Genomic DNA, 144,179 nt, shown 5'->3' on the forward strand with positions numbered 1-144,179 from the left:
TCCAATGTCCACAGACAAGCTGTGTTCTTGTTCAGTACAAAACGCTACACAATAAACAATGTAAAAGGAATGTCCACGCCTTGAAACTAGCCTTCAAACAAGCGAGAGAAAGCCAAACAGCCATCCAGTACATTTCAACAAATTTTCCAATGTATTGGCGCACCGTAACTAGGATAGGTAAATAATTCCACGGGCGTTTCCAATCCATGTTCGTATATTATCTATGATGACACCATAATAGCAAACCCGTTAAACCAGTTTGTCGATTACACAATACTTGACACCATTTCAACATTACTTCATGTGCTTAGATCATAGCACACCCTTAGGTCATAGCGTGCACTTAGGTCACAGCAATTATGTGCAAGTTCTTATAGTGCTACATCTGCAGCATGCATGTTAACTTCAATTTATTGTGATGCAATAAATTACATAATAAATAGAAATAAAAAAAGCGAGGGAGGTTAATTACCTACACTTGCAGCCATACTAGTGGACATTAAATCCCTACTTCAGTCATGGTTATGTATTGACAAGCTAAATGACTGAAGCAAGAATAAAATGTCCACTAGTATAGCTGCAGGTGTAGAAATACCGTATTCCCTTGTAATTGCTTTTCACTTCTGTGATCCTTACTCAAATTTCTAATTTCCTTATTTATAATTACTGTATATTACTTGAAGACTTAATGATAGGTTGATTATGAATTTGCATTACTAAAAATACCCAATGTCAGTGACAAATCTTTAGAAAAATATAGTCCTGTACTCTGGAAAATGTGTCAAAACAGGTCTGGATTACACCTTATACAAAGGTCATTACCTTAATCATCAGAAATGCACCACGACAATTTATGACTTAAATTTAGTGATATTATGTCAGTGGCCAGACAGTGACACTATCACATGAAACCAAAAGGTTATTCTACACTATAAAATAGTTTGACGTGTAATTGTCAGCAAAATTCTTTTTATCTCCAAGAATTTACATGGCTTTTCTGATGGCATCATCAACATGATCTCATAATTGAGTTACGGGCGGGATTCTTTCTCAGCATGTTGTGTTAAATGATGTTTCGCACCGCAATAACATGAAGTACCAGAAGCCTACTTAAATTTGGTGGGGAATTTTGACACCTGAATCGTTTCATGTATTGCTCCCAAATACATCAAAAACACATCAATGCTTGTAAGCCATCAATAAGGTGTTATTGAAACCAAATTGCTTCAATATAATGAACATTTCTACAAATCTGCAATAGTTTCATTTAGCCATATGTATACGATTCCTCACCAGTCAAGTTCAGGAGTTGGCAATTAACAAGTGGCTTCAACAGCCAAGGTTAGTTGTTAAATCAGATCATATTATACTTTTATAGAATTACACCATAAGACAAGTTGGTCTTCCATATTCTCAGCAATTTTCTCATTCTATAGGTTTCAGCTAAAGAACTGGTAAAGCACACAACGTTTGAAAATTTCTTTATATAAAAAGTTATTATTATTAAGAAGCCATTATTATCCCTGAAAAGTGACACAGTTAACATTTATTATTCATATAGTAGCTAAGTGACAGTGAGGATGATACTAAGGAATATATAAACAATTTGACTAACAAAACATTAAGCAATTACTACTAGTGAGTATATACCAAGAATTTTGGTTGAGATACAATAGAAGAGAACTACATTACATTAACAGAGGTACCGGGATCCAGGAGCTGGCAAGTGGAAGGGCACAAACAGGAGGGCAGATTCTCTCGTTGGTGTATTTTTTAAACAGCAATGATCACTCCTTAGTAGGTAGATTTATGGCATTTGTTGATGGTTGTGAAGTCTTAAAAAGCTGTTTGAAAGGTCTTACACATTAGCAACACGATGATTATTTTTAGAGGCGCTTAGTGCGCACGAATGTGCTGGGTGAGTTTGGGAGGGAGCCTCAGGGAGGTTAAATGTCTGGATGTTATAACTTTGGTTTTCAGGTGAGTTTACAATAAATGGTAGTAATATGTAGTTTTCATGAGTTATATAAATTGATTTTGATCTAACAAGTTGTATAGTATTTCTATCAAAAGAAGTACCAGTGGCTCTTCCACAGAGGGGGGGGGGGGGGGGGGGGGATTTGCCCCAAATGCCCTATCCTGGATCCGCCATTGTTGTATTGTGTATACATAAACTGTATTATACATAAGCAGTAAAGTCATTGAATTTGGGTGAGCCCTATATATCTGTTAGTTTTGAATTGTGGTGTGGAATTAACATTCCACTATTTCCAAGCGTAAACAGTCCAGTGATCACATTATGTGTGTTCAAACATGCAATTTCCCAAATATGTGTTCTACTGACATGTACGAAATGGTACACGTAGTGTAACATTATGCACATCTTTACCAGAAGATTCATGGTAACTAGAAATGCAATATAGTTTCATATTATTATGTCCTATGTCTTTATTGCAGTACATTTGCCTGTGTCTTGAAATCAATTCTCAATGTACACATGCATGTCTACTATATAATGTATTACCACATATTCATCTAAAACACATTGCTTGTCTACCTGACCACCATATATGGTATTAAGCTGTACATCTTATAAATTTCATTGTCAATGCGTCTACCAAGCCATCTGTGTGCAGCAAGACATGTCAGTTTAAGTGTATGTGTATACCATACAGTACCGGCATACCCCACATCTTTTGTGAACTAATGTATATGTACTTGTAGGAATTCACTGTGCACATGATTAGTAGTGCTGTATGGATCATCATGAAACAAACGTTAAAACAATCAACAATTCAACAAATTCATGGACTATTCCCAGAAATACGTAACTTTATATATATAACTTTAAGGTGTGATTTTGTAATGATTGTTAAATCAAGTTCTGCTGAATGAACTAAGTGTACGGTATACGTACCTTTGAAGGCATAACATTAATAGTTGCACTGAAGCCACTGGCCGGGTTCATTTGGTGTGAATAAGTGTATAATTATTCGTCTTTTGTAATCCTTTGGGTTTGACAGATGTGTTGATGGCATCTGCATGCCATAGCTATATATAAGGTACCATAATCAGTTGCTCACTCTACATATAACCAAGAGTACATAATGTACTCTTGATATAACACATCACGCTTAAAGCTATCAAGAGTATTACTTGGCTAGCACAGTACAACAAAATGTACCCAGTATTATGAATGCTTACCTGTTATTAATCATATGAAATGCTGCACCAACTGTCTTACAACATTGAAAAGTTGTATTAAGCATTTAATTAAAGTCACCAATAACATTTTCGGTTTCAAAGTATTTGTGAACATAACACCATTATTCTATATATCCACCCATTAGTAAGCACATCCAAACATGTATCTCTGGAATTAACTTGCACTAAGAATCTGTAAGGCACACTGCTCTTTTCATTGCTAACCCAGCTAGAGAAAGGAGATGGGGAGGGGGCTACACTCCTCTATTATACATTTATCTAATAATGAATATTTACAATGTACTGGCATTGGCAGTTTCAAGTAGTTACATGTAAACATTTTGAAAACTTGATGGGTGTACTTATATCTACTGCTATTTGACTACCATCTAAACACTATAGTGTACCACACACACTGTGCCATGTTGGAATGATAATTGAATAATTATAGTTTAACCAAACTGTTAGTGACATTTGGCAGTTTGTGGGGTTGAATTAACTGAGAGATGTTAATTTGTTTACTGTGTTAAGTTGTGATGAAATTGCAAACATTGCTTGGATGCTTATGCAAAGCGGCTTCACCATACTTTTACATTCAGTGCACCTATATACACATAGATATCAATGTAGTACCTACATAATTATGTACATATTCTACACAATTCTTACATACACACTTCAGAAACATGCAATTGTTGAACAAACACAGACATGTATACATGTTCACACAATATTATCACTGTTTAGTAATGTAACTGTTAATTAAATTAAATGCATGCTCTTAGTTCAATAATTTTACTGTCCATTAATTTTATTAACACATGCGTAAGAGCGTGTGTGAACAGTTTGTTGTTTTGTCAACAAGCACTTGAACCCTTTCAGATTGGGAATATCTTTTATTTATTGTAATGTCTCTTTTATGCTGTGGTCTTGGTATCATGGTCACATCATTCATTGTCGATTTACTTACACGCGAGACTGTCCATAAAATTCAAATACATGTTCATAATAATGTCAATGGAACTAATGGTGGTCTCTCACAAGCTCAGTTACACATGCAAAACTGGTATATAAACCAAAGATTAATATTTGGTGCTTTCTAAGCACACAGGTACAGTACAGTGCAGCTGTAAAATGCAAAATTGTATGCTGTAACAGTTTTGCACTGCTATCTGTTAAATTACCCCAAGTTATATTTATTAGATCCGAGTTGGGGCAGTTTATAGCTCTCCAGTTGCATTAGGTGCTGTGATATGACTGTAACCACAAACCATGTGCTGTATAGTCTACCTATGGCATGCTAGCCAGCTGTGGCAGCTAATGGGTTAATGAAGCTATTTATTTTCAAACGGTTAAGAAATGTGATGTGTTTGAGATAAATTCAGGTGCTGTGCTAAGAAATATATAAGCTTTCACTTCACCAATCAGAAGTTTGTCTGATTCTGTAACAGTGGATACAACATACTTGCCTCACATATTTGTAAAAGTCGGTCAGTTGAAATTTATTGTGAGATTTTAATTTGGAATTAAAAAAAAATATTTTTCAATTTTAATGCCATATGGTACATACATTACATAAACACTACTCTGTGTATTAATTATGTTTAATGAAGACAAGGTTAAAGTTGGGAGATAATCACATGTATATGGAATAATACCACTTACCAACAGCTAATAGTTGATGACCAGATGGATGCAATGGGTTCCACAATGCAAAGCAGGCGAAAGAAGGGTGAGCATTAATCAGGGTGACTCGCAAATGCATGCGTTAGAAAGAGCACTCAGATAGGGTATGTATCAAGGTCACATGGTGTAAAAAAGTTTGTCCCTGCCCAAAGCCCACACTAGATTTAGGAGACTACATTCAAATTTGTGTATGTACTGTATATATATGTATAAGCAGTGCAAATAAAAGAATAACAGAATCATAAACTAAATAATTATATATATTTTTAAATGATGCATGTAGTTATATTTTGGGGAGGATATGTACCACATGCCAAGTAGACTCATGCTCCAATATTACCCCATTCCATGAGTAGCCTCCAACTCAAGGTTATGTGATAGTGCAAGGTTTCCGTAGGATTGGTAGGATGGCCTTAGAAATTCCTATGGCTTCAAAGTCAGGAACCCCCGGGTATTTGTCCTCCAAGCCTCATGCAATCAGGGGAGCCACAATCTGTGGCTATACATATAAGCGGTCCTGTTTTAAATATATAGATGAATCATGGAACCCTGCACAAATTACCAAAACAACCACCATCATTAGACGGAGGTTGACAAGAGAACCAGTTGTGTCACATGGCAAACTGGTTGTGTTACAACTGTATTGACCAACATTAAATGAATAATATTATAGTAAACTATTAGTATATATAAGTAGCTATAAGGAAAAGAATAGGAATTCTAAGCTCGATTAGGGATCATAGAAAAAAAGTAGGGAAGCAAGGGTGGTCACCTACACGTGCCAATAAACTAGTGGACATCCTAATTCAGTCATGGGTACAATATAGCTAGACTGAATTAGGGAATAATGTCCACTAGTGTACCTGTAGGTGTAGGTAACCTCCCTTGTTTCCCTACTATGATCCCTAATCAAGCTTAAAATTACTAATTTTTCCTTATACTTGTTTGTTTTACTTTTTTGTAACATTATTATGACCACACATATCGCATCAAAAGAAATTAGAGCATCAGAGTTAATGTTTTCATTGAACATGTGCCCCAGTTATCAATTACTGACTCAAAAGTGAATGGTCATTACGCTTCACTTTCACCTATGTTCAGCCCATTACACAGTGCTACAAGCAAAGAACAATAGAAGCACCTTTGCAATCAACCCAGCCACCACGAAAAATACAGACAATTGTGCACCCCAACTACAGGTATCAATTACTGGCCCTGTTCAGCCACTATTACAAATGAGAACAGTAGGATAAGTGCCTCTGCAGTCACGATGGATGCTCCAGAGGATGAAGATAACTTAGGTAAGTCCATGATACATTCATTAAATGTACTGCAGTATGCCAACCTGGACGAAGTGGCATCGAACAGTAAAAGAATCAAGCCCAAAGTCTTAGCCATTATCAAGTTACACTTGTCTGAAGGAATTAGTCAGTCAGTCAATCAGTTAATTTTTTTTTAATTTCGTAGCAACATTTTGGGAAACTTGTCTTGATAACAATATTACTATCAACATTGCAGACTATCTAATTTTGATCATTAGCATTGCCTGTGAACATACCTGCATTGCCTTATAATTAAAACAATTCTATTAGTTTACCACAAATTGATTCGAACATTCCGATTAATTAATGACCATACCATTCTTTCCAAACTCATAATTACCTTAAGCAGCTATGATTCAAATATTGCTGGTATTGATTACATTACATATTAGTTAAGACGATCACCGTTATCATACTTGTGGCATAACATGATTAGAAATTGAAATGTGTATGCATTTCCATGTGTATAAGTGACCACTGATCAGGTTTACAAAAAGGGTTGTCCAATCTGAAGGTACAAAGTTGTGTGGAAGTCCCCCGTTTGAAAATCTGGCTGAATTCAAGCATTATTGATAGTAGTCAGTCAATGAGTGGCATGACTTCAAAATTGGATGGCTATACAGTGAACTAGTACTTATGTTTATATGGCAACATACTTAAAATGCCATGAGCTAGTATATGCAACTTGATGATGGGATATAATAGGCCCACACACAGTATTGGAACTAAGGAGGGAAACTGTACAAAACTGCACTACAAGAGTTTTTTTTTTTTTAATTTTGTAGCAACATTTTGGGAAACTTGTCTTGATAACAATATTACTATCAACATTGCAGACTATCTAATTTTGATCATTAGCATTGCCTGTGAACATACCTGCATTGCCTTATAATTAAAACAATTCTATTAGTTTACCACAAATTGATTCGAACATTCCGATTAATCAATGACCATACCATTCTTTCCAAACTCATAATTACCTTAAGCAGCTATGATTCAAATATTGCTGGTATTGATTACATTACATATTAGTTAAGACGATCACCGTTATCATACTTGTGGCATAACATGATTAGAAATTGAAATGTGTATGCATTTCCATGTGTATAAGTGACCACTGATCAGGTTTACAAAAAGGGTTGTCCAATCGTTGCTAAAAAAGAAGTCATTAATATGTACATACCTTAGAATTGCTTAGTATGTAAGTAATCATGTAACAGGACTATTCTATTGTAATTCCTCACCTCGATTATTATTAATTTTGATAAACAGCTAATTTCATTGGATATGATATGATGTAATACAAAAAGTGCTAGTGCTTGTAAATATCTACAGATGTAATTAGCCTGTATAAAATAGTTTCAAAAGTTCTTAATAATTTATTGATGTAATTAATGGTTCACCATTAAACTCTTCACAATATACGTATGGTAAAACTCCTATGAATAGTAAACGATTCAGTGTTGTACCAACAACATCATTGACAGCTGTCAGAGTAGTGTATTCACTCAGGAATTTGTATGCCTTACAGAATCGGACTCTGCCTCTGGAAAGATATGTTCTTAGCATGTTTCTAATTTCTGTATTGGTTATATGTGGGCATTTCTCCAGTAGTAGGGCAACAGCTCCAGCTACTATTGGCGAACTCTGAGACGTTCCTGTTCGAAACCTTTGACATGTGAATGAGCTACATTTATCTCCTGTAGAGTTGTAGCAGGTGCTGTTAGGGATACATATGTCACTGCTGAGGACACTATAGCCAGGAGAAAACACATCCACACATGGTCCCAAGTTAAACTTCAAACTTCTACCTTCAAATTCACCCATCAATGCATTATCATCCATGTCAGTAGCAGCTACATTGATAACACCATTGTAACCTGCTGGATAAACTTTACAGGAGTCATAATTTACTCTCCTAAAGTCATCACGATTCCCATTCCCGGCAGAAGCTGTGACAACTACACCATCAGTTATTAATTCATTCAAAATTTTGCTAACACTATACAATATTTTAGTTCCAGCAAGAGACATATTAATGATTGCTCGGGTTCCATTTCTGCCTTTACTATGTTCACGTACACACATTAGTCCATCAAGGAGTGATGCTTCAGAAGAGAGGCCGCTGCAGTTTGCTACTCTAACAGAAAACAAAGTCACACTAGTGGCTAGCCCAGTACCATTTCCACCAACAAGACCAGCTACATGAGTTCCATGGCCATTGCAGTCTTCTCCTTCACGTGTTGTGTTGCTTAACTTGTCAATTGGATCACAGCCGGGATAGTGAGCTCTACCATTGAATACACTGTGATTATAGTGAATACCAGTGTCCAGTACATATACATCAACTGACTTCCCAGTGTATTGGCTAGCAGTATATTTCTGATCCAGTGGCAATGCCTCTTGGTCTACTCTATCCAAGTGCCATCCAGGCTTGGCAGATGCCAGAGAATCAATTTTAGATACAAATATAACATATTCATTTTCCTTTACTTCCAAAACCAATTCATGATGTGTGACCTGCACATAATGTCATAATGGAACACAAACAAAGTAATGTCAGCTACAATATGTAAGCATTGTGAATTGATTTGCATGTGTGTGTTTGGGTGGCAGAATATACATATTTATTCTAACCCATTTTAAAGCTCTTTCTGACAGCCTCACTGTTAAGCATTTGATGCTAGGATATTCTGCAATTATCTCTGCTTCAAACTTTACCCTTCTTTTGGACCTCCTATTCAGCTGCTTAACAAAGTGCTGTAGTTGTGCATCAGTTGAACTGTCCTCAAAGTGGACAATATAAATTCCTGGATCACGTAAACTTTCATCAATAGATCTTTTAACTCTTGCAACTCCAGAAACATCTTGGAATATGACACAGCCAAAGATCAATGCAAGAATTAGGCACTGATAATATCTCATTGTTGAACTGTGCACAAAGAATATTCACTAGATGTCAACTGTACTACAAGGAATATGTACTAGATTCCAGCTACTTTTTAACTCTAACTAAAGTGCTTACTAGTTCATACCTTCAGATCAGCAAGACAAATATGACTGACTAGTTGTAGTAGAGGCAGAAATTAACAATGATGTTATCAGAAATCTCTCCTGTGTGTTTGAAGTATATTGCATTCCATCAAGCCTTTTTATAGTGTACAGCAAGTATCAAGTGTATGGCTTCCAGGAAGACATGGCTTCCTTATAGTCTAAGAACGTTTCTTAGTGCTAATACTTGAAAAGCTACATGGATAATTATTTGAATAAATATATAGGTGTGTCTGCAACCAATTACCAGCATAATGGTAGGCAAATTGTTCAAACAGATGTTTTAGAATCTTTCACATGTTAAACCTGTATAGAAACGTTTTTAAAACTAACAATGGAATTGATGAGAAGAATAAAATGCTTGACTCCAACAATGTTATATTACTAAGCACAGAAATACAAATGAACTTAGATGATGTGGGTATGCTACATACATTTAGTACCAGCAATAAAGCATTGTGTCCATACATAAGATAAACCCGATTAGGCACCAGCCTATTATGCTGGCACAATTTTGAGCATAACAGGTGCCCGAAAGCATCAAGCATAATGCTAGCATAATAGGCAGCATAATTATGTCATACTGTAAGCAAAAATGCATGCCACTGAAAAAGGTGGACAGAACAGTTGATGCCGCAGTGGAGCATAGTTATTTGACACGACTATTATTATAGTTTACAATGCAGCCAAATTCTTAATGCACAATAAACATTAACTTTTACATTTAACCAGTTGTTCATAAGCCAAAGTTTATCATTATCCATTAGAAAGTAACAAAACATGGGAACTGCAGAAAAAAATTGAGCATAATTATGAGCATAATAGATAAATTTTTGAGTATTGCAGCATAGCATAATAGGCAAAATTAAAAGCATAATAGGCTGGTGCCTAAACCCGATAAACTACTACAAATACTGCTTAGTATACACCATGCATTAGATAATGTACTGATGTATATAGATGTTGGAATTCTTAGTGGCTGCTTCAAGACCTACTGTATGACAAAGTGCTGGTAGATAAAATGTATCAAATGTTGTGCATTCCAGAAGTGCCTCATCGTACACAATTACTTGTGGACAAGATTTTAGATTAGGCCACTCCAAATAAATTCTCTGTATCCCATCCTCGGCTCAGACATATTTGCATGTGGGTGGGTGGTCCATTTCCATTATTTCAAATACAGCTTTTCTAACCAGCACAACCATAAAAAGCTGCATAAAACATGATAAAACTTGTACCGTCCTTTGTAAGTTGCAAAAATAACACAAACTAATGCTTTAGAACTAATGCTTTTTCCCCCTTTACAATTGCAGAATACTTTACTTCACCTTCCCAACCCAAGGATAAGCAGATAACTTGGTTGGAACAAAACTTCTACAATTAAGGATTCAAATAATAATAATAATAATAATAGCTGCAGTGTTAATTCAAGGACAGAGCGGCAGATAATTCCTTTTCTTTAAGACCACTATTCATTGACAAATGTGGTGGCCATTTGAGGTGTGACATTTAACCAAGTAAATATGGTAGTTACTACTATGGCTTTTGTGTACTTATTTACATACCAGTCTCTCTACTATGTCTCCTACCATAGCAACTATTGTGAAGAAGCTCTATAGCTGTGTCATAATGCCACAACTAGCAGTTGATAGAACTGCAGTTTCATTCACAGGAACATGTTGATCCCCACTGGTCTGATCCAGTTAAGCAGCACCTGTCAAACACCATTACACTTTTACCACACAAAATCATTGAACCATGTAAACTTCAACATAAAAGTACATAATACAATACTTTCAAATGACCACAACATTTCATGACAAATAATAATTTTGTAGAATTGTACATGCACCAATGTGTTTATACAGTAGGATTTGCTCTGTTTTTTTTATATGACGATTTATGTACTGTAGTTATGTTTTCCATCATTTAGTAATACCAGAACTTTAATGTTAAGTAAATACATTATTGTCTGTATAACTCCTAGAGATTCAATACCAAATAAGGATGAAACCAGCCTCAAAAGGGATGAGCCCTTGTATAAGGAAACCTGATAGTCATATTCACCTCTGCATAAAGACGTAAACTATAGCAAGGATTCATATACTTGACAACCACACGTACATATCTTTAATATCTTCTGATAAAAGGCCAATTGATTGAACTATTATTCAATAAGTAACTCACACCTATGCAGCTGTGCATGTACAGTAGTAGCCTACAATAAGTACGTAGTCAAAACAAAGCAGAGGAGAAGATTTAGTATGTATTATCTGCAAGTACTGTATGTGTATATTCCTTCCATATTATTTTATCTGCCAAAAAGAAACAATGCATACCTACATGTGGATTTTGATACTGCAAGCAGCTTTTAAGCTGATAAATGCATTGATATGCTTCTGTAAATGATGTCCTTAGCTGAGCAGTACTTATTATGTATACAAGCACAAGGGATTTTGAGTTTGATTAGAGATCATAGAAATAAAAGCTAGGGACACCTGCAGATATACAAGTGGACATTTAAAATAATCTCCCTATGTCAGTCTATACTTGAATTTAGCAACCAAGCACAACTCCCAGATTGTCATTCTAATATGAGCGTTTATCAGCATAAAGAAAAAATCATGAATGGATAAAGAGTAAGTGACTTGAGATTACTCAAAACAAAAGCCAAAAGATGTTGAAAACATTTGTGAATGGCTGAATGAAACCTGCTATGCTTACTACTTATACCATTTAAAAACATGGGGTAGCTAATATGAATGCTGCTTGAACAAATAGAGTTTAATATGTATCACATGCAGTGAAACAGCGCTTGGATCAATAAATTCTACTGCCATAAAAAGAGAAGAAATATATGCACTAAAGAACTACACATGCTATGTCTGTGTGTGTTTACAATGCACTAGGTGTACATTGTGCATATTAATATAGCAAATATGCACACTGAACTAAGTAATTCCTATCTTCATACATAGCATCCTCCCTCTCCCTCCAAGGTCCCTTGTAATACATATAGCTATGGTGATAATAAGAGTACAGCTGGCTAACATGTAAAATAGTTAACTCAACAGTGTGTGACATGGTGCATAAGTACTATCTTTTTAGTGTGTAGGTCACTAACCAGTGTTATTTGTTAATGTTACAGCAATTTCATGCATGAAGTGCTAGTACATACAGCTGTAAAACTGTTGCTATGAAACCATCAGGTGGGAAAATTTTCATGTTGTATTACACCTACAATCATTTGAAAGGGATCTAGACTTCCTGGTCTGCTTATAACCATTGAACTCAGTTAGCAACCAATTTCTTATGGTATGTGGGTGTATAAACTAATAGCAGTCTACACATGACTTCCATGTGCTTAACAATACACTTCACAAGTGAATTGCTCATGTCATTACTAAGCAAGCATGTGCTTATCATATGGAACACAACACCATTCTTATATCCACGGACTCCTTGCAATCGCATCCCCATGCACCCTTCCCCATTCTGACAATACTTACAATGCCTATAGCTTGGCAGTATAATATAATATAATAAGAAAACAAGTATACTAGCCAATTCAAGTGTGGTGCATAATCATATTACGTTGAACTTGTGAAATTATTTAATTCTGTATAAAGGCCAACAATTGATACAACGTGTGGTAACATTTATGGCTGAAAAAAAGTCCCTTGATGAAAATGATTATATGGTTACATCACTTTACCTTAAAGACTTAATAGTAACTTAATAATGATATAATTATAACCTGACTGTGTTACAAGTCATTTAGGGTATTTAAACCTGTATTTAGACCACAGCAAGGTGAAATACTTGAATTTCATTGGCTACTTACAAGTATCTAAATCCTGTAGATCTCTTGTTTATGGATCAATAGATCCTTGTCTCTGGGGTAATACAAAACACGGCAATTACGTGCCTGTAACATTGACAATGCATGGGCATTTAATTGGAAGCAAGTGCCATTACAAGTTACAGGGAGGTGCATTGGGCTTGCATTTCTGCAATGAATGCTACATTTCTTGTGTCACAAGCAGCTGTGATGGTACAACAAGCAGCAGTAAAGGTACGAAAATGAACTGTGGTCTAAAGCAGTTATAGACATTGAAATACAGGGTTCTATGGAATTTAGAAATGCTCAGGCCCTGTAGTAGCGCCCCTGCTTTGCTCATGCGCCACAATTAACACAGGGCCTATGGTTACTAAATTCTGTAGACCTCCCATGTGTTCAATGTCTAACTATTATGGTGAGGCTATACCATGTAGAAACTGGAACGAAAATACAAACTAAGGTAAAAATATTGAGAGTTTAAGCTGAATGTTAAAATGTATATGACACATTTGAAATCATAGCAAGGATCATAGCAACATCAAAGCACCAAAATGAAGAAAATATTTTAAATTGAACCCATACATCACTTGCAACACCTAGCTATAATTTAGCAATACAGCAGCTAACAATACGTACGTAGCTACGTCACGTAGTACAGCTCTTATGGAACCAGGCTCAGAAAAACACACAATTCTATTGATTTGCAAGCCCTACCATAAGAATGCAATGTCTTTCACTAGATGGATTGAATACATTTCACTGTTTCTATGTAGTGGTTACCATACGAGAATGACTCATGTCTATTCTGTCATAGTAATTGACTGCATCATCATAGAAACAATTCCACGACATTGCAATGATTCATTTTGGGGAAATCTTTCTCTGAAAAATTCTATGAATGAAAACTAACTATTAATGATATTTAAATCATATATATGAAAAAACTTTAAAACAATGCTTACTGCGTGTACTTATGTATAGCAATCATACCTTAGAGTCTCTTATAAAGAACTTGAACAAAGATATTATCTGGCAGCCTGGTGAAAGGATTGCAAGTCCTACTTTAAGAGCATGTCATACAGATGATATTAAAAATTTAATACTTTCAATATGGATATGACATAATGAAAACCTGCTCACCTTTTGGTGCGTACTTGTCATTTCTTTGGTATCTCTGCCATTTAATTCTCTTATGAACACTATCAGCATAAAACAGAAAGCATACATGTGAATTCCAAGAATAAAGGTAATGATGACATCCACACCCTTTAGTCCTCTTAAAGTACATAATTATGTGGTGTAAATGACGGATTAAAGTTTACTTGGTACTAACAGTATGTAGTTCAGAAACTGGCTGTGAATCTTTTTAATAATGGATCTGAAGCCTCTTTTGCATCCCACTTCTGCAGTGAAATTGTGTTGACAACAATAACACCATTAATATTTCAACCATTAAGTAAACAGACCACAAGAGTGTATATTTACAGCTCAAAAGGTACAAACTTTCAAAACACACTTACAAACAAAATATGTATAGTTTGTGGCACAAATAGATAGGAATGAGTACATACATATTTGCTAGTACTGAAGCAATGCAACATAAGCAGTTGTGATACAGTATGTGGAGTGTTATGTCTCCAATCAAACTAACAAGTTTCTCTCTTCAGTCTCTATACAACCATTAAGATTGTGATACTATTTTTATCACTAATATTATTTTCAGCAGTTTAAGTACTCTTTAATTAATGATCAAGAGACTCTTTTTTAGGCGGGATCACTGTGCAGATATATACCATAATAATTCTGTTCTCTTTTTATGCTTTAACAAGTTGATGTGCTACTTCTAAAAACCAGGCACCAAGCAGCTAGCTAACTCATCTGGAATAACTATAGACAGTATATACTACTATGAATTAACCAACTATGTATTACTACTTTACAATAGGGTAGTTTGATAATATAATTAGCTATTTCTCGTATTTCGTAATTCATGAAATATTCGTAATTCGTTCAATTACGTTGCTATGCACTGCTAAGGAAGCGTTTGTTAAATAAACCGCTTTAACCAACATATTACGCACAAAACTATCTTCTAAACTGTTTTATAGTGTGACTAACGTGTTTTTTCCCACAAATTCTCTCGACAAAGCCTCAAAGCTGCTCTTCATTTTCGTTCGCGTACGTAAGGGATACGCCCCCTTTCAACTCGAAGCGATAGGCTATTCCTGGCAGTGTACGAGGCCTGCACCGTTGTTTTTCATTTGCTAAATGCCTGAAAACCTCAAGGGGAAGGTAGTCTGAGGAAAGTCACCACACCCGTATTTCAGTCCGCCGAAAAGAAACCACCTCAGAGCAAAGTTCACCTGTGCAGAAGTTTAATACAGACTTCATTTCACTTTTACTTCTTACGTAAAAGCTGCTTTTACCGTTATTAAACGATTTTGCTCACGTGGGTGCGTACGGACAAACAGGTAGATAGGTACATAGGTAGATAGATAGGTACACACACACACTTTTGCGAAAACAATTACAGTAAACCAGGCGCACGCCCACAGCCGGCCTTCGGCCGGCTGTGGGCGTGCGCCTGGTTTAAAAAACAAAACCGTATGTTTGCATTTACCACTCAATACAGCAGATTTGCTATACTATTCCGTAAAATGTATTCTTATTTACACAGTTCCCAATTATTAACAAGTCGTGTATGTGTATACTACATATGACAAGCTGACTGTTTTCAGTGACACTAATACTATTTCTCATAATGCTCAAGTATATTACATTCTAATCCAAAACAGCCAAGCTGTAAAAAAACAGTGCGGCCCTGGCTATGGTGAAAAAAGATGTGAAATCCAAGGTGGCGGCCAAGAAATGGCTGTGATGGTAGGTTAATGGTAAAAATTTTAATAACGACAATTCAGGTGAATTTTTGTGCCACTTGGTCTTAGCAAAAAAATTCACCTAAATTGCCGTTATTAAAATTTTTACCATTAACCTACCATCACAGCCATTTCTTGGCCGCCACCTTGGATTTCACATCTTTTTTCACCATAGCCTTTTTGAGAGCCGCACTGTTTTTTTACAGCTTGGCTGTTTTGGATTAGATTTCATTTCTTTTTGTATTTGTATACCCCAAAACCGGCCTATGGCCAGCTTTGGGACTTTTTTAACCTGTCTTTTTTTCTTTACCACAGGAAGAAGAAAAGGTGAAGCAGATGTACTTTAAATATTTCTGATTTTATCAGTAAATATACAAATTATATATACAATACATTTATTTATCACAGAACTCTCCATGGTGGTTTCTTTGTAACTGAACACTCTACAAGGTGACTTCTTCTTGCTGCTCTATCTACAGGGTGATTTGTTTGTAGCTGAACTATCTACAAGGTAACTTCTTTTAGCTGATCTCTCTACAGGGTGATTTGTTTGCAGTTGAGCTCTTTACAGAATGGTTTCTTTGTATCTGAACTCTCTACAAGGTAACTTCTTCTAACTGATCTTTCTACAGGGCAATTTGTTTGTGGCTGAATATTCTACAGGGTGATTTCTTTGCAGCTGAACTCTCTACATGGTGTATTCTTTGTAACTGAACTCTCTACAGGGTAATTTCTTCTAGCTGATCTCTCTACAGGGAGATTTGTTTGTAGCTGAACTCTCTACAAGGAAACTTCTTCTAGCTGATCTCTCTACAGGGAGATTTGTTTGTAGCTGAACTCTCTGCAGGTGATTTCTTTGCAGCTGAACTCTCTACATGATGGTTCTTTGTAGCTGAACTTTCTACAAGGTGACTTCTTCTAGCTGATCTTTCTACAGGGTGATTTGTTTGTAGCTAAACTCTCTACAGGTGATTTGTTTGCAGCTGAACTCTCTACATGATGGTTTCTTTGTAGTTGAACTCTCTACAAGGTAACTGATGTCTCTACAAGGTCACTAATTTGTAGCTGAACTCTCTACGTGGTGGTTTCTTTGTAGTTGAACTCTCTACAAGGCAATTTCTTTTAGCTGATGTCTCTACAAGGTCACTAGTTTGTAGCTGAACTCTCTACATGATGGTTTCTTTGTAACTGAACTCTCTACAAGGTGACTCCTTCTAGCTGATCTTTCTACAGGGTGATTTGTTTGTAGCTGAACTCTCTACAAGATAATTTCTTTTAGCTGATCTCTCTACAGGGAGATTTGTTTGTAGCTGAACTCTCTACAAGGTGACTCCTTCTAGCTGATCTTTCTACAGGGTGATTTGTTTGTAGCTGAACTCTCTACAAGATAATTTCTTCTAGCTGATCTCTCTACAGGGAGATTTGTTTGTAGCTGAACTCTCTACAGGTGATTTATTTGCAGCTGAACTCTCTACATGATGGTTTCTTTGTAGCTGAACTCTCTACAAAGTAATTTCTTCTAGCTGGTCTTTCTACAGGGTGATTTGTTTGTAGCTGAACTCTCTACAGGTGATTTGTTTGCAGCTGAACTCTCTATACATGATGGTTTCTCTGTAGCTGAACTCTCTATAAGGTAACTTCTTTTAGCTGATGTCTCTACAAGTCACTAGTTTGTAGCTGAACTCTCTACAAGATGGTTTCTTTGTGACTGAACTCTCTACAAGGTGACTTCTTCTAGCTGATCTCTCTACAGGGTGATTTGTTTGTAGCTGAACTCTCTACAAGAAAACTTCTTCTAGCTGATCTCTCTACAGGGAGGGAGATTTGTTTGTAACTGAACTCTCTACAGGTGATTTGTTTGCAGCTAATTTCTCTACATGATGGTTTCTTTGTAGCTGAACTCTCTACAAGGAAACTTCTTCTATTGATCTCTCTACAGGGCGATTTGTTTGTAGTTGAACTCTCTACATGGTAGTTTCTTTGTAGCTGAACTCTACAAGGTGATTTCTTCTAGCTGAACTATCTCTTTCCATAGTTGCATGAACTCCCTACAAGGTAACTTCTTCTAGCTGATCTCTCTACAGGGTAACTTGTTTGTAGCTGATCTCTCTACAGGGTGAATTGTTTGTAGCAGATACATGTATACTTAGTGGAAAGTTCATGTATAACTGCATGCATGTACAAAGTGCAAAGCTCAACTAAAGTGTGTAGTGTTTACAGAATTAGTAGTCACTTATATATTGAAGCCTAAAATATATATCAATGGTCTCTGTATATATATATATGCAACAGCTAACTTATAACCATTCAGTAGGATTGTACGTAGTACTATATACCAGCTGGTCATCAGTCTGTTGCTAAAAGTGGTATCCAGGATAGGCTGTTACAACTAGCAACCAAATTGACCAATCACAAAATCTTCATACCGAAAGTACATGTTGTCATGGCAAATCTTGTCAAATTAATATAATCATGTACTCCGGGATATGTGTAAAGACAAGGCATGTACAACTGTAAGTAAAGACGATGAGGTTGTGTCTTGCACCCATTGCTATATGCACCACCAATAATTTATAGACACATGAAAAACCAGATGGTGTATGTCACACTGTACAGATATAACAACTAGTATAATACCATAAATGCAATGCCACTTTAGGTTGTTTCACAGCTTTAATTCTCAAGAATATAAGGCAGTCAGTACATACTGGATGACAGGAAATTTTGACGAAAGAAAAAATTTGATAAACTTACACTTTATCAAATAATTAAATATTGACGAAATTATCAGTATTAATTGTGATCAATTGAAGTTTTGTGAACTTAAATGCTTCATCAAATCACCAATAATATTTTTTTCATCAAAATGTCCTGTTACACAGTAAATACATTAAAAACAGCATACAAGATAAAAGTAATTACAAGTCTAGGAAAAGGATTCATATCATAAATGCATGTTTAAGGTTACGTATTAACAGCCCCCATAAACTTTAAAACAGGAAACTTGAAATATAGGTCACCTGTCTAAACTGGAATATCACATCATATACGTATATAGTTGGATGGCATACAGTAGCTGATAATGAAATGTGAATAACACACCATGTATTGTTGCTATGTTCTACAGAATTCTTCACAGAATGTCAGATACAGCAATAGTACTAAAACAGCACCGTATGTCACTAAGTTGGGGGTTGAGGACCACAACTATAGCAAGAACTATATATCCCAGATTGATGCAATGTTGAGCATTTCTATAATGCAAACATACAGTACACAGCAAACTATAGTCAATTCTCTCCACCCCCTAAATGAAAAATAATGAAAGCAAAAGTAAAAGATTTAAGAAGTATCCATGGAGAGGTTTCTCAACATAGATGTGAGTTAACTCGTGATAAAATACTTACTCATCACAGAAAAGGCACCATGATTGTTTATGACTTTCCCCTTTAATTAGGGAGTGACCATATTTAGCAGTATCATTTCAGCAGTCAAAATAATGACAATATCACATAAGATCTGATGTAACCAGGAGATTACACTGTACTTTGAAATAGTTTAATTTGGGTCACTGTCAGCAAAATATTTTTTTTTATCTGAGACTCTCTGATGGTATCATCAACATGACCTCGTAATTAATTTAATTTGGGATTCATTCTCAGAGTCTTGTGTTAAATGATGAATTGCACCGCAACAACATTAAGCAACAGAAGCCTAGTTAGATTTGTCGGAGAATTCCGACACTTGATTTGTTTCATGTACTGCTCCCAGATACATCAATAACAGATCAGTGCTTGCAAGCCATCCAATATTAAACTGTCATTGAAACCAAACAGCTTCAACATAATGAAACTAGGCTCAACTTGCTGTACATATGTTCGTACAACTCTGTGGCCACCACAATCCCCCCATCTGTTAATACACTCAAAGTGAAAATGATTTCTCTCTGCCCCAAAACGTCTGTAGTTAACTGTAATGCATTCAGTTCATACTTGTGAAAACAAATGCCAGTATTAAAATACTTTCTAAGCTTGTTGGTAACAAACTAGCCAGTTGATGTGGCCACAACTGAAATATATAGCTCCACATATGGCACATTACGTGGGTGTTTGATAAATGTTCAGTGACTTTGTAGTAGTAGAGCAGTACAGCACATAAAATAATGATGATTTTGTAAACTTTGTGAGAAAAGCATCAAACTTAGCACATATTATAGTTTGTGCTTTCAGTGGCATTCATTTTTGGATTTATCCTTTGGTGACCTTTATGGCCACTTTAACATTGAAAATTCATCATTTTGTCTTTATCTTCCTCAGGCATAATTGTTTTACACTATTAAAACATGGTTTCAAATTTAAAGGTTTTGTTGAAAGAAGTGACTTGATTTTATTTGAAGCCAATCAGTAATTTTAATTTAAAGATATGTTTATTAATTTTGTAATAGTCACAAAATTTTATAAAGTTACTTCCCATTGGTAATTTACACCCCTGGGGCAGTTAAATTCAAAGAATTTATGACTAATAAAAATGACCATACTTTAGAGTGGAATGAGCTGTTGACTTCAAATAAAAATCTGGTTATTTCTTAGGTTGACATATTAAATTTGGAACCATGTTTTAACATGTAAAATAATGCCTAAGGACAAATGTCAAATTTTCAATGCAAAAAATAGCTGCAAAGGTTGTCATAGGTCAAATCTACGATGGCACTATATCAAAAATGGATGTCATTAGGACTACAATTGATACGGAAAGTTATGTACTTTTTTCACAAATGATGCAACTTTTGCACTATGCCACTCTACTACAGCAGTCAGAAATCACCATCACTCAGACAGACAGTGAAATTGTTGTTTAAAAAGTTCACAGGGTGTTGCACATAGTAACACCTCATTCAACATCTCCTATATAGTGTAAATTAACAACTATTGCTAGGTGACCAAGCTAGCCTAGCAGGCTGACCAAACAACCTAGTCTACCTGTGACATCATGACTTCTGTGACATCATGACTTCACTATCACATGATTTATTACATACAACATGTGATTTGTGGCAGTATTTCTGACCTAACTTTGGAAATCATTGATGTACCACGTGAATATAGATTGTACATAAGGCATCCCATTTTAAACATCTTGGAACTTAAATCCAACATAGCTTGGGAAGGACAAAAGTTTTGAGTTTAAAATTATACTTGTGAATACAGTCAACCATGGTATTTAGCTCGTGTTAGTCTAGAGCAAACTAGATACTGATATAACCACAATTTTAAGATTTTTTCACAGCGTATCTGTAACACAAGCACAAGACCATATGGGTGGTGTGTGGGCAATTAATTATATATAAACAGAAAATGGCTAGCATGCAGGTCATATGGAGTCTCCAGCTTCATCAATATATGGTTCTCAAGACCATTCAAAGTGAAAGAGATATAATACGTATGTGTAGAAACATCTAGATGTCCATGTCTCTAGCCTCATTTTTCAGCTGGCCAGTGATATTCCAAGGTGCCAGAGTATTCCTAATGCCTGGAATATGTCTCTAGAAATTCACTTGTAAAAAGTAGCTTGAGTAAATCTGACATGGCTGTGATGTAAATTGCAAATGTGTGGTACATTGGATCAACAATTGTTTTTCAAAACTTCCAAACAACATTGGAAGGAGAATGCCTGACTATGAGCTAGATTTTGTATGACACTGCTATTTTTATTAGCAATAGCATCATTTTAACATGTGTATGCCCTTGACATTAACAAAATCAATCATTACCTTATCAAGTTTCCGATACCCTTCTGCACAAGCTTTTAGTGTTCAGCAGGACCATAGTAAGACAATTATTAATTTTAACTATTAGTAAGTATCTAGTCAGTATGCATTATTCAACAAAAGTTGCAACAGAATTGGCTTTTTCAAAATGCTGCACATGCATGACTTAGGGAGCTGACAAAATTATGAATGGTATAAAAGAATTGTAGTTTTAGGCCAGGCAAAGTTGATTGTTAGATTCCCGTTTCAAGGTTTTCAAAATATCACGCGGGGGGGGGTCATTATTCATTATGGCTAAAACCTTGAAGAAAACACTAAAAATAAACCCACTATTGCAATAATGAAATTATTGTGAATATTTGAAAATCCATGCAGTGGAAATAGCCATATAGCTAATGAAAATTTTGTGGCATTTCTATTAAACCATGCGGGCGGAAACGGGAATCTAACAATCAACTTTGCCTGGCCTTAGTGTTAAATGCAACATGATAGCATGTGGTATGTAGCTATTTAACCCTTTCACCGCCACAACCGCCATATGGTGGTTTCGATTATAAACGCCCATAGCATAATATTCTAAATGCTCAGTAACTTCAGTTGAGTGTTTTAGTAGCCCCTGTGCTTATCCTGTAGTGGGCAAGCCCTTAAGTGAACGGTAACAGGGATAACCGGTCTCTCACGCACTATTGCGCAGTTAGCTGATGCAATCACGTAGTTTCGGAACATCGATAATAAGCATTGTAGATGATTCTTCAACGTGATAATGGCACTACTAATAAAGAGAAACAATAAGGAGAGGGATTATATAGGTTGGAGTGGCGTATTGTTACTATTGTACGCCTCGAAACAGTGACCTTGTGCTTGTATGCGCATGCGCACTTGCTCAAATGCTGGAAAACCTGACTTAGAGATAATCGCTTCAACTGTAAACAGGTTAGTGGTGTTTATTATATTATTATAAACAGTGCTAGCCAGTAAAGTAGTGAAATTTCACATTTGGTTTCACTTAGATCGATTTTCGTACTTTAAAGTTATATAATGGATTTATGGTTGCTCTTGTGTAAACAACAACTTCATAATCGAATTCCTTGTTCTATAGCGAGTAATTTGATATATAATTTTATAGGATTATATGGTATGGCGTGTAAGTTATAGCAGTTTAGAAGCAGTAGATTGGAGCCTCTACAAATTTGGTGGTGAGGGGGTTAACCCTTTCACTGCCACAACCGCCATATGGTGGTTTCGATTATAAACGCCCATAGCATAATATGTGACCAGATTTCATATAACAAGGCTTCCACACACACAAAATCAAACTTAAGTTTTTACCAGAAATGGATTGCTGTCTAATACACTATCATATTCCACACTGTACTTCCTTCAGGACTGGCAAGTCTGGTTTCTGTAGCAGCTTTCTTCCGACCCTGTCAAAGCTACAAGTGTGAGATTGGCACCATTAAATGGCCTTGGCTTTGTGATAATGGTGTGTAGTGAGCTGGGACTTCACAGAGAGCTCGCCAATAGTGTTCTCAGTCAATTTGGAGTGATTTGAGGGCCATGGAGAGCCCTGGCCCTCCATGGCCCTCAAATCTAGGGACCAGTCTATTTTGCTTTTTTTTCTACCTATTTTTCTTTCCAGCAATTCTTTTATTTTTCACCTATTATGCTCCATATTTTGCTCAACAATTATAAATTTTGCTCAGCTGTGATCTTTGTTAATTAAATATTTCTAAGTGCAAAGCTACAGTTTCGCCTTAAAGTGATTGTTCTATTAGAGTATCTCGATCAGCAATTACTTCTAACATATAAAGCAAGAAGCTAGCTAATATTGCTTAACATGTGTGACTGTTTTATTAGGGTATCTCGATTGTCACTTGTTTTTCCTGTAACAATTAGCTATGCATTGTCGATATTTTAGCATGTCTGAGTGTTCTATTAGAGTATCTCGATCTTTTGTGCAATTTTTATGTCCACTGCACAAAAATTACTTCTATTATGCCAGCATTTTGCTCATTGCTTTTACCCACCCATTATGCCAAAACTTTTGCTGGCGAAATCGACGGGTCCCTACTCAAATCACTCCAAATTCTGTTACACCTTTTCAGCTATAAGTCACTAAGTCTAAGTCCTTGAAATTAGGTTAGGTAATCCTAAGGCTGCAGCACATGTTGCTGTCAGACCTTCAGTGCTGGTCACTGTAAAGCACTAATAACAATAACAATAACAAACTTGGCCTCTGGATTCCAATTGTCTTCTTACATCATTTTATATCCCTATATTAACCCCACCCACCACCCCCCACCCTCCCACCCTATTACTACCACCTGTGATATTATTACCCGCTCGAAAAAAGCTTCCCAAAACAGGGGAAATTTTGAGCGAAGTAATTGGGTCAAGTAATTTGTACAAGTAATTAGGGGAAGTATAATTTTTACAAGTAATTTAAATTTTGTACAAGTAATTTGTACAAGTATAGTAAATTACAGGTGCTTACATAAATGGCTGTAACTTATGAACACAATGAAGTACAGAGTTGTCATGTTCACCATGAATAAGGGAATCCACTGCTGAGTAAGTTTTTCCTTCTATTACAAGTATTAGTATTTTATTTATTTTGTACACTACCATCAACAATATGACCATAAACGTACACAAGACTCTTTGACTGTCACGTATAAAGGTTCTGAAAGTAGTGCAGTCATGTCTAGAATCCTGATGTCAGTTACTGAGTCCTGTTAATACTTTTGTTCAAGAAAGCAATGTCTGAAGTCAACAAATAGCAGATTGTTTCTAACACATCAGCGTGACTATGTCGTATAACATATGGTTGACTATACTTCTCTTATTAGTATTGTCTAAGTAAACAATATCTGCAGTCAACCAGGAGTGAATTATACTTCCCCTAATTTCATAATGTACTAGTCATAACCATAATTATGTCCTGATTGTGCATACTCATCATTTTAAAATAAAATAATTTTCACCATTATTTTTGCAATTATATCACATTGTCTTCTTGAGGTTAAAAAACACGTGTGTTAACTGTTTCAAGAATATCAGTATCACACACAAGTGTAGTACTATTCAGTACAGTAAAGTAAATAGGAAAAGTTAATCACCGGTGCTTACTTTTAAGAACATAATTACTTCGCTCAAGTTAGCAATTTTCAGCTCCACAGCAATTTTCTGATGGCTGTGTCATCAGCTCAAAAGTATAAACCACTTCAAGGTCAGCATAACAATGCCGTAATTGAAACCACAACTCCACCTTAGGTATTGGTGCATTATTGTGACACTTCCACTTTAGCTGTTTACCTTTATAAGTTGCTAACTTGATGTTTTTACTTACTTGAGATAGCCACTTCCCTATAGGTATGCACCATTGTATTGGAAGTTTCTGGTGAAACATATTTACCACAAAGCATATAAAGATCGCTGAGATCTGATAGGACCTGAGGTTGAAACAACTGCAATTTCAAGACAGTACAGATTGCTAGATGGATTGCTAATTCAATTGTGCCATTTTCCCCTTTAAAATGTATGGGAAGCCCAGGAGAAAAATGTACCTTTTTTTAGTTTTTAAGCACCGTGCATGCCAAAGTAGCTAATTCCAACCCAACAAACTATATATTTCTGAGATCAGCAATCAATACTCTATCTACTGAACACATAAAAATACATTTTTCCAAAATTTAAAAATCGGAACGGAATGCCTACTTTAACGTGAAAATGTAATATGCGGCCAAGAATTAAAGCGCGCCACACCATGAGCATTTTATAGAGATATTCCATCTCCATAACAGCCATTTTTGGTTGGCCATATTGTTGTGCAGATTTGCCAGTGTCGAATAAGCCTTATGCCTAATGATGTCACGAAATAAAATGGCTGTGGTTAGTTGGGGGGACTCTAATATATCTGGGCATTAGTTCTAATGGGGCTTAATAAGAATTGATCGACTATTCAATCCTGGAAGAAGACATCGACCTAATACTATCAGGTATGGTTGAATTTAGTCTCTAACACTGGGATAAAAAATTCAGCTGGTTTTCTGAGTTGCGTAGAAAAGTTATTGCTTCATTGTTTTAATAACCATGCCTGGTAGTTCACTGTGATATCCTGTTTGTTAGTCACGACATGAATCTTTGAAATCTCAACAGCCATTGGCTGCAACACTCGAAAATATAAAAGTCCCCCAAATAGACATTCATATGACGTCTTTTGGCATAAGGCTTATTTGTACACACGAAATTAGGTACTGCGCATGTTTCGAACACAAACAGAAAAACCATGGTGGATGGACATCATATAAGGTTCTAACATATAACAGACAGGCTAACCTGTAAAGCGCCGGCTTGAAAATTCCCCATACAATGCTCAATACAGTTGCACAACACTATAACCGACATACGGTATAACTGGACAGATGCTAAAAGCATGCTGGGGCAAGCCTGATTTGTCTAAAAACTGATGCGGCATCTTGATGGGATTGTGGTATAGCTGGAGTTCAACTGTATTTGTATGAATAGTGTTTAATACGCGTGTGTTTGTAGCTATACATACAGGAATGCTCTGGCTACTCCAGAGGCAGAGGAAGGTGGAAAAAGTTCAAGATGGAGGCTCAGTGGCTTGCCACCATATAGCTATATAACTATCTAGAGTATGCATCATTTAGCACCCATCAACAGCTCATTTACACAGCACCTTGCTTCCCTCTGTTCATCAAATTCTGTTTGACGTCTACGCCGATCTTGTGTCTGCTGGTACAACTTTCAGCAAGGACTTTCAGTGTTGCTGTTTAGCTATAGCGGACTGTTGTCTCTTCTCGATGTTGTTGTAGTGAAGCTTCTCGTTGTTGTTCATCCATGTTCTGACGTCTAATTCAACGCGCCACGTGCAATAAAAGTCACAACTTGCCATGTGCAATAAAAGTTTTCCGTGTTCGTTGCGTAAACGTTTGGGCGTGACGCTCGTACGTACGACGATCGAATCGGCACGTTATAATAACCGGAATGGAACGGAACGGTCACTCTGATAACTCCACTGCTATCAAGCACACTAGTTGTATGAAGGTAAATTTTTGGTGAGTTCGAGGCGAGCTAGGGTTGGCCGGGACACTCGCTCCAACCCTAGCTCTCACCAAAAACTTACCTTCATACAGACAGTGAAAGACATCATTATGCTTAACAGGCAAACCTCGGGTTAGCATTAGGGTTAGGGTCGGGTTCAGCTTTGGTTTCTTCTACACCTGGTTTAGTCATTCCATTCCGTTCTGTTCCATTCCTGATTCCGGTTCCGGTTATTATAACTTGCCGATCGAATCAACTACTAAGACTTTCCGTGTTCGTTTCGTAAACTCTCGGGAACGATACGCTCGTACGTACGACGGTCCACTGTGTACTGCCAGTGTGGGGCTCGCTCAGGCTCGCCCCAATAATCGAGGAATGGAAGATGCTATTCGTTTGCGGCTTCTTACTTCGTTCAGTGGACGTCCTGCAGGTTCCAATACTGAACGTACCTTGTTTTCTCTTCCCTAGCTGTCGTTTTGGCGGCTTGGGTGTAGTCAATCCCACTAGCATACAGTTTGATGCTTCTCAACAGATTACTGCTCCTTTGAAAGAACTAATCATTAAACAGTCTGTTTGTGCTCATCCCCCTGATACTCAATCCATCAAATCAGAGCAGGCGTATGGCAACTAAGGAACATGCCCTTGAGATTAGGAAGTCTCTCTACACAACTTCAAAGAACTGTTGATTTAAATAGCGAACCTGGAACCTCTTCGTGGTTGTTAGCCCTGCCACTACAAGTTCAAGGTTTCCATCTAACTAAACAGGAGTTCTGGGATGCACTCCACCTGTGTTATGATTGGAATTTACTGAATACTCATAGTCACTGTGTTTGTGGTGCCAATTTTTCTGCTGATCATGCCATGATATGTTGGCATGGTGGCTTAACATTCGTGCGTCATAATGATTTGCGTGACATCACAGCTGAGTTACTGTCTAAGGTTTGTAATGACGTTGCCATCGAACCACCTCTGCAATCTATCAGTGGAGAAGTAATTACTCCTCAGTCTGCCAACCGACAAGATGATTCCAGAGCCGATATTCACGCTCGTGGATTTTGGGGGCAGTGGCAAAGTGCCTTTTTTGACATAAGGGTGTTTCATCCAAATGCACAGAGCTACCGCAATACTTCTATTCCATCTGTATATAGACGTCATGAGCAACAGAAGAAGAGGGAGTATGGTGACCGTGTCTGTGAAGTGGAGTTGGCATCTTTCACTCAGTATATTCCAATAGAGAAGCATTAGAATATTCTATGCATGTTCTTTTAGAAGTCCTTAAAAATGTGCGCTCTATTACAGTAATATTGTAGTAAATTATGCAATACAATACATTTATAATTCAATAATCATCATTGTGTCTGTATAGCAAAGAAGAAATGTGAGTAAAAACAAACCTCGAAGTCAGCCATACTGTAGGCTGGTTTAGCATGGGGCCTCATAAAGTACAAAAAGAAGTGAAATCCACATAAAAACAGACAAGCTGTGAAAAAGTGGTAAAGTCTGGAAAAAAGCTGTGAAATCAAAGGCAGCAGCCATGAAATGGCTGCAATGATATTAATGCAATATTAATAATGGAGGATGTGTGCATTGTTAACATCATTGCAGCCATTTATTGACTACACCACCTTTGATTTCACAACATTTTTCTTGACTTCACCATTTTTTCACAGTTTTGTGCGGATACTCTACACATGTTGCCAGAGCAGGTTGGAAGTATAATATGATAAGTGCTGCAAAAAAAATTGCATCTTTGAGATTGTAAAGTGGGGTATAGGGTTGAAGGAGATATGGATGCAGACATATTGGCTCACTTAAACTAGTCTATATAAATTATCACATGAATCAGGCCTAAACAATATCAGCAAGTTGGTATAGAATTATAAAATTCCACAGAATTATGGAATTTTCTATATACTGACTCACTCACTCACTCACTCACTCACTCACTCACTCACTCACTCACTCACTCACTCACTCACTCACTCACTCACTCACTCACTCACTCACTCACTCACTCACTCACTCACCCACCCACCCACCCACCCACTCACTCACTCACTCACTCACTCACTCACTTTTGCATTCAGAGGATAGCTATGCAGCTATTTCTTTCACAGAGAATTGTCGCTTGCATTCAAGAAGTGCCTTTGGACATTGTGTGAAGGAGGAATACTGTATGCGGTATGGTGCTACCGACTTTTACATATCATTATGTTTCTTTCCTCTTCAATTGGTTTCCCTATGGCTTTAATTAATAACTAACTAGCCATGGCAGTATGTAGCAATGTAATTGATGGATTACAAAATAATTCATTAAATACAAAATGCATTAAATTACAAAATTTAATTGGCTAGCTACGTATATAAACATTTTATATCAGCTGTAAAGTTTATACATTGTTAATTATTAAATAATTGCTTCTTTACGTTAGTACTAACTACTGCACCTGGGGAGTGGGTGCCTGGATTTTAGAAGTAGCACAACATCAACTTGTGTGCATCAAAGTGAATGTTTTTATTATGATTATTATTATTATTAAAACACTTTACAGTGACCATTTTTTAAATGCTTTATGTCTTGTGGTCAGTGAAAAGTCTCACCTAAACCCAAGCAACTGTAACCCTGGCCTATCATATTTTGTTCACATCCTAAACATGTCTTATGAAAGGCAAATCTTAATTGCCCTAAAATGTTTGTGACATATACTCTTACATTTCAGGATCATACAAGTCTCCAAATTTTAGTGACCACTTGCACTTCATCCCTATCATAATAATATGTGACCGGATTTGCAAAAAGGTACCTTTTCCACACATTTGACATACCAGCAAACAAAATGATGTAACACTTGACTCCTTATACTGATTAACTTGCTCTTAGTATCAAAATGTAGCCAGATGCTGTAGCTACATTCATTGAAAAGTTCAAGCAATTATATGCCATGATCAAAAAGTTATGAAGCTTTAAATTTCAAAAAATGGGTCAAATTTTGTGTTTGAAAAGGGTACCTTTTCGCAAATCCGGTCACATATTATGTTCTTTACTTACCAAATGTGTCAGGTCTTTAATGTGTACAATATGGTGCTAGGCCAATAGCAAGTCTAGCACATTATAACAAGTAGTTTTATGATTTATATGTATACTCAAACATGCAATAATTTTGAATTTCATTTTATGTATGGGTGTATTGAATGGTGCTTTTGACATTTCTACTGCAGCAAATCACATTTTAAGTGGAAAAATGTATCAAATATATAGCCTTTTAGTTGTGTATGTAAAACCTTAAAGAAATATAAGGACTGTGCAGTTGTTAATTGCTACCATAAAGTCCTTGATATTGTTTGCTCACAACTCATCCTTGCTGAAGACCATGGATGATGATTACCCCCAATTTTAGATGTTGGTGATATTGTTGAGTGCACAGTGTCCCGCCTACTCACTTACGACACAAGATTTGGGTCTATATGTATGAATTTGGAAAGTCACAACATGAAATCAAATTTTGTGAATAGTGTAGTCATTGTAACTCAAATGTTTTACAGTTGTAGCATGTCGTAGTAGTTTATAGCTACAGATTTATATATATAACACAATGCTCTAAAAGTGTGATAAGTGGTTGACCTAATAGAACAGTCACATTGTATTATAAGCTAGTCATGTAAAAGTGTGAAAGTAACAAATAACTATTGTTATACGTAGAAAAACATTAAAGAATTACATGCTAGCCATCATAAATGATTCTTCTAAAATATCTTCACTTATACGCCTACGTGGTAGTATAATACATGTGCATTATTTTATGAAAAATTCAATGTCAAGATAAAATTCATTTGACATGCATGTCAGAGGTGGGTCCAGGAGCTGGAAAGTGGGGGAGGAGCGCAAACAGGCTAAGTTGTGGGTGGCTGGGGAGAGCAGATTCTCTGTTATAGTTGCTGTAATCTTTAAGCAGCAATGATCACTCCTTAGTAGGTCATTATGGCCTTTGTAGATGGTTGTGTGAAGTCTTAAAATTAGGGACCCGCCGATTATGCTCATAATTTTACCTATTATGCTATGCTGCACTGCTCAAAAATTCACCTATTATGCTTAAATTAATGCTCAATATTTACCTATTATGCTCGATTATGCTCAATGTTCATGCCTTAGTTCATATGCTTTGCTACTAGTTTAACACTGTATAGAAAGAAAAAATGAGTGGCTGGAACACAAATAATAAATCCTTGCTGCATGTAAGAGACATGATCGATATACTCTAATAGAACAGTCAGTTTGATGATTGTTCTATTAGAGCTACTGACTGCTCTATTAGAGTATATCGATCTTATTTTGCAATTGTCATTTTTCCAGCAAGAATTTACACTATCGTACAAATATTTAACCTATTATGCTGGCATTACGCTCAATGCTTTTAGGTACCTATTATGCTCAAAATTATGCCAGCATAATCGGCGGGTCCCTACTTAAAATCTGTGTAAAAGGCTATGAAAGTCTTAACACCAGCAACACGATAATTACGTTAGAGGCGCTTAGTGTGTACAAAGGTGCTGGGTGACAGTTTGACAACTGTTAACATGTTGGTTGCTGGGGTCCACCTCTGGGAATAGTGGCAACCGCTACCATTTATTGAGGATTACATTACACATATGTGCTCACACATATTAAGACACACGGTAGTGTGTCGTGAGGCCCAAGTAGCCGGCGCGCCACACCGTGAGTATATTAAATTTTACAGGAAGAAAGTAAACGCGATTTTCACACCTTTGTAGCTCCGTGATTCCTTATCCTATTAAAACCAAAGTTGTTACAGAAATGCCGGCGAGGTAGGGGAGTCCACATACCAAATTTGAAGAAAATCACTCCAGCCATTTCCGAGATACGAGCGGCCAAAGTTAGGGTTTTTCTTCTTCGTTTTTTTTTCTTCTTCTACTTCTTCTTTTCGCACACTTTGCAAAATCCGCAATAAAACACGAATGCGTGCTTGGATCGGGCTGAAATTTGGCTCACTTAAAGGGCTCATTAAGGCGAATCTCAGTACCAAGTTTGGTAGGAATCCGATGAACATTCACGAAGTTATGACCGATTATCTGCGTAAAATAAGGTCTAAGGTCTGTCACGCCTACAGGGTAAACCGCTTGAAGGAATGAGCTGAAAATTGCTATGTAGATGGAGTAACTATCGTAGGAGTGCCTTTTTGTGGTTTGAAAGGAATCCAGTTAAAGGCCATCGAGATATGACACAAAACCCAACCTATGTCACAATTACGCGATCGACTTTAATGAATAAAAAAACTGTTAGTTTTCACGCCTACCAGGAAAACCGCTTAGAACAGTGAGCTGAAAATCGGTGTGTAGCTGGAATAATTATCATAGAAAGTCCTTGCAGTAGTACAGAAGAATCGGATTACAAACCACTGAGTTATGATTCCAAAGCCAACTACGTGTAGCATATGCGAGATCGAGATACTCTAATAGAACAGTCACCCTAATAAAGCATTCAGCTACGTTTGTAACTTACTCCATTATAGAATTTCTTTGGCATTGCAAGTTATTCTGTAGGGAGTTCAGCTGCAAACAGTTAATCTTATAGACAATTCAGCTACAAGCAAGTCATCCTGTAGAGAGTTCAGCTACAAATATGTTGCTGTAGAGATTCAGAACATTATAAGTCACACTGAAGAGAATTCAACTATAAACAAGTCACCTTGTAGAGAGTTCAGCTACAACAAGTCACTCTGTAGAGAATTCAGCTACAAACAAGTCAGTGCGTAAAGGGTTCAGCTACAAAAAAAGCTACCTAGTAGAGAGTTCATCTAGATCAGCTACAAACAAGTTACTGTATGCAATGTTCAGCTACAAGTAAGTCACTCTGTAGAGAGTTCAGCTACAAACAAGTCACTCTGTAGTACAAACAAGTCACTGTGGAGAGAGAGTTCAGCAACCAATCAAAAAACCACCATGTAAAAGAGTTCAGCTATACAAACAAGATATAACTCTATAGAGAGATCAGGTAGAAACTTAACAGATCACACTGTAGAGAGTTCAGCTAGAAACAAGTCATCCAGACTGAGTAGAGAGATCAACTAGAAAACATCACCTTGTAGAGAGTTCAAATCACCCTGCAGATAGTTCAGCTACAAACAAATCACCCTATAGAGAGATCAGCTAGAAGAAGTCACCTTGTAAAGAGTTTAGCTACAAAGAAACTACCATGTAGAGAATTCAGCTATGAACAGATCATCCTGTTGAGAGTTCAGCTAGAAACAAGTCATCCTGTAGAGAGATCAACTAGAAGAAGTTACCTTGTAGAGAGTTCAGCTACAAAGAAACAACCATGTAGAAAGTTCAACTGCAAACAAATCAAACTGTACAGAGTTCAGCTACAAACAAATCACCCTGTAGAGAGATCAGCTAGAAACAAGTCACCCTGTAGAGAAATCAACTAGAAGAAGTTACCTTGTAGAGAGTTCAGCTGCAAACAAACTATCATGTAGAGACTTCAGCTGCAAACAAATCACCCTGTAGAGAGTTCAGCTACGAAAGGATCACCCTGTAGAGAGTTCAGCTAGAAACAAGTCATCCTGTAGAGAGATCAGCTAGAAGAAGCTACCTTGTAGAGAGTTCAGCTACAAAGAAACCACCATGTAGAGAGTTCAGCTGCCAACAAATCGAATTGTAGAGAGTTTAGCTACCAACAAATCACCATGTACAGAGTTCAGCTAGAAACAAGTTATCCTGTAAAGAGATAAGCTAGAAGAGGTTACCTTGTAGAGTGTTTAGTTATGAACAAACCATCATGTAGAAAGTTCAGCTGCAAACGAATCACCCTGCAGAGAGTTCAGCTACGAGAAGATCACCCTATAGAGAGTTCAGCTAGAAGAAGTCACCTTGTAGAGAATTCAGCTGCAAAGAAACCACCATGTAGATAGTTCAGCTGTAAACAAATCATCCTGTAGAGAGTTCAGCTACGAACAGATCACCCGGTAGAGTTCAGCTAGAAACAAGTCACCCTACAGAGAGATCAGCTAGAAACAAGTCATCCTGTAGAGAGACCAGCTAGAACAAGTCACTTTGTATGTAGAAAGTTCAGCTACAAAACAAAAATCACCCTGTAGAGAGGTCAGCTACAAACAAATCTCCCTGTATAGAGATCAGCTAGAAGAAGTTTCCTTGTAGAGAGTTCAGCTACAAAGAAACCATCATGTAGAAAGTTCAGCTGCAAACAAATCACCTGTAGAGAGTACAGCTACAAACAAATCACCCTCTAGAAAGATCAGCTAAAAGAAGTCACCCTGTAGAGAGTTCAGTTACAAAGAAACCACCATGTAGAGAGTTCAGCTACAAACTAGTGACCTTGTAGAAACATCAGTTACCTTGTAGAGAGTTCAGCTACAAAGAAACCATCATGTAGAGAGTTCAGCTCCAAACAAATCACCTGTAGAGAGTTCAGCTACAAACAAATCTCCCTGTAGAAAGGTCAGCTAGAAGAAGTCACCTTGCAGAGAGTTCAGCTACAAAGAACCATCATGTAGAGAGTTCAGCTGCAAACAAATCACCTGTAGAGAGTTCAGCTACAAACAAATCTCTCTGTAGAGAGATCAGCTAGAAGAAGTTTCGTTCAGCTACAAACAAATCACCCTGTAGAAAGATCAGCTAGAAGATGTTACCTTGTGGAGAGTTCAGCTACAAAGAAACCATCATGTAGAGAGTTCAGCTTCAAACAAATCACCTGTAGAGAGTTCAGCTACAAACAAATCTCTCTGTAGAGAGATCAGATCAGCTAGAAGAAGTTACCTTGTAGAGAGTTCAACTACAAAGAAACCATCATGTAAAGAGTTCAGCTGCAAACAAATCACCTGTAGAGATTTCAGCTACAAACAAATCTCCCTGTAGAAAGGTCAGCTAGAAGAAGTCACCTTGTAGAGAGTTCAGCTACAAAGGACCATCATGTAGAGAGTTCAGCTGCAAACAAATCACCTGTATAGAGTTCAGCTACAAACAAATCTCCCTGTAGAGAGATCAACTAGAAGAAGTTACCTTGTTGATAGTTCAGCTACAAACAAATCACCCTGTAGAAAGATCAGCTAGAAGAAGTTACCTTGTGGAGAGTTCAGCTACAAAGAAACCATCATGTAGAGAGTTCAGCTGCAAACAAATTACCTGTAGAGGGTTCAGCTACAAACAAATCTCCCTGTAGAGAGATCAGCTAGAAGAAATTACCTTGTAGAGAGTTCAGTTACAAAGAAACCACCATGTAGAGAGTTCAGCTGCAAAGAAATAACCCTGTAGAAAATTCAGCCATAAACAAATTGCCCTGTAGAAAGATCAGTTAGAAGAAGTTACCTTGTAGAGAGTTCAGCTACAAAGAAACCATTCTGTAAAGAGCTCAGCTGCAAACAAATCACCTTCACAGAATTCAGCTACAAACAAACCACCCTGTAGAGAGATCAGCTAGAAGAAGTTACTTGTATATTGTTCAGCTACAAACAATTCACCCTGTAGAGAGAGCAGCAAGAAGAAGTCACTTTGTAGAGTGTTCAGTTACAAAGAAACCACCATGGAGAGTTCTGTAATAAATATATGTATTATATATATAATTTGTACATTTACTGATAAAATCAGAAATATTTAAAGTACATCTGCTTCATCTTTTCTTCTTCCTGTGGAAAAGAAAAAAAGACAAGTTTAAAAAGTCCCAAAGCCGGCCTATGGCCGGATAGGCCGGCTTTGGGGTATACAAATACAAAAAGAAGTGAAATCTAATCCAAAACAACCAGTTGTAAAAAAAGTGTGCGGCCCTCAAAAAGGCTATGGTGAAAAAAGATGTGAAATCCAAGGTGGCGGCCAAGAAATGGCTGTGATGGTAGGTTAATGGTAAAAATTTTAATAACGGCAATTTAGATGAATTTTTTGCCAAGACCAAGCGGCACAAAAATTCACCTGAATTGTTGTTATTAAAATTTTTACCATTAACCTACCATCACAGCCATTTCTTGGCCGCCACCTTGGATTTCACATCTTTTTTCACCATAGCCTTTTTGAGGGCCGCACACTTTTTTTACAGCTTGCTGTTTTGGATTAGATATGTATATCTATACATTTATTTATCTAGCTATCCACCCTTCCACCGCAACAAGCTCTACATTACCTACTCTTTTCCCTAATGCTAATTGCATAACATTTTCCCACAAAGCCAGTAGTGTATCAGGGGCGGATCCAGAGTTTGGAAAGAGGGGGGGCACCTTGCTGAAAAACAGTTGAAGACCAAAAAAAAAGAAAAAAAAAAAAAAGGTCACAACAATAATAGCTAGTGATCCTTTACCAAATATATCACGTCTGTTATGTAAAATAAAATCCTATTTATAGCTTCATAGGTAAGCTACACTGCCTCATGAACATTGTGACTGCTTTATTAGAGTAACTGACTGCTCTATTAGAGTATCTCGATCTTGTATGCAATTTCTTGAAGGGGGGGGGGGGGGGGGGGATTTGCCCCAAATGCCCCATCCTGGATCCGCCATTGTGTATGTGACAATACACAAGTTCAACAATCATGCAACAAGAACACAATGACACCATAATAGCAAATGAGATTATATGTACATGAGATCATGCATGACATGACAATATATAGATCATATATTATATGATATAGAGAGGGTGAGTTTGGATGAATAACGGGCAACTGAGGAAATCATAGGGCGGGCAGTAAGTTCTTCCGTAGATGAATGAACATAGCATTTGCAAGTGATGATAGCAAACTGCTAAGACATGTCAAATAGCAGCAATTGATCACTAACAACCAAAATGACAGACAAAGCTATGTCATGAACATTAATATTGGCATCAATTGACAAAACATTACAACTACATAACTAGGATCTAATTCACCAGCCCTCAATCCTCAGTCACCACCTAGCTAAGATAAATAATATATAATAAGTAAAAAAAGTTGTTGCAATAACAAATTGCATATCTTATACATACAGTGTACAAGCAGCCGTGCCTATATGTGCACATACATCTAATTTATATCCATATAGTGGGCGGGTGGGTGGGAGCTTTTCTTTAACTAGGCCATTCACCTTTTGAGAATGTGGTGTGTCACGTGACCTCAAACCTATTAAACCAGTTTGTTGATTACACAATACTTGAAACCATAGCGCACCCTTAGGTCATAGATAGCATGCACTTAGGTCACAGCAATTATGTGCAAGTTCTTATAGTGCTACATCTGCAGCATGCATGTTAACTTCAATTTATTGTGATGCAATAAATTACATTTTTAACTCTGGTTTCAGGTGAATTTGCAATAAATGTTGGTAATATATGCAGTTTTCATGAGTTATGTATATTGATTTAGGGCTGACAAGGTGTATATCAAAAGAAGCATGAATATGGCTCTTCCACAGAGTAGAGGGAGGGGCATTTGCCCCAAATTCCCTATCCTGGATCTGCCATTGCATGTTTGAAGTGCATGGGTACATGTAACAAAAGTTCTGTGGGTCTTATTTTGCATCATGCCATCATCACCCACTTTAATAGAGAAAAAATGGGCAAATATTCACAAAACAATGAACATTCAATTTTGCCTTTAAAAAGTGCAATTTCAAGTGTATTATATAAGTATTTAACTAAATCTTATTGGTGTGACTTTCACATTTTTTAGCCATTTCTAACAATCTTCTGTGTTTAAGTTACTTTAAATGAACTCACCTGTATGGTATACGTATCTTGAAAGACGTACCATAAGTAGTTGCACTGAAGTCACTGGCTTCATATGGTGCAAATAAGTGTAGTCGTTTGTCTTCTGTTGTCCTTTATGTTCAATCGTGCATCGCTGGAATTTACGTACTATTTATGGTATCATAACTCATCCTACATACATAAGTAGCTACACTACAGCATACCATAAACACCAAATCCTTTTCCCTACTACTACATGTAAGGCTAGATATACAATCATTGTGATATTTGGCTAATCAATACTAACAGTGAAATGCATGCAACACATCATACTGTCTTTATGATTGCATATCAGTCTCAGAGTGTCAGTCTCAGTTAGAGAGCATTCATTAAATCATTTCCACATAAACCATCTGTGGTACATATATAGACATTGAAAATAGTTGGTCTTTAGCGCTTGTCATGAATACATTGCTTCTCACAATTTCAGTTTCAAAGTATACACACGTACATGACCATACCTCATATTTTTTTTTATGACTATGTGTATTCTAACACAACCGTGAATAACTATTATAATGCCAAAAGCAGTAAGCAATAGACAGATCCATCCATGTATGCAGTCCTTCCATACATACAGTACTTACCATACTTGTACATATATATACTTGCTTTGAATATTGTGATGAATTTGTACCTACAGAATAATCTGCATTCTTATTATCCCAAGCGATATATTTAAATATTTTCCTTTAGTAATAACTAACATTAGTTTCCATGTCAACAATATTATTGCTGATACATGTATATTATGTAAAACTATTTTAATTGGTCACATAACTCTTGTTGATCAGCAGTTTGAAAACTCAATGGGGTACTTGTATAATCACTGTTATTTGACTACCATCTAAACACCATAGTGTACCACACACATTGTGACAAGTGGAATGATGAATTAGTGACACTTTTGTAGACTTGTGTATATAATATAGTAGAAGTTCCTAACATCCTATCAGCAGTATGTAGTGTATGTACATTGTTTTCACATGTAAATATCATCAGGTCCTCATGGGTATATAGCTTGACCATGTGCTTACCTGCACCTAACACACAATGTCATCCATCACACAATTCTTATTATATGTGACTTGTTCAGTATTGAACATTCATCAAGGTACAGATGTATATAGTGCAATACACACGTCAAGTGTAACCTGCATGACCTGCATGACTTGGAATTTTAACTGGGTTTGTGATATTAATAGTAACAATCCCAAGAAATTAAATAATACTTGTTTTTTTTTTTGTTTTTTTTTTAAAATGACTTTATTGATGATATATGAATTGAAACAGTTAAAGCTCTCTGCATAGAAATAATTTATCTGTGAATACCATATTTTGTTGCAGTAGGAATTGCAGTCATACTTGAACTCGTACTGTCAGAGAATTTGCATCAGCTCTGTCTGTATCATAGAATTCTTTTTATCTAAGGAAAGGTATGTATGCTTTTAGGTATATTTTAAGTATTTTTTGTCCATCCGCTGTCTGCAGATACGTAGTCTATAGCAAGTCACACTTAAACCCATTTTGGTAAAGTACGTACTATCTACATCACACTTTTTCTCCTATATAGTCAAAGCTAACTATTTTCCAAATATTTGTGGCTCTTTTATACACATACTTAATTATGTGGATCACACCGTCCCACAACTTAACTTACAAGCATCTCACTTCTACAACCACATGTACTTTGGCTCTATCACATGTTCTTTCATATACCAAATTAGACAAAGTATAATTTCCACTGCATATAATTAATATATGACATTACAAAATAAGATCTCACAGAGAGTTTATAGCCCATTCAGCTAAACTATTGAGCGTATATACTCCTAAAACATACATACAGTAAGTCATAAGATTAACCCTCTCAGATTTCAGGAAATCCAAAATCAATTTAATATGTACATCTGGTATGTAAGCTAATTAGTACATCCAACAGCTACATAATTGACCAGTCTACGTACATAACTTTACTAATTAAAGGACCTAAACATGATAATTGTTGCATGCACAAGCTTAAATTACTCTTTGGTAACATATATGACACAGTGTATGCAATTGTCATGCTTATCATTTTTATAATTTTTTATAGAAGAAGCAGTCCAGCTGATGATACTCAAGAAATTTACCATGAAATACAAAAAAATGCTTTTATTATGAGCCTTGTAACAATAATGGCGTGGTAGGTACTGAAACATTCTGTTGAACCATGCATAACATTCTGCAAGTTCCCACAGAACACTTATAGTACTTTCTAAATGATGGCAACAATTCAGTTAGAAAATTATGTGTAATTACTGTAATAATTGCAATAACATTTTAAGCTAATGTAGTCATTATTATCATGGTATATAATATCTAATCAAAAACAGCCAAGCTGTAAAAAAAGGAGTGCGGCCCTTGAAAAGACTATGGTGAAAAAAAATATGGAATCCAAGGTGGCGGCCAAGAAATGGCTGTGATGGTAGGTTAATGGTAAAAATTTTAATAACGACAATTCAGGTGAATTTGGTGCCGCTTGGTCAATTGGCACAAAATTCACCGGAATTGTCGTTATTAAAATTTTTACCATTAACCTACCATCACAGCCATTTCTTGGCCGCCACCTTGGATTCCATATCTTTTTTCACCATAGCCTTTTCAAGGGCCGCACTCCTTTTTTTACAGCTTGGCTGTTTTTGATTAGATTTCAATTCTTTTTGTATTTGTATACCCCAAAGCTGGCCTATGGCCAGCTTTGGGATTTTTTAACAAATATATATTTTTCTTTACCACAGGAAAAAGAAAAAGATGAAGCAGATTTTATAAATACTTTAGATTTTATCAGTAAATGTACAAATTATATATATATAATGCATATATCAAGAGTTCATTATATTATGAACTCTTGCATATATTTATTACATGTCAGTTAATCCCCACAGGATAATTTGCACCTGATCTCTCTACTGGGTGACTTGAAATGTAGCTGAACTCTCTACAGGGTGATCTGCTTGTATGTAGATGAGCTCTTTACAGGATTCTCTCTACAGGGTGACTTGACTCTAGCTGAACTCTCTGCAGGGCTATCTGTTTGTAGTTGAATTCTCTACAGGGTGATTTGTTTGCAGCTGAACTCTCTACAAGGTAACTTCTTCTAGCTGATCTGTCTACAGGGTGACTTCTTTCTAGCTGGTCTCTCTACAGGGAGATTTGTTTGTAGCTGAATTCTCTACAGGGTGATTTGTTTGCAGCTGAACTCTCTACATGGTGGTTGCTTTAATTTGTAGCTGAACTCTCTAAAAGGTGACTTCTTATAGCTGAACTCTCTACAGGGTGATCTTTTCATAGCTGAACTCTCTACAGGATGATTTGTTTGCAGCGGAACTCTCTACATGATGATTTCTTTGTAGCTGAACTCTCTACAGGGTGATTTGTTTGTAGCTGAAATCCCTACAGGTGATTTGTTTGTAGCTGAACTCTCTACAAGGTGATACTTCTAGGTGATCTCTCTACAGGATGACTTGTTTCTAGCTGAACTCTCAACAGGGTGATCTGTCCATAGCTGAACTTTCTACTGGGTGATTTGTTTGCAGCTGAACTCTCTACATGGTGGTTTCTTTGTAGCTGAACTCTCTACAAAGTAACTTCTTCTAGCTGCATTGATCTCTCTACAGGATGACTTATTTGTAGCTGAACTCTCTACAAGGTGATACTTCTAGGTGATCTCTTTACTGGATGACTTGTTTCTAACTGAACTCTCAACAGGGTGATCTGTTCATAGCTGAACTTTCTACTGGGTGATTTGTTTGCAGCTGAACTCTCTACATGGTGGTTTCTTTGTAGCTGAACTCTCTACAATGTGACTTCTTCTAGCTGAACTCTCTACAGGGTGACTTGTTTCTAGCTGATCTCTCTACAGTGTGACTTGTTTCTAGCTGAACTCTCTACAGGTGATTTGTTTGCAGCTGAACTCTCTACATGGTAGTTTCTTTGTAGCTGAACTCTCTACAAGGTGACTTCTTCTAGCTGATCTCTCTACAGGGTGATTTGTTTGTAGCTGAACTCTCTACAGGTGATTTGTTTGTAGCTGAACTCTCTACAAGGTGATACTTCTAGGTGATCTCTCTACAGGATGACTTGTTTCTAACTGAACTCTCAACAGGGTGATCTGTTCATAGCTGAACTTTCTACTGGGTGATTTGTTTGCAGCTGAACTCTCTACATGGTGGTTTCTTTGTAGCTGAACTCTCTACAAGGTAATTTCTTCTAGCTGAACTCTCTACAGGCTGACTTGTTTCTAGCTGATCTCTCTGCAGGGTGATCTGTTCATAGCTGAACTTTCTACAGGGTGATTTGTTTGCAGCTGAACTCTCTACATGGTAGTTTCTTTGTAGCTGAATTCTCTACAATGTGACTTCTTCTAGCTGAACTCTCTACAAGGTGACTTGTTTTCTAGCTGATCTCTCTACAAGGTGACTTGTTTCTAGCTGAACTCTCTACAGGTGATTTGTTTGTAGATGAACTCTCTACATGATGGTTTTGTTGTAGCTGAACTCTCTACAAGGTAACTTCTTCTAGCTGATCTTTTTACAGGGCATATTTGTTTGTAGCTGAGTTCTCTACAGGGTGATTTGTTTGCAGCTGAACTCTCTACAGGGTGACTTGTTTCTAGCTGAACTCTCTACAGGTGAGTTGTTTGCAGCTGAACTCTGGTTTCTTTGTAGCTGAACTCTCTACAAGGTAACTTCTTCTAGCTGATCTTTTTACAGGGCATATTTGTTTGTAGCTGAGTTCTCTACAGGGTGATTTGCTTGCAGCTGAACTCTCTACATGGGAGTTTCATTGTAACTGAACTCTCTACAATGTGACTTCTTCTAGCTGAACTCTCTATACAGGGTGAATTGTTTCTAGCTGATCTCTCTACAGGGTGACTTTTTTCTAGCTGAACTCTCTACAGGTGATTTGTTTGCAACTGAACTCTGGTTTCTTTGCATGTAGCTGAACTCTCTACAAGGTAAGTTCTTCTAGCTGATCTTTCTACAGGGTGATTTGTTTGTAGCTGAATTCTCTACAGGGTGATTTATTTGCAGCTGAACTCTCTACAAGGTGACTTCTTCTAGCTGATCTCTCTACAGAGTGATTGATTTTTTTGCAGCTGAACTCTCTACATGGTGGTAGCTTTGTAGCTGAACTCTCTAAACGGTGACTTATTCTAGCTGAACTCTCTACAGGGTGATCTTTTCATAGCTGAACTTTATACAGGATGATTTGTTTGCAGCTGAACTCTCTACATGATGATTTCATTGTAGCTGAACTCTCTACAGGGTGATTTGTTTGTAGCTGAACTCCCTACAAGGTAACTTCTTCTAGCTGATCTATCTACAGGGCGATTTGTTTGTAGCTGAATTCTCTACAGGGTGTTTGTTTGCAGCTGAACTCTCTACATGGTAGTTTCTTTGTAGCTGAATTCTCTACAATGTGACTTCTTCTAGCTGAACTCTCTACAGGGTGACTTTTTTCTAGCTGATCTCTCTACAGGGTGACTTGTTTCTAGCTGAACTCTCTACAGGTGATTTGTTTGCAGCTGAACTCTCTACATGGTGGTTTCTTTGTAGCTGAACTCTCTACAAGGTAACTTCTTCTAGCTGATCTTTCTACAGGGTGATTTGTTTGTAGCTGAATTCTCTACAGGGTGATTTATTTGCAGCTGAACTCTCTACAAGGTGACTTCTTCTAGCTGAACTCTCTAAAGAGTGATTGATTTTTTTGCTGCTGAACTCTCTACATTGTGGTTTCTTTGTAACTGAACTCTCTACAGTGTGATTTGTTTGTAGCTGAACTCTCTACAGGGTGATCTGTTCGTAGCTGAACTCCCTACAAGGTAACTTCTTCTAGCTGATCCTTCTACAGGGCGATTTGTTTGTAGCTGAGTTCTCTACAGGGTGATTTGTTTGCAGCTGAACTCTCTACATGGTAGTTTCTTTGTAGCTGAACTCTCTACAATGTGACTTCTTCTAGCTGAACTCTCTACAGGGTGACTTGTTTCTAGCTGATCTCTCTACAAGGTGACTTGTTTCTAGCTGAACTCTCTACAGGTGATTTGTTTGCAGCTGAACTCTCTACAAGGTAACTTCTTCTACCTGATCTTTCTACAGGGTGATTTGTTTGTAGCTGAATTCTCTATAGGGTGACTTGTTTCTAGCTGATCTCTGTACAGGGTGACTTGTTCCTGCTGAACTCTCTACAGGTGATTTGTTTGCAGCTTAACTCTCTTACATGGTGGTTTCTTTGTAGCTGAACTCTCTACAAGGTTACTTGATCTCTCTACAACATGACTTGTTTCTAACTGAACTCTCTACAGTGTGATCTGTTCATAGTGGAACTTTCTACTGGGTGATTTGTTTGTAGCTGAACACTTTGCATGATTGTTTCTTTGTAACTGAACTCTCTACAAGGTAACTTCTTCTAGCTGGTCTCTCTACAGGGCAATTTGTTTGAGCTGAACTCTCTACATGATGGTTTCTTTGTAGCTGAACTCTCTATTAGGTACCTTCTTCTGGCTGATCTGACTACAGGGTGACTTGTTCGTAACTGAATTCCCTACAGAATAATTTGCAATGTAATATAATTGAGTAAATTATAAATGCAGCTGAATGCTTTATTAGGGTGACTGTTCTATTAGAGTATCTCGATCTCGCATTTGCTACACGTAGTTGCCTTTCGAATCATAACTCAGTGGTTTGTAATCCAATTCTTCTGTACTGCTGCAAGGACTTTCTATGATGATTATTCCAGCTACATACTTATTTTCAGTAAGCGGTTTGCCTGACAGACACGAAAACTAATAGTTTTTTTATTCATAAAAATCGATCACGTAATTTTGACACAGGTCGGGTTTTGTGTCATATCTCCGTGGTCTTTATCCCGATTCCTTTCAAACCACAAAAAGGCACTCCTACAATGGTTGCTCCATCTACATAGCAATTTTCAACTGATTCCTCAAAGGAGTTTACCCTGTAGGCGTGACAGACCTTCGACCTTATTTTATGCAAATAATCGGTCATAACGCCGTGAATGTTCATCGGATTCCTACCAAAGTTGGTACACCGATCCGCCTTAATGAGTCCTTTAAGTGTGCTAAATTTCAGCCCGATCCGAGCACGCATTCGTGTTTTATGGCGGAGTTTGCGAAGTGTGCGAAATGAAGAAGTAGAAGAAGAAAAACGAAGAAATTAAAACGAAATTTTGTTTGCTCGTATCTCGGAAATGGCTGGAGCGATTTTCTTCAAATTTGGTGTGTAGACTCCCCTTACTGGCCGGTACCTCTCTAGCAAATTTGGTTCCAATCGGATAAGGGATCACAGAGCTACATAGGTGTGAAAATTGCGTTTTCTTTCTTCCTGTTAATATACTCACGGGTGGCACGCCGGCTTCTTGGGCCGCACGACACACTACCGTGTGTCTTGATTGTGTGAAGGAAGTTGATATGTGTACACATTGGCACATAAATATAATAGCTATAAAAATACTCCAACATAACATTAGTCTAAGACTAGTGCTTTATTCTATGTTTTTATGATTATTCCAAATGTCTGTCCCCCTTAAATTATCAACTTTTGCTGCATAATTAGTGCTTAGGCACCTGGCCCAGGTTCAGGCACAACCTTAATTCTGTACTCAGCATCCACTACCAACTTGTACTTAACTGTTGTAATTTAATGACAACAAATTATGTTACGCAATCATTACAGTGGCTGACTACTGAGTACAAAGAATTAGTTCATAATATTATGTTGCAGGTGGTACAATGACATATTCATGCATCCCACATTGCAGTGGTCACAGGAGTTTATTTGAATGTAATCAAATTACAAAGCTGCCACGGTATCTATGGTGGTACTGTAATACAACCGGAAATGTCTTACACATTAACCATTGTCTGTAACCTACATACGTAGTTTCATAGGCACATAGTGTGTCACTTAATCCATTACATGCATGCACATGGCATCACTTTCAGGTAACTATGTGGCTACAGTTTACTAACATATTAACAATAGTGTTATGGACAAATTAAAAGTACTTAGTTTACATGGCAATGTACACTTAAAGTGCAGTGAGCCAGTATATACAACCTGATGATGAGATATACATAATATTTGAATTATTGGCCCACACTGATGGGAAGCCAAGATGGGAAGCTGTACAATGAGTACTACATATCATTACTAATTTGGTACTATGTTAATGTTGCTCAAAGCCATCATTCATCAATGCTTTGGCCAAGAGACTTTCTTAGCAATCATATCACCATTGAATATCCCACACAAACAAAACTTCATCCAATTATTATTATTGACTGCAATTCCATAATTTTAAAGAACAATTTATACTATCAAGAGCACAATAATGTCTTATGTATTATAGCTATACAACAAGATGTATAAGTAAGTGTATGTAAATTACAAACTATATTTAGAGAATTGTCACTTTGTTCCTCAATAATTAATTGAAGTAAATAATGGCTGGCCATGAAACTCTTCACAATTTATATAAGGTAAAGCTCCTATGAATAGTAAACGATTAAGTGTAGTACCAACAACATCATTGACAGCTGTCAGAGTAGTGTATTCACTCAGGAATTTGTATGCCTTACAGAATCGGACTCTGCCTCTGGAGAGGTATGTTCTTAACATGTTTCTAATTTCTGTATTGGTTATATTTGGACACTTCTCCAGTAGTAGGGCAACAGCTCCAGTGACTATTGGAGAACTCTGAGAAGTTCCTGATCGAAACCTCTGACATGTGTTACATTCATCTGCATCATTAGCTGTAGAGTTGTAACAGGGGATGTTAGGGATACATATGTCACTACTGAGGATGGTATAGCCAGGAGCAAACACATCCACACATGATCCCATGTTGGTGATTAAACTTTTACCTTCAAATTCACCCATCAGTGCATTATCATCCATGTCAGTAGCACCTACATTGATAACACCATTGTAACCTGCTGGATAAACTTTACAGGAATCATAATTTAGTCTCTTAAAGTCATCACGACCATTCCCAGCAGAAGCTGTGACTACTACACCATCAGCTATTAATTCTTTCACAAATTTGCTAACACTATCCATTATTGCACTTCCAGCAAGAGACATGTTAATGATTGCTCGGGTTCCATTTCTACCTTTCCTATGTTCGCGTACACACATTAGTCCATCAAGGAGAGATGCCTCAGAAGCTTGGCCTCTGCAATTTGCTACTCTAACAGAAAATAAAGTCACACTAGTGGCTAGTCCTGTACCATTTCCACCAACAAGACCAGCTACATGAGTTCCATGACCATTGCAGTCTTCTCCTTCACGTGTTTCATTGTCTATCTTGTCAATTGGATCACAGCCTGCATAGTGAGCTCTACCATTGAATACACTGTGATTATAGTGAATACCAGTGTCCAGTACATATACATCAACTGATTTCCCAGTGTATTGGCTAGCAGTATATTTCTGATCCAGTGGCAATGCCTCTTGGTCTACTCTATCTAAGTGCCATCCTGGCTTGGCAGATGAAAGAGAATCATCTTCAACACCAAATATGACATAATTATTTTCCTTCACTTTCACAACCAATTTATGACGTATAACCTACATACAGGCAAATATACGAGTAATGGAGGTATCTGTTTAAGTGCTTAGTTCACGCAATTGATAAATGTATGTAATTTCAGCATTTGTAAGTATGGTAAACACATTAGAACTGAAACAGTAATAAATATGTAGTATATATACTGTAGCTAACTGCTATATACTGTAGGTGGCACAATAATAGCAAACTATTCTCACCCATTTCAATGCTTTGTTTGATAGCTTTGCTGTTAAACAGTTTAGACTAGGATACTCTGAGACTATCTCTGCTTCAAACTTTTCCCTTCTATTGGACCTCCTAATCAGCTGTTTAGTAAAGCGCTGTAGCTGTGCAGTAGTGGTGCTATCCTGAAAGTGGACAATATAAGTTCCTGGGTCACGTAAATTTTCATCAGCAGATCTTTTAACTCTTGCAACACCAAAAACATCTTGGAATATGACACAGCCAAAGATCAGTGCAATAATTGGGCATTGACAATATTTCATTGTTGAACTGTATACAAGGAATACGTATTAGATGTCAGCTCTTAACTCTACAGTAATTTACATGTATCTATATGTTAGTACTAGTTCATACAGTGTACCTTCAGATCAGCAAGACTATATCACAGAGTATCACTGACTAGTTGCAGCAACAGTGTTATCAGCAATCCCTCCTGCAGTGTGTTTGACATGTACTGCATTGCAACAAGTCTTTTTATAGTGTACAGCAAGTATAATCACATATATGGTTTCAGGAAGTTCTTTAGTGGCTTTATGCTGGAATGCTTCATTACTGCAAAGTACTTCATCCCTTATGTGGATGCTATTACAGTTACATAGCTGATACTGTATCAGCACTTCTAGCAAGTAGTTGTTTTAAGGCCAAATGATGACTTCTAAATTCTCTCAACAATAGAACAATTACCGTACAAGTTAATAATTGCATGGACCTTTTTGATTAGAAAGACAATGCATTCACTTTAGCGATGATCTAATGACTATAATGTGGTGCTGAGTTCTGTAAACTGATTGCATATCTGCATGCAAAATTGAGTAACGCCACAGATACTGCATGAATACCTGCAATATTTACGTGTTCAATGTCGTTGATTATTAAAAGGTAAGCTACAATAACATTAATGGTTTATATAGGTGGGTAGCTGAGGTACAGAAAGCCTATATAGAAGGTGTGTCAACAATCATTTAACACAATACAGATTTAGACCAGTTGTTTTAGAAATTTTCACATGTTAAAGCTGCACGGAAATTTTCTTATCACTCTATAGCTAGATGAGATATGTACAAGAGCAAAGCATATGCATGCTTGAGTGTTACTAAGTACAGAGCTACAAGTGAATTAGTAATGGTAGTAACCAACGTCTTTTACAAACTACATGCCCAGTCATTATGATCAGCCATCATGTATGCATGTGAATGTAGGCTGGTAAACTACTACTATACTACTACATACTACTAGTACTATTACAGCAATTCTTTACTAGTGTTATAATAGTGTGTAATACAACTCAGTCAAAAGTTAATAATATTGTAAGCTCTTGGTACTGAACTATTAATATCTGATGTCAGCATTAAATGGCTGCTTGAACACTTGATAAGAGATGATCTGTTAAAAATACTTTATTGGATGATACACATACACAAGGTAGTTTGGTAGTGCCTTCACTGTACATGATAGTATTACGCTGCTTTTAATTGCTCACTATGGTTACTGTATATAGCACTGCCAAAAACATACACAGTATATTAGTACTGTACATGGTTGAATTTGTGATAGCATGATTGTAAAGGTGTAAAAACGATTGGATGCAAATGTTGAAAAATGTGCAGACAGTAATTTGTACATGCCTACACATACGTAGCATGACAAACTGACTGGATTTGGAAACACTATTATTGGTTAATGTACATATCTATCAATGTGTATATAAATTATTCATAAATTTGTTGAAATACAACCATAGCTGTTGTGAGATCTTATTACACAGTGTGACCCTTCATGTACCTGTATAGCTACTGTAACAGCTATAGCCTTTCTGTAGTTAATCACACATTAGTACATAATACTGCGTGCACCAGATTCTCTTCTATGTCTGCTGCCATAGTAACTATTGTGAAGGAAAACAGACTTAGATATATGACCGAAAATGGGTCTTCCACACACATCCAATTACCAGCTTTGACTGCTCATAACTTCAGATTAGAAAAGGCTATTGGCTTGAAATTTAGTTAGTAGTGAGCACCAACATAGCTTAGTAGATGGGGAATATTTCAGTTTAATGTGTTTTTAAGTTATGGTCTTCCAAGTTCATAGCATTGGATGTGTGTGGAAGTCCCCTTTTTGCAAATCCGGTCACATAATATGTAGTTGTTGGTAAAACATCAGTTTAGTTCAGAGTTATAACTTGATTCCCACTGGTTTTATCAAGTTGCAAGCAAGAACCTATCAATCACCATCCATACAAAAATGGTGACCTTTACCATAAAAGAGATCAATTGCATGAAATCCTTCTTACAGTTATGAATTTTAATTACATAAATGATAATGTGGATTTGTGCATTGGTAGAGTTTAATTCAAAGCATGGATGAATGTATGCAGGTAGCTGAATCATTCTGTTTACGTATTCCCTGGTTGCTTAGCTCTTCTTCCTTCACTGGTTAGACCACTGTTTGTAACATCAGAACTAACAGTACATAATAAATACATTACTGTCTGTCAACCTACAAGAGATTCAATAGCTAAATAAGGATAGCCACAAGCTCACAAGGAAAGAAACCCTGTGCAAGAAGCCTAGTTAACTTATTCACCTCCATATGCAATGCAGAAAGATGTAGACTGTACAGGATGCATATGACAATCTATTTTGACAGCAATACATACCTATTATAGTTTCTATTGACAAGGCCACATCTTATGTTTAATAAGCGATACAACTCTATAGCACTGTAGGCTAGAATATGTATGAAGCCACAATGAAGCAGGAAGGAAGATTATGCAATTGGCGTTATTTACTTAGGAACTGGATGCATACATTATAGCTATTTCCCAATACCTATTGGCAAAAAGAGGCTTGAATGGCGCACTCCTAACTTGTATATTAGGGTGGGGGCAAGTTTCCCTGCTGATGAAGTTTTGTACTTCATCATAATTATATAGGTATATAAACACTGCATGTATGTTACTACTTGTCAGGCTTGCATGCAGTGTTTATAATTATGTCAACCATTTAGTATGTATATTTTCTGTGCACACAAACATGTATACATTATAACCTCTTACAGCTAGTAGAAAACATACAATTTGATTGTATCATCACCAGAAAAACCATGCATGTTAGTTTGTTGCTAGGAAACAGAAGGATTCACACCTTGTACCAAACTTTAGTACAAGGTTTGGTATATACAAGGTGTGGATTCACATCAGACCCAACCTTGTAGTATTTATTAGCTTTGTTGCAATGTTTTCCTGTGCTGTATGTGCACTTCAGAAAACTCAGTAATTTACTGATTTACACAACTAAATTTGGTAACAGTACTACAACTACAGTCACACTTCACAACTTCCAAATCATCACTCAACCATGAGTTCTTATCAGCCAAAGTTTAAACGCCATGAATAAGTTAAAAGTAATAAAGAAAGCCAAGTAAATTTGACATTGATATAGCTGCTTACCGTACTGGGAAGTACAGAAGTGTGTTCACAACTATATAAGTAGTTAACCTGTCAAAAACGGTTTTACTACCATACAATTTAGAACTATGCTTTGTCTCAGATAAGTACCATTTACTTCTCAGCTGACACTGTAGGCCTGGAAATAACTCAGATTAAAGTGCTATGTATTGCATCTACAGTTACATAAAGTGCAGCTTAATTCATTGTTGAACACCTTATCATTCTATCCATTTTTAATACAGTATTCTTTATTCAGGGCAGAGTACTATCAGCTTACTAATTTGTACATAAGTAAGACTTATTAATACGTATTACTGACGTATTCAGCCTACAACTTAAAATGCTGTTGTGAAATTAAGCAGACATAACCAATTACAAACCCTATTTTAAATAAAAAAGAAGGTCAAGATAGGGACGGGGTACTGTACGTGTAACCACTAAAAAGGAATAGGTTAGAGTTGTGATAGACTGTATAAAATAATACCACATGGAGATGTTTTGTAAAAGTATTAAGCTAATTGTCTTTCAGAGGACTGAATTGCTTGTAGTAAGGGAAGAAGATTTGATGGGGACAGGGTACAGGTATTTACTATAAAGTGACTTCTTGTTGTCTACACCAGACCTGCAGACAAGAATGAACATTGAAACACTATAACTTTCCCTAGATAAACTTACTCAGTTTAAAAAATGATACAGAATGAATACTAATCTTAGCCAGCCAGTATGTACTCAAGTACGACTTGTAGTACATAGTTTCCACTACAGCATGAAAAAAGTGAGTCTTACTGCTAACTGTGTACTAGCATGTTCTGTGCACACTATGGGGATGATTTAAATAAACACGTGCAGCTTGGCATACATCAATAACAGCTGGTGGGTTTCAATTACTTGTTCATTAGCTTATGCATTACCTCATTAACACTTCTGTGTGTAGTGATTACTGTAAGCAGAAACAATACCAGTACTTAACATGATGCATGTACGTGGGCAACTTAACTTTTTTTTCTCTTTTGAGTCACAATTTTCACTGGTAATCTTTTTCTACATTCAGCAATATATATATATATATATATATATATATATATAATTATATATATATATATATATAATTATATGCAGTATATTGTGTCCATCATAATGATAGGGGACAAAGGTTTGTTAATTGTTCACTTATTGAACTATTTAAACTGATAGCTTTGACTAGTTGTATCTCTGCTAAATTAAAATTATTGTAACGAATGTCACGCATTTCAGATGCCAATTATATTAATATCATTCCAAAAATGCAGGAATTGTGGGACAAAAACATTCTTTTCTACTTATAAAGCCTGTGAACTGTCATGTGGGTGTATTGTTAAGCACATGAAGGTCATGTATGTCTAAATTTACTGCTGTTAGCTTACACACCCATATGCCTGTAAGGTTTGGTTGCTAACGGCTGATAAGGAAATATTACTTTGAAACAAATTAATAATGAAATATTCCCATCTACTGGTTTCATAGCAACAGTTTTACAGCTGTATACCTACAGTTACAACATTTCATACCTAAAATTGTAACTAGTAATATTAGTAGCCATATTGTATGCAAATATCACATTTGTCATAAACATCACATATCTCAGTACTGATACAGTATTTGATTAAATATGAATTATGGCATTAAAATGTTAATGAAAACTGCATATGGCCATGACATAATGGAATAAAAGCTATGATTTATGAAAGTTTTTAAAGGTGGGAACTTCCATGTGCCTGCAGTCCATGTTGTGCAGTGAAAAACATGCTATGTTCTTGAAATTGTGATAAATAGTGGTACTGAATATTTGAACATCTGTGAATACTGATGAAACTCAGAAATTGCCAACCATGGTGACATGTCATATGTGTGCATTTCCCAGTGACAATTGATGGGTCACATCACCTAGCTTTGATTGTGAAGATTTGGTCTGTAGCTAAACATGGAATGAACTGTAAATGGATTTAATAAATGGACATTCTTTCAAACAATATCAGCTTGCTACATGATGGTTTTACAAAAACAATATCAAATTCAACAATAGCCTCCGAACACAGCATGCATTTGCTTGAGCCAAGCAATTATTTACACATACTGTACATTGTGCCACAAAGTAAGATTGATAATAAATCCATGAGAGTTCACTCTAATTGTTAAATTGTAATTGTAATTTTTAAACATGGGGTCCACTCAGTAAACAAATACTAATTTTCAGAGGAGCCTGTGAGCAAAAGAAGAAGAGTTCAAAACACAAATACAACTATAGATACACTACCAAAAATAATTGTACATGCACACAAACAAAGCCACTACAAAGAAATAATGCTTAGCTAATATTGATGCCAATAAAACTTTTGGCATCAATATTAGCACAAATTTGAAACTGAAATTACTGAAATCATAGCAAGGTTTATAGCACCAAGGAAAATTATTTTAGATATCATCACTTGCTCAACTTCAATGCCTACTTTAGTGATAACAATAAATTACACTATAGTACATAAATGTAATTACTGAACACTGCCTTTGTGGACTTAAGCTTAGATATGGCAGTAAAAGTAAATTCCTAAAGTTGAGGTTCACATGCTCTTCACATGTGTTTAAAGTTTTACTAGTTTATTTGACTGCACAGTTATTGATCTTAATGCCTTAGTTATAGTTGCAGTAATTTTGCAAAAAGGGTTAACGTACAAAAGTATATACTTTCTTTACCGTTGTGTGATTGATATTGTAAACTTTGTGACTATACAAGATTTTGCATGGCTAATGTAAGATTGTACCTGACAACACTCGTCATCAAAATCAAACATTTTACCATGTGTACTTGACAAAGTATAACACATAGAAGAAGCTATGGTGTACTTATGTACTTACTTACCTACTCACCTATGGTGTACTTATAAGGAATTTTATAAGTGACAAAGAGTCTGAAATAAGGGAGACCATTACCTAAACACTGAAGAGATACCTCCTTGGTTGCTTGAAGGTATAACAACACATAATTGATCATGACGTATTGCTTATATATAATAGGGTAGGGCTTGTCAATATATGTATTGAACAACTACACTTATCGCCTGGTTCATTGCATAAGACCTTCAACACTTGTGCTGTAAAGCCTTAATCAATGAATAACACAGCGTAACTCCGCTGAGTGTTTTCCAACATCTGCTATGGAAGTGAGCACACATTCCATATCCACAGTATGGACAGCATTAAATTGTATTTGTGGAGCACCAGCTGAACTTCTTATTGTTCTGGAATAGAGTGCAATTATCCACATCAGGGCATGCAGCTAACAAGTGCACCTTAATGCAGCCATACATACGAAGTGCAAAGTTCAACTAAACAGTGTAGTCTTCACTTGTATATTGAATGAATTGACACATACCTTCATAGGACTGACTTTAAATCACATATTCACCAGTTACAGTAGTTTGTACACATTGCTTGCAACAATGTCTAACTAACAACTGAGTTTCCAATTTGTTATAATCTGTATATTGCTTTTTATTTCAAAACAGCTTGGCGTATTGATTATGCATAATCAAACCCAAATATGCCTTTAAAGTGACCTCAAACCCTTCCACCAGTTAAATTTAAATATATACACTTTATACATATTTTGTGTTAAACCTGACTGATACCTTCAGCCAAACGTGACTATGGTGAATACTAGGGGCTTGATTTCTTTACTATTCAACATTGCTTTGCCCAAGACATAACTATTTTTCACCAACAATGCATCCATAATGGCCTTACCTTTGTCCCCCTTTGTATCCCATTTCTTTCTCCACAACTGCATAGGTGTTGATTTGCGATAATGCATATGGTTTCAATGCTGGCTATCACAAGAATTGTCTGTAATTTCTGTAGTGACTGGTTTTTGCTTGTATCTAAATGCTGTATAACTGGTGGAACATAGGTGAAAATAAAGAAGAATGGCCACTTCACTTTCCAGTAATTGATAGCTGAGGCACGTATTCAATCATGCAAGTTCTTTTTATTATGTGTCTGGTATCATTCTTTCCTTTGTTGTGGTAAACACTATATATTATCACCAGGTTAGTAATGAAGTATGTTATAATTTTAGTAAAAAAAGAAAAAAAAGAAAAATAGTAAAGAATAAGTGAGATCACAGAAATAAAAAGCAATTAAGTAAAAGAAATATTATGGTCACTTAATTAGTCTGTGACATGTTGACGCATTTTAGTACCTGTAAATTAGGTATCCCATAGCAACAAGCACACGCATCTTGCTATTCTACACCCTCTCACTTAAATTAGAACTACTTCGTCATTTTTAATCCAATAGACATGAAATTTTCACACAAGCTACTTTAGTAATTTTGCCAAAGAAGAGCGTTAGCCATTTTTAAATAGCAAGTCCAGATGATAAATAACGTAGAAGTAAAGAAAAGGATTACTGGGAGTGTCAACCCGAAAGATAAATATGTGATGATTGAGAAGCTAAAAGACAAACATAAAAACGCACAATGGTTTGTGCTGTTTAGCATAGTGTATGATAAAAGTATCAAGGCTCTTGTGTGTAAACTGTAGGACTAGTTCTGGTATAAAGGGAAAAACTGTAACTCATGTTCTAAAGCAAATTTAGCAGTTGGGTTTGGACTAAACTGTGTACTAGTGTTAGCTTATACCCAGTAAAAAAGTACATAACATTTGTTTAAACCATTTGTAAGTTATAGAGCAAATTAAATTTCATGGGAAGCCATATAAGCGGACTGTACAGAGCACCCTTAAGTGTCCACTAGTATAGCTGCAGGTGTATTTTTGTTATATTGGTTTTCATTTCTGTGATCCGGCTTACTCAGATCTAAAATTTCTACTCCTTTTTACTTGAAGACTTAAGAATTGGCTGTTTGATCCAATTATAACATCACATTACCAAAATACTCATTCATTTTCAATGGCAAATTTTAGTCATGTAATCAGGAAATGTGCCTAGACAGGATTACCATTTCTTTAACTTATACACCACAATTCTTTCTGACCTAACACACCTTTAACGAGGAAGTAACCATATTTAGTGGTATAATGTCAGTGACCAGATGAAAGGTCCTTCTACACTATGAAATAATTTGTGCCATTACATGGCTTTTCTGAAGGCATCATCAACATGATGTCATAATTAAGTTACCAAAAATTGCTGGATTCTTTCTCAGCGTCTTGTGTCTTGTGTTGAATGATGCATCGCACCGCAATAACATGAAGTACCAGAAGTCTACTTAAATTTGGCGGAGAATTCGACACTTGATTTGCTTCATGTATTGCTCCCAAATACATCAAAAACACATCAGTGCTTGCAAGCCAAACGTGGTGTTATTGAAAGCAAAATAATGAAATAAGGCTGACCTTTCTGTACCTTTTTTTTTACAAATCTGCAGTAGTTTCATTAATAACAAAGCCATGTGTATGATGATTCCTTACCCCAGAAGTTGGTAATTATACAAATGGCTTCTACAACTAGGGAACACTTTAATTTAGTTGTTATATCTCAACAGATATGAATTATTCCATTGGACAATTTAGTTTTCTATATTCTCAGCAATTTTAACCTCTATTGGATTCATGTGTAAAGCACACAACATGGGAAAATTTCTTTATATATAAATATTATATGTGACTGGGCCTGCAAAAATAGGGCATGTGGGCACATGATTTTTGTCTACTTTTTCAAACTTTCATCACTCATAACTTTTTGTACCATTATGCTATGGCAATGCAATTTTCAGCTCTTAGTAAGCATTTAAGTGGCTTTATGATGTAAGTTACACAATGGAAATATTCTGTTCCAATACTGAGATATGACCAGAAAAGTGATGGGGTGTAGTTTGTGCCCACGTGCTCTGTTTTCGCAGGCCCGGTCACATATTAAGAAGCCATTGTTGTCTGAAAGACACCAGAGTGTTATAAATAAGGTAACAAAATATTAACCAATAACCACTACTGAATACCAAGAAATGTTTAATAGTCTATGAGAACTACAGTAAATATGGTTCATCACATTAGTGATGAAGCTACATCCAAGGTATACAGTTACTATGCCCTAAAAATCAAGACTTCTACACTGTACATAATTTAAACTCTATTATAATTATGTAAGCAGTATAGTGACACTAAATTTGACTTTGGGTGAGTCTTAGAGTTTTTGTTGCAGTGTGGGTCGACATTCCAACATTTCCAAAATGTAAACAGTCCAGTGATCACATTATGTGTGTTCAAACCATGCAATTTCCCAAATCTCTATGCTACTGACATGTAAGACTTGGTATGTACATAATGTGGAACATTGCACATGTTGTTATAACATCAATAATTTTTACTGTTGTACATTTGTAGGAAGATAAGTACATACTGTATATTGATCTAACCCAGAAGATTCATAGTAGCCATATTGGTGTGATGTAATTCCATGCATATACACTACAGTATGATTTTTTTTGCTTTCTTATTGCAGTCCCTGTTAAAAAGTATACCTGTGTCTTGAAATTGTACACATGTTTACTATATCGAGCTTACTCACATTTATATGTATTCATCTGAAATGCTTTGCTTGTCTACCTGGTTACCATATATGGTATGGCGTACATCATATATCATTGTCAATGTGTCTACCAAACCATCTGTGTGCGGCAAGACGCATCAGTTTAATAAATTCATTCTTGGACATTTGTATGCGTGTACTATACTGTACTTATCCCATATCTTTGTTGAACTAATTTATATGTACTTGTAAGGATTCCCCATGTTGTGTGGATCATACATTATTGTGAAGCATCCTTGAAATATTAAAACAGTCAGCAATTCACCAAATGCATTGACTATTCCAGAAATAACTTCTGCTGTTAATCAAACCCCTTCATGATGTGATTTTGTAATACAGGATGTATAGGCATCCAATTTAAGTTTTGCTGAATGAACCAAGTGTACGGTATACAGTACATATCTTTAAAGGCATAGCATTAATAGTTGCACTGGGTTCATTTGGTGCAATAAGCTACTGTAGTGTATAATCATCTGTCTTTGTTATCCTTTGGGTTTGACAGAATTCAATCATGTGTTGATGGCATCTGCATGCTGTTTAAGGGTGCTCTGTACAGTTCGTACAAGGCTTCCCAAGACATAGTCTGTTTTGCACTAAAAGAAATATTATGGTCACTTAATTAGTCTGTGACATGTTGACACATTTTAGTGCCTATAAATTAGGTATCCCATAGCAACAATCTCATGCGTCTTGCTATTCTACACCCTCTCACTTAAATTAGAACTACTCCATCATGTTTAATCCAATGGACATGAAATGTTCGCACAAGCTACTTTAGTAATTTTGCCAAAGAAGAGTGTTTGCCATTTTTAAATAGCAAGTTCAGATGATGAATAACATGGAAGTAAAGAAAAGGATTTCTGGGAGTGTCAACCCGAAAGATAAATATGTGATGAATGAGAAGCTAAAAGACAAAAATAAAAACGCACAATGGTTTGTGCTGTTTAGCATAGTGTATCATAAAAGTATCAAGGCTCTTGTGTGTAAACTGTAGGACTAGTCCTAGTATAAAGGGAAAAACTGTAACTCATGTTCTAAAGCAAATTTAGCAGTTGGGTTTGGACTAAACTGTGTACTAGTGTTAGCTTATATCCAGTAAAAAAAGTACAGAACATTTGTTAAAACCATTTGTAAGTTATAGAACAAATTAAATCTCATGGGAAGCCATATAAGCGGACCGTACAGAGCACCCTTAAGGTATCATAATCAGCTGCTCACACTATGCATAACACATACACCAACACTAAACTATCAACAGTATTATTAGGCTAATAAATGCTACAATCAAATGTACCCAGTACATGTGAATACTTACCTATCATTGATCATGAGGAATTCTGCACCAACCATCACACAACATTGAAAATAATTGAGTTTATTACGCGACTAATTAAAGTCACCAATAACGGTTTCAGTTTCAAAGGTTTTGTGATCATAGCACAATAATGTGTTTACGAATATATCCAGCCATTAGCAAGCACATCCAAAAATGTATGTTGCGTAATTACATACATATTTGTGTTGAAATATTTTGCACCAACATTAGTAGGTATATTCTGTAAGACACACTGCTCTTTGACTGTTAATCCAGCTGGGAGGCTACACGCATTTTTTCTAGTAGCAAGTCTCCATACATATCAACAATGATAATATGTATCAATGGTTTCAAGTTGTCACATATTAAACATATTGATAACTCAATGGGGGACTGCTATCAAAACACTGTAGTGCACACATTGGAATAGTATTTATAATAATCAGTTTAACCAAACTGTTAGTGACATTTGGAAATTTATGGCATTGAACTAACTGAGAGGTTTGTTTACTGTGTTGAGTTGCAATGAAGTTATAATCTCTGTTTATGTTTCATCACTCCCAGCTGAGGGAGTAGCTCATTGCTTTTCAAAGTGACTTCACCACATGTTTACCCAAAGTGCACCTAATACACACAGGTACCAACGTAGTACCCACATACACATTCTACACAAAATTAATATTAATTCTATTGAACATTCACTGAACACACACACATACAGTTATGTATTGTACATGTACACAGTATAAGTTTAATTAGTAATGTGCTCCATGGGTTCTGTGATAATGACAAGTATGCTCACTTGAAAGGAATTAACACCTGTAGTTGTGATAGTTGATGACATGCAATCACTGTAACAGTCATCTGAGAAACATAGCACACCTGTGAGCAGAGTTTCCATAAACTGCACCATATTTTGCTGCAATATAATTATAGGGAAGTGTGGTAAAAAACAAGTAATACTGAAACTCACGCTGGTGGAGAATTTGTACTTGCTCCATATCACATTATTCCAAATAAAAGTTTTGTCTAGAAAGAAAAGTGTGCTTGACTTATGTCCATCATTTGTCTGCATGTGGGCTATGTAATCAATAACAAGTCTCACCTAAATCCGTATTTAGTAAAGTAGCTGTAACCCAATCCCCATCACATCTTCTTTTAAACTCTAAATAAGTGTTATAAAAACAGCATAATTGTTCCAAAAATTCTTTTGAAATTATCAGTGGAGGCCATGTGTGTGCAGTTAATTACCTGTCTCACCTCAGCTCTTTTATAGCAACCACTTGCACCTTGTCCCTATCATATGTTCTTTGTTTACCAAAACAGTATTTGAAATGGTAAATCCATACATAACATTGTGCCACTTTTTATTCAGTGTTAGTTTACATTCATACAGATGTTGAGTGGCCCATTTTTTTAGCACAACAATTGCATTTATCTAAATATATCACATTTATTATTATTATTAAAGCTTTACAGTGGCCTGCACTGAAGGTCTGACAGCAACATGTGCTGCAGCCTTTGAATTAACCTCACTGGAACTGGAGACTTAAAGATTACATGACCTAGCTAACAGTCAGGTGAACAGAAAGTCAATTTCTTAACAGTTTTGAAAATAAATAACTTTATAAGTCTGTACTTTAACAAGTAAAGTTTGATTAGGGATTATAGAAAAAGTACAGCAACAAGGGAGGTTGCCTACACCTGCAGATATATTATATAGTGGCCATTTAATTCCTACTTCAGTCTATGGGTTATACTTGTTTGTTTACTTATTTTTATTATGACTAGTGAACCCGTACATACCGCATCAAAAGAAAGGATGTCACCAGTGTTAATGTTTTCTGATCATCTGAGTGCCTGCCCCAGCTATCAAGTACCGACTCAAAAGTGAAGTGGCCATTATACTTTGCTTTCAGCTATGTTCAGCCCGTTAACAGCACTCCAAATGAAGAACAGTAGGAGAAGCGCCTCTACAATCAATCCAGTCACCATGAAAATACACAGATAATTCACACATCCCAACTATCAATTACTGAAGTGGCCAGTACGCTTTGCTTTCGGCTACATTCAGTCCATTTCACAGTATTACAAACAAAGGACAGTATTAGAAGTGCCTCTGCAATCAATCCAGTCACCACAGAAAATTCCTAGTTACGAAAGTAGGAAAGACACCTTTATTTAGGGTTATACCGAAGGCACTTTTAAGCTTGGTTATATATACCTAACCAATACTGCCAAGGCACCAGGATGGTATTGCGCACCTGGTTTTTGGGTAGATTTGTTTGCCGGAAAAGTACAAACCTCCATGATCTCTAATATACAGTACTACCGTACTGTATGATATTCAGTGTGCATCTTATTGTCCCATTAACACATGTGTAAGAGTGTGAGCAGTTCAGATTGGTAATATCTTTCATGTATAGTAATGCATGAATCTTGCATTGTGGTCTTGTTTGCATGGTAACATAATTGCCTGCATTCATTGTCACTTGACTTGCTTACAGCTGAGCCTGCCAACAAAATTCATTTCAAATACATGTTCATAATATGCAAATGGAACTAAAATAAATGTTGGACTCTCATACAAATAGTGGATTCCTGATATAAGTAAACATTGCTAGAGCACATGTACATTACTTTTCTAGTGTGCTTATGATAATAGTTTCTTCATAATTTACCCAACTTTTGCACATGCATTTACAAGCTGTATACCCACTATGCTATGTCCGAGGTGATACAATCAGCACTCAGATCATCTCCATCTATATATGTCTTTCCTGCATAATGCATGCACATAACATTGTAAATAATTATCTAAAAATAATACTCTGAAACACCAAATGATGGAATATTTCTTAAAATTTGCAAACTGGTATACATCATTTTAACTGCAGCTGGTGTGAACATCGCACACACTGACTGTAGCCACAAACCATGTGCTGTAGTTGACCTATGGTACTTTGTACCTAGAACAGCTGTGGTAGCTACGTATACAGCCACATAATGGGTTAATTAACAGGTAACCTAGCAACACAAGTACAAATTGCAGATGTTTCAGCATTGTACTGATTTTGGCTAATGCATCAGTAATAGATTTTTGTGTTCTAAGCAGAATTTTTTGGTAAAAGATGAGTTTGCTTGTTAAATTGCATTCAGTTAGGGTTTAATTTGATGAAATACATGTCTAAGAAATTACATGTGGAAGCTGTGTAGCTACTGTACATTCCTTTAAGCTATGGATGTGTAGTTTTAGTTGGAAATGAAGGAAGGAAATTTATTAGACCCATAAGAACATAATATAGTAGTCAAGAAGAAGTGATTGTGCACGTTCTCTACCCCAGATCTGCCCTGCAAAATTACCTACCCTCTACCCTGCAAAATTACATAGCTACTGTAGGTACAATCATTAGCTTTACCATAGAGTTAATTTTAGGTTCCATGTGCTATGGAACATTGGTGAACATTAAACGGCTAGTGCAGACTGTGTCTTCCAATCTCCACATAGTTTTGCGACAGACTTGAGGAAGCTCCACTTGCTAGTTTTCACATCATGAACTGATCAAGTCACAGTGGATATAATATGCTTGCTTCACAATTGAGTAAATTCAGTCAGTTGAAAATTTATGAAGTTTTAGTTTGGAAAGTTTGGAAATATTTGCCAATTTTAACCAAACTTATGCGATACTGTATAACACTACACTGTACAAGGTACTTAATGTACATAGTAAACTAGAAATGTCTATGCATGTACGTACATACATAGGCCACAGGGAATGCTATGGTACAAATTACATGTACAGAAGCCAAACACAGCATACAGATATATATTGTCCCACACACAATAGCAAACTATTGTGTCATAAGATAAACCATATCAAATTTTAGGAAGTCCTACATCTGGTATGTAAGTAAATTAGTACAACCAACAGCCACATAATTGACCAGTCTGCATAACTTCACTGATAAAAGGACCCAAAAGCAATATTTCTGTATATGTTAGCTTAAATTACTAACTAGATCTCATGTAATTTTATCTTCATTGTATATAGCTCTTCAAGTAAGCAGTCCAGCGAATGACACTCAAGAAAAACTTGTTTTGATATCAGACACACGTATAATATTACCTTGGTAAGTTTTCAACATTGTAACTATGTTACTACAACACCATTTAATTAAGACAATCGTATTAGTGTGGGCACAAATTGAAGCATTCCGATAAATTACAGGGTGCAATCATAGCTAATATTCCAGTCTTTTCAAACCCATAGAATACTCATTAAGTTACTTTTAATACTTTTTGTGGCTATAGTTCAATTAGATCATTACAATGCTGGTAATGATTACAATAACATATTAACTAACATGATCACCATTACCATACATACTTGTGGTATAATATATTCAAGAAGTTGACATGTGTACATATTGGCATGGACTAAATTTATGAATATGTGTCTTGCAGTATGAATCACAAAAATTGCATGGAAGTTCCCTTTTTGTGGATCTGGTCACGTTAAACATTCATTGGATAATAAATTGAAGCCCACATTATGCAGCTAACATTAAAATAAAAGTATTTATCAATATTACATTATTGATTATGGTCAGTCAATGAGTCAAGGTGGTGCAGCATATTTTCCCCTTCATCAGTTGTGCTATGTAAACACAATCAAGTAAGAAATAATTATTATGTTTACATTTATGGCTCTATAGCAGTATTGTTAACTGGAAACGTTTAACACACTTACACTTGTTCCTTACCTATACAGCTTCACACTATTTAATTTAGTATACACACAAGGCGTGACTTAAGAAATTGTGTGGCAACAGTATGACGATATTAAATTTATAAAGCCATGAATACATCAAACAATTTGAAGTACTTGAGTTTATATGGCAATGTACTTAAGTGTAATGAGTCAGTGTATACAATCTGATGATGGAATGAAATATTTGAGTCAGTGGCTCACACACATTCTTTGGGAAGCCAGGGAGGGAAGCTACAAAAAACTATACTATTATAATAATTATGTCATTGGTATGTTGTCATCGTTGAAAGTCATCATTGCCTTGACTTAGACTTGCAATTGTGCTATAGGACTATTAAAATCCCACACCTACAATACAGTAGTTATCCAATGTTATTATTGATTGATAAGCAGTTTACATTGGAGACAATATAATTGTGTATAAAAGCACTACAGTTTGTACACATGAAAAGATGTAATTAGCTTGCATGAAGTTACAAAAATTCTTAATAATTAATTGAAGTGAGTAATGGTTCACCATTAAACTCTTCACAATCTATGTAAGGTATAGCTCCTATGAACAGTAAACGATTAAGTGTAGTACCAACAACATCATTGACAGCTGTCAGAGTAGTGTATTCACTCAGAAATTTGTATGCCTTACAGAATCGGACTCTGCCTCTGGATAAGTAAGTTCTTAACATGTTTCTAATTTCTGTATTAGTTATATGTGGGCATTTCTCCAGTAGTAGGGCAACAGCTCCAGCTACTATTGGGGAACTCTGAGAAGTTCCTGTTTGAGACCTCTGACATGTGTATGAGCTACATTTATCTCCTGTCGAGTTGTAGCAGGAGCTGTTAGGGATACATATGCCACTGCTGAGGATGCCGTAGCCAGGAGCAAACACATCCACACATGATCCCAAGTTAAACTTTAAACTTTTACCTTCAAATTCACCCATCAATGCATTATCATTCATGTCAGTAGCAGCTACATTGATAACACCATTGTAACCTGCTGGATAAACTTTACAGGAGTCGTAATTTAGTTCCCTGAAGTCATCACGATTCCCATTTCCAGCAGAAGCTGTGACTACCACACCATCAGCTATTAATTCTTTCACTAACTTCCTAACACTATACATTATGTTAGTTCCAGCAAGAGACATATTAATAATTGCTCGGGTTCCATTTCTGCTTTTCCTATGTTCACATACACACATTAGTCCATCAAGAAGAGTAGCTTCAGAAGAGAGACCGCTGCAATTTGCTATTCTAACAGAAAACAAAGTCACACTAGTGGCTAGTCCAGTACCATTTCCACCAACAAGACCAGCTACATGAGTTCCATGACCATTGCAGTCTTCCCCTTCATGTGTTTCATTGTCTATCTTGTCAATTGGATCACAGCCTGGATAGTGAGCTCTACCATTGAATACACTGTGATTATAGTGAATACCAGTGTCCAGTACATATACATCAACTGATTTCCCAGTGTATTGGCTAGCAGTATATTTCTGATCCAGTGGCAATTCCTTTTGGTCTACTCTATCCAAGTGCCACCCTGGCTTGGCAGACACAAGAGAATCAATCTCAGATACAGATATAACATATTCATTTTCCTTTACTTCCAAAACCAATTTGTGATGTACAACCTGCACATATTATTACAAATAATATTAGCAAATACACTGTATGTGGTGAGCACTGGAGCATGTTTTTGTCATGAGTGTTAAATTTCTATTGCTGATGAGTGAATGCCAGTGTTTATTGAATACAGTAAAGATTATGACATCAAATAACTGCATGTGTGTTTATTGGTGACACAATATAACTACTATATTCTCACCCATTTTAAAGCTCTTTCTGACAGTCTTGCTGTTAAGCATTTGACGTTAGGATATTCTGCAATTATCTTTGCTTCAAACTTTTCCCTTCTATTGGACCTCCTATTTAGCTGTTTAACAAAGTGATGTAGTTGTGCATCAGTTGCACTATCCTCAAAGTGGATGATGTAAGTTCCTGGGTTACGTAACTTTTCATCAGCAGATCTTTTAACTCTTGCAACACCAAAAACACCTTGGAATATGACACAGCCAAAGATCAGTGCAAGAATTAGGCATTGACAATATCTCATTGTTGAACTGCAAGGAATCTATATTAGATGCAGCTACTTCTTAACTCTATACAGCTAAACTGCTACTAGTTCATACCTTCAGATCAACAGAGTATCGCTGACTATTTGTAGTCGAGGCAGTTAACCAGCAATGATGTTATCAGAAATCCCTCCAATGTGTTTGAAATATATATACGTACTGCACTTCAACAAGCCTATTTATGGTGAAGTTACTGCATGGCTTCCAGGAAGATGCGGTTTCCTGAGAAGCTAACTGAATTTATGTGTACACCAAAGTAATGTACGTACATTAATAAAGTGATCAGCACCTGAACCCCAGCCAGGATATTGGTATATAGGTGTGTCTGCAACCAATTATCTGTACAAGGGAAGGAAGATTGTTCAAACAGATGTTTTAGAATCTTTCACATTTTATAGCTATATGTAAACTAATGATGAAATTGATGACAAGAACAAATGCTTGACTACAAATGTTTGCAAGACAAATGAAATACTTAACTTAGGTGGTGACCGCTTTATAAGTGTGCAGTACCAGTGTTAGAGCTCAGTGTCCATAAGCAAGATAAAACTGACCAACTATTTGTACGTAGTTCTTGATAGACAATCATATTAACAAAGATCTGGGACACATGGCACAACAGTGCTTCGAGATTACCTGGTAACTGCAAATAAGATTATAAATCATTGCTATAAATAGTGCTGCGTTTAGAAACATGCTACATTTGGTTGGATATGGTTTATATGGTTGGATATATAGTGACAGCACGTTTAAAGATGTTATTAAAAAACATGACGTAGAAGTATAAATAAACTTTGATGTGGAAACAATGTAGCTTACATAATTTGCTAAATGAAAATGCTTCGCAAATGCTTACTAGAATAAACACAAATAAAAACCTTGAAGTAGTACATGCAGTTAATGTTTTTGTGACATTCACCAGCATACAATTAAATGTTTGTTAGAAATCTATCACAATAAATTATAGCCACTCAGTGTGACACTGTTACGTTATATGTATAACTACAACTGTAGCCTTTATGTAGTTGGTCATGCATGGTACATACCAGACTCTCTACTGTGTTTGCTGCCATAGCAACTAGCATGAAGAAATTCTACAGCTGTGTCTTATCTATAGCTGTTGATGGAATAGCAGAGCAACATGTTGATCTCCACTGGTATGATCCAGTTGAGTGGCACCTGTCAAACACCATTAGTCCCTTACCACACAAACTTATTATCATAAGAATGTATCAAAATATATAACACTTACTTCTGGATCTGAAATATTTGTAGTACACTGTACATATGGCAAAATGCATAGTATTATACGGATACATGCAAGCAAATTATTTTGCTTGCATAACTTGTGTTTTCTTGAAATTTTAAGAAGCCACCGGCTTGCTTGCGGGCACACAGTACTAATGTACATGAATTCTGTGTAAATGTTAGAAACATACAGTATACACATAAGCACTACTCAGGTCAGAACGTAATTAATAGATTTGTTTATATCCAAATGTGTATGAGATTGAAACCTGCCCTACATGTAGAGATACATCATTTAAGCCTCTTTTTGTCAGGTAACATACAGTACCTGCACCTTTTACATTAATATTGATTGAATTATGTCCTTTGTTTTGGCTACATATGTACGTATATACATATTTTAGGCTACTGTACATGCACAGTGTGTAAGTGTGTCACTTATTAAATAATTAATGTGACCTTAGTTATCAGCAAATAAAAATACAATGTATGATTGTCAAGCAGGTTGTATAGGTCTCCTGGTACAAGGGCTCTTTCCTTATAAAACTGATTTTGTCCTTATTTTTGTTATCGAATCTCTAGGAGTGGACAGAAAATAATGTATTACCTTACAGCTAAAGTTCTGGTATTACTAACGATTATCTAACTGATGAAAAAATGAAACCATCAGTACTATACATGCATTTTCACTACTAAAACGTATGGAAAAGATATACAGCTAAAATTTGGTAACAGTGCTTCAGGTGTTTTTGAACCCAATTTGGAAACCAAGCACACCTTCCAGGTGGTTATTATTAGTCGGGTGTTTATAAGCAAAAAAACAAACACGGAATAAATGTAATTAAAATGACTGGCTTAAGATTGATTAAAACAACAAAAACCAACCAAGAAATGTCAGACAATTGTCACGTTTACAAAATTTTACATTTTTAAATGTGGGGTATATGCATGCTGCAGCAAAAAGTGCATAATTTTATTTTAATTGCTTTGGTTCAGTAAGCAGTGCTTGAATGACAAATTATACTGCCAGGTTTTGTTTGGAGGAGGAGATATTGTTGCTTTCTTTGTGTGTGTGTGTGTGTGTGTGTGTGTGTGTGTGTGTGTGTGTGTGTGTGTGTGTGTGTGTGTGTGTGTGTGTGTGTGTGTGTGTGTGTGTGCATGTCCTTACAATGCAGAAGACATGAGTTGTCTTACTATGTGCACGTGGATGTATGGCAAGCACTATGCATATTGCATAACCATAGTCATGTCTTCATACACTCCACTCTCTCACCCTCCAAGGTCAATTTACATTAGCTTATTTGGAACATGTAATGAAAAATATGACAGGGACAGAGTACAAACTACAAAGGCTTGCTATCATGAATCGTGAATCATTATGTACACAACCCACAAGTCCAAATGCTATTAATTTATCAAAAGATTTACAAAATTTATTTTGAAATATTAAATAATAATCATGCAGACATGGCAAAAGTATTGCTAAAATGTTATAGGTACACAACTCACAAGTAAAAATGCCTGTGGCATACACAATCAATAACTTTATCAATTGCAAGACTTTTTTGGATTATACAAAGAACACATGATAGGGAGAGGGTACAAGTGGTCACTAAAAAGGAAGCAGGATAGACCTGTGATTGACCGCAGAAAAGAATGTCACTTGCAAATATTTTGTAAAACAGCAAGATTTTCTAACTCCCATGGGCAAGCAAAACAGTATGAACTCACGACTAGCATGCAAAGCAATAAAAATTTGCATGAATCATTTTTGTGGAGCTTGTATTTTTTCAGAAATATTTTATCATACAGTATGATAGTAACTGTATAGTAGGGACCACAAAGGAGTAGGCGTGGCCCACGAAATAATATCACCCAAAACACAGCCTTAATTTCCCTGATGACGATGAGGCAGTATTGGTTAGGTAAAACTAAGCCCAAACAAGCTTTCAGATCGACACGAAACTCTTTCAACAAGTTGCTACGGAATTTAAAATAATTTATTTAATGGAATTTTCTAGTGACTGACTGGCTGACTGACTGATGCCTTCAGACAAGCGTAACTCGATAACTGCTAAAGCTACGGGCTTGATTTTTTCACTGTTCGACATCGCTTCGGCCCGACAGGTGCCTTTTAGTATACTACAGTATGTACAATGCATTCTTCATGGACTTACATACCAGTGTCCTCCTTCGTGTCCCATTCATCTTTGCTGACAGCGAAAAGTGTCGATTTGGCGATAGCACGTGATGGCTTCCCTTCGTAACAGAAATCGTCCGTATTTGTCATAATGGCTAGTTTGATATATAGCAGAGGTGCTTTTCGAACAGTTCTTGATTCGAAATGCTGCGTAACGGGTTGAACAAAGCTGACAATGAAGCGTAATGGATACTTCACTTTTCAGATGATAATTGGGGCGAGCGGTGCCATTTTAGATGTGGTATACGTGGGTTCACCAGTCATAATAATTATTTACAAAAAGTTAACAAACAAGTACACAGAAAAATTTGGAATTTTCAACTAGAGTAGGGACCATAGCACATCGATTACATGTACTGAAACAAGTTGGAGTAGTGCACGATATTAAATCACAGTAAAACAATAAGAAGTGTTATATCCCTACTGTGCATTTCCATCATGGTATCATGAGCACAGTAGGGATATAACACTTATTGTTTTACTGTGATTTAATATCGTGCACTACTCCAACTTGTTTCAGTACTTTTTATTGATGTGCTATGGTCCCTACTCTAGTTGGAAATTCCAAATTTTTCTGTGTACTTGTTACAAAAGTACTAATGTCAAGACTTGTGATTGAATGCATCTCAGTTATGTATGTTTTGTATAATTATGTATTGTGTTTCTATGTATGTACGTATCCTTCAGAGGGGCTGTTTGAAATATATGATGGGTACTTACTACAAGTACACAAAAAAAATAGAATTTTCAACTATAGTAGGGACCATAGCACATCGATAAAAAGTACTGAAACAAGCTGGGGTAGTGCATGATATTAAATCACAATAAAACAATAAGAAGTGTTATATCCCTACTGTGCTCATGATACCATAATGGAAATGCACAGTAGGGATATAACACTTCTTATTGTTTTACTGTGATTTAATATCATGCACTACTCCAGCTTGTTTCAGTACTTTTCATCAATGTACTACTGTATGGTCCCTACTCTAGTTGAAAATTCCAATCTTTTTGTGTACTTGTTTGTTAACGTTTTTTTTGTAAAATAATAATTATGACTGGTGAACCCATGCATACCACATCAAAAGAAAGAAGTGGTGCTGTGTGCCCCAGCTATATCACAATTATCTTCTGAAAAGTGAAGTATCCATTACGCTTTGTTGTCAGCTATGTTAAACCGGTTACACTGCCCTATGAGTTAAGAACTGTTAAAAAAGCACCGCTGCAATCCACGTATACTCATCAAAAGAAAAAAAGGTGTTGCACACCCCAGTTGTATCAATTATTGTCTGAAAAGTGAAGTATCCATTATGTTTCATTGTCAGCTATGTTCAACCTGTTACACAGCAGTATGATTCAAGAACTGTTCGAAAAGCACCTCTACAATTAAAGCAGTCACTATGAAAAATATGGATGGTTTCCGTTATGAAGGGAAGCCATTACATGCTACCGCCAAATTGACACTTTTCGCTGTCAGCAAAGATGAATGGGACACAAAGGAGGACACTGGTAAGTCCATGCAGTGTGCATACTGTGGCATGCCAAAAGGCACCTCTCGGGCCGAAGTGACATCGAACAGTGAAAAAATCAAGTCCATAGTCTTAGCTGTTATTGAGTTATGCTTGTTTGAAGGAATCAGTCAGTTACTCAGTCATGATCAGTCAGTTACTAGAAATAATTCTGTAGCAACTTGTTGAAAGAATTTCAGGTCGATCTGAAGGTTTGTTTGGGCTTAGTTTTACTTAAGCAATACTGCCTCATCATCGTCAAGGAAAAGTGAGGCTGGTGACACTTTTGTGGTCCCTACTATACAGTACTACCATACTGTATGATACACACTTTAGGGCTGAGCGATACTACCGTTTTAGCAATATATCGCGATATTTTGAAAGTATCGATATCGCAATATTTTGTTATTAACTATCGTGATACCATGACTGTACATTACTGTCATTAAAAATCCATTTGTTATGCAGTACTAGGCTAAGAATCCTTGGAAATGATAAAGTCCACCCATCTGGTTTCCCCTGCAGAGAGGTGTGAACACCATAACAACCTCAAAGCATGTGTTACAATAACTGTTACTGTAAACAAGGATGATAGTGGCTAGTTTGCTATCACCTATAAGGACTTCCTGCAAGAATGCTGAGCAATATGCTATGTAGCACCAGCTATGATTGACTTATTTGTAAGTATCGTGAACTATTCAGTATCGTGAATAGTGGCTTTAGTATCGATCGTGATACTAAAATGGCAGTATCGCTCAGCCCTAACACATATGCGTCCTCTGTACTATACACATAATTGTGCATTTTGATGAGACTTCAATATTTATAACAAAAAATCCTAGTTGTCCATTATTTTGAAAGTCTATATAGTTATTATTAGACGTTACCATTAATGTATTATTGGCCAATACAATTCTGTGTCAACCCAAATTCCTTGTATACATTACCTTGACCCATGGAATACTTGGACACACACAGGACTCTAGCTGGATACTGATGTTTGGCCCTTCTGGAAAGGAATCCTCAGAAATCCTGGGATACTGTGATATGTAAATAGGAATATCCCAAGATACTCAATAACAAGTACCTCTTGGAAAAGTATCTGGATAATCTCATATGCACAGGCAGGATGATCAGTGACAAGGGACTACCTTTAAAAAGCATCCTTGGAATTCTGACATAATGGGAAGTAATTTGAGAAAGTGTAAACATGGTGGGTTTTTGCTCAGCCTGTTACATTTGATATGGCTGTTTAGCACAAAAGATGACACTGGAAAAGTTCAGAAGACATTTTTGACTAATGAATCTATATGTATGAATGAAAAATAGTATGCTTGTCGTAGAATAATCCACTTTGCTGTTTAAGTGTTCTTACATAACTATACTGTACATAGGTTGCTACGCAAAGTTGCAATCTGAACATTTTGTTTACCATCATCACTCTTTTGGATTACATACTGAAAATAAGGCAGGGACAAAGTACAATGGCCCACTAATATAGACATAAGTTAGACGTCTGAGACTTGTTATGAATTGTGTGCACATAAGCCAAAATGCCAATAACAAGACTTATTTGGATTAAGCAGACAACACATGATAGGGGCAGGGTACAAGCATTCGCCAAAAAGCAAGCAGGTTAGACCTGTGATTGGCATATATACCTCTACATACCTCTCTGAGGCTTATTTGGAATATGAAAAGAAGATAATGATAAGGACGGGGTACAAGTGGTCACCAAAATGGGACTTGTTATTGATTACAGCAGACCTGTTGTCAATATCAAACATTAAAACACTTAAACATTTTTTTACAGTCCAGATAACGTTGTTTAGCACAGAAGAAAATGATGGACAGAGCAAAAATTCTGTCACAGCATACTGGTTAGTACATGTTGTACTTCAGCATATGTAGAACAAAAACCTATTCATAAAAAAACCTGCTAACTGTTCATAAGCATGCTTCTCACACATAAGATAAACTGTTAAATAAATCTCAAAAATATATTTTAAGTGAAACTGGACATATATCAATAATCAACAGTTAGTAGGTTTTAATTACTTCATTAGCCCGTACACTATACTACTTCTTTGTGTAGTGACTACAGCAGTATAAGCAGAAGCAATACCAGTACTTAACATGATATACGTGGGTGGCTTAGTTTTCCCTTTTTTCTTCTTCCTACATTCAGCAAAAGTGTTAACAAAGAATAACTGCAGTGTACTGTGCTTATTAGTCGTGAGATATATATGATGTCAATTCTATACGGTGTTTATCATTACGGGACACATTCACTTAAATTTTTAGTAACCATTACGAAGTCCACTACATAGATTCTAATCCCATCTTTTTACAGTCGCCAAATACATTAACTGCAGATTGACATATTCACGTCTACAAAACCTGTAAACTATCATGTGGGTGTATTGTTAAGCACATGAAGATCATGTGCATAGTTAAATTTATTGCTATATAGATCTATATGTGTCCATAAGAAATTGGTTGCTAACTAAGTACAATGGTTATAAGTAGATCAGGAAGTCTGGGTCCCCTTCAAATGAAGTAATACAACATGAATTTTTTTTAAAATTTGGCAGGCTTCATGGCAACTGTTTTACACCTGCAGTTATAGCATTTCCTACATAAAATTGTATTATGGTACCATAGTAACTATATACACACAATAGAGATATGTAGCATAAAATGGTCACAACTGTAAAACTAGTGAAGTACTAGGAATGCTTCCATAGTTGTGTGAGGGTGTATTTTCACAACTGAATAATTACTCAAGTCACCACTAATTAGACATACATATATTGTATACAATACGAGAAGTGCCTTGCAATCAGTAACAGTCACTACAGAAAGTAGATGATTTCCATTACAAATGTAGGGTACACTGGCTACTGTGAATCGATGTCTTGTGTTGTCAGTGAGTAGAAATGGGACACAGAGGAGGACAAAGATGAGTCCATGATGTGTACATTGTATTACTGCGGTATGCCAAAGACACCTGTAGGGCTGAAGCGACGTCTACTAGTGAAAAAAATCAAGCCCATAGCCTTAGCCATATTAAGCTATGTATGGCTGAGGGCATCACGCAGGCAGTTAGTTAGTCAGTAGAAAATTGTGTTAGATAATTATTTTACAAAAAAAAAATCTGTACCAACTTATCAGAAGTGTGTTTGGCCACTCTGAAGATACTTTTGTGCTTGATTCTACCTAATCGATACTGCCAAGGTGCCATGAAGGTATGTATTGTGAGGATGGTTTTAGGGTGATATTTTTTTATGTGAGAAAGTGCAAACCTCCATGATCACTAATATCAGTGCTGCCATAATGTTTAATGAAATTTAATTTGAACAACTGTAAATACTGAGAACAGTCAATGATTGATATAATGTGTGGTAACATAACGTAAGGTTACAAACAGATGTTCCTATAGTCAATAATTCAGCAGTTAAATCACCTTGATTTAAGAACCGGTGTGTGTGCATGTATGGATGTGTGCGTGCGTGTGTGTGCGTATGCGTGATAAGCAGCTCTCAAAGACTTAACAATGAAATAACCTGTGTAAAATACAAGCCATTTCATGCATAGGCTATACCATGTAGAAAACTCAAATCAAAAAGCATGAATTGAGAGTTTGTATTGAACATTAAATACAAAAAAAACCAAATTTGAAATTGAAATGATAGAATAGACTGTAGCAACACAAAAGCACTGAAACAATGAAAATTATACCAAACAGAGTCCATAACATCACTTAATTAACTACAATACCTACTTTAGTAATATATGGTAGCTAACAATAGATCACTTAAAATTTAATTGTTAAATTACAGTTCTTATGGATTCCAGGCTCAAGTATGGTAGTATAAAGCAAATTCCTGTATATTTGCAAGCCCTACCTTAAGAAACGTAGTTTCTTTTCTTGCACAAGTAGAGTTAATGCATTTCACTATTTCTATGTATGCATGGGTTACCATATGAAAATGACTCATATCTATAAAACTGTCAAATATACATTTATGTTTAATAGGCTTGTACCATCATAGAAACAATTGTGTGACCCTGTAATTATTTTGTTTGGAGACATGATATCCTTCTCTGAGGAATACAATACATGAAAACAAGTGAAGTTTAAAACTATACCTTACTGTGTGTATGTACTTATGGAACAATCATACCTTAAGGTCTAGTTTAAAGATACTTGAGCAAGGATGTCATCTGGCAGTTTGGTGAAAGGATTGCAAAATTTTTCCTCCTATAAAAACAGATAACAGGAAAATGCTTTCAATATGGATAAATAAACATTTACGTGCCTTCTGTTGCTCGTCATTTCTCTGGTGTCTTCAACGTTTAATTCTTAACACTATCAACATGAAACAGAAAGCATGTAAATTCCAAGGTAATGATTATTACATGACATTCACACCTAATCTTAATTGTAGTACACTAAATGTAGTCTAAATGACAGACTGAAGCATACACCCCTCTCTGTACTTGGTACAAAACACAATTTAAAAAAAAATTAAGTACATGTTGAATCCTTGTGATGTTTGAAGCGGTAATTGGACAAAATTATTGTATGTAGAATTACATAGATGTATACAAATACTGCAATTAAAATACACATACTGAAACATCTTTGTGCCATGACTATGCATATTCTACTAAATAAGTCGCAATTCGGCACTTGATGCTACTTTACCATCTACAACTTAGAATACTGCAGCTTATAAAGCAACATGCAGGGCACGTCTTTTATTAGATTTACTTATTTTGGTATATATATAGTGAAGTGTAGTCACAGATACACGCTTTGCGAGATGTTGCTTTTTCTGTTCTTCTATCAACACCTGTTTCTTGGTATCCATTAGAGAGAAATGTTCAGGAGGCTCATCATCTTCTGATGACTCTACTAGTTGTTGTTCTGCTGGTAACTCAGTTCTTGTACTAGTCTTAAGGTCAACAAATTCTTCTTTAATGTGTTCATTAATATCAGCCTCACTCAAATGTTTCTTAAGATGGCCCTTCTTTGATTTACCGTTTCTACTAACAGCATGCGATCCAGAAACTAGTTGTGCCTCTTGTGACTTTTGACCCAATGTCTGTTTGTCTTTTGAATCCCATTTCTGCAATGAATTTACCAATGTGTTGACAGTAATAACACCATTAATACTGCAAGCATTAGCCCATTGGATCACAAGAGTCACAACTCAAAATGGTACTAACATGCAGAAAACATTTTCAAATCTACAAGTACAGAATGCATTGCGTACCACAAATCGACAGGAATGAGCAACACAAGCAGACATGTTTCAGTATATATGTATAGGTAAGTCCCCAATCAACCCAACAGGTTTCACTGTTCAGTATCTACAGATAGTATACAACCTACGTGATTTCATTGCCTAAGTATATTAAAGTACACTTTAATTAAACAAGACATTCTCTCATAGGCGGGATCACTTTTATTTCAGTCTCTTTCAACAAGATTCACTACACCAAAATTAGATTTCCAAATTTAATATTAATTATGGTTTCCAACTAAACAAGTACTATATACATAAGTTAAAAGCTGCCGTTTACCTTAAGATTAAGCAACAATTGAGTATAGTATCAGCATTATATACTGTGAACACAAGTTTAGCTGATTTTTATAAACACCATGCACTAATAAAAAGGGAAATAAATTTTATGATCTGTCGTCATGCAATTATACTGTCATCTACTACTGCAGTTACACATACAGTAATACTATGAAATCATTAAGACAAAAATCAGTTCATGAAATCAAAACTAAGAACAACACATAAGAAGGTAGAGTAAAGCATTTGTATAGTCTGACCTATTGCATAACACAACATAACCACTGTATATGCAGACAGAAATGGGAACATACTGTATAGTGGGAAATTTTGGCTGAGGAAAACTTCGGTGATTTGCTACAAATTCGCCAAAGTTTTAACCCATCAATTATTCGTAGCACCTGAGATTAACATCTTTATAGCTATAGATCGAGCCAAAGTTTATTTCACTAAATGCAATTTAGCTTGCTATTCGCCAAAGTTTCTCTCTATATGGTACATCATGAGTACCACAATGTCTATTACCTCACATTCTGCAGTCACAAATACAATGTGGCTGCAGTAGTTGTATTAGTAGATGATGCATGATGTTTTTACTCTTATTTCACTATGTCTTATGTAAGATACAGTAACTATGATTAGTTTTGACAAGGTGGCTTTTTTATGAAGGTCTTCTTGCACACTTGTGCAGTACTGTAATAAATTACTGCAATAACATAGCTATTATAAATTTTACTAGTAGTGCACAAAATTAGGCTTGTGTTCCCAATGTACATGTGCATGTGTGTGTGTGTGTGTTTAGCTGGCTAGCATCACTGAGTCTATTGTTGATTTACTCATGCTGTATAGATTGAGATGGTTAGAACACATTGCCCAAATACCTGACCCAAGAAGCCGTTGTTTGGTTGACTTCCTCAGAAGTGTTCTGCTGATGGTGCTAAACTGTGTAGACAGGCCAAGGTCTGTCAGGATCTGATGAAATGTGGAGTAGGCAAGCCATTTTGGTAAGCCATTTTGGTATAAAGAAACCCGAGATCATACCAAATGGGGATCAATTTTAAGCAGGGCTTGATCAATGCATGATGGTACCTCCTTTATTTGTACCACCTGCCATTGGTCATTTCGAAGGAAACAAGGCAATGCAAGAGACAAATGAGCCACTGCCTGTCCTCACTGTTGACAAGAAATGAAGAAACTGAGTGACTACTAGCATGACCCATTGCATAACACAACATAACTACTGTTGACAGACAAAGGCAAACATACCATAACCACAGCATAAACAAGCACCAGCTAAACTTCTTTATTGTTCTAGAATGGAGTGCAATTATTCACAACAGATAACAACATTAAGTACCCTTACATACTAAGAGCAAGGTTCAGCTAATCAAATGTATGTAAGTATTAAGTCCAAAGTTCAGTTAAAGGTGTATATAGTATTGATAGAATTAGCAGTCAGTTATGTATTGAAGCCTAAAACATCAGCAGTCTCTGTGTACACAACATTCTCTAGGCCAGACATTTAAAATTATTTACACCAGCCAGTTGGGTTTGTACACATTGCTACCAGCTGGATAAAATCAGATATATAGTCAGTCTATTGCTTGTAATATTAAATAGTATCTAGGATAGGCTGTTACAACTAGCAACCAAATTGACCAATCATAAAATCTTCATGCCAAAAGTACATGTTGTCATGGCAAATCTTGTCAAATTAACATAATCATGTACTCTGGGATATGTGTAAAGACAAGACATGTACAACTTTATAAGCATAAGATAAGCTGATGAAGATGTTGTCTTATGCCCATTGCTATGCAACACTAATAATTTATAGAACGCATGAACCAGACAGTACTAGTGTTGGGACTATGTCACATTGCAGCTTTATTGGTTGTTTCATAGACAAGAATATTGGGTTGGCAGGTCAATACAAAAAAAACAAACAGGAATTAGCAGAAAAGATAACAAAATACAAAGATTGCAAGTCTAGGAAAAGGATTCCTCTCATAGATGTGTGTTTATAACATTATTAACAACCCCTACAAAATTTTGTGAGATTTATTGCTACACTTTAAACTTCTAAAATAGCAGGATTACAGCAAATTGTCACTGATGATTTATCTCATTCATCACCACAATGAAAAGTTCAACTGCACCTTATGCACAATACAGTAAAACCTGTCTGATTAAGTTACTGTATAACAAGGTAACTTGTCATTGTAAACATCTCCAAATGTGTAATTTGTGTACAATGTGACCAGCCACCTAAAGGTGATTGGCTTCACTGTAATACAAAACCATACATCATATAAGTAGTTGGATGGCATACAGTAGCTAGTGAGTGTTACTAAAATGTGAATAACACTCTATGTATTTTCTGCTATATATTACAGGGTTCTTCACAGAATAAAACCAAACTTCTTAAATGAGTGATATAAATAAAAGTTTTGTATACTTATAGCAAAAACGAGAGCAGAAAGTCGAAAGATCTAAGAAGCACATGGACAGATGTGAGATTACTTGTTATAAAATATCTACTCATCAGAGAAGGCACCAAGATTATTTGTGGCATTACACCTTCAGTCAGTGAGTTAATATATTTAGTGGTATTATTTTAGCAGTCAAACAATGACAATATCATACAAAATTTGATGCAACCGAGAGATCCCACTGCACTTTGAGATAGTTTGTGCAAATAATTTTTTTGTCTGATAGTTTAATTGGCTTTTCTGATGGCATCACAAACATGATCTCGTAATTGATTTACCAAAAATGGCGAGATTCTTTCTCAGCGTCTTGTGTGAAGTGATGCATTGCACCGCAATAACATGAAGTACCAGAAGCCAGATATGATTTGTCGGAGAATTTTGACACTTGATTTGTTTCATGTATTGCTCCCCAATACATCAATGCTTGTGAGCCATCCGATACATAAAACTGGGTGCCACTGAAACCTAGCAACAACATAATGAAGTAAGGCTCAACTTTCTGTACAAACATACTTACAACTCTGTGCCGGGCCACTTCACATACCACAACTCCCCCATCTGTTAATATGCTCAAAAATTTAATAAAAGTGTTGTTTTTTTCTGTTCTTAAATGTCTAGAACAATGCATTAAGTACATATATACTTGTGCATACAAATGCCACTCAAACCATTAAAACACCTTCATAGCATACTGGCAACAAACTGACCAGTTGATGTGGCCACAACTAAAATAGCTCAACAGCAGAGTTTAGAATAAATGTTCAGTGACCTTTGACATAGTGAGAAACTACCATCACTCAGACAGACAGTGAAACGGCTGTTTAAGGAGTTCACAGGGTGTTGCACATAGTAACAACCTTATTCAATATCTCTAACTATTGCTAGGTGACCATGCTAGCCTAGCAGGCTGACCAAGCCAACTAGTGTCTACCTGTAGTATCATGACATCACTATCATGTTACTAGATAGTATTTGTGACCTAATTTGGGAACCGTCGATGTATGTACATGAATGTAAGATATGCAGTTTTAAATATTTCAATCCAGCATAGCTAGGAAAGGCCGAAAGCTAAGTGTGAAATTTTTAACATGAATGCAGTCGACCATAGTGTCTAACTCACTTAGTTCAGCAAGCTAGCTACTGTACTAATACAACCAAACTATATGAGAAATTTTTTTTCTATCAGACAATGGTAAAACAACAAAAAAGGCTAAGCAGGTCGTATGGAGTATTCGGCCTTAATACAGGGCTATCTGTGCCACTCAAAGTGAAAGAATATAATTATGTAGAAACATCTGGTACTTGTCCAAGGGGTATTCATGACTATGTCCAAGCTGGCTAGTTGCATTCCAAGGTGCCACAGCATTCCCAGTTCCTGGCACATGTCTCTTGAAATCCAATTGTAAAAAGCAGCCTGAACAAATCAGTGTGTGGTTGTGGTGTAAACACACAGTGTATTGGTGTGGCTATCTATTTATGGTGAAAAGTCAACTTCAGTGGTGTGTATGTGAAGATTAAAATTTACAAAATTTTGGTCAAACTTTCGAACATTACTATAAGGAGAGAGCCTGATTATATATGCATGTGGTATATTTTCATCATTAGCAACAGCACAATATATTATTTTAACATGAGCACATCCTTTACATTAGAAAAACCGATCATTACCATGACAATGATGACAATCCCCTCTACCCTTTGTTATAATATTCCCCTTTATGTACTAGTAGCTGGTTATGTAGTTGTAGCATCAGTCTTTTGTAATTATCATCACATATTGGTATTCTAGTAATCATTACCTGTAAACTTATATATTTTCAGTGTCAAGTTTCTGATTCGTTTCTGTAAAAGTAGCAGGTCTGTAGTAAGACAGTGATCAATTCAAATTTCTTTTTGGAAATGTCTCTAGCCAATATTGAGAAACTACTATACACAAACCACATAGAAAAGTGGCCACAGAATCACAATACTGACTCAGAGAGCTGACAAGACAGGGTATTGACAAGGTATAAAGTAAAATGCAACATGATACCATACCACAATTTTATTTTTTACAACAACACAGCGATATGTGAGTCTAGTGTGCATGACATATTGGCAAGGTGGAGGATATACTAGTAACACTGAATGAGCAAATCACATCAAATACTGTCTCAATTACTTTAATAGATGTTACCACTATTTACTGCTAGACAGAAATACTAGTCGTTGCTATGGCCCCACCTTTGATACCGTCAACAATATAATGATAAACATACACAAGACTCTTTACCGAATCCTGATGTCAAATAACATATGGAACACTGCATCCTGTCACAGTGAGTATTAACAATTTCGTCCAAGTAAACAATGTCTGAAGTAACAACAAGCATATTGCTTCTTAACACATCAGTGTGCTTATGGACATGACAGACTATACCTAAATTATGTTTCATTTAAGCAGACAATATCTGCAGTCTCAAAACTTAAGTCAAATATTTTTAGTGTCTCTATAAATTATTACTAATTTTTATATAACTGTATGCGCAGTCATAGATCCTTATATACATAGTTTGTAGTCTATAATATGGTAAGGTTCAGAGGGATATACAATTTCTCGGTAACACAAATTTTGACCATATTTTGACAAGGTTCTGGTACTAGTATGACATTTCCTATATAAGTAAACTGTACAGTACTACGCTTATGACATTGATATTTAAACCTAATTTCAAGCATACGTTTTCCTCCTTTAAAATCCCTCTCATAGACAATATACTATTTCTTACTGTCTATCATATATTATTGTCGCTCTTTATAGACAATATACTATTTCTTACTATCTATTATACAATTATTGTCGCTCTATACAGACAATATACTATATCTTGCTGTCTATCATACAATTATTGACATCTGTTTGTACCTGCATCGACTGTTTCAAGAAGACAATGGGATATCACAAAAATGGTGAAAATAACACATAGAAATGCAGAGGAGGTTGGACGCGCTTTAAGCACTACTTAAATATATTGCTCTTAATTGCATTATTTTGTTTGGTATTTCATGTGACCCTCAATAGTTGCAATACTAAACTAAAAAAACCATGGGGTTCACTGGGGTTTGTTAGATATTCAGGTTGTCCTTCACATAAGCTTCAAGGCAATGTACTTTGTTGTCTAAAAGCACTCTAGATTTGGGATGAAATTAATAAATTGTGATTTGATGCATACAGCTTCACCAGACTTGTCACGTACGTTTCTATAATGAAACAACAACATACCCTTCACTGTGTTACACTGAGATCGCTGTATTACCCTCCTCAATAAAACAGATTTTGCATTTTTTATTTTATTGGCGCTTTAAATTCCGGCGTTTTTACCAGCGGGGTTGACTGAGGTTTATCACGCCATTAGATTTAGAAATACATAAGCTTTCAAATGCACTGTAGTTTTAATAAAATTGTCTTGAAATGAAGATTTTCCAATGAAAATGTATAGCTCACATGAACGTGTCCAATCTCCTCTGATAGAAATGTAAGGTAGCTAGGTAAGTATCTTCACAACATGAAGCCATACTTTAGACTAAACAAGGTGAAAATGTAATACTCTACACATCTTACAATCTAAACCATTTCCATGTGAATATGATTTACTTCAATATTCATTGGACCTTCAGGACACAGCAGTTGAAACCTAGTCAAAATATTATTTTTCTAAAAAGTTCATATTTCATCTGTATATGTGAGCCTCCCTACAATGGACACTTTGGGACCCAGATTTTTGGGGTAATTTTTGGTTCAATATTTATAGAGAATTTCCTTCTCAAACGTAAAGATGTATGGAGCCACGTCCTTATTATGGAGACTAGTGTCCACAGAGAGCATACATATCTACTTGCAATATTAGATCAGTGTGTGAGAAATGTAGTTCTAATGGTCCCAATTGTTGTAATAAGTATAAACTCTAACGTCAGTGAATACAACCAATGAGTAAATGCATGCAGTTTTAAATGCTAAGTATATACACATTATTATTACTTGAAGTACGTAACTGTAAAAAAAGTTAAACTGTTATGTAATCATACCATGTCTGGCTTAAATCCCTTGGAAGAAAATTTTAATTGTGTATGTAATTATTGCCTTTATCGGTTAACTTAGCTTATAAGACACCTCACAATAAATTGTCACCAATTATGGAGGAGTAGTTATACTATAATAAGAAGTATCAGGAAACAGCTTCCTGGAATGCTATCAAACTTAATGAAGCATGAATTTGCTATTTTCAATACCACTATACTGATTAGAGATTCTAAACAAATGGAAGATAAGTAGGTATTGTTTTAGTAATTTTTCACATTATAAATGTTACTTCTATGTACAATCCCTTGGGTTAAAGGTATAATCTTCAAAGTAGAGATCAACATAGCTAAAAATAATTTTTTTTAAATCAAACATTACTTAAAAAAAACATCTTTGGCAACAGTATGCAGAATTTACTTTGTTGTCTCATAGTACGTGCTTTACTTGCATGACCAGACTGCTATTCAACACAGGTGTTTATCAATTCGAATTATAAGCAGCCATGCCAATGAAGTATCACAAAAACTTCCAATAGGGCAGTTATGTTAGTCAAAATTGTGAGTTATTAATGCCACTCAAATAGGCTAATGGAATAAATAGTATGTCAGTATACCTTTCAGCACATCTTAATATCACTTGTTCTGAATGTGCTGTTGGTGTTGTGAACTATAAAATCTGTCATCGCTCATAGTAATGTCAGATTATAGAGGTTTCACTATAATATACCTCAAATTCTCCTACCTTCTCAAACTGCTGACACAATGCCTATCCACATATGGATATTTGCTGTGGAGACTTCAGTCAATGCTACAAATTTGTGTGGAGTCAACAGTCAAATAAAATAATTTACAATTGATAAGCATGTCAGGTCAAGCACTGAGAAATGCATCACGGGTCACAGCTAAAATTTCACTCGTCAAGGCTCTGTCTACAGCGCATATCTACTTACATTGTATGCCAAGGGGTAGTCACTTCCATACCGCCAATTGATGCACTCACGACCAGGATCAAGAAGTTTGATCGCCAAAACATTGCCTTGATCACTTGATTCCATCTTTCCAAGAGCCTTGATTCTTGATGGTCAACTGTAAAAACTTAGTAAATTCTCATTTTTCCCTAAGTTAGCTTTAAAAGGTGCTCGATCGCCACTTTTGTGGACGCCTTGATTGCTTGATTCACTGCAAAATACCACTTGATTAAATCTTGATCCCGGTCGCAAGTGCATCAATTGGTGGTATGGAGGTGACTACCCCTTGTGTGCCTACATGACACTCCCTAGCTGACACAAAAAGCAAAAATATAACAATTGAATCCACACCAATCACAGTGCTATCAGATGGTGAAGTGACAGTATATGTCATCATATCATGCTGACAGTATGTAGCCAGAACTGACACAGAAGGTCACTAACAATGCATTCAGTTCCCAGACTAGTGAGAGGCTAACGCCGCCTGCCCCTGAGCAATTTTTAGGGGCGGTAGGAACGCTTTTGCTTGATAACAGTCTTCATGACTTCTTACTTATTACTATTGATAAATAGCATGCAGGACATGCACTTATCTGACACCCTGTTGATTTTTATTTTTTTTTTGGAAATTTTAAAATAACTTATTACAATTACAAACAACTATTACAACTACATAAACTACAGCTAGCTACAGGGGGAAAAGGGGATTGTCATCATCATCCGAGCCCTGAAGGGCCCAGTACCTCAAGATCATCTTAGCATTGTTGGACCACAGTTGCACAGACAGTAGTTCTTTCTAGCAACTTTCCGAGGGACACCGCTGCGAGGAGTGGTACGGTCAGCTATATTCTGTAAAGTTTTTAGAGCAAAAGGTGTCCAAACTCCAAATGTTTCCACAACTAAAGGAATGAAATCTGACTCCACCTTCTCCACAGCTGCCAAATGCTTCTTATCCTTGGCAACCTCTCCAGCAGCAGCAGCCACCCCAGCACATGAAACACAAGAGGAGATAAAAGCAGGCTGAGTGGTGCAGCGTATGGAGACATCGAAGTAAGCTGGACGACCATGCTGGAAGTCAGGATGAAAAACATCGCCAGGGCACAACCCATCATCATAAGAAGCTCTCTGTTCCTTAAGAACCCCAGGGTGATCCTGTGAAAGGGCATTATAAATGATGTTTACCAGAGCATCATGTCGACGTATTCTCATTGGGCCTTGAGAGCAACCTAACAGATGGTCACCATAGTTATCGATGGTAGAAAGACAGGTACACAAAGGAGAGAGCGGAAACAAAGAAACACCCAACCATATACGTAATCCAATAACAAATTCAGGCCCAGGGATAGCCAAACCCAGACTGACTCGAGGAATAGCTTTGAGCCAGCCACTACTTGTGCCAGAAGGGTGTGACAAAGCAGTCAAACGAGCTTGATCACAATGCCAAAGGATGCAAATAAGTCATCAAATAAATGTTTGTCTAATGTAGCTTGCAGGTCCTTCTGAGAGGCTGAGAAAAGTAAATGACCACTGGAAATACCCGATTCTGAAAGTAAGGTAGCAGCATCCTCCTCATTAGGGAAACTGAGCTGATTAATATCAACAGAAAGAAGGGTGGAGGCTAATTCACGAACACTGTTACACGAACCCAAAAATGCAGGTGAAGCAGAAAAAACAGTTTCACGTAACCCCAGGCCTCCTAATCGAAAAGGCAAAGATGCCTGTCTCCAAGAAGTGTCGAAAAGACTGCACTGTATAATCCTACCAAGGCAGGAACGAAGATTATGATCAAATTGAAGAAGAAAGGGTTTCAGGATGGTGAAAGACACAGTGCGAAGGAGGTGAATAATTTTACAACTACTGAGGCAACTACGTAAAAGATGGAGTTCTACCTGTGGGTCATCTAACAGAGAAAGTTTCTCCTGAGTTAATGCTACTTTGTCCATTCGAGAAGAAAGAAAATCATTAAAGAAAATGTCATCACCCCAAAGAGGAGAACCCAGCAGTTCCAAACTTGTTACTCGCTTGATGTCAGTTGGGAGATTGCGAAAGAAGTCTCCAGAAGGCCAAAATAATTCACACTTGGTCAGATTCAAATGTAGTCCAATCTCAGGACCTCGAGTGGCAAAAAGAGATGATAAAGAAGACTGCTTCCCAACTAATGTGTCATCATCAAGGTACCAAAGATTTAACTCTACAAAGTCACAGAGATTTACAGCATCAATAAACTGTAAAATTACAAGTGAAAAAAGCAAAGGGTCCAGAGGGTCACCCTGTTGCACTCCGGAAGAAGCCAAAAGCCTTCTATTGCCAAAGCGAAGCTCAGCCAGTTGGGAATAGCACCACTTCACCCAGGTAGAAATCTCAGGAAAATCTTCAGACACACGAGTGAAAAAGGCAGAGCGATCACATTCATTAAAGGCATTCTTCATGTCCACTTTCAACAAAGCTAAAGAGTCATCAGCACCATGAGTAGAAATAAAATGACGAGTGATGTGGATAGCACCCTCAAGACCACCAGGAATACCTACACCAACTTGACCATAGGGCAAAAAAACACTTGGAAGAGAAGGGCGAACAGCAAGACAGCAAAGGCGGCTCACCAAACGACGTATGACCTCACCTACAGCAATTGGGCGAACACCACCACCTTTCTTAAGTAAAGCAGTCAAAGGGGCACCACACAACCAAGGAGCTAAGCAAGAGGGAGCCTTTCCTGACAAAAGATGGTTCATGAAACGAGTCAGAGAGAGCAAACATTCCCTAGCAGCTGGCGCGGTGCTGCCAGCAATTGCATCTAGTAAATGCTGGGCTTGAAGTTTTGAAGCTCCTGGGCTAGTACCTTTAGGGAAAGCAAGCAGACAAGCCATAACCATCGACTCATCAACAGTGAAAGAAGTTTTGTTGGGAGAAGATTTGTATCACTATTTGTATCACGATTCTGCTAGCTAGCTATCAGATTTTGCCCGAATAATTTCTCAGTTAATATCCATGCATCACTGAAGAGATTTGTATCATGCTGCCTGAGGGCTCAGCTATTGCTTTCAAATGTAAAAGTCACCATACCTGCATGGATCTTCTGCTCTATTAAGGGATGTTTGATAGTGAGGCAATTTGGTTACCATCTATAAAATGTGATGAGCTATTAAACACATAGAAACAACACATACACATGAACATGAATAACATAGGTAGCCATCTTCACAACATGAAGCCATACTTTAGACTAAACACGGTGAAAATGTAATACTCTACACGTCTTACTATCTACACCATTTCCATGTGAACTGATATGATTTACTTCAATATTCATTGGATCTTCAGGACACAACAGTCAAAACCTAGTCAAATTTTTTGTTCTAAAAAGCTCATGTTTCATTGGAGCTTCCCTACAATAGACACTTTGGCACCCAGAGTTTCGGGGTAATTTTTGGTGCAAAGAGAATTCCTATCAAATGTAAAGATGTTATGGAGTCACGTCCTTGTTATGGAGGTTTTTCCTATCATGTCCTTGGATAGTTTGTTAAAATAGGTTCTAGCGTACATATAGAAATGTAGCATGCAGCCAGTATAAGGTTGGCTTTACTAGTATAATGGTTCACACAGCTAGTGATCAAACTTCTTTTACCCATGTTAGGATTGTATAAACAGCACTGATGAAATGGTCGGCATAGTTTCCATAACTAATTTAAAATATGTATTTTATTACACTGGATGACTTTCAAGAAGCCAGCACAGTTCATGTCATAATAAAGGCACACTGGGGCATGTCACTCATTTTGTGAAAGTGAAGTGATTGACTCCCATCCTTAGAGCATTGCCTGCAGTCTGTATTGGCAGATTTGATTTGATGGTGTATGAAGTATCCTAATTATGCATACTCATACCGTTCAATTAAGAGTATTATCAAATGTGTTACCCCGTAAGTGTTGTCTTCCTTGGGTGACATGGCCTAGGAGGCTGTAGTTTTTTTGTTTTTTTTTATTTTTACAAACCAGCTGGGGGTGAGGCTTGTAAGTCATAAGTGGGAGGAGAATATGAGTTGACTAAGATGTGGGCTGTCCTTTTACTGAGATGTGCCATCTTTTGTATAGGCAGCTGCTATTCAGCAAGAAGACTGATGTCTGAGGACGACCATCTTTTGTCAGGAAAGGCTCCCTCTCGGCTTTATCAAGTCTAGGAAAAGGATTCCTCTCATAGATGTGTGTTTATAACATTATTAACAACCCCTACAAAATTTTGTGAGATTTATTGCTACACTTTAAACTTCTAAAATAGCAGGATTACAGCAAATTGTCACTGACGATTTATCTCATTCATCACCACAATGAAAAGTTCAACTGCACCTTATGCACAATACAGTAAAACCTGTCTGATCAAGTTACTGTATAACAAGGTAACTTGTCATTGTAAACATCTCCAAATGTGTAATTTGTGTACAAAGTGACCAGCCACCTAAAGGTGATTGGCTTCACTGTAATACAAAACCATACATCATATAAGTAGTTGGATGGCATACAGTAGCTAGTGAGTGTCACTGAAATGTGAATAACACTCTATGTATTTTCTGCTATATATTACAGGGTTCTTCACAGAATATAAGATACTAGCATTAATAAAACCAAACTTCTTAAATGAGTGATATAAAACTTTTGTATACTTATAGCAAAAACGAGAGCAGAAAGTCGAAAGATCTAAGAAGCACATGGACAGGTATCTTGGCATAGATGTGAGATTACTTGTTATAAAATATCTACTCATCAGAGAAGGCACCAAGATTATTTGTGACATTACACCTTCAATCAGTGAGTTAATATATTTAGTGGTATTATTTCAGCAGTCAAACAATGACAATATCATACAAAATTTGATGCAACCGAGAGATCCCACTGCACTTTGAGATAGTTTGTGCAAATAATTTTTTTATCTGATAGTTTAATTGGCTTTTCTGATGGCATCACAAACATGATCTCGTAATTGATTTACCAAAAATGGCGGGATTCTTTCTCAGCGTCTTGTGTGAAGTGATGCATTGCACCGCAATAACATGAAGTACCAGAAGCCAGATATGATTTGTCGGAGAATTTTGACACTTGATTTGTTTCATGTATTGCTCCCCAATACATCAATGCTTGTGAGCCATCCAATACATAAAACTGGGTGCCACTGAAACCTAGCAACAACATAATGAAGTAAGGCTCAACTTTCTGTACAAACATACTTACAACTCTGTGCTGGGCCACTTCACATACCACAACTCCCCCATCTGTTAATATGCTCAAAAATTTAATAAAAGTGTTGTTTTTTTCTGTTCTTAAATGTCTAGAACAATGCATTCAGTACATATATACTTGTGCATACAAATGCCACTCAAACCATTAAAACACCTTCATAGCATGCTGGCAACAAACTAACCAGTTGATTTGGCCACAACTAAAATAGCTCCACAGCAGAGTTTAGAATAAATGTTCAGTAACCTTTGACATAGTGAGAAACCACCATCACTCAGACAGACAGTGAAACGGCTGTTTAAGGAGTTCACAGGGTGTTGCACATAGTAACAACCTTATTCAATATCTCTAACTATTGCTAGGTGACCATGCTAGCCTAGCAGGCTGACCAAGCCAACTAGTGTCTACCTGTAGTATCATGACATCACTATCACATGATTTGACATGTGATTTGTTACTAGATAGTATTTGTGACCTAATTTGGGAACCGTCGATGTATGTACATGAATGTAAGATATGCAGTTTTAAATATTTCAATCCAGCATAGCTAGGAAAGGCCGAAAGCTAAGTGTGAAATTTTTAACGTGAATGCAGTCAACCATAGTGTCTAACTCACTTAGTTCATAGCAAGCTAGCTACTGTACTAATACAACCGAACTATATGAGAATTTTTTTTTCTATCAGACAATAGTAAAACAACAGAAAGGCTGAGCAGGTCGTATGGAGTATTCGGCCTTAATACAGGGCTATCTGTGCCACTCAAAGTGAAAGAATATAATTTTATGTAGAAACATCTGGTACTTTTCCAAGGGGTATTCATGACTATGTCCAAGCTGGCTAGTTGCATTCCAAGGTGCCACAGCATTCCCAGTTCCTGGCACATGTCTCTTGAAATCCAACTGTAAAAAGCAGCCTGAACAAATCAGTGTGTGCCATGGTTGTGGTGTAAACACACAGTGTATTGGTGTGGCTATCTATTTATGGTGAAAAGTCAACTTCAGTGGTGTGTGTGTGAAGATTAAAATTTACAAAAATTTGGTCAAACTTTCGAACATTACTATAAGGAGAGAGCCTGATTATATATGCATGTGGTATACTTTCATCATTAGCAACAGCACAATATATTATTTTAACATGAGCACATCCTTTACATTAGAAAAACCGATCATTACCATGACAATGATGACAATCCCCTCTACCCTTTGTTATAATATTCCCCTTTATGTACTAGTAGCTGGTTATGTAGTTGTAGCATCAGTCTTTTGTAATTATCATCACATATTGGTATTCTAGTAATCATTACCTGTAAACTTATATATTTTCAGTGTCAAGTTTCTGATTTGTTTCTGTAAAAGTTAGCAGGTCTGTAGTAAGACAGTGATCAATTCAAATTTCTTTTTGGAAATGTCTCTAGCCAATATTGAGAAACTACTATACACAAACCACATAGAAAAGTGGCCACAGAATCACAATACTGACTCAGAGAGCTGACAAGACAGGGTATTGACAAGGTATAAAGTAAAATGCAACATGATACCATACCACAATTTTATTTTTTACAACACAGCGATATGTGAGTCTAGTGTGCATGACATATTGGCAAGGTGGAGGATATACTAGTAACACTGAATGAGCAAATCACATCAAATACTGTCTCGATTACTTTAATAGATGTTATCACTATTTATTGCTAGACAGAAATACTAGTCGTTGCTATGGCCCCACCTTTGATACCGTCAACAATATAATGATAAACATACACAAGACTCTTTACCGAATCCTGATGTCAAATAACATATGGAACACTGCATTCTGTCACAGTGAGTATTAACAATTTCGTCCATGTAAACAATGTCTGAAGTAACACATCAGTGTGCTTATGGACATGACAGACTATACCTAAACTATGTTTCATTTAAGCAGACAATATCTGCAGTCTCAAAACTTAAGTCAAATATTTTTAGTGTCTCTATAAATGATTACTAATTTTTATATAACTGTATGCGCAGTCATAGATCCTTATACACATAGTTTGTAGTCTACAATATGGTAAGGTTCAGAGGGATATACAATTTCTCGGTAACACAAATTTTGACCATATTTTGACAAGGCTCTGGTACTAGTATGACATTTCCTATATAAGTAAACTGTACAGTACTACGCTTATGACACTGATATTTAAACCTAATTTCAAGCATACGTTTTCCTCCTTTAAAATCCCTCTCATAGACAATATACTATTTCTTACTGTCTATCATATATTATTGTCGCTCTTTATAGACAATATACTATTTCTTACTATCTATTATACAATTATTGTCGCTCTATACAGACAATATACTATATCTTGCTGTCTATCATACAATTATTGACATCTGTTTGTACCTGCATCGACTGTCTCAAGAAGACAATGGGATATCACAAAAATGGTGAAAATAACACATAGAAATGCAGAGGAGGTTGGACGCGCTTTAAGCACTACTTAAATATATTGCTCTTAATTGCATTATTTTGTTTGGTATTTCATGTGACCCTCAATAGTTGCAATACTAAACTAAAAAAACCATGGGGTTCACTGGGGTTTGTTAGATATTCAGGTTGTCCTTCACATAAGCTTCAAGGCAATGTACTTTGTTGTCTAAAAGCACTCTAGATTTGGGATGAAATTAATAAATTGTGATTTGATGCATACAGCTTCACCAGACTTGTCACGTACGTTTTCTATAATGAAACAACAACATACCCTTCACTGTGTTACACTGAGATCGCTGTATTACCCTCCTCAATAAAACAGATTTTGCATATTTTATTTTATTGGCGCTTTAAATTCCGGCGTTTTTACCAGCGGGGTTGACTGAGGTTTATCACGCCATTAGATTTAGAAATACATAAGCTTTCAAATGCACTATAGTTTTAATAAAATTGTCTTGAAATGAAGATTTTCCAATGAAAATGTATAGCTCACATGAACGTGTCCAATCTCCTCTGATAGAAATGTAAGGTAGCTAAGTAGCTATCTTCACAACATGAAGCCATACTTTAGACTAAACAAGGTGAAAATGTAATACTCTACACATCTTACAATCTAAACCATTTTCATGTGAATATGATTTACTTCAATATTCATTGGACCTTCAGGACACAGCAGTTGAAACCTAGTCAAAATATTATTTTTCTAAAAAGTTCATATTTCATCTGTATATGTGAGCCTCCCTACAATGGACACTTTGGGACCCAGATTTTTGGGGTAATTTTTGGTTCAATATTTATAGAGAATTTCCTTCTCAAACGTAAAGATGTATGGAGCCACGTCCTTATTATGGAGACTAGTGTCCACAGAGAGCTTACATATCTACTTGCAATATTAGATCAGTGTGTGAGAAATGTAGTTTGAATGGTCCCAATTGTTGTAATAAGTATAAACTCTAACGTCAGTGAATACAACCAACAGTGTTGGGAGTAGCGCGTTACATAAGTAACGCGTTACGTAATATTATTACTTTTGTGGTAACTAAGTAATATAACGAAATACGCTATAAAAACGGGTAATATAACTCAAGGTACTTTACTTACAAATGTAACGCGTTACCTAAGTAATATAGTTACTGTAACGAGTCTAATATTACGTAATAATATTACTACAACTAACGAAGTTAATAATTTCGTTACTTATCCTATGAGTAACGCTTAGCCACAACGAAGTAACGAAGCCTACTGAATGAAGCTTATTCACCAGCTTCTTACTTAAACCAAGATTTGCACATTATCCAACAACGCAATCATGTCACGTGATAAGGTGGTAATTTCACACGTGACAGCTTAAGGATGTGGACACAAAGTAATATAATATGTAATATTATTATAGTTACTTTATTTTATGAGTAATATGTAACTGTAACTAAATAGTTCAGTCGCAAGTAATATGTAATATGTAACTAGTTACTTTTACAAAGTAACTTGCCCAACACTGACAACCAATGAGTAAATGCATGCAGTTTTAAATGCTAAGTATATACACATTATTATTACTTGAAGTACGTAACTGTAAACAAGTTAAACTGTTACATAATCATACCATGTCCGGCTTAACTCCTTTGGAAGAAATTTTAGCTGTGTGTGTAATTATTGCCTTTATCAGTTAACTTAGCTTATAAGACACCTCACAATAGATTGTCACCATTTATGGAGGAGTAGTTATACTATAATAAGAAATATCAGGAAACAGCTTCCTGGAATGCTATCAAACTTAATGAAGCATGCATTTGCTATTTTGAATACCACTATACTGATTAGAGATTCTAAATAAATGGAAGATAAGTAGGTATTGTTTTAGTAATTTTTCACATTATAGATGTTATTTCTATGTACAATACCTTGGGTTAAATGTATAATCTTCAAATTAGTGATCAACATAGCTAAAAATAATTTGAAAAAAATCAAACATTACATTAAAAAAAACATTTTTGGCAACAGTATGCAGAGTTTACTTTGTTGTCTCCTGGTACGTGCTTTACTTGCATGGCCAGACTGCTATTTCAACACAGGCGTTTATCAACCAGAATTATAAGCAGCCATTTCAATGAAGTATCACGATACAAAACTTCCAATAGGGCAGTTATGTTAGTCAAAATTGTGAGTTATTAATGCCACTCAAATAGGCTAATGGAATAAGTAGTATGTCAGTATACTTTTCAGCACATCTTAACATAGGCAATATCACTTGTTCTGAATGTGCTGTTGGTGTTGTGAACTATAAAATCTGTCATCGCTCATAGTAATTTCAGATTATAGAGGTTTCACTGTAATATGCCTCAAATTCTCCTACCTTCTCAAACTGCTGACACAATACCTATCCAAGGGAGTGACATATGGATATTTGCTGTGGAGACTTCAGTCAATGTTATAAATTTGTATGGAGTCAACAGTCAAATAAAAACTTTTAAAAACCCACAATTGATAAGCATGTCAGGTCAAGCACTGAGAAATGCATCACAGGTCACAGCTAAAATTTCGCTCGTCAAGGCCCTGTCTGCAGTGCATATCTACCTACATTGTATGCCAAGGGGTAGTCACTTCCATACCGCCAATTGATGCGCTTGCAACCGAGATCAAGAAGTTTGATCGCCAAAATATTGCCTTGATCACTTGATTTCATCTTTCCAAGAGCCTTGATTCTTGATCGTCAACTGTAAAAGTTTAGTAAATCCTTGTTTTTCCCAGTTAGCATTAAAAGGTGTTTGATCGCCACTTTTGTGGACACCTTGATCTCTTGATTCACTGCAAAAATACCACTTGATCACTTGATTAAATCTTGATCCTAGTCGCAAGTGCATCAATTGGTGGTATGGAGGTGACTACCCCTCATATCAAAACATATGTATGGGATTTGTCAAATCAAGCATTTTCAGGTGGTCAACATTAAAAGTTTTCAAACACTGGGTTAAACCTTAAAAAATTAAGAATTATGCATTAAATAAATCTAATATCTGTTTAATATCCTTTTTGAAACCTCAACTTGGTAAAACAGGCTGATCATAAAATCTCATCATTCCTTGTCAATACAAAATACATGTACTTTACACTACACGCAAAAACACTAATTTACAACCTTTAACTCACAAAATTTCTACAGCACACCATACAATAAAAGAAAGCCCTTGCATTTCTGTATCCAATTCCGACCGTACAAATGGGAAAATGTCGCCATAGCGACAGTTATTTACTGCTGATGATGACATAATACGCACTCCATACATTAACCTATTGGAAAATTAAACTATCTCGCCGGGAAAATCCCAATTTACAAGTTGTTATCCTCAACCAAACTCGCTAAATTTGGTATCATTCTACGTAGCGAAGGATGCTTAATAAGACTCCAACCGTACAAATTGTTAAACAGGTTAGGTTATAGAAATATGTTTAAAAACACCTGTTTTTACGGGCATTCTGAACATGTAAATTTTGCGGTACAAGGCTCCTTTCTAGCTTCCCCTTCGTTACTACACAAAGAACGTACACATGAATCGAACCGCCTTTCATCAAGGAATCTGATAAACCAAACTTCATGTCCGTCAACCAAAGTACGCGGAAGTTATGGCGCCTTGTTTAGAGGACGGTGTTATTTTATACGAAACGGGCATAACCCATTCGGAATATCTTACACAAGTTTTGATATGCCTTGTATGCCTACATGACACTCCCTGGCTGACACAAAAATATAAGAATTGAATCCACACCAATCACAGTGCTATCAGATGGTGAAGTGACATCATGACATACTGTCACAGAAGGTCACTAACAATGCCCATCACACACCCTCACTCACTCACTCGAGATATCTAGCTACCTCATGGGACACCATCATACACAGTTGTCATTTAATTAAATACACTCACTTACCAGTGAGTCAGTGACTGCTGCACGTGCTCTGATAGGCGTTCGTTCGTCAAGATTCGTATTAATGCACACTGAGTGAGCTCTAGAAAGAATTCTATATCAACGCTCTACAATGGAACTGAACGTGCTACTGGATTTACCGTTGCATTCGTAATGACGTTTTCAGAACAGCGGATGATACTAATGCCACAACAAATACTACCATACACTCTTGAGAGGCTAGTCTCGCGTACCAGACAGACGGTTTGTGTCACACCCGGTCTGGCACGCGAGACTAGTGAGAGGCTAACGACGCCCACCCCTGAGCAATTTTTAGAACGCTTTTGCTTGATAACAGGCTTCATGACTTCTTACGTATTATCTATTGATAAATAGCATGCAGGACATGTACTTATCCGACACTCTGTTGATTTGTATCACTATTCTGCTAGCTAGCTATCGGCTTTAAATTTGCCCGAATAATTTCTAAGTTAATATCCATGCATCACTGAAGAGATTTGTATCATGCTGCCTGAGGGCTCGGCTATTGCTTTCAAATGCAGAAGTCACCATACTTGCATGGATCGTCTGCTCTATTAAGGAATGTTTGATAGTGAGGAAATTTGGTTAGCTGGCTACCATCTATAAAATGTGATGGGCTATTAAACACATAGAAACAACACATACACATGAACATGAATAACACAGGTAGCCATCTTCACAACATGAAGCCATACTTTAGACTAAGCAAGGTGAAAATGTAATACTCTACACATCTTACTATCTAAACCATTTCCACGTGAATATGATTTACTTCAATATTCATTGGATCTTCAGGACACAACAGTCAAAACCTAGTCAATTTTTTTTTCTTCTAAAAAGCTCATGTTTCATTGGAGCCTCCCTACAATAGACACTTTGGGACCCAGATTTTCGGAGTCATCTTTGGTGCAATATTTTTTAGAGAATTACCTATCAAATGTAAAGATGTCATGGAGTCACGTCCTTGTTATGGAGGTTTTTCCTATCATGTCCTTGGATAGTTTGTTAAAATAGGTTCTAGCGTACATATAGAAATGTAGCATGCAGCCAGTATAATGTTGGCTTTACTAGTATAATGGTTCACACAGCTAGTGATCAAACTTCTTTTGCCCATGCTAGGATTGTATAAACAGCACTGATGAAATGATCGGCATAGTTTCCATAACTATATATGTGTTTTATTGCACTTTCAAGAAGCCAGCACAGTTCATGTCATAATAAAGGCACACTGGAGCATGTCACTCATTTTGTGAAAGTAGAAGTGATTGACTCCGATCCTTAGAGCATTGCCTGCAGTCTGTATTTGCAGATTTGATTTCATGGTGTATGAAGTATCCTAATTATGCATACTCATACCATTCAACTTCTTTATCATCTATATCAACTTGAGCAGTCAAAGAAGCAATTAAGAGTATTATGAAATGTGTTACCCCCTACAAGTATTGACTTCCTTGGGTGACATGGCCTGGGAGGCTACAGTTTTTTTTTTAATTTTTTAATTTTTTGTTTACAAAACAGCTGGGTGAGGCTTGTGAGTCATAAGTGGAAGGAGAAATATGAGTTGACTAAGATGTGGGCTGTCCTTTATTTTACTGAGATGTGCCATCCTTTATATAGGCAGCTGTTATTCAACAAGAAGACTGGTGTCTGAGGACAACGCTTCTCTTGTTGTTGCTGAAGGTTTTTTTCCTGGCTTTATCATTGCACTTGCAATGACATAGCAAATAACCAGAACGGTATAGCTATAGCTCTAGTAGTACAATTTGCATGTCAACTGATGGATGCCATGATGATGAGGCTCTGGTATTAGCTAGCTACTTGTATCTTAACACAACCATTGTCAGTGCCACATGCTAAGTATCCGGATGTAGCTATCAGGATTCAATATCTAATAAGCTATAGATCGACAACCAACTCACCGTAGCTATCCAACCATTTCCGAGTTTCGCTGTAATGTTTTCTATAACCATGCTTATAGGGTAGCTATTGCCTCACTTTCGCAGCCATACATATTACACCTAATGTACTGTATAACTAGCTACAATTGTATCAGGAACGGTGTTTCCCCAGACTGTTGTCCCACAATCGCGCATTTTCCGGATTGCTAAGTCAGTGCCTCTGCTGTGTACATGTAAAAGCCTTGGCTGTGTACTCGTGAGCCACCAGCAGCAGATTAATCCCAATAGGTTTCATTTAAGACAGCTATAGCTATATAGCTACAGGAAGCAGGTGTGGAAACTGTGTAGCTACACACTATATTTAGCTCAAAGATTTTCGCTTAGGCTCCTAGGCTATGGGTAAACACCTCGAACAGGCTCTGCCTTCTGTGTACACCTTCCAGTGCCTAACTGGTAAAGTAGATAATAACAACAATAACATCACACTCTTATGACATACCACTTGTAGCTAGTGTAGCTATTCTTGCCTTTTCTTATCTTATTTTCTACCCATACAAAATGATGGGTGGTAACTGGTGGTTGGCAGGCAGCTACGCAGTGGCGAATCTAGAAATTTTCAGAGAGGGTTTCAGATTCCACTCAACTTGTAAGTCGAAGACCAAAAAAAAAAAAAAGGTCACAACGTGCTGTACAACGTTATAATTTCAAAGGCTAAACTATGAAGTTTTTCGCCAGTAGACGATCCTTCTATAACACACGAGGCGATTTTATCACTGACACGACGACTCGTCAATAAATTTTGGGCGCGCGCTATTTTCAGAGAGGGTTTCAGCTGAAACCATTGCAACCCCCCTGTATCCGCCACTGCTACGTACATAGTATACAGCTCTACAGTATAATGCATGTAGCTACGTACCTGTACTAGTGTTATTAGATGTAGTTATCACCCCATGCATGCCGCCAATCTTAGTCAGGTTCCCAGACAGACTGCTCAATGTTTGTATGGGGGAAGTGAAGCAACAAAATTAAGTCTTTTTTATACTAGTCTACAGCCATTCTACCCGACCAAATTCAAAATGGGAAAGAAAGCAGTCTTGGCATGACAAGTCTATGCCCTATACTGTAGTACATGCATGAGGTAGTGGTACAGTGGTACAGTGATACAGATGTGATTGTGTGGGCTGACATAAATACACATAACATAAGTATATGTGACTGGATTTGCAAAAAGGGGTCTTCCACACACATCCAATTCTATGAACTTGGAAGACCATAACTCATTGCTCAAAAAACATATTAAGGCCACATACACTTAATTGTTAGTTTCTCATCCTCCTGTACCCAAAATAGCAGTGCGGGAGGGTGGGTTTTTGTTTAATTTTTTGATGACTAGTTATCTGAATTAGCTAACTAAAATGACTCAGAATGTACTGGGCAGTTTTTTAGACTGTTCTAGCAAGGTACCAACTTAAGAAGGTGCTGGATAGCTGCACTCAGCCACCAGTGGTGTAAAAAAATCCTTGATGAGGTAAGAAAAATGGCCATGCAGGCAGGGATGAGAAACTAACAAATAAGTTTATGTGGCCTACCCTGAAAAATTAGCTATCTACTATGCTGTGTTGGTACTTACTACTGACCAAATGTCAAGTCAATAGGCCTTTCCAGTCTGAAGTTATGAGTTGTCAAAGTTGGTAAATTTGATTTGTGTGGAAGACCCCTTTTCGCAAATCCGGTCACATATTATAAATTATGCTGAAGGTGTTTCAAGCATAATGTTTCAGCATGGTACAGTACAATAGCTGAATCTATACAGACAGTATAAGATTAAACTTCAGAAGTTTTCTGTAACTTTATAGCTAAGCATTGCTTCTCTTTGTAGCTTACATTTTTTAAATTAAAATATGTGGGTTAAGTACCTTTGTATATAGAAATGTTCTGCTTGAAAATCATAATTAATTTTTGGTTGTGATAAGAGGTAATCTCTTCGACCCTTCCATCCTATTTAACTAATTAATGCAGCTGTGCAGCTCAGCTTTAAATATCTTGGTTTCAATTATTGCATGGTTCATTCCTTACTCCATTACTGAGAATTATAGATTAAGATAGCAGCAGCATACACTGATGGGATATAAATTTGTAAGTTATACAACACATCCTATCATTGTAATTCTCTGTGTTTGCGTAGCTTTAAACCAAGTAACTTACTTCCCTATCTGAACATCCTCTACTGCATGGCCATGCCATATGTTATAATGTTGAGTGCATGGACTAAAAATTGTCACTGCACATGTATAACTTTGAAACCATAAAATAAATTGTTGTTTCATCATCGGCAACCTGCAATATCAAGCTTTAATCTGATCAGCATGTAAAAGATTTTATGTAAGCTGACAAACGTTTCAGCAAGTAGTTCTAGCAATAGTACTCACATGCATTGATTTTCTTAAGCCTACATACACTTTCTGTATAATAGAGTTTTGAAACTTTGATGCTGAGTTTAAAAAAATTATGAACTTTGTGATATGTACTGGGAAATAGATGCCCAAATAAGGTGGTCAAAGGCATCTACACACTGAATCAGCAGTGTGCTTATTACATTATTAATGCTTTAGCTGCTTCTACACATATTTGATGGTGAACATGACAACGTACACCTAACCTTTTTAACCAGTCCTGAGAAAGGTAACACCTCGCTAACCAGATCAATCATGCCTTCACAATGAGACCACAACCTGGGTACTGTCAGCCAAAGGGTTTCTGCGATTGCAATAGAAATGATGAAGACATTGCTGATCATTAGATCAATAGGCTATACAAATTGTTTCATGACCTGTTCCTAACCAGTTTGATTTTGAAACTTGCTGATTTTACAAATTGCTTAGTTCCTTTCCTAAAATGGAGAGAGAATTATTTTTACCTGCAAGCTATGTGCACAATTTATGCAAAAGATAAGACAGTGCATAATACCAATAGTACATTGACTATAATATGCATACTGTAATTTTTAATAAAAACAATTGGCTGTAGAGACTTGCTAAACTTCAGTTGCTACATCACCAGGTTAACAGTTGCTGTAACCATTAACCAATAATATTCAATATTAGTATCACAAATGTCTTGAAGCATGCTGCAGGAGTGTTTCAATTTTCTCTGAGGGTACTCATACTGAAAGTGAACACCAATGATTACAGTAACTCAATTCTGTCTTTGCATATTGGTATTAATTCATACAGTATCACTATATGTGATAAGAGGTAATACTTTCCATTCTATTAAATTAAAATGCAGTAGCTTTTTCTTGGCTAGTTGAATCAATCACAGCATAATTCATACACAAATACTGACTGTATTTATTCCGTCTATGTTTTGGTGTTGGAACTAATAGTCCAAATATTCTACCTTGGCTCAAATAAAAACAGATCACAGCCCCCAATAGTGAATAACATTAGAGTCATTTATAGATTTGACGTTCGTTTTGTCTCGTTATAAGGAGTTTTTAAAAATAGTTGTTCCAATACTGAATAAAGACGGAGTTAGATTATGTAGTATTGGAACAATATTTTTGCTGTGAATTATTGCATGGTTCCTTCCTTACTCCTGTCACCACTGCGGATAATTATAGATAGCAGCAGCACACACTGATATGGGATATAAATTTGTAAGTTATACAACATATCCCATCATTGTAGTTCTTTATGTTTACACCTAACCATTTCCCTATCATACAGTAACATCCTCTACTGGCCATGCCACATGTTATAATGTTGAGTGCATGGAGTAAAAATTGTCATTTCATATATATATACGTAACTTTGAAACTATTCTTGTTCTATCATTGGCATTAACCGCATCAAGCTTTATCAGTATGTAGAACATTTTATAAGTTATTATAGCTGAACAGCATTATTTCAGCAAGTAATTCCTGGCTACACTGAGTAACTGTTTAATTTATAAATTGATTTCTTAAGCTTACATGATGATCCAATGCTTTTCCTGTATATTGAGTGTTGAAAAATTTACAATGTGATGCTCATGCAGGTGCTTGATATATGAACTTTGACGATATATGCCAAAATAAGGCGGTCAAAGGCATCTCTACACACTGAATCAGCAGTTTGCTTATTAGTTTTTGTTACTAAAACTTTAGCTGCATTGATTTAATAATAAAATAATCACACTGCTGATTCAGTGTGTAGATGATTTTGACCACCTTTTTTGGACATATATTGTCCAGTACATATCGCTTCTACACATATTTTATGGTGGACATGACAACGTACACCTAATATAATTAACCAGTCCTGAGAAAGGGAACACCTCACTAACCAAATCAATCATGCCGTCGTAATAAGACCACAACCTGGATACTGTCAGACAAAGGGTTTCTGTGATTGCAATAGAAATGATGAAGACAATGCTGATCATTAGATCAATAGGCTATACAAATTGTTTCATGACATGACTACCTGTTCCTAACTGGATTAAATTTGAAACTTCCTAATTTTACAAATTGTTTAGTTCCTTTTCCTAGAATGGATAGAATTATTATTTCCTGCACACTATGCACATTTTTGCACAAATAATATGTGACATGTTGGAAAACCATCCTTTTTCACACATGGGTTAATTATCTCTTTTTAAGCTACTGGGTGATAATTTATCTTGTGTTAAAATTAATTTTTAGCTTGATATCTTTAAGAATTCCAGAGATATGGCTGATTACTGTCTAACACATTACAAACTAAAGTTTTTATAACTATGCATTGAATTCTGTGAGTCATTAAGTGTGCCAAATGGTGACAAATCACTTTGTTGACATATCTTTCCATTCTTACCATTTAAATATATATACAGAAGAGACTTCTGATGGTTAAATCAAGTGATCTTGGTACTTTTCTTCAATTAAATGCATTGTCTAAAACATAGTTTTAGCCATTCCATCACATGAACAAATCACCCAATTTGTTAGTGTCCCATGCATGTGAAACTACTACATGGTTTATAACTTTATATACAGTATAATCATCATCCATATCTCCTAACAAAGAGAAGGTATGAGTGTGAAACTTCACAGTTAATAGATGCTTTACAAAAGTGCAAAACGTGAATTTTTTAAAAAAATTCTGATGTTTCAATTGAGTTTTCCTATAACATTTGCATGTGGAAATGAATGATTTTCATGGCCACATAGTACATACTATCAATAGTGCATTGACTATGTACATAATATTATTTTACTAAAAATAATTGGCTGAAAAGATTTGCTAAACTACTGCTACTCACCTGTAGCTAACAGTTGTTGTAACCAATGATATTAAATATTAGAACTACACATTTTAAAGTTGTTGACCCATGCATGTACATATATAATTACCTTCAGTCTCAACAAGTGTTAATCAGTGTCTGCTGCATCATGCATACTGTTCACCCTGCACAGTACATCAGCAACACAACTATTATAACCAGCGAGACAGCATTATTGAATTGATCATTAAAAGTGCACACCTCTATATTAGACAACCTGCAGTATTTATCTCTTTAGGTTAATCGGATCTCAAAAGGCAACTCCTTTACCGCAAAGTTTGTTAATCAAAATTTATACAGTTTCAATAAAAAAGTGTGTCTGTGATGTGCAGTGTGGTTTAGTACAAGCAGCTTGAAAATTCTGCAATTGATGTATTCTTTACGCAAAATTAAAATCTGTATACCATACTATGAGTTGACTACACATCTGTGAAAAGGAACTTTGCTGCATTGTCCTTGATATTGCACTATGGTAACTCATTATACAGTACATTAACTGAAAATAAACCGGGCCACTGTAACTATCTGGTATACATGTAGAGTTATAGTTCTGATGACAATACCTGACATGTTTGTTTCTTCTACTATTTTCTTTACATGCATAACTTTATTGCTGATATTGTTCTTAGGGATTATAAACAATCATGCTATATCAAAATATTCACCTGGCTTGATGTAGAAGCCAAAATGTGACAACATAACACTACTAGTGGCGGGTCTGGGTGTGAGAGACTAAATAACACTAGTTGTGTATTATAACCATAATTATAGGATAATTCAAGTATCTTTGCTTATAGCTTGCTTCTTGACTTGTGGTAAACACCTTATATAGGCTGTGTCTTCTGTGTTTGCCCTGAAGTGCCTCAAACTAGATAAATATTTTCTAAACATTGATGGATGCATTTTCACTACGTGCAGTAATGCCACATAATGTTATGACATGATGTAGTACCTGTAGCACAATACAATGGATTCATTGCTAATTATTGTAGGATGATATCAGAAGAATGGAATGCACTGTATGTACTATATACTCAATGTAGTATTCCATGATGAGATACTCTAATAGAACAATCAAGTATTGGGTAATAGGTATTGGGTCAAGCATTGGGTCATAAAGGCTATTATTTTATTTTTGCGAGAAATTTAAACCTATGTGGTATTATATGCTTTACCTCATTTGTGCATGACTTATTCTTGTATGTATAATATAGAAAAGGTGATCATCAAATTACGAATAGTGTACTGGTTTATGAATAATGATTGCTGTAATAACAATAAGAGCAAATAGACCAACAGTAAACAACATTCAAGGCTGAACATGCACAGTGTATAGAACCACATAAGCACATGTTGAATCATGACAGACAAAAAAAACCTATCTACTTGAAAGTATTTTGGAAGAGCCCACTTTCCAAAACATTAATTATTTGGAAACATAGCCCTTCCACACTGCTTTCCAATGACTTGGAAACAAGCAACTGAATGTTGATCATTAGTCTTGATGACAATCAGATGCTTTGTGAACTTTGCAAGATCACTGAAAATTTTCAACAGCTTTGAAAGTAATTGAATAGTGCATGCTTTTGAAAATGAAAAAAAATAAAAAAACTTTGGCTATGGGAGCCTCAGGGGCAGATCCAGCAGCTGGCAAGGAGAGGGGCACAAACAGGCTAAGTGGTTGGGAAGAGCCAGAGTTGCTGCATTTTTGAAGCAGCAAATAATCATCTCTTAGTAGTGTCTCACTGTTCATTTTTGGCCTTTGCAGATGGTTGTGTAAAGTCCTAAAAGCTGTATAGAAGGCTCTGAATGTCTTAAGCAACTACAGCAACACGATAATTATTTTAGAGTCACTTAGTACACACGAAGGTAGCTACTGGGGAACTATTTCACAGCTAGTTTGACTTTGGATACTTTGGTTTCAGGCGAATTTGTAATAAATGCTGCATAATTTCTTTTGGCCTGACATAAAGTTTAATATTCACAAGGTGAGGGGGAGGGCATTTGTCGTCATTGGGAATATATACACTGTATGGGTGGTGCAAACTGATTACAACAACATGGATACCACCAATGAAATGGCTTTTCATAACCACAATTTTTTTAGCTAATGTCTGTAGGAACTCTATCTACCCAAACAATCTGTATACAAAGAAGAATCTAGCATTAGTATTGACTGTTTGAATAGTATTATCCATACATATAGCGTATATATTTAATATGCTCAAAATATGCTTCAGTTCTCATGTTGTGCTGATACAGTAAATTAGCAATTTCTGAGGAACTTTTGAGCAGCAGTTTAAAAGTACTGATGCTTGTAGAAAACTTATGAATTAGGCTGCTGGTTTTTGTGAAGTGTCTACTCTAATAAAACAGTCATGTGGATAGCAGACCAGCTGCTCTATCAGAGTTATTGACTGTTCTATTAAGAGTATGCTTTTATTTTCTGTGACATCCATTATCATTGCTATAGCATAATTACTCTGTCTCTGCCTACTATGCTAGAATTGTGTTCAAAGCAGTTATGCTTACAATATGCCAGCATAATCTGCAGGTGCATGTTTAACCATGTTTCAGGAGTGTAAACCATTCTGTTATAGCCTATACTAAATACCATCCTACTAGATACTTGTAAGGTCTAAAAGCACACATACCTGCGAAAGCCTATACAGCATTCACTTCTCTTACTCACTGTAAATGAAACAAAATAGTATCACAGGAGAAAGAGCTGATAATCACATTGCAAAATAAGGTATGTGCAGCTATTAGTCAACCTCACGATGTTATGCATACAGTTTATACATATATAGATACATTGCGTTTTAAATGAATCAAACCAAAATTAATTTCATAACTTTTATTAATAGCTACACATGTATTAAATTAATATTGTTGTACCAATTAGTCCAGTGGTATAAATGTGCCATCCATCAAGTTTACAAACACATGAGAATAAAAGTATAGACCTCTTTTGCCATTCTTGAATTGCTGGTGACAAGAGCAGCTGCTAAAAGTGAACAATTAATGAAGCTAAATTAATCATTACTCTCTGTGCATTTTATCAAGCATGCTACCCCATTGGATTTAACTCACACTTTTAAATGTTTGGAAATTGAAACATTAGGCCTCACAGTTTGGAATCCACAATGGTGCATATTTTAAGCTTTTCTCAGATAGCTACATCCATGAACAATAATCATGTGCTGAGTCCCATTATTCTAATAGAACAGTCATGCAATACAAGGTTACATTACCAAATATAAAATTTCCACCCACTGGAGACCTCAGTTTTAATCCTTTGTGGTCCAGATATTGCACAATCATTTTACACTGCTCAATACATATAGCTATTACTTTATTAAATGCTATCCCACTAGGGACCTGTGAGAAGGCTATAAAGCCTGTGAATACAGGGAGTCTGAAACATGTAACTAAAACGTTGAAGAATGCAGAAAACAATCCCAGACCCAGTGGTAACTTGATCCCCCGCAGCTTGCAGTCTAGGCATGCACCAGAGGAGCCACAGCAGCCGGGATCTATATTTCCTACATACATTACACCATCCTTGTGAATTTCCATCACTAGTTCTTCACATTCTAGTGTCTAATTAATAGTATCAGCATGACCATAGAGCAATCTAATTAGATTTAAAGTAAAAAATACTTTCAAAAATTTTTAGTATGTAGTTTTGGTGTTTTACAAGTATTGGAAAAGAAACAAAAAGGATACTCTATCGTGATTTATGACTGGGCCTGTGAAAATAGGGCATGTGGGCACAGGAGTTTTGCCTACTTTTCAAACTTTCATCACTCATAACTTTTTGTACCATTGTGCTATGGCAATGCACGTTTCAGCTCTTAGTAAACATTTAGCTAATTGACTTTACAATGTAAGTTACAGAATGTAAATATGCTGTTCCCATACTGAGATGTGACATGTAGGGGTGTAGTTTGTGCCCACATGCCCTGTTTTTGTAGGCCCGGTCACATTTTATGATGAGAATAAGATTGTGGGAAAGAATAAGAATATGATTATCACATGTATCATCACCTTAAGATATTTTATATGGACATTTAATTATATCACTCCATAAAGTTATATAATTATAAAGTTACGTATTTCTGAGAATAGTCCATGAATTTGTTGAATTGCTTAATGTTTCTTTCATGATGATCCATACAGCACTACTGATCATGAGCACAGTGAATTCCTACAAGTACATATAAATCAGTTCACAAAAGATGTGGGGTATGCTATATCATGGTACAGTTGGTATACACATACCCTTAAACTGACATGTCTTGCCGCACACAGATGGCTCAGTAGACACATTGACAATGAAATTTATAAGGTGGACAAGCAATGTGGTTTAAATGAATATGTCGTAATACACATATAGTAGATGTGCATGTAGAATTGATTTCAAGACACAGACATACGTACTGCAATAAAGACATAGGGCGTATAATAAACTATATTGCATTTCTATAGTTACCATGAATATTCTGGTAAAGATGTGCATAATGTTACACTATGTGTACCATATTTTGTACATGTCAGTAGTCACATATTTGGGAAATTGCATGTTTGAACACACATAAGGTGATCACTGGACTGTTTACAATGGAATGTCAATTCTACACCACAATTCAAAATTAACAGATCTATAGGGCTCACCCAAATTCAAATTTAACATGACATTACTGCTTATGTATTATACAGTTTACATAATACAGCAATGGCGGATCCAGGATGGGGCATTTGTGGCAAATTCTCCCCCCTCTATGGAAGAGCCACTGGTACTTTTGATAGAAATACTATACACCTTGTCAGATCAAAATCAATTTTTATATAACTCATATGAAAATTGCATATTACCATGATTTATTGCAAACTCACTTGAATACCAAAGCTAAAACAACTGTCAAACTCACCTAGCACATTCGTGCGCGCTAAGCGCCTCTAAAAATAATTACCGTGTTGCCAATGTTTAATTAAGACTTTCGTTTCCTTTAAAACAGCTTTTTAAGACTTCACAGCCGTCGACAAATGCCATAAATCAACCTACTAAGGAGTGATCATTGCTGTTTAAAAAATACAGCAACAAGATAATCTGCTCTCCCCAAACACCCTGTTTGTACCTCTCAGAGTCCACTTGCCAGCTCCCGGACAATGTAATGTAGTTTTCTTCTATTGTATCTCGACCAATATTAATTCTTAGTATACACTCAGTAGTAGTTATTGCTTAATGTTTTGTTGTCGAATTGTTTTATATAATTATATTCCTTTGTAACATCCTCACTGTCACTCACCTATAAGTGAGCTATACCTACATGTATATGAACTGATAATAAATGTTAACTGTGTCGCTTATTAGGGATAATAATGTCTTCTTAGTAATAATAACTTTTTTATCTTTATAAAGAAATTTTCAAACGTTGTGTACTTTACAGGTTCTTTAACTGAAACCTATGTATTAAATAGCTAGAATGAGAAAATTGCTGAGAATATGGAAAACCAACTTGTCTTATGATGTAATTCTATATTTGTTGATCTGATTTAACAACTAACCTTGGCTGTTGAAGCCACTTGTTAATTGCCAACCCCTGAACTTGACTGGTGAGGAATCGTATACATATGGCTAAATGAAACTATTGCAGATTTGTAAAAATGTACAGAAATTTCAGCCTTATTCCATTATGTTGAAGCAATTTGGTTTCAATAACACCTTATTGATGGCTTGCAAGCATTGATGTGTTTTTGATGTATTTGGGAGCAATACATGAAACGATTCAGGTGTCAAAATTCCCCACCAAATTTAAGTAGGCTTCTGGTACTTCATGTTATTGCGGTGGGAAGCATCATTTAACACAACATGCTGAGAAAGAATCCCACCCTGTAACTCAATTATGAGATCATGTTGATGATGCCATCAGAAAAGCCATGTAAACTCTAGGAGATACTGAACTTTTGCTGACAATTACATATCAAACTATTTTATAGTGTAGAAGAACCTTTTGGTTTCATGTGGTATTGTCATTGTCTGGCCACTGACATAATATCACTAAATATGGTCACTTCCTCATTAAAGGTGTTAAGTCATAAATTGTCGTGGTGCATTTCTGATGATTAAGGTAATGACCTTTGTATATGGTGTAATCCAGACCTGTTTTGACACATTTCCCAGAGTACAGGACTATTTTTTTCTATAAAGATTTGTCATTGACATTGAGTATTTTTGGTAATGCGATTTCATGATCAGCCTATCATTAAGTCTTCAAGTAATACACAGTAATTATAAATAAGGAAATTAGTAATTTGAGTAAGGATCACAGGAGTGAAAAGCAATTACAGGGGAGTATTGTATTTCTACACCTGCAGCTATACTAGTGGACATTTTATTCCTGCTTCTGAATCAGTCATTTAGCCTGTCAATAACATAACCATGACTGAAGTAGGGATTTAATGTCCACTAGTATGGCTGCAAGTGTAGGCAATTAATCTCCCTCGCTTTTTTTATTTCTACTTATTTTGTAGTTTATTGCATCACAATAAATTGAAGTTAACATGCATGCTGCAGATGTAGCACTATAAGAACTAGCACATAATTGCTGTGACCTAAGTGCACGCTATGACCTAAGGGTATGCTATGATCTAAGCACGTGAAGTAATGTTGAAATAGTATCAACTATTGTGTAATCGATAAACTGGTTTAGCAGGTTTGCTATTATGGTGCCATTGTGTCTTGTTGCATGATTGTTGTGTATTGTCACGTACACTACTGGCTTTGTGGAAAATTGTTACGTTGTTAAAATTAGGAAAATGAATAAGTAATATAGAGCTTGGTACGGTGGAAGGGTGGATAGCTAGGTAAATAAATGTGTATATATATTTATATATATATATATATATGTGAGCACATATGTGTAATTTAATCCTCAATAAATGGTGGCGGTTGCCACTATTCCCAGGGGTGGGCCCCAGCAACCAACATGTTAACTGAAATTTTTATACTCCCTTGTTTACTAATATGTTTAAGCCTTCTCACAGATCTTCTGATAGCATTCACAGAATCATCGTAACAATATTACTAGTGAACCAGCATTTACCACAACAAAGGAAAGAATGGTACTGGACACATACTAAAAAATACTTATATGACTAAACACGTTCCTTGGCTATCAATTATATACTGTACTGGACAGCAAAGTAGCGATTCTGCTTCATTTTCAGCTATGTATGTTACAGCATTGCAAGCACAAGACCAGTTGGAAGGGTTTGGGGTTGCTTTGAAGGCATATAATATTAATTGATTAGCCAAGCTGTAAAGTGAAGCCAATCTTTTAGTAGTAATTTTGGGAAAAAAATACTCCAGACCTTCATGACCCCTACTTCTATAAAATTATAGTATGAACTGTACCATACTGTATGATTACCTGCAATGGGTGCCGCCTCAGCCCAAATCATGGGTGCACAAGCTTTTTAGCCTCAACCCAATATCAAAGTATTATGGCTATAATTATATCAAATTGGAAACCCAGCTGTTAGCAGGAGTTTCTTGGCATTAAATGTGTGCAAACTAGCTGGTGAATATACAATTTAAAGTCAGTCCTAGAATGGTACTGTATGTGTTTATACAAGTGGTTGATAATACTATGAAGACTACACTGTTTAGTTGAACTGACTTTGCTCTTAGTATGAATGGCTGCATAAAGGTGCACTTGTTAGGTGCATGTCCTGTTTTGGATAATTGCACTCTATTCTAGAACAATAAGAAGTTCAGCTTGCACTCTTCACAAAAGAGTTTAATACTTGCCATGCTGTGGTTAAGGAATGTGTGCACATTTCCATTAGCAGATGAAAGCACACAATAGAGTTAAGCTGTGTTATTTATTGATCAAGGTTTTGCAGTACTGTACAAGTGCCGAAGGTCTTATGCTGTGAGTTAGGCTATGTCAACAATTAAGTTGCTGAAGTTCACATACTCTTCTCATGTGTTACAGGTTTATTTGACTGCACAACCATTGTCTTAATGAAATCAATCTTTAAAAGTGGTATTGTATTATAGTGCAGCAGTACCATCACAAAAATGGTTAGCACAGAGAGAAATATACATACCTTTATATGATTGATCTTGTAAACTTTGTAACTACACTGTATATGGAATTTTGCATGTATGATTGTACCTGAAAACCATATTATGCATTTGACAAGGTATAGTACATATAGATCTTATAAAAGAAGACACTGTATGGTGCACTTAGCCATGTATATAGAAATGGCCTTTTGCCCTCCTAGTGTTACCAAATAAGCCCTTGTTTCCAGGGTACTTTGAGATAAGTCACTCTCTAGAGCTCCTATGGATACGTACATATACATGAAATTGACAAGGAGAATACAACCTGATCGCCTGGCAAACTCCTGAAAGTGTTCAATCATTAATCAGATGGCTGCAGGTTTGAGACTGCCCATGCATTTTCTCTCCTTTCTGCAACTTTTCAAGCATACTTTATAGCACTTGTGCTGTAAAGCCTAAATAAATGAATAAATAGTGTTGTACAAAAAGTGCGTTGCCCCTATATATATAATAATGTTGTATAATATTGTAGAGCGAAAAACCTATATACGTAAAGGAAATTATGAGTGAGATTAAAATATAAAGAGTTTGAAATAAAGAGAGGCCATCACCTAAATACTGAAGAGAGATACCTTCTTGCTTGTATGAAGACACAACAATACATAACTCATCATGACTTGCGTTAGCTATAATTGTATAACAAAATTAATGGTTTCAATAATTTGCTATCACACCACAAGCAATCCATTTCTGAACTGCATACATACTACAACTTTTTGTATTAAAACTAAATCAAAGAAAGGCCACAATCAAATACTCTTAAGAAACATTTTAGTGATGATAGTAAGATGACCTTAAAATTAATGAACACACAGTAATAGGTAGTGTACCACTGTACATGCTTTAAAGTAATTCTTGAAATCACATGCTTTCTGTTTCATGATGGTGTGTTGTGCTGTATCCATATTGAAAGTATTTATATAATTATCTGTCACATGTCTGTGAAGGAAAAAAAATATTTCAATTCTTTGGCCTAACTAGCTTCCGGTTAACATCCTTGCTTAAGTGTCTATAAACTAGGTGAAGCTAAAGTATGATCGCTATGCCTTCCTTATGATAGCACAAACAGTAGGCATCCTTTAACCTTTTAAAAGCTATCAAAACCTCATGCACACATCTTAACAATGGTAAAAAATTGTCATGGAGCATTTTACTCTGACAGCACCATCTCTTTACCTATAAACTGAGGAATTTAGAGTTGGGAAATGATCAACATAGTTTTAATTGGTGTTTAGTATGAATCAATAGGTAAATTTGAACAATAAAACAATTGGCTTCTTTTGTATTGCTTAATATGGTAGGGTAGGGCTTGTCAATATATGTAGGCTTGTCAATATATGTAGGCTTTTGCTTTTTACTGCCATATCTGAGCCTGAATCCACAAAAGCATTGATACAGTGATTCAGCAATTATTACAGCTTTAATTAACTATCAGAGTTGATTAAGTGATGGTATGGATTCAGGCTGAAATAATTTTCCTTGTTGTTCTGAAGTTGTCACAGTTATGATCGTTGTAATGATTTCAGTGATTTCAGTTTCAAATTTGTGGGTTAACATTTAGCATGATCTCTCATTGATTTAATCTTATTTACATGGCACAATGACACGACTGATGTATTATTCCCAATTGGTTGGCTCGTTTAAGGGTAGTTGATATTGTTTTTGTACAGCTATGCAGTAATCTACTACTGACATTGTTTGAGCTAGTTTCTCCCAGTCCATTAGTAGATCAATTTTCCAGTCCATCACATGTTTTAGCCACTGGATGGGTTATAAAAGCTAGGCAATGCAGTGAGTCCATTGAGTCCAGTGGCTAAGTCCAGTGGCTGGACTCCCAGTCCAGTGAGTCCATCAATAAATTATCATTGGTCCAATGATAATTTATTGATGGACTCACTGCATTGCCTAGCTTTTATAACTCGTCCAGTGGCTAAAACATGTGATGGACTGGAAAATTGATCTACAGGAGGATGCCAACATTAGATTGGTACCACTGCTCCTTCTTTCATAAGAATTTCAAGAACATAATTTGATGCCAAGTTTCACTGCACAACAGGGAGTGCAGGTAAGTGCCCTCCTTTCATATAAAACCTTTCATGAATTATAACATTTTATTCCATTATGCCATGGCCTTACAGTTTTCATGAATATTTTAATACCAAAATTGATAATACAATTTATTCAGATACTGTTTTCTGTTCAGTACTGAGATACATATGTGATGTTTATGACAAATTTGACTTGTGCATGCAATCTATAATAGTATCTCCATGGCTACTAATATTACTACATAGTTACAATTGTATGCATGAAATGCTGCTGTACATTGAGACAGTTGGCTTCTTTTGTATTGCTTATGGTAGTTGTCAATATAATTATGTAGGACTTTGCTTTTTGACACAGCTGTAAAACTGTTGCTATGAAACCAGTCAGATGAGAAAATTTCATTGAACTTTGTTTCAAAATAATGTTTCCCTATCAGCCGTTAGCAACCAAACCTTACTGGCATAATGGGTGTGTAAGTTTACAGCAGTAACTTTAGATTATGCATGATCTTCATGTGCTTAACAATCCACCAGTGCACCCACATGATAGTTCACAGACTTTATAGCTAAGTAGTAAAGAATGTACACGTTTCAATCCACAATTTCTGAGCTGCATTTGACAACTGTGAAAAACTAATGACATTGAATATAGTAGAAAGATAAAGTTAGCATCTGAAACACATGAAAGTCATTAAAATAATTTTAATTTAACAGAGATACAACTCCTCTTGGTTTAAATAGTTTGATTATTTAGAAATGAACATCTCTTTGTTCCCCATAATTATGATGGACACGGTGGGGTGGCTATACGTACATAGCTAAATGCACTAATAATAATTATGCTAACACATTTGCTGAGTGTAGTAGAAAAGGATTACCAGGGAAAACGGTGTGAAACAAAAATACAATTGTAACTGGGCCTGCAAAAACAGGGCATGTATACCCCATGATTCAATAGGTCATATCTCCATACTGAAATGGAACATTTGCATTCTGTAACTTGAATTACACTGTATATAGCCGATTAAATTTTAAACATAGTCTAATCTTATAGCATTGATGTCGTAAAAAGTTATGACTCTTGAAAACTTGAAAACATAGTCAAATTTTGCATGCCCACATGCCCTGTTTTCACAGGCCCAGTCACAATTTAAGTTGCCAACATATTATGTCAATGTTCTGGTATTGCTTCTGTTTATACTGTTGTATGTAATCACTATATACCCACAGAAGTACCAATGAGTGTATCAATGGGCTATACTTGAAGCATCCCCATGGGCCATTGCTTGTGAATAGAACATGCTTTAAACAAAGACTCACTTCAATTCTTCAGATTGAATCTGTTGTGTAAAACCTGTACTAGACCACAGCAGTCATACTCGAGTACGCACTGGCTAGCTAAGTATTTGTTATCATATTTTCCACTGAGATAGAGCAGAAATTAAAGCAGAAAAATATGTTTGTTACAGTGTTTCAGTGTTATGCAGATCTGATAGAGACAACAACAGATTCCTTTTTAGTAAGTACTTGTACCCTGTCCCTGTAAAATCTTCCCCTACTCGTAATTATTACTTTACAAAACATCTTCATAGATATATATCAAGACACAAGATAGTGTGTCGTGCGGCCCAAGAAGTCGGCGCGCCACACAGTGAGTATATTAACAGGAAGAAAGAAAACGCAATTTTCACACATATGTAGCTCTGTGATCCCTTATCCGATTGGAACTAAATTTGCTGGAGACGTGCCGTCCAGTTAGGGTAGTATATATACCAAATTTGAAGAAAATCGCTCCAGCCATTTCCGAGATACGAACGAACAAAATTTCGTTTTAATTTCTTCGTTTTTTTCTTCTTCATCTTCTTCATTTCGCACACTTCGAAAAATTCGCCATAAAACACGAATTCGTGCTCGGATTGGACTGAACTTTGGCACACTTAAAGGGCGCATTAAGGAGGATCTCCGTACCAACTTTGGTAGGAATCCGATGAACATTCAAGGAGTTATGACCGATTATTTTCGTAAAATAAGGTCGAAGGTCTGTCACGCCTACAGGGTAAACGCCTTGGAGGAATCAGTTGAAAATTGATATGTAGATGGAGCAACCATCGTATGAGTGCCTTTTTGTGGTTTGAAAGGAATCGGGATAAAGACCATGGAGATATGATACGAAACCCAACCTGTGTCAAAATTACGCGATCGATTTTTATGAATAAAAAAACTATTAGTTTTCATATCTACCAGGCAAACCGCTTAGAGCAACGAGCTTAAAATCAGTATGTAGCTGGAATAATCATCATAGAAAGTCCTTGCAGTAGTACAGAAGAATCGGATTACAAATCACTGAGTTATGATTCGAAAGGCAACTAGGTGCAGCAAATGCGAGATCGAGATACTCTAATAGAACAGTCACCCTAATAAAACATTCAGCTACATTTATAATTTACTCAGTTATATTACATTGTAAGTTATTCTGTAGGGAATTCAGCTACAAACAAGTCACCCTGCAGTCAGATCAGCTAGAAGAAGGTACCTAATAGAGAGTTCAGCTACAAATAAGCCATCATGTAGAGAATTCAGCTCAAATAAATCACCCTGTAGAGAATTCAGCTACAAACAAATTGCCCTGCAGAGAGATCAGCTAGAAGAAGTTACCTTGTAGAGAGTTCAGTTACAAAGAAACAATCATGCAAAGAGTTTAGCTGCAAACAAATCACCCAGTAAAAAGTTCCGCTATGAACGAATCACACTGTAGAGAGTTCAGTTAGAAACAAGTCATCCTGTAGAGAGATCAGCTAGAAGAAGTTACCTTGTAGAGAGTTCAGTTACAAAGAAACAATCATGCAAAGAGTTTAGCTGCAAACAAATCACCCAGTAAAAAGTTCCGCTATGAACGAATCACACTGTAGAGAGTTCAGTTAGAAACAAGTCATCCTGTAGAGAGATCAGCTAGAAGAAGTTACCTTGTAGAGAGTTCAGTTACAAAGAAACAATCATGCAAAGAGTTTAGCTGCAAACAAATCACCCAGTAGAAAGTTCCGCTATGAACAGATCACACTGTAGAGAGTTCAGTTAGAAACAAGTCATCCTGTAGATAGATCAGCTAGAAGAAGTCACTTTGTAGAGAGTTCAGCTACAAAGAAACCACCATGTAATAGAGTTCAGCTGCAAACAAATCACCTGTAGAGAATTCAGCTACAAACAAATCACCCTGTAGAAAGATCAGCTAGAAGAAGTTACCTTGTAGAGAGTTCAGCTACAAACAAATCACCCTGTAGAAAGTTCAGCTACAAACAAGTCACCCTGTAGAGAGATCAGCTAGAAACAAGTCACCCTGTAGAGAGTTCAGCTAGAAGAAGTTACGTTGTAGAGAGTTCACTACAAAGAAACTACCATGTAGAGAGTTCAGCTGCAAACAAATCGCCCTGTAGAGAATTCAGCTACAAACAAATTACCCTGTAAAAAGATCAGCTAGAAGAAGTTACCTTGTAGAGAGTTCAGCTACAAACAGATCACCCTGTAGAGAGTTCAGCTACAAACAAGTCACCCTGTAGAGAGATCAGCTAGAAACAAGCCACCCGTAGAGAGTTCAGCTAGAAGAAGTTACACTGTAGAGAGTTCGGCTACAAAGAAACTACCATGTAGAGAGTTCAGCTGCAAACAAATCGCCCTGTAGAGAATTCAGCTACAAACAAATCACCCTGTAGAAAGATCAGCTAGAAGAAGTTACCTTGTAGAGAGTTCAGCTACAAACAAATCACCCTGTAGAGAGTTCAGCTACAAACAAGTCACCCTGTAGAGAGATCAGCTAGAAACAAGTCATCCTGTAGAGAGTTCAGCTAGAAGAAGTTACGTTGTAGAGAGTTCAGCTACAAAGGAACTACCATGTAGAGAGTTCAGCTGCAAACAAATCACCTGTAGAGAATTCAGCTACAAACAAATCACCCTGTAGAAAGATCAGCTAGAAGAAGTTACCTTGTAGAGAGTTCAGCTACAAACAAATCACCCTGTAGAAAGTTCAGCTACAAACAAGTCACCCTGTAGAGAGATCAGCTAGAAACAAGTCATCCTGTAGAGAGTTCAGCTAGAAGAAGTTATGTTGTAGAGAGTTCAACTACAAAGAAACTACCGTGTAGAGAGTTCAGCTGCAAACAAATCGCCCTGTAGAGAATTCAGCTACAAACAAATCACCCTGTAAAAAGATCAGCTAGAAGAAGTTACCTTGTAGAGAGTTCAGTTACAAACAGATCACCCTGTAGAGAGTTCAGCTACAAACAAGTCACCCTGTAGAGAGATCAGCTAGAAACAAGCCACCCGTAGAGAGTTCAGCTAGAAGAAGTTACACTGTAGAGAGTTCGGCTACAAAGAAACTACCATGTAGAGAGTTCAGCTGCAAACAAATCGCCCTGTAGAGAATTCAGCTACAAACAAATCACCCTGTAGAAAGATCAGCTAGAAGAAGTTACCTTGTAGAGAGTTCAGCTACAAACAAATCACCCTGTAGAGAGTTCAGCTACAAACAAGTCACCCTGTAGAGAGATCAGCTAGAAACAAGTCATCCTGTAGAGAGTTCAGCTAGAAGAAGTTACATTGTAGAGAGTTCAGCTACAAAGGAACTACCATGTAGAGAGTTCAGCTGCAAACAAATCGCCCTGTAGAGAATTCAGCTACATACAAATCACCCTGTAGAAAGATCAGCTAGAAGTTACCTTGTAGAGAGTTCAGCTACAAACAAATCGCCCTGTAGAGAATTCAGCTACAAACAAATCACCCTTTAGAGAGTTCAGCTACAAACAAGTCACCCTATAGAGAGATCAGCTAGAAACAAGCCACCCGTAGAGAGTTCAGCTAGAAGAAGTTACATTGTAGAGAGTTCAGCAGTTTAGCTGCAAACAAATCACCCTGTAGAGAATTCAGCTACAAACAAATCACCCTGTAGAAAGATCAGCTAGAAGAAGTTACCTTGTAGAGAGTTCAGCTACAAACAAATCACCCTGTAGAGAGTTCAGCTACAAACAAGTCGTCCGGTAGAGGGATCAGCTAGAAGGATCACCTTGCAGAGAGGTCAGCTACAAAGAAATCACCCTGCTTCATCTTTTCTTCTTCCTGTAGTAAAGAAAAAAATGACAGGTTAAAAAGCCCTAAAGCCGGCCTATGGCCGGCTTTGGGGTATACAAATACAAAAAGAAGTGAAATCTAATCCACAACAGCCAAGCTGTAAAAAATAGTGCGGACCTGAGAAAGGCTATGGTGAAAAAAGATGTGAAATCCAAGGTGGCGGCCAAGAAATGGCTGTGATGGTAGGTTAATGATAAAAGTTTTAATAACAACAATTCAGTGAATTTGGTGCCGCTTGGTTTTGGCACAAAATTCACCTGAATTGTTGTTATTAAAATTTTTACCATTAACCTACCATCACAGCCATTTCTTGGCCGCCACCTTGGATTTCACATCTTTTTTCACCATAGCCCTTCTCAGGGCCGCACTCTTTTTTACAGCTTGGCTGTTTTGGATTAGATATATATATATATATATATAATGGTATTATTTTGTGCAGTCAATCGCAACTCTAGCCTATTCCTTTTTAGTGAGTACATGTACCCTGTCCCTCTTTGCTCTTATTCAAATAGCTATAGCTTATAATTGATTATGTCTACTTAATCTATACAATAACATATTGAGTTGTGAGTTGTATACACAATCCATAACAAGACATAGTCTTATGTAAGTAAGCTATATTCCATCCCTGCATATATATGTGTAGCTACTATATATATTCCAAAATAAAGCTCTACAAAGTGACGGTGATAAGGTGTTCGACAATAAATTTAATTAGGTGCACATTATTTAACTGTACAAAAAATACAATGCATAGCACCCTCTACAGTATCAGTTTAAAAGTAAATTGCACTCATCCATGACAAAGCATAGTTCTGGATAGTATGGTAGCAAAACCATTTTTGACAGGTTATATAGTTAAGAGCATATCATGCTTTTGTACTTTTTCAGTAAGGTAAGTACAGGCTGTATGGTATAAGCAGCTATATCAAATGTTAAATTGTTTGGCTTTTTTACTAATCTTAACCCATTCATGACGTCAAACTCTGGCTAATGGGAACTCATGGTTGTGCAAACCTTTTGGAAGTTGCAAAGTGTAATTGTAGTTGTAGTGCTCTTACCAAATATCGCTGTATGAATCACAGAGCTAAACTTTGCTGAAGTGCACATAGAGCACAGGAAAATATTTATTTCTAACTTGTGTTAAAAGGTTATGCTGATCCAATAAAAATGTGTGGTAGACAAAGCATTTTCCATCTAGCTACAAAATATTATGCCAAGAAATAAAAGAAAGAATGGAGTAAGGAGCCTGGTCATCTGAAAGAACAAGATAGTATCTTTATGCACTTTTGAAGAAACATCAATGAATTTATCACAACACACAGTCTAACTACTAATCGGACATGATCTACAACACACAGTCCAACTACTGATCAGACATAATAAAGCAACCCAATAGAAACCGAATGCAGACACCCACTCTTATATTGCAGAATTGTTGAGCAATTATATATAAATAAATAAATAATTAATAAAATAATATATGTACACTGTAATGAAAATAGATGCTCTGCCTTGTATGCCTTGATATGCACATAATGTTGTGTTCTGTGAAACTAATGCACAATCTGCAATCTAGTAGTAATCTATATATTCCTAACAGTGCATGTGAATTATGATAAACAAATGAAATTTCTTATAGCTACATAGCTAGTTCAGTTAATTTATACATGTCTGTCACGGTTTCCATAATTACAAAGCATGCATATTTATTATAATAAAAGAACGTGTTTCTGAAGTCATGCCTTTGCTTTGCAATACACCATTTTGACCTGCTTTCTTCAGTTGCTTACACTTCTTAACCTACAACTTACAAATATACCACTACATGGTGGTTATGACACTGCAAATTCTTAAAAGCACATAATTGTACTGGTATGGTGTGATGTGACAGTATTACTGTGTACAATGTAGTGACAATTACAAGTTTAGCTATAGTGTCACTATGCATTATTAATGTTATAAAATTAATATGTAGAGATAAAATTAATATGTAGAGTTTGTGTGCGATTATTCTTGAGTCTTAACTCAAGTTCAACAGTACATGTGTATTTCCTGAATTTGTGTACAATCATGTCTAATCATGGCCCAATAGTGGTTCACGATATTCATGATAGCTGACAGCCTCTGGAATTCTAGTGTTCACATTATTGTTCAACTCAAACTGCTGAATTCTGGGTTCCCTTTGTAGCCTTGTCATCCATATAGTCAACTTACTAAATTGCAGTAGCAATATATTTCTAGTTGCACTGCTTATTGCATGTGTAATTATGTGATATACAATGATCAAGCTGAAGTGTACCATAGCCAACCCAATCATTACATTGACAGCAATTGTGTTGATTGCATTTTGGCTATACTGGGCTATAGCAAATAACACAAGATTGTTAATGGTGAAGCATTGTTCATGGTAATTCTTAAAATCATTCTTGAATGGTCTTAAAGCTCCATGTAATCCTTGTATTAAGCTGAACAATACAATACCAATAATGAGGTTGATATTCCTATTCAATGATGACATTGCAAAGAATACTACTCTTAAACCAAGCTGCAATCCAACCCAGTAATACATCGTGTCCTTGTAGGGTCCCTGATAGGCATCTAGTAGTGGCTTGAATTTTGTAATCATAGTAAATCTTGATAGTGATCGTGTAAATAGAAGGATGATATTAAACGGGACTAGTATCAGAAAGAGGATGAAGCACACTATGAACAATGTAATGAATCTAACACTGAGGAGAAGTACATTAGCATCAACTGACCAAGCAATCTTAGCATCTCCACTTGGTAAGTGAATGATATTGGTGTACGAGAATAAGACCCTGGATATTATGAGAAGTATTTTAGTATAGGACAATAGGAAGAGTGTAGCAAGTACTGGTAGTGCTCTACGTGCAGTGAGCCTCTGTATTGTAGTGGAGTAACGACTTGTTATGATGAGTGATGTAGCAATGAAGATGAGGTAGAAGGGAAATGCTAATTCTAACCACATCTTAGCATAGTCATCCATACCATTGTAGAAACATGTTTGAATACCCAAATCAAGATTAGCCAGTGATATAAATGTGTAAGCTGCTGTGTGCCCACTAAATCGAGAAAAGAACACCAAGTTATTAATGCTAACAATGTTAACATATAGTATAAATGCATTGATAGTTCCGTCAGTTACTGTGAGGTTGAGAATAAAGAGTAGTAAGACCAACACAAGACCTGCTATTGCAATGGGTACAATTAGAAACAGGTAGATATTTGAACAATGTTGGCAGTAAGAGGAACCAAATACAGTACTGAGACCTTTTTGACAATGTCCACACAATATACCAGACCTGTTAAACTGACACTGTGAGTTAGGAGTAGAGAAGCTAAGCTTTGATGGGCGAGGTAGACAGTGGTGGAACGGACAGTTTACAGAAAGTTTATAGGAATAATTTGACTTGTTATTATTGAGTATTGGTGAAATCCACAAATTAGCAGGACGCCATATAGTCTGATCATTTATGTTGCACTTAATACTAAACTGTTTCAGGAACTGGTAACATTGACAAATACCGTTCAGTTTAGTAAAACCAACTGGACAAGGCTTTTCTTTAATGTAATAAATGTCTACTTTGTCAGCACCATCACGAGATCCTTTCATAAACAGTTCACACCAATCTTCTGTAGGAAATGCGATGGTGTATTTTAGAGTGGTACAAATTTGTGTTTTGCTAATTTGTACCATTTCAGAAGAATCAGTGATAACACAAGCAGTAGGTGGTAACCAAGTGATGTTATTTCCAACTGTGATCATTGTATCAAATTGGTTAACATCTATCACATTGGTGTAGACTCTTAATTCCATTGTTTGGCCAGGATAAATAGGATCAAGCAACTCCTTATGGCAATCATAATGATTGTTGGCATCACAATAACACAAGGTCTTTGGGCGAATGTGTTGTGGTAACATATCAAATGTACCTGATTTGTTTATATACTTTATGTATTTCTTGTTTATCTCCAGTGGCATTGCAGTATTGAATGCTGACTGTTGCAACCAACTGCAGTGAATGAGAGGAAGATTTTTGTACGTTAATAATGTTGAATGCTCAAAATTGTTATCAAACCTTATGGAATTATTTCCATACCTATCTTTGTCATGTTGGAATTTCGCATCAGGTAAATATTGAAAGTAACAAGGTGGATAGTTATATGCATACATCCCATAAGAATGTGAGCGTTCTTCAAAGTTTGCAAAAGTTTTAAATTCATTATGGGTAATATTGATAATGGTACCTTCCTTTACAAATACATGAATTATTGAGGATGCATAAGTTTCTCCTGTCATGTGTGACCCGTAGTGCTCAAGAATACAATCTCCTGAGGTGTTCACAAACTCAATGTAGTTTGAAAATGTGATAGTAGTCTTGAATATTTTAATTACTGAATGTAAGTTACTGATATTGTAAAATGTCACTGGACCTATCAAGTAAAATTCAGCATTGCTTACTTCCAAAAGGTGTACATCAGATACAGAAGATGAAAATAGTGTATTAGTAATGAAAACTTTGAATTTTAACAAGAAGTATTGTGGAAATGTTCTCAGTGCTAAAGAATTGCTATTGTGATGAAAGCTACAATGACTGACATGTATATTTGGACCTTCTAATACATGAATAATTCCTGTTAATACTTGGGTGATTTGATTGTTAAAGAACTCACAATTCTGGAACCATACACCATCATCTTGTTGTAAATTGCCACGATGAGTATTTATTACATTGCTTCTAATAGACGGCATGTTATTATTTGCAAACTGACAATGTTTAACTAATAAAATGTTATGTCCTACACCTTTACTATTAAAATCAATAGAAATCACAGTGTCATTTTTGAGCCACTGAAATTCTGAATTAAACAAATGTATTTCTATCCTATAGGTTTGTTGAAGGAGTTCAAATTTTACTTTTTGCTGAAACAGACCATTAACATCATTGACATGATAGTGATCTATTGTAAGACTGTGATTCTCCATATCCACTGTAGTGTCATTGTAAATAATTATTATGGCATTGTTTGTGATATAGGAGAAATGTGAATCACCCAAAATGTTGATGCCAACTATACCATATGAGTTATGGCTCTCCTCTATCACTACATGTCTCAGTTGAACATTTGTACATTGCTTGATCAAGATTGTAGCATTGTTATATTCATTACCCAAGCAGCTCCTAACTGTTATGTTAGTTACTATCAAGTTAGTAATATTAGTCATTACAATACCAATTGATGAGTTACACTGGATGACTGTGTCTGGTGTTGTACCATTACCAATGAGTGAAATGTTGTGAACATTTTGTATGATGAGATCAGTGTGAAGGTGATGTAGTCCTGGTAGGAAGAGTAGTTGAGTGTTAGAGGGGAAGTATTTGGTGGTATTGAGCAGGTAGTGTTGTAGGTTATGACAATGATGACATGTAGTGTTAGGATAGTAGTGATCATCAGGTGTCACATTGTAGACACTACCAGTTGTAATGTGAAGTAGTGATGATGGCAACAGTAGTACATACATGATGGACCTGAGAAGGATACAAAGAAGTATTGTTCTCTATCTGTTAGTGCCATCGCACATCATTTGACATGAATATATAATTATACACTATGTATCATATAAGCATGTATGATGCTGCAGATTTACTCAGAGGTTGGCACAGTTATGCAACACACATAAATTAATGTGCTACTATATATACTATAGTAGAGCGGCTAAGTAAAAAATTGTTCACTTTTTGATAAAATCGCCAAACTTGGTATAATATCTACAACATTTGCAGTGGCGGATACAGAAGGGTTGCAATGATTTCAGCTGAAACCCCCTCTGAAAATAATGCGTGCCCCAAATTTATTGACGAGTCATCATGTGGGTGATAAAATTGCTATGAGTTATACATAGTGTGTTATAGAAGGACTCTGCACTGGCAAAAAACTTCATACTTTAGCCTTTGAAATCACAATTATGGCTTTCTACAGCAGGTTGAAACCTTTCTTATTATTATAATTTTTTTTTTGGTCTTTGACTTACAGCTAGGCTGAAGTGAAACCCCCTCTGAAAATTTCTAGATCCGCCACTGATTTGCTAAAGTCATACTATTCCATATTAGATACGGTGCCATTAAAATTACTAAGCATATCACACTCAAAGAACCTGACTACTAAAATCACTAGAAAATGTAATTGGGAAGCCATAAAATGCTCCATAGGAAATATGCTGAAATTGTGCATTTGCATAGACAAGCAAGGGATGGTCATATCCAAAAGCTGATCAAGGGATGGTCATATCCAAAAGCTGATCAAGGGATGGTCATATCCAAAAGCTGATCAAGGGAGGTATCACCAGGTCATTAGCTTGCCACGTTATGAAGCATGGAGGGTCAGGGGGTTGAAGCCATGTATTATTTCTATTCGATTGTGCCTGTGCTTTTAACAGTGAAACATTTGCTCCAATAGAAGTGTTTAAAAACATTTTAATTTTTTTGCCATATTTTGCAAATTTTTTTAATTGCACCTGTAAATTTGAACTACTTTCATGCGATTTAAGCAAAAATATAGATTTTGAATGTACTTTTATGGTCTCCTGGCCAGCTAGAAATGGGCTTATAACCTACTTTAACAGTTTCAAAACATGCCCTAAGGTAATGAGTTTGATGTGGCACCATATCTCGAATAATTAAGCATACCTTCCACAGAAAATTTGGCACTTTTATCACAAACTGAACGATTTCATCAAAATTTTTTGCTTAGCCACTCTACTATACAGATCAATACAGGATATTCAGGAAATTGCATTTAGAAAGGTCTCAGCACATTAAGTTTGGCAACACAAAAGTGAGTGTGTAACAGCATGCAGTGTAGTAGAACAGCTTAGTAACATAACTTGCATTGATCACAGGAAGAACCATAAATTTAAATCAAGATACTCTAATAGAACAGTCACTTATATACTCTAATAGAGCATTCATATTAATATCCATTTGTTAACAAATTAATGTGAGAAGGTACTTCAAATTTTTAAATTTCAATGTTTTTCATTAAGGAAGGACTACTTCTAGACCAGACATTATAAATGTGGGTAATGAGCATAATATAAGTTTATACTACTACTATAGTCTGAATTTTGTTAGTCATGCATGGGAACACATAGGCCTCTTGCATTATATCAAACACTTGGGGGTGCACAAGACATAATATTATCATCAATACACATTTCATTGTAGTTATAGATCAAAAATAGTGCTTGAATTGTTTACAAATCATTCATGTGTGTATGTGTAGGATCACTAGCTATGTCAATAGCTGTGTCTCAGGAGTTATATGCAATGTGACTGGACTTGCAAAAACAGGGCATGTGGGCATACAAAATTTGCCTACTTTTCCAAACTTTCACCACTCATGATCATAACTTTTTATTCTATCATGCTATGGCCATAAACTTTTCAGCATTACTTTAAAATTTAATTGGCTTTATAACACAAAAAAATGCAAATAGTTTACTCCAATGCAGAGATATGACCTGTTGTGTGACAGGGTGAAATTTGTGCCCACATTCACTTTTCTCACAGTTCATCATGACACATAAAAAATAGAAATCTGTCAAGATTTAGACCATTAAAATATTCAAAGTCTTTCAGCAGCTGGAGACTGTTCCCCACACCCTTGCTGCTGGTAACCTAGTGTTTCCTTGGAAATCCCTCCTTAAAAAAATCCTGGCTTTTAGTCCCTAATTCAGTCATGTTATCTGCAGGTATAGGCAACCTTCCTTGTTTCACTACTTTTACTATTCCCTTGTTTAGGCTGTGCAAAGTTAATTATATGTTTGTGGTCCTATCAATTCCCCAAAATTGACCAGGTGACCAGGCTTTTTTTGCTTGCTTGCTTGTTTGTTTGTTTGTTTGTTTGTTTGTTTGTTTGTTTGTTTGTTTGTTTGTTTAGCAACTTTTATGTGATATACTACATTAAACATGGAATTATAGGTAAAAACAAAAGTTATGGTCATAGGCGGCGGAAGGGGGGGGGGGCTAGGAGGCTAAAGCCACCCCTCAGAATAGAATGATACCACAACGAAATTATCTTTCTTGGAGTGGAGCTGAAAACCGTGATAAAGATCGAGATACTCTAATAGAGCAGTCACTCTAATAAAGTGGTCAGTGTGTAGCGAGCTATGTAAGGATTTTTATGTAGTTTATCAGCTAGAAATGGTAGCTGGTGAGGTGGAAAGCTCTTGTCAGTTGGTTGTGACCTTTTTTTTTTTTTGGTCTCACCTTACCAAACTATAGAAATAAGTCTGGGTTAGCCCAGCCCCCCCTCATATCAACTACTTCCTCCGCCGCTGGTTATGGTGTAAAATTAGTGCATCTTTGTAATAAACGAGTGTTTACAAGACATGAAAACTTTCAACAGATATAAAATATTGTAAATTATTGTATGGCGATTGCACAATTCATTCAGCAAAAAAAATAACCAGAAAGCATTAAGGAAACCAGAAACATATAATTAACTCTTCGTGGCCTTAACTGCCTTTTTCTTTGATCCCTAATCTAACTTAAAATTTTCCTTCTAGCTACTTGTAAATGAACGACACTTCTTACAATTACAATTACAACAACAATAGCATTGATGCAGGATGTAATTTATTGTATCACAATAAATTGAAGTTAACATGCATGCTGCAGATATTGCGATATAGCACTATAAGAACTTGCACATAATTTCCGTGACCTAAGTGCGTAAGGGTGCGCTATGATCTAAGCACGTGAAGTAATTTTGAGATATTGTGTAATCAACAAACTGGTTTAACAGGTTTGTGGTCACGTGACATGCCACGTCCTTGAAAGGTGAATGGCCTGGTTAAAGAAAAGTTCTAGTGGGTGAAACAAGACCGCTAGTGTCGCGTTGTGTAGCTACCGGGGACAGTGGTTGGTGAACAAAAAATGTGCCACTCACACGAGTTGTGTATGAGCCGAGCTACCATGGCTAGAGGTTCTTCGTAGCAGTCCTTCCAGCCCACGGAATCGATCGAGATGGTAAACAAGAAACAAGGCTGTCATCGCTGGAAGTTCATTATAACCGGTGAGCTCGTTCCCGTGTTGCATGCGGCGCACTAAATTGAACGAAACTGATCGCACCATTACAATAAGACGAACGGCTATCGCCGGAGGGATACTAGCCGAGTTCTCACGTACGTTCTATAAGAAGTTTAGCATAACTAAAGTAACACTGCGATGAATTACTGTACTGGCTTAGTCTTGTCATTAGCTTTCAAGCTTGTCCTTTAACATTGTGTCGTTAGCTTCCGGGCTTGTCTGTTCAAGTTTGGCATAAACCTCTGTTCCAAGTGTTGTCAGCTGTTACGCTTGTTTGTTTGAGTTGTGTAATTGTTATCAGGGTGTAATAAGCTTTCACCATTAGCATGTTTATATATGCACAGCGAACATGTGCCTTGATTTGCATGAGGTATTGCTGTATTTATTTTATATGTTATGTATGCTACTACTGTTGCTCATGCCTTAGTTAAGTGCTAGTGTTACATGCTGCTATCACTTAAGGCACTGCTGCATGATGATGCCGCATGAATGTTTGATGATGCCGCATGAATGTTATTGTGCTTTAATAATAATGTGTTACATCAATACCATTCAGCTTCTATTAGGTCACTGACACTAGGCACTACTTATGCTGGATACATATAGGCACTGGCTAGGTTACGGCTAAGGGTCACAGATGGTGTTATCAAGCAAATATCGCTGGCAAAAGCAAAATAAAAAACTCATAATGGCTTAATGCTATCGCATTGAGAATGCTGCTGCATGATATGCTGCCATCGCATGATTGAGAGTGCTGCATTGCTGCTGTTGCATAATGAGAGTGCCGCTGCATGATATGCTCCTGTTGCATAATGAGAGTGCTGCTGCATGATATGCTGCCATTGCATGATTGAGAGTGCTGCATTGCATGATATGCTGTTGTTACATGTTTGGCGGAGAGTGCTGTTGGAGAGTGCCGCTGCATGATATGTTGCTGTCGCATAATTGGCTGAGAATACTGCCGTATAAATGTAGCCCCAGCAAAAAAAAACGTGCTCTAATTACGTGCTCTAATTACACTGTGTTTGTACACTCCTCCATATAGTTTGGTGGCAGCTGAGGGATGAGGATGGGACCACAACCAATGGGCAAGTATTTACTGGACAAACTTTCTCCAGTAGCATGCTATACGTAAGGCTTATAACTTTGTATGTTTGACGGCTGGTCGCTCACGAGCTATTGCAAGTATATGAGGCTATTGTGCTTTTACGCTATGCAAAGTATGTTGCATGATTCACTTAAGAGAGTACTGCTGCATGAATGTTATTGCTGCTACGATTGCACTGAGGGTGCTGCTGCATGAATATTGCTATTGCTGCTGCATGAATATTGCTACTGCTGCTGCCAATGCAGTGAATGCACTGAGAGTGCTTCTGCATGAATACTGTATTTGCTTGATTAAATGCAACAGCGTTGATTACCTTAGTTCCAAAAATCAATGCAGTGACTATTTAAACTCGACTACCACTTGCTTCTCATGAGCGATGTTTAAGCCATTATTTTCACAATCGATTGTGGGACCACTCAAATGCTGCGACTATTAAAGGGCGGTGTTTAATCAAGTAAGTGCAGTATTGCTGCTGCTGTTGCTGCTGCTGCTGCTGCTGCTGCTGCTGCTGCTGCTGCTGCTGCTGCTGCTGCTGCTGCTGCTGCTGCTGCTGCTGCTGCTGCTGCTGCTGCTGCTGCTGCTGCTGCTGCTGCTGCTGCTGCTGCTGCTGCTGCTGCTGCTGCTGCTGCTGCTGCTGCTGCTGCTGCTGCTGCTGCTGCTGCTGCTGCTGCTGCTGCTGCTGCTGCTGCTGCTGCTGCTGCTGCTGCTGCTGCTGCTGCTGCTGCTGCTGCTGCTGCTGCTGCTGCTGCTGCTGCTGCTGCTGCTGCTGCTGCTGCTGCTGCTGCTGCTGCTGCTGCTGCTGCTGCTGCTATTGCACTGAGGGTGCTGCATGAGTATTGCTGCTGCTGCTGCTATTGCACTGAAAGTGCTGCTGCGTGAATGTTATTGCTGCTGCTGCTGCTATTGCACTGAAAGTGCTGCTGCGTGAATGTTATCGCTGCTGCAAGAATGCTATTTCTGCTGCTGCATGAATATTATTGTTGCTACTGCTATTGCTCTGATTATTACTGCTTCCGTTAAAGCGTATATATTCCAGACATCAATTGGTCAATATACAATACTGCCCAAGTATGGCTACTACAGCATCTAGTGACCCCAACCTGATCCCCTCAGTTGCCCAATTCCATTTGTGGCTGCTGCATGAACGTTACTATTGCTGCATGTATATCATGGCCCCAGCACAAAAAAAATATATATAATTAATTAATTAATTTAAAAAATAAATAAACAAATTATCGCCACTTAATGAAACATTAGTGTGGCCACGTAAATGTAATCACTGCTGTGAGCTTAAGGGTGCCACTATTGTATGATCTGCCGAGAGTGCGAAGACTAGCGGAGTACTGTGCGATGCTCTTGCTGCTGCATGATATGCAACCTCATGATATACCAAAGCACTGCTACGTGAATTTTATGGCTACTGCATGTCTGCTATTACTGTTGCCACTACTATTGAACTACAACTATGCCGCAAGTAATTTACTTCTACTGTTTCATTGCTAGTATTGCTGCCACAGCATGCATGCTCTTCACTATAGCCTTGCGAGTTATCACTGCTTCTGCAGATAGGCATGTCCTAGCTGTTGCTTTCATGTGATACCATGCTTATGCAACTGCTACACTATTTAGTGACCACCTCAGTTGTCTAATCCCACTCTAATCTTACTAGCTCATGCATTATCATTACTGCCACTGCCACTGACATTATATTTCCATGATTGACCTACCACTAATGTGTAACCACTCTCCAATCCCTTCTAGACCAACCCCCCCCCTTCTATGCTATTAATTATGTACCTAGTGGGTATTTGTATACATCCCTATGGTCAAAAGTATTTTTCTTTAGTAATTCTATTATCTCCTTAAGCATGGCAGCTCATAGACGTGCTTGGGTTATTCCATTCCACCTTTGCGTACGTGAAATTGCCACCGGTTAGTTACAGTGCAGTAACTTTCTGCCGTTGAACATGCATATGTGACCACTGCACTTCAGCTGTGTTACTCTCTGCAGGCTTGCTCCATGTCCATGCATATGCAGGCTCATTGGTGTCTACAGGCAGTTAGGAGGTGCGCATATGTACACCAAGGTTGCACGTCTCTTTTCCATGTATATAATAACACCTTACTATAGGGTTTTCTTTCCCTGGTGTAACAGTAGGATAGGTGTCATTGTCTAGGGAGCCTTTACAAGCTTTTTCCATACCTATGCAACCTATCAACCTTCTTATGCAATTAAATATTTCGTTCGGTTGCCAATGTAACTTGTAATACCTCCAGTATACATCAACTGTTGCATACGTATATAGCTCAATGGCTGTTGCTTTCGCATGCATGCTCCATACTCGGGTGTATGCATGTTCATTGGTGACTGCATGCAGGTAGAGGGCTGGATGCGTATATCAACATTTACCAGCTTGTTTTTGGGGGTACATACTTTCAATCCTCAGTTGCACTTTCCTTCGTCAGTACATAGTGTCTGCGTGTACAAGAGTACTCTTGTACTTTAAACTTGAAAGCATCTGCATACAATATTAACTGCTACATGTCTAAAATCATTGCAGGCTTTATACTACATAAGTAACCTCTTTAGCTCAAATTGCAAGTTTACTCGTGCTTACCAATGTCTGTATGTATAGTACTTGGCTGTATTCAGACTTGGAATACAACTGTTGCTGCTGCTTATGGGCTTTTACATTTATGTTCTGCTTACATGCTTGCAAAAATGCGTATCAGTATTTGCAAAGCCACTTAATGCTCACTAATATGTGCATACATTTGTTGCTGCATACAGGTAGTTGACACTCGCATACAATCAATTGGCAGGCCTACTGTGTACATTGCATTCATGTTATATGTACACACTCCTTTATACTTATGCCATACCTGCACACTCCTTGGTACTCACAGGTTCTCAAGTATTAGTCCCTGCTGGTCCTGCAAAACTCTGCTTAGTAAGATGCTTATTGCTATTGGTACACATACAGGCTCACTTGTATTCTCATTTGGTATTATTGTAATTTTCTATATACCATCGGGATGTGTCATATGCTTCGTGCATACTTGCGCTATGTGTGGTTATTATAACTACAATAATATTACTGTCTAAGTACTATTGTAATTTTATATGTGGGGCACAGCAAGCTCGGGCAACTGGAGAAATTTGGGTGAATTAGATGCTAGTTATGTAGCTGTAATGCGTTATCAATTGATGCCAATGTTAATGTTCATGACATAGCTTGGTCTGTCATTTTGGTTGCTGGTGATCGATTGCTGCAGTTTGATATGTCTTAGTGGTTTGCTATCATCACTTGCAAATGCTATGTTCATTCATCTACCCTATTTATGGAAGAACTTACTGCCCGCCCTATGATTTCCTCAGTTGCCCGTTATTCATCCAAACTCATCCTCTCAATATCACATATTATATGATCTATATATTGTCATGTCATGCATGATCTCATGTAGATATAATCTTACTTGCTATTATGGTATCATTGTATTCTTGTTGCATGATTGTTGAACTTGTGTATTGTCACGTACACTACTGGCTTTGTGGGAAAATGTTATGTGATTAGCATTAGGAAAAAGAGTAGGCAATGCAGAGCTTGGTGCGGTGGAAGGGTGGATAGCTAAGTTAATAAATGTATTATATATATGAGCACATATGTGTAATTTAATCCTCTATAAATGGTGGCGGTTGCCACTATTCCCAGGGGTGGCCCCCAGCAACCAACATGTTAATGGGAATACTTTTAGGTGTTTACCTACAGTATACAATGTTATACTACACAATAGTTAACATTCTACTGAATTTAGTAATCTGAAGGCCCTGTGTTGTGATGCCTGAGTGTAGCAAGAGTACAGGGTCTGAGGATTTCTAAATTCTGTGGATTTCTTGTGTTTCAAAGTTTAACTTATTTAGACCACAGCTCGAACCTTTACAGCTACTTGTGACATGGCATTCGGGTCATTCCATACCAAATAAACCCAAAAAAATTCTGACCCCTTCGGATTTTCATGAAACTTGGCATAGACATGGACTCTACTAAGAAACTTCTCATACCAAAATTTGACCCATTCTATTGATCTCCTTTTAAGATATTACCACTAAAAGTTTATTAGAAAATGTTACAGCAGTTTACACAGGTTTAATAAAATGGCCATAACTTTGTCAGTGATTGTCACAGCACCTTTCTGTTTAGAGTTTTGGAATGCGTATTAAATTTTCTTTCAAGTGATATATAATTCATTATAATTACTCAAAGGAAAAGGTCAAACCGCAAAAATGTGATGTTTTCCTTTGATCTTAGTTTTTTCAAAAATGTATATATTAATTACTTTTATGTTTTGTTCAAATATTCTTCTAATAGCCTTCTTACATGCTAGTAAGTTTGAAGTTGGGATGGCAAATAGACCATGAGTTATGGCTACATATGTAATTCTTATTGATGTTTACATGCTACAGGGGTATAACTATGAACACTACTAAAACAATACAAAATTTTAAATTCAATTATAATATGGAATCTCATCAGAATGAGGTCAAGTTGTAATACACATACAGTTGTAGGCATAGTACACAGGTATAGTCATGAGATTAAACAAAAGTATTAATACTCTCCATTGCTGAAGGCACACCAATAATTATACCCATTTTATTATATCAATGCAGTTATGATAACTGGTGCAAATACTGTCAAAAGTCCATAATAGAGATTTTGTACCATATATTGGGAAGGTTTGGTGCTTATGTTTGGTGAAGAAAATAGTTTGACAAAACTGTGAAACTTCATAAGGGTTTTAATTTGGTATATTAACCAAATTTTCCAAACAATTTCTCTGTTGAGCTTTTCTGTTATTATTCTGTATAGTGCTTGTCTGACATACACTTCATAAAGTCACAAGGAAAACTCCAGATGGGGAACAACACAGACATTAGCATAGTAGCATTGCCTTGTCATCAGAGATACTATAGCAATTTAGGTGGTAGAGTGGTAGAGTACAGACTGTAGACTGTCTGTGGGATCAAGACCTCTATATATTTACTGTATTGCACCAGTAACACTTAGAAGCTGTACCATTGGAAAACTTCATATATGGACATCAACATAGACAAAATCAGCATTGCATATTTCAAAACCAAAATAATAAATTTGTAAAAGAATACTTTCATTGCCTGAAACTTTGAGTATCAGTGGATTACATTCATTACTGGACATACGTGTAGTAGTTCACCATTAGACACTGTATTTTGACTGTACAACACCAGCAGTGGTACTATTTTGTACAGTGTATGTACAGCAAAGAATGGAATCCACGCACTGATATACAAGAATATTTAACTTTATTTTCAACAAATCCACACACTTTTTGTGTTACTTTTCATGAACTACTGAACAAAATTTAGTCCACTTAGCTTAGATTATCATATTTTTAAAATTGATAAAATTATAAAATTTCAGTCTGCATAGATTAAGCAGTATATGTATACACTATATACCCAATCAAATAAGCTATGCTAAGTAACTTTTGTACATACAATAATAATATACATATATATTTAGTGAAAAGAAGTTGGATCCCTATGCAAGTATGTAGTAGTTGATGCATATTTAGCTTTTCACATAATTGTTAGCATAATTTATTCTAAAGCGGTAATCAAAAACACCATGTAAAATTTTTTTTGCCATACCATAGGGAAACACTAAATGTTGTACATGTACTGTAGGATATCTTAAACTGTCACTGACTTGATGCATTTTTCATGAAAAATCAGGAGCTGTGGGTCAGTAATTTACACCTCATATTCAACTACAAGCAAAAATTCAAGAAAATTGGTTTACATTATCAGTGTCCAATTGTGTGTAACTACTCCAAATTTCATGGTCATAGCACATTCCATTGCTAAGTTACAAAATTAAATAAAAACATTACCATGCAGATTTTAGAACAGTGCACTATTCCCCTCTGGAGTTTTCTTTTCACTGGCACTTCCTAGTGATTTTATGAAATGTAGCTGTTATGTCAAACAACTTTGCATACAGATCTTACAAAACAAATTATACATGTCAAAGATGCTATATGGAATAGCAGAGAAGTTTGGCAGGGGAGTTGTTTGGTGAAGTAATGAAAACTTAAACCCTTTTCCTTACCAAACTTACAGTACCATAAAATAATTTACCACCTAATCTTCCCAACATAATTATGGTATACAATCTCTATTATGGACTTTTCATGATATTTGCACCAGTTATCATACAGTGAAACCTCTATAATCTGGGATAAAAAAAGTGTGTCAAATTAGCAAGAATGTGAGGTAGTATCACATAGAAAGTCTTTTGGTATACAACAAAACAATGTCAGATTATGGAGGTATTCTGGATTAGAGAGGTGTAGGATTAGAGAGGTTTCAGTGTAACTGCATTGATATACATAACATGGGTATATTGGTGTGCCTTCAGCAATGGAGAGTATTAATACTTCTGTTTAATCTCATGACTATACCTGTGTACTATGCCTACAACTGTGTGTGTATTACAACTTGGCCACATTCTGATGAGATTCCATATTATAATTGAATTAAAAAGTTTATATTGTTTTAGTAGTGTTCATAGTTATACCCTGTAGCTTGTAACATCAATAAGAATTACATATGTAGCCATAACTCATGGTCTACTTGTCATCCCAACTTCAAACTTACTAGCATGAAAGAAGGCTATTAGAAGAATATTTGAACAAAAAATAAAAGCAATTATTTTATCCGTTTTTGAAAAAACTAAGATCAAAGGAAAACATCACATTTTTGCGGTTTGACCTTTTCCTTTGAGTAATTATAATGAATTAAAAAACACTTGAAACAGAATTTAATAAGCATTCCAAACCTCTAAACAGAAAGGTGCTGTGGCAATCACTGACAAAGTTATGGCCATTTTATTAAACCTGTGTAAACTGCTGTAATATTTTCTAATAACTTTGAGTGGTCATATTTTAAACGGAGATTAACAGAATGGGCCAAATTTTGGTGTGAAAAAGTGTCTTGTAGAGTCCATGTCTATGCCAAATTTCATGGAAATCTGAAGGGGTCGGGATTTTTTGGTTGATTTGGTATGGAATGACCCATTCAGTAGCCCAGTACATGTTACTTTAATTAGTACAGTTGTCATCCAGTTGAAGGCCCGTGTATTGCCATTGTTTAAAGGTGCTATGTTTTGTGTCGCCGCAGAGACAGGGATATAATTGATGAAAACATGAGATCTACAGGATTTAGATACCTCTAAGTATAGTCAATGAAATTCAAGCACCTTATCTTGCTGTGGTCTAAATAACATTATCCTATCCAAATGCAATATGTTATATAGTCCAGCCCCCTTGTACATATGTATATATATATATATATATATATAAGATCATCACATACCATGTAAGTCATTGAGGGAGTACGTAATACGTATGATTTAGATACCTCTAAGTATGGTCAATGAAATTCAAGCACCTTATCTAGCTGTAGTCTAAATAACATTATCCAAATGCAATATGTTATATAGTCCAGCCCCCTTGTACATACGTATTACGTACTCCCTCAATCACTTACATGGTATGTGATGATCTTATATATATACGTATATACAAGGGGGTTGGACTATATATAACATATTGCATTTGGATAATGTTATTTAGACTACAGCTAGATAAGGTGCTTGAATTTCATTGACTATACTTAGAGGTATCTAAATCCTGTAGATCTCATGTTTTCATCAATTATATCCCTGTTTCTGCGGCGACACAAAACACAGCACCTTTAACAATGGCAATACACGGGCCTTCAACTGGATGACAACTGTACTAATATATATATATATATATATATATATATATATATATATATCACAGTATACACTAGCATACCTCATTGTAACCTTTAGTGCTTGACTTTATGCTTTACGAGTCTTGAAATTGTGTGATCTTATTTTGAAGACGTGTTTTCAGGGTTATGTACACTCATTATGCATGTAACTGAAATCAGTCTTTTCCTATACATCATTTGTTTGGTTGGTTTCATAATAACAATAGTTCATTCATATTGAATTAAGGCAATTTCTTATAGACAAGACTTATGTACAAGCACACAATATGTATGCTCAATTATGAGACATCTAAATGTCTGTATAATGACTTGCATACTGTTTAATTAATAGTTGCTATATCCAAATGTGCAAATTTAAAAGAAAATTACTGGTATTTTCAATTGAGTTTTTTTCCTATAAATCTTGCATGTGTGCATGGAAATTGATGATTTTTATGGTCACATAGTACGTACATGTAGCTAATATCAGTAGTGTATAATATTTATTTTTTTATTTATTAAGGCTTTACAGCACAAGTGTTGAAAGGTCTATAGGACACTTGGTCCTACAGCCTGTTTAATGTTGTTACATAAAGTGTGTTTGTAAAGGTGGGGAAAGTAGAAAAAATCCATGACTGAACCTGGGCAGCCTCAAACCTGCAGCCATCCGATCAATGCTCAAATATGTACACTATATATTGTTGTACTAAAAATAATTGATTGACTGTAAAGATTTGCTAAACTCCAGTTGCTACATCACCTGTTGTTGTAACCATAAATATAATAGAATTACAAGTTTTAAATTGTTGATCCATTCATGTATGTGTATTTACCTAGTATTACTGTAATTAGCTTTTTTTCGTTGTAAAATAATTTTCATATGCAAAATTTGTACAAAAATTTCTTGCACGAAAATTTTATACAAGATCGAACTACTCTAATAGAACAGTCATTTACGTAAATCATACGAAAATATTTTTACACGAAAATTTTATCACAAAGTTTTTTGCACGAAAATAAAGCGAATTACGGTAATCAGTGTCTACTGCTCACCCCACACTTTACATCAGCAACATGACTATAGCAATTAATCAGCAAGACAGTACAATTGATCATTAACTGTGCACACCTATATATTAGACAACCTGCAGTATTTATGTATTTAGCTTAAGTGAATCTCAAAAGGCAGCTCCTTTACTGCAGAGTTTACAATTATTGTACAGTTTCAAGAAAAAGGTATCCAGAATGCAGTTTAGTATAAAAGGTTATATAATTTCGTTGCGATAATATTGAGGTTTTCTTTGCACAAAATGGTTGAATGTACATCTGTGAAAAGCATGCACTTTACTGCATTGTCCTTGATATTCATTACCATCATGCTGAAACTAAACCATGCAATGTTTGGTATTTTTAATAATGTACATGATGTTGAAACATGACAGAAAACCTATAAACATACATGGAAGGATTTTTGGAAGGGCACACCTTCCAAAAAAATTCCTTTGAAACTTTGTGGAAAGGACAACAATTAATAAGAATTGACTAATATTGTACAAGACTGCTGAGAATTTTCAACAGCTTTAAAAGTGATTGAAGAGTGAATATTGTTGAAGATAGAAACACTGCACAATGCATATTAATTTGTAAACTGCATGGATACCACCGATAAAGTAACCACATACATTCAGCACACTTCTGTAGAAACACTGCTACCCAAATAGTCTGTATACAAAAAGAAGGATCAAGAGTTATTCAATTTGGCATTAAGTACAAAAAGTACTGACATGCACTATTAATTGCTCAAAAGTTATGCTTCAGTTTATGTTGTGCTGGTACAGTAACTTAGTATTTTCTGAATAATTTTCAGGTTTGTGAATAATAATTTATTAAAGTGCTGATGTTTGTAGAAAACTTATGAATTAGGCAGCTGGTTTTATGAAGTATCTAAAACAATCATGTTAAAAGCAGATTGACTGCTCTATTAGAACTGCTGACCGCTCAGTAAGAATATGTTTTACTTTTCTGTGACATCCATTATCTCTACTATTATGTACTATTCTGTTTATTATGCTAGAACCGTGCTTAATGCTTCAGCCACCTATTGTGCCTAAAATATGCATATGTTGGCATAATCTGCTGCTGCAGCTGCTGCCTGTTTATCCACATTTCAGGACTGTAAACTTCTCTATTATAGTTTATACTAAATCTAATAATCATATACCATCACACTAGCTACTTTTAATGGTGAAAAACACAAATTCCTGTACAAAATTCATGCACAGCATTCATCTGTGGATGCCTGCACAGCATTCACTTCTCTTACCCACCATAGAGCAAACAAAATAATATAACAGGAGATAGAATTGAGTTCATTTATGAGATTCATAATAAGTATATAGGTATGTAGCTAGTTTACCTCATGCATACATTTTGTATATAATAAGGTTCATTGCATTTTTAAAGCACCAAAACCCATTTCATACTGCACATGTATTGAGTGTATATATGTAATAGTTATACCACGGGCACGAGTGCTTTGCCTGATATATATATGCACTAGCACGAGGGCCGTAGGCCCGAATGCGAGTGTGTATATATAGGCAAAGCATGGGTGCCCATTGTATAACTAATATGTTCTACTTTAGCATGTAGACCCACCTAATTGGCAAAATATTTAGTTGTTATACCCTTCTCTTATGTAGGGAACCAAGTAAGCTGTGATTGTGGGATTCAATTTTAATACACCAAACGGTAGTTTTATTTTATTTTTGCTATTATAGCAATTTTAAGAAACTATAATAGCAATTTTAAGAGACTAGTGTTAATTATGTTATTTTAATTGCTACATTTACAAAAGTAAAAAACAAACTACTGTTGATGTATTAAAAGTGAATCCCACAATCAGAGGTTGTTTGGAAAATTTAATCCAACAATCACAGATTTCTTGATTCCCTATATAAGAGAAGAGGATAACAGTATAACATCAAAAAAATCTGATGATTTCTGGATATAGTGTGCACTCCTATTAGGTGTGCAATGTCTCAAGTTAACGAGATATATGCACTGGTGGCAGTGCGTATATCTCGTTAAGGCAGTGTGTAAGTAATAGTTGTATCATGTACCCGAGTGATTTGCCTGATATGTACACCCACGCTCTCGGGCCGTTACACCCAAGCTCGAGGGCCGTTAGGCCCGAGAGCGTGGGTGTACATATCAGGCAAATCACGAGGGAACGTGATACAACTGATATGTACCATGTAGGCTAATAGCCTACTGTGGTGGGCGACTAATCACCCAAGCCAATACGAGGCAACCCGCTGGATTTATTATATAGAGAGTCTTGTAAAATTCGATTATGGGTCAGCAGCAAGTAACGTTGCAGTTACGTTTGTTAACATAAACGGGAAAATCCTATGAATATCACGGAAACACTCAATTTTGCGATTTAACAAGTGTTTCAAAGTTGCTACATCGTTTAACCACTGTTTACAATGTTTTCTAAACATCCAGAGGGGTAAGCTTCGCTGTAGAGTGGTTACCTCGTGATATACGAAAAGTGGGCGTGGTACGTAATCAAATTGGACACGCGATTGTAAATTAACCATGACACCAGTTCTCACCTTAAACTTCCGTCTGTCAACTCATAGTGTGGTAAGGGTGTTGAATCGCCTTCGTATGAGTGCTGTAGAATGCAAAATCGGGTTCATGGTTTTCATCACGTGAGTAATAATAAACTCCCACAATCGAATACTGCCAGGATTCTTATAAAAACAAACAACGTTACCTCATCAGATATATCAAGGCCATGGTACATGTAAATGTATCATGGCCAGCCATGGTTTATTTTAAATGTACCATAGCCAGCCATGGTTTAACTTAAATGTACCATGGCCAGCCAGGGCTTATAAGATATGTACCCTGGAATTTGGCTTTGAAGTTAGGTGGTTTCATGGTACATTGAGATATACGCACTGCCTTAATGAGATATACGCACTGGTAGCAGTGCGTATAATTATATTGTTAACATTTTGAATCGGTGCAATATGTGATATATATATGCACTGGCTTTCCCTTGATCTGAGGTGTGAAAGTGGTACATACGTATATTGTATTAGCAATCAGTCCAGTTGAATTGATGTGGGGTGGTGAATAGGTCGCAATTTGGCCAAATTCATTTTTACGCATTTCTCTTTCCTACGAAACTGCCCTGTTGGGAGGCAGTACGTATCTTTTAATGCCTAATAACTCACCTACATACTTTATTCTATCACTGGCATCTATTTTACTTACGTATAAATTAAGTCTTGACATGAATTTAGTGAGGAATTCAACTTGCAACATCAAGCAGTCTGGTACAAAAACATGGCGATTTGGGTGTGGTCCATTGCGTAATTTTTGGTTACCATGGTTTTGAAACTGCTCTATTGCGATAAGTGGGCGTGGCTCACGAAAGAGCTACGCGATAGCGTTTATAAGTTTCCACGTCGTCAAACGACAATTTCGTTTCTCACGTGATCCAATCCGGGTCAGACCCGGATAAATTGTAAACCGGGTCAGACCTGGATGACCCGGAGAAAATGTGACCCGGATGACCCGACCCGGTTTCAACGCTGGTCACCATCTTTGTCAGTAGCTGTGTCACAGGGGTTAATATGCAACATTATTCTATCACAATAATTCATCATGACACATAGAAATCTGTTGAGTCTTAAATTATTAAAATATTCATAATCTGTCAGCAACTGGGGGCACACCCCTGCATGCTGCTGGAAACTTAGTGTTGCCTTGGAAACCCCTCCTTGGCTTTTAATCCTAAATTCAGTAATGGCTATAGATTGAAGTTAAGTGATTAAATGTCTGGTAATATATCTGCAGGTATAGGTAACCTTCATTGTTTTACCACTGTTAACTATTACCTTGCTTCACTAATTGATCCCTAATCCATCTTAAAATTCCTAATTTTTACTTCTACTGTTACTTGTAAATGAACAACATTGCTAATAATTATAATAATAGCATTGATGCAGGTAGGAACGCTTTTAGGTAAACTATATAACGTAGATAGCTAGACTTCAAAAACACAGTGTTCTATGGAATTTAATAACCTGAAGGCCCTATGTTGTGGTGCCTGAGTGTGCTAGTACAGGACCTGAGGGTTTCTAAATTCTGTGGAACTCTTGCGTTTCAAAGTTTAACTTATTAGACTACAGCTCAAACCTTTACAGCTGCTTGTGACATGGCATTCAGTAGTAGAAGCAAGCCTAATTCATGTCACTCTAATTAGTACAGCATTTGTCATCCATTTAAAGGCCCATGTATTGCCAATGTTAAAGGTGCTGTGTTTTGTATCGCCGCAGAGACAGGGATATATTATATAATTGATGAAAACATGAGATCTACAGGATTTAGATACCTCTAAGTAGCCAATGAAATTTGAGCATCTCATCTTGCTGTGGTCTAAATAACATTATCTAAATGCAATATGTTATAGTCCATCACCTTGTACATACATGCTCCCTCAATCACTTACATGGTATACGATGATCTTAATGTATATCACAGCATACAGTAGCATACCTCATTGTAACCTTTAGTACTTGAATTTTTATGCTGCATCTGTCTTGCAAATAATATTATTTGAAGATGTGCTTTCAAGGTTTATGTACACCCATTATGTATGTAACTGAAATCCTATACATTATTTGGTTGGTTGGTTTCATAATACCAATACATCATTCATATTTGAATTAAGGCAATTTCTTATAGACAAGACTTACAATGTGTATGCTCAATTATAAGATATCACAAATGTCTGTATGATAATTTGCACAAAATAAAAGGTAGCTACATACTTCAATAAGCTTTTGTCATCGGTATTAACTTAAAGTGTTCAATCTGTTCATAAAGTATTGCTATAACTTTGCTCATGTTCACTGACAAAAAATACAGTGCAGTTAGGTGATACATATGATCACACCCAATATTTTTTTTCTTAGACTAGAACATGCATGTTGTAAACGTGTTTGCATGCCTGAATTGTCCATACTTAATGTTGGAATATTTAAAACCTCATAGCTTACTTGTTAAATATGTACATATTTATTTATATTATTACTGGGCAGGTGGTTCAGCTGATATTCCCAGGAAAAAAATTTACAGATATTGCAGATATTAGATACAGCTACTACTAGTATAGTAATGCTTTTTTGTAATTCTGGAATTTACAGGGTTTCACAGTGCTACTAAATATTTGGGCAGCTGGTAAATCATGTAACAAGAGTTATTAAGGAAGAACAAGGAGCCAGGTGAATGCGAACTACTGTGTTTCCAGATCATTAAAACCATCGTGATAAAACACAGCCAATTCTTATGCTCTTGATGCACTGCTGAGTCATTGGGATGCTGCAAAATTCCTCCTAATTAGTGTAATTTAAATTTCTACTTTGACCAGTTTATAGTGTTTAATAAACTATTCATATAGCGTATCTCATCACCACCAATTATTGACTAGAAGTATCCAAACAATCATGTGAGCTTGTTTAATCTTGTAATGGTAATGCTTCAACATTAAGGAATCCACTCAGTAAAACACTGATTTTCAGCATAGCCCTGCATACAAGCAACAAACACACATACGTACATACTCTCTTTTCAGATTATTCAGTGTTCTTACAATATTACATGTATGTAGACAACAAATCAACTGTCAAAAGGGTATAACGTGTAGTAGAGTTGAACTGGCATAACAAGATAATGAAGCCTGAAAGGTGACAACCTTCATGAGATCAGGCATTGAGTGAGATGCAGTAAATGAAGCAGAAGGATTACATGGCCTTTCATCTACACTACAGTCCTAAATACAGAATTTCTCAATGGCCGAAAGACCTCATTAGAAATTATAATTAGCTACCTGATGCTTGAGGAAGATGAAATCTCAATAAAAGAGTAGTCCAAAGCTCGCAACATTACCCCATGATGGCCCATGTTGATGTTCACAAGGAATATGTACATTGTACGCAGCATGTGCAGTAACTCGAGCAATGGCTAAGTCTCTGCTAAGCCAACAAAACCCACGAATGTTGGAACAGACTACTGATGTAGACAGAGATGGTAGAAACAGTACTGCACTAATTTTGCAGATGACTTTAGTTTAGGTAAAACTTTTATTTTTCATAAACAGGAAATACCTAACCAGTCAAAATCCATGGGAATTTTCCTTTTAGAACTCCTTTTATAGGTCAACAGATGGACACTGAACTGCTGCAGTAAGTTATGAAGTTGTTACACCAGGCTGCTATCAACGTAACATCTTACATCTGTCCTATGACACACCCTCGCTGGAAACCTTGACATTAAGAAAACTTATAAGAAAGTGCTAATTAAAGCCATTCTATTTTTAATGAATGGAAATCTACGAAGACATGGCCAAATTCTGTAAATCTTACTATGTTTGCCAGATGATAGGTAAACCAAACCAGAAATTTCCAATAGCACCCCTTAAGCCCATTCCAGCATTTGATGAGCCTTTCAGTCATGTCATTGTAGATTGTGTTAAACCGTTGCCTGAGTCCCCCCAAAAAAAAAACAGTGTGAAAAAGTTGTGAAATTAAAAGTGGCAGCCAAAAATGGTTGCACTGATGTCAATTTGAATAGTAACATGACGATGCTGTCATTATTAACATTGACATTATTGCAGCCATTTCTTGACTGTCACCTTTTATTTCATGCCTTTGGATGGCTTCTTTTTCAATTGTAAGCCTAAAGTTAACCTATAGCTGGCTTTACTTGTATTTTCTTTGCTACAAGACTATACAAAATGGATAGCTGTGTATTTGTATGTGACTATAATTACGTAGCTGAATGTTTTGCAGAGTGACATATGTAACTTCTTTGACCGGGCAGGTGTCCTACAGACCTTCAGTACTTGTGCTGTAAAGCCTTAATAAATAAAACGATATCCATTTGGAGTATACTTTGAGATAATAAGTCACTCTCTCTGACGTTCCTGTAAATACAAATACACAAATCAACATGGAGAAAATATCCTGACTGCCTGACAGACTCCTGTAAGTGTTTAAGCAAAAATCAGGTGGCTGCAGGATATCAAGTCCAGTCAAGGATATTTGCAACTTTTCAATCATACCTAATATAACAGGTTGTGGGACCACGTGTCCTACAGATCTTCAGCACTTGTGCTGTAAAGCCTTAATAAATAAATAAATATTATAT

General features: G+C 36.3%; 4 protein-coding genes across 14 annotated transcripts; all 4 read right to left on the reverse strand.

Moving 5' to 3' along the window:
* Nucleotides 1–7,487: 7,487 nt before the first annotated feature.
* LOC136254125 (extracellular serine proteinase-like) lies at nucleotides 7,488–10,848 on the reverse strand. Of its 2 annotated transcripts, XM_066046800.1 has the most exons (4): nucleotides 10,829–10,848; nucleotides 9,248–9,458; nucleotides 8,850–9,144; nucleotides 7,488–8,732 (listed from the first exon to the last, which is right to left on the reverse strand). In XM_066046800.1, exons 3-4 carry the CDS (start codon nucleotides 9,135–9,137, stop codon nucleotides 7,584–7,586), a joined length of 1,437 nt encoding a protein of 478 aa, XP_065902872.1. In that variant the 5' UTR covers nucleotides 9,138–9,144; nucleotides 9,248–9,458; nucleotides 10,829–10,848; the 3' UTR covers nucleotides 7,488–7,583. The 2 variants fall into 2 exon arrangements, with proteins under 2 accessions (XP_065902872.1, XP_065902873.1); XM_066046801.1 differs by lacking the exon at nucleotides 10,829–10,848 and having other exon boundaries at nucleotides 9,248–9,497.
* A 35,062-nt stretch (nucleotides 10,849–45,910) lies between these two features.
* On the reverse strand, nucleotides 45,911–47,849 carry LOC136254174 (extracellular serine proteinase-like). Its single transcript, XM_066046850.1, has 3 exons — nucleotides 47,777–47,849; nucleotides 47,391–47,725; nucleotides 45,911–47,192 (listed from the first exon to the last, which is right to left on the reverse strand). The coding sequence occupies exons 2-3, from the start codon at nucleotides 47,676–47,678 to the stop codon at nucleotides 46,044–46,046; spliced, it is 1,437 nt and encodes a 478-aa protein (XP_065902922.1). The 5' UTR covers nucleotides 47,679–47,725; nucleotides 47,777–47,849; the 3' UTR covers nucleotides 45,911–46,043.
* Nucleotides 47,850–63,889: 16,040 nt separating this feature from the next.
* Nucleotides 63,890–95,440, reverse strand: LOC136253228 (extracellular serine proteinase-like). Of its 10 annotated transcripts, none has more exons than XM_066045856.1 (6): nucleotides 95,364–95,417; nucleotides 66,717–66,849; nucleotides 65,940–66,009; nucleotides 65,728–65,892; nucleotides 65,364–65,669; nucleotides 63,890–65,169 (listed from the first exon to the last, which is right to left on the reverse strand). In XM_066045856.1, the coding sequence occupies exons 5-6, from the start codon at nucleotides 65,649–65,651 to the stop codon at nucleotides 64,021–64,023; spliced, it is 1,437 nt and encodes a 478-aa protein (XP_065901928.1). In that variant the 5' UTR covers nucleotides 65,652–65,669; nucleotides 65,728–65,892; nucleotides 65,940–66,009; nucleotides 66,717–66,849; nucleotides 95,364–95,417; the 3' UTR covers nucleotides 63,890–64,020. The 10 variants fall into 10 exon arrangements, 4 of the variants coding, with proteins under 4 accessions (XP_065901928.1, XP_065901929.1, XP_065901926.1 ...); XM_066045857.1 differs by having other exon boundaries at nucleotides 65,364–65,658; nucleotides 65,940–66,313; XM_066045854.1 differs by having other exon boundaries at nucleotides 65,940–66,313.
* On the reverse strand, nucleotides 75,006–77,475 carry LOC136253229 (uncharacterized). The gene is made up of 2 exons (XM_066045858.1): nucleotides 75,909–77,475; nucleotides 75,006–75,761 (listed from the first exon to the last, which is right to left on the reverse strand). The coding sequence occupies exons 1-2, from the start codon at nucleotides 75,942–75,944 to the stop codon at nucleotides 75,363–75,365; spliced, it is 435 nt and encodes a 144-aa protein (XP_065901930.1). The 5' UTR covers nucleotides 75,945–77,475; the 3' UTR covers nucleotides 75,006–75,362.
* Nucleotides 95,441–144,179: the final 48,739 nt, after the last annotated feature.

The sequence above is a fragment of the Dysidea avara genome, chromosome 4 (genome assembly GCF_963678975.1).
Source record: "Dysidea avara chromosome 4, odDysAvar1.4, whole genome shotgun sequence".
Classification (NCBI taxonomy): Eukaryota; Metazoa; Porifera; class Demospongiae; order Dictyoceratida; family Dysideidae; genus Dysidea; species Dysidea avara.

Bases quoted from the DNA above. Each gene is read 5' to 3' on its own strand.
- LOC136254125 (XM_066046800.1), bottom strand. From the start codon at position 9,137: ATGAGATATTATCAGTGCCTAATTCTTGCATTGATCTTTGGCTGTGTC. The intron at 8,733-8,849 runs GTTAGAATAAAT...CATTATGTGCAG, and splicing joins CAGAAAGAGCTTTAAAATGG to GTCACACATCATGAATTGGT.
- LOC136254174 (XM_066046850.1), bottom strand. From the start codon at position 47,678: ATGAAATATTGTCAATGCCCAATTATTGCACTGATCTTTGGCTGTGTC. The intron at 47,193-47,390 runs GTGAGAATAGTT...GCCTGTATGTAG, and splicing joins CAAACAAAGCATTGAAATGG to GTTATACGTCATAAATTGGT.
- LOC136253228 (XM_066045856.1), bottom strand. From the start codon at position 65,651: ATGAGATATTGTCAATGCCTAATTCTTGCACTGATCTTTGGCTGTGTC. The intron at 65,170-65,363 runs GTGAGAATATAG...TAATATGTGCAG, and splicing joins CAGAAAGAGCTTTAAAATGG to GTTGTACATCACAAATTGGT.
- LOC136253229 (XM_066045858.1), bottom strand. From the start codon at position 75,944: ATGTCTGCTTGTGTTGCTCATTCCTGTCGATTTGTG. The intron at 75,762-75,908 runs GTACGCAATGCA...AATTCATTGCAG, and splicing joins CTCATTCCTGTCGATTTGTG to AAATGGGATTCAAAAGACAA.